Below are 142,421 nucleotides of genomic sequence, written 5' to 3' on the forward strand. Positions count from 1 at the left end.
GTTATGACTACAGGTATTTTGTGAAATAATGTGACGGATAAAAAACAGACAATTCATTTCTTAAACAGACAATTTATTGGTTCTTAGATGATTGTGTTGTTAGAATAAAAAACTGTTAAAGTTCTTAGTAAAATTTAACGTGACGGATTAATTAGAAGTCAGTTAAGAACTTTCACCTAAAGTATTTCATTAGACTCCAGTAAAAAATATTACTACTAACATTAATAATACCGGATATTTGGGATGACATTATTATTATGTGCTTCAGACTAAAAAAATTACGTCAAAACTGATAAAAGATGCAGAAACTACCATCATTACTTCTCTAAGATGTAGAAACTACACACACGTTTTTATCAATGACTCTGTTTAACAAAGATAAGGATTATTGTTGGCTATGATCTTATATAAAAGGTAACGGATAACATTTTTAATTACAAAGTCATTTTTTTCATTTTCACCTTATACTTAATTTTCTTTATTTTTTTATTAGATTATATATATATATTACTTTGTTTTCTTTTTATCTTTTTCCAAATATTATAAGATCATTTTTATACGGTTAATAACATAACCATACATCACAACATATATAGCTGATTTAAGGAAAGCTTTCATGCCAATTAAGCTTAATTTCTGCTTGCCTTTAATGAACTTAAGTTTTGTTTACATCAAATCATTTTTATGTATTTTGTTTTTTAGATTTGCCTTGTTTGTTCTTTGATGCTAGATATCAATGGAGTCTTGAAAGTGATCAAGTTTCTGCCAACCACGAAATATCCATAGAGGTTGACTACAACCTACCGAGAGATCAAATAATGATGATACCTTTCTGTTCTGGTTTTGAATGTTTTTAGTTACTTTAATAAGAAATTTTAGGAGAAAATAGTAAGCTAATAAGCTATAATAAGAATGGTGTCCCTATTATGATTCGTAATTCAAAAGGCAGTGACTAAGTCAGTGTTGGATACTAATAGAAGTCGCTTTTGTATGCAAATATATTGGAACTCATTCTAATCTTTCCCTTATGACTCTTTCCTTATGATGAGCAGAATTATAGTTGAATTTTCGAGTTTAAGAATGAGTAGGACTTCTGGAACAATCTTCTCTACGTTTTCTCTGTCATTAAAATAAAATACTGTTATTAATTAATTCATAATATATTTAAGATAAAGCACCGGTAAGGGTACTTGTAAATGAAGTAAAAGGAAAAAAAAATTGAAATGCATAAAAATTATGTTTAATTTTTAAACGTATTTTTATATGATTTTTAATATAAAAAACTTTTTTTAATTTCTTAATTAGTATCCGTAAAATACTGATTAACAAGATCTTAAATAGAAAGCTAATCAGAGAGATGCACAAAATTGGTTAATTGACTCTTTTTAGGTATCAAGACTTGATTGATGATCACTATATGCTAGAAAGGCTTTAATTTGTGGGAGAGAAATAAAACTTAGTTCAATAATTTCTACATCTTAAACGGGATTAATCTCTATTTATAAGCGGAAGATATTGTTGATGCACGCCTAAAACTTAGGTTATATTTTGACAAAAGTTCATTAGGCTACCGAAACAAATGGTAATTACATCATTAACATATTATTTTTTCTTACAGGTTATCTTAACTAAGTGTCTTTAGATACTAGAATGTCGAAGTATTCTTTATCTAGTACTACACGTATATTTAATTAATAGGGATTAGATTTTAGTGAGAGCATCTTCGTACATAATACTTAATGAGACATGTATCATATAAAATATATATTATTATTTTTATTTACAATAAGGGCAACAAGAATTGAATTAGCATCCTTTGCAAAACTCAAACACCCACCATTTCACACATAATACTTAATCAGATGCGCTTGATTATGAAGTATTGACGTGATTGATTATGAAGTATTCAATATATTTATTAAATATTTTCAGATATTTGTTAATATATATATATATATATATATATATATTAAATTACTTTATGCTTTAATACAGTAAATACTCACCTCTTTATATTTTCAGATATTTATTAATATGTTATTAGATTAGTAAAAGAAAACTCTTCATCGCTAAGAGAACGGTGTATTAATCCGAATGAATTGAAATCAACGCGTTTCATCACGGAGGTATATTGAAGGCGAGCGATGGTGTATTATTACTTTGAGGCCTTTGCAGTTACTACTACTAAGTGATCAAGATCTCATGTTGCTAAAAAGTGGAGGCATACCCGTTTCTCATAATATCTATTATTGTTGCATTAACTTATGTTCATTAATTGTCCAATATATATCACATAAAAATGGTCCCAATCTAAAAGTATCTTTTTTAATTAAATAAGCAACATATATTTGATGTAACATGAGATGATGCGGTGCAAGCCTATCCAATTATTTATTGAGTAATTTTATTCTAGAGTTATTTATTAATCTTTTTAATAATACTTTTAAAGAATTAACTAAATAAATAAATACATTTAATTTATTTAATATTTTTTCCTTTCAAAAAAAATATTAATATTTTCATCTAATGAGTAAGAGACTTTATAAAACAAAGGATAGTATAAAAATTAGAGTTTTTATCAATTTTTGTAACTATTAGGGTTTTTATTCCTTAGTAGGTTAATAAGGCATTCTACATGTTTCGGTGCTTTGGACGTACCGGTTTGGACTTATAATTAAAACTCATTGTTTATTCTCAAATATGTATTTTCTAAGAATCAAACTTGGATCCATCTTAATACACTTAGGGTGTATTGACAGTCACCAGTAGTTATCCTTATTTACATGGTTGTCCTAGCTATTGAAATTAACATAATGTCACTTTTATTTAGCTAGGTCATGTGCTTTTTCTCTTAATAATATGATAATTACCTTGATGAATTTAAATAACAATGAATTTCAGGATGAAATCAAACCGTTCATTCTAAAATATCTAGAGTACTAGTATAACAATTATTTTAATAAATTTAAAGCAAAATAAACTTCAATATGAAATTAAACCGTTGATTCTAAATTATTTACAATATTAATATGACAATTACTTCCATGAATTAATATAGCGTTGTAAATAATTTGAAATGAACGGTCTGACTTCATTATGAAATTCATTCTCCTTGAAATCTATTGAAGTAATTATCATATTTGGAGGAGAAAAAAACATATATATGATAAACTAAATTGATATATCAATATGATGTCATATAATTAATAGATAATCTTGTTTTTTAAGTATGTAATTATGAGTTTAATCTCTAACTCATGTATATAAAAAAATATTTATTAGAAGATATCAATTTGTTAAATAAATTTCAATATATTGAAGAATTAATTCTTAACTTTTGATCGAAAAATATCTTGGTTAAAAAAAAAAAACAAATTGGCATCCGCAAGAACCATGATGGTTCATACAAGTGTTCATCCCAAAAAAGGAGACGCTTCTGTATGTAGGGGAAACCGTATGGTTCATTAAAGAACTTCCCTAATTAACAATTGAAGGTGAAGAGTATTTTGGTAATTATTGGAAGGTGAGGGGCAATTTATGGGAGTGGGACAGTAGGGTTGGGGTTAGGGCTTCTTGAATGATTTGGTGCGTGAAGAGACAAAATAAGGCCCCGTGATGAAAATAGGGGATAAAATTGAAAACTTAAATGTGGGTGTCTGGTATGTAAGTACGGGTGAAAATGAGTCAAGTCAAACTAAGTTTTATTAAGTTGGTTTCATCCTGTTATTTATAATATCATAAAAATAATATAAATAATAGTTATTATTATTATTATTATTATTACTTAAACAAACAACTTGTCAAGTTTAACAATTTTTTTTTTATAGTTTGACTTTGACATTTTTATCTACTTTTTTTTAAAAAAAAACTTGAGCTTGAATTTTATAATAAAAAGTTAAGCCGAGTCGAACCTTAAATAGATTCAGTCAAAGACCATTTGACAAGTGGCTCGACTCATTTTCATCTCTATGCGTAAGAAAAAAGTTTCATGAATCCAAAACTTACATTGGGTATACAATAGACAATGGGAACACTCTCATAAATTTTCATTGATCAATGCCAGCTCTAGCATTGCTAGCATTGTAATATGGTCCAATCTAGTTTTAATTATCCTATTAAATGGTGAGTGCCCATGCATGACAATGTCAAAATAATATAAGTTCAACATGATCAATATCTAAAAAAAGAAAAAGAAAATTAAAAAAAAAAGTAGTACTCCAATTATATAGCCTTCAAGAAGAATAAAAGTTAAAACCTAACATAAAGATTAATTTATGTAAGACTCATTAATATAAAATTTAATAATACAGTTTAAGCAATAAATTGTAAAATTATTTTATGTTTGGTGCATCAAACATTTGTAATGGTACAATTTTATTCGAAATAATATTTTTTGTACAATAGTGTAACTTTATAAGCTTAAATAAGATTACAAAAAGTTTAATTGTATCTTTTTATACATTTACTTAATTAATGTGTGATTTTAGTGTTTTCATAATTTTTTAGCAATTAAATTTTCTATTTTTTATTGGAAGAAGTTAAGATTTTTCGTTAATGATCATCAGCATCAAATTATTAACAGAAATTAGTAATAAAGGCAACAATTTACATACAAAACGTGATATTAATAAGTACCCATTTCATTTTAGTACTGTGTGACTGGTATCCCATTGTGCATTAATAGAAAAATCCACGTCAAAATAAGTTAAAAATCGTAATAACTATAATTTTTTGCTTATAAATATCAGCTCTGGCGTAATGAGATCCTAAATATATGTGCACTTAATAGACACATTGGTGAAATTAATCTGTTTAATTGTCTTGTTTTGTATTCAATATATATCATGTTGAGACTTAAATAAATTAAAATTACTAATACATATAGCTATTTGAGAAATGTTAATATCAACCTTAGTTGGACTGTTGGAGTGCATTAATATTTAACATAAAAAAATTGGATTATAAAATTATTAGTTGTTTTATTTTTTAAAATTTAATTCAAGGATATTATGGTATTTTATCATTTAATTTTAAAAAAATAAAATATTTTTCTCCTATTTATTTTCTATGATTCTTTCCTATATATATGAACTTTTTTTTCTTTGAATTAAAGTTTGAAAAGCAAAAGATTCAATGGTTTTTAGTCTAATTTTTTTTTTTTTTTGTGTTGAATGCTAGTGTACACTGACTAGAATGAATATTAACATTACCCTGTTTATTAAAGTGCTAACTTAGATAAGTATCAGGTTATAAGGTATAGTATGTAACCAAAAAAAAAAAACTTTTAGTAGTATTAGTGGTTGAACAATAGATGGATATATGACCTTTCAAAAAAAGGGATAGATGGATAGATGAATTGATTTTTTCTCAAGTTGAAAATGTGAGATTTAATAAAATAGCTTATTTGTCTATAAATATAATCAAGTCAATATTTTATAAACAAATGCTATTATAAATAAAAATAGAAATATATTTTTGCAAATAATTAAAAGTTGAAACCATGTAAACCTTTTCAATTCAAAATAAATATTTACCCATTTTTTACTATGAAATCCTCAAACCATTCTAGTTATATAATAATAACGAAAAAATAATTTATTTTGGCTTAAGATTTAGAAAATGTTAAAAAGTTGATTTAAACTTATAAAAGTGACTTATAATTTTTAAATTTGTTTTTAGTACTGTTTTAATACATTTTATATCATATTTATGATTTAAAATTTTATATAATATGAATTTATTAATAAGTATTTTATTTAAACATTCCCTTGAAAACAGCTTGTACTTTATAAAGCTATTGGGTTATGAAATTGCTCGGGGATTCAAGTAATTGAGCTGGACACATTCCTGTGAATGTTTCTGTGGCGAATCTCTCCGAATAGAGAGTTACTATTCACACTACCAGAATACTATTCCCACCTCATGCTTTTTGAAAAAAAAAATATAAAGAGACATCGCTGCCCTCCCTTCATTTTCCCTACATCCCTCCCTCGTTTCTCCTCCAGTTTCAATCTCCTTCCTATTTGGAGCTATATTGTGCCTTTGTTATGGATTTTTGAGCCCTTATTCTATTTTTGTCTTTCTTTTTTGCTAACTTAAAGTTTAGAAGCTCGACAATCACCAGGATTAAGACATGCCTTAAGGCTCACTAGGCGCTTACAAAGATACTTATAAATTATTTATCAACAAAAAATTTACACTAACAACGAGATTCAAATTCATATTCTTATATTAATTTGATCCAGTGAACCAATCTTTATTGGCTATTTTTCTCACAGTTGTACACATCTACATGTTTTTGTTGTTTATAACAATAATGGTATCATATTTTCATTGTAAATATCACAAAAAAAACATTTAAAAAAATAAAAATTAAAAGAGTATTTTAAAAAATTATTAATAAATAAATAAGAGGTATATTTATTAATAAGAGGTATAAATATCATTTTTTTAACAAGTATAAATATCATTTGTAACTATGGATAGGTTCAACTTAATTAGGGCTGTCCAGTTTTTTTCTTAAAAAAAAAACTTAGGGGTGTCCTATGGACCTAGTTTAATTGAGTGATCTGTCTATTTTGTCCTAATGTATGATGTATGTTCGAATTATGTCAATCCGATTTAATTTTGCCTTAGTCCAATCCAGCTTAAAATTTAGTTAGTCAGGAGTGGATTGACTCAATTTTTATGTATTTTTTCTTTTATTTATTTCAGTTGTTTTTGTTAATTATTTGTAGTTAGTATTTTTTGAGAATGATTTGTAGTTAATCTTTGAGTTGGGAAAATGAACACAATATGAGATAATATATTGAATTTGGATTCAAATATTTTAAAAAGTAAGATATTTTTGTTTTAAATCCATAAAATTTAAAGATAAAAAAAATAAAATAAAAAATGAATTCAGAACAAATTATTAGTGCTCAATTCATAAAAAAAAATGATCCAACACAACTCAATTAAAAAAATTGATGTTGGATCAGTTGGAATAAGTTAAATTGACCAAAATTAACAGCTCTTACTCAACTGTTTATATACTGAAGCTCTTTCCGGCTTTCCTCCAGTTGCATATGCTGAAGAAGATATAATAAGAATTTGAAAAATATTTCTTTCAAAGTCATTTTCTTTAATCTTCCCTTTATATAGAAAAAGCTTTCCGGAACGCACGTAAAATTAAAGTGGATATAAAAACGATAATATAAAATAATCAAAATTTTAAGAACATTTTTAACAAAACTTCGATCTCTTATAAATTAATATTTAAGTATACATGATATGTGATTGCTCTAGAAAAAGGAGACACTTACAAAACCGCAAGTCTTGTATTTGTTTTAGTTTGATATTCTCCACTCGTGTCGAGTTCAATATTTATTATTTACAGACGATATAAAGCGGAAAGAAGACTTGAAATATAATTATTTGACTAATAAGAAACCCACGTACACTTTATATTTTAACAAAGAATAAATGCCTAGCTATCACTAATTCTACATCAATAGCAACTAATTGGTGGTTGTTATTTCATGTCAATATAAAAGGTGAGGTTGGGATGGTATTAAGAGTTTTTTATGAAGAAATTAATTATGAAGAACACGTAACAATCAAATAATAGCCAAGTCTAATTCTTCTACTCATGAACCAGTAACTAAATGAAACCCACTTGCAAGATTTCACCAAATTAAAACTTACAAAAAGTTTTGTAGAGTCTTAAAATGATCGTATGGAACAACATTTGCCTATGGTTACCAACATATAAATCAACTAATGATGCTGTAATATATAGACAGCTAGCACGTAAACAACGTTTTGGAATAGCAAGTTGTGAGGTATATGTAGCTCCAAACTCACAGTGGGATGTTTTTTCTCTTTATGCACTGATGATACATGTTCCCGTCAAAAATTTGATTTTTTTCTGCTGAAAAATTTAGATGGATTGACTCTTGGAATTCATTGGTGTTAGATTTAAGATTCAAAAAATACTTATAAAAATATTTATCAATCAATTTAAGATTTTCTCTTAAATAACGAAATTTAAACTCATATTATTTTAAGATATAAATTTAATCCTTACGAATAGAATCAAATTTTGTTTGTATTTAAAATATTTCTCATTGACAACAAAATTAGTTAAGAATAATTATTCATACTCGTGATATAGCTTAGTAAAGAGAATTAGGTTTAAAGATTGAGGAAAAATGGATTTGACCAAATGGGGAAAACATAAATATATTACATAAATTAGTTATGTAAGCTATTAATATCTTTAATTTTAATTAATTGTTATTTATTTAATTCTGTTTTGAATTTTTGAACCGCTAAAATATCATTTATGATTATTGAGTTTGCAGACAATTTGGTGACGCAGCTATTTCATATATAGACAGCACTCTAATACCAACTCTTAAAATTTATCTTCAGTTGTTTTTAGGTCGAGTTAGCCTGTAAACATCAACATCAAGTTTTAAAACAATTTTAAAAGGGTATTATGATTAGGGGGAAATAGTAAGAGTTTTCTTTTTTTTTTTTTGCCAGGTTTTTCATGTGGGATATTAATTTACTGCTAGGATACTTTTAATCAAATAAAACATTGTGACACTAAAGCTGCAACCAGCTGAGTACTGGGTAGACTTATTAAGCTATCTAGTCAACCATTCACTCCAATACAAAACATAAAAGCTTGGGATTAAGATTATCTTCATTGATATAACATTTAACAAAAAATTAAATTATTAATCTAAACACTGAACTTATACCAATCATATGATTTGTTAGTATTACAATATTATTTTTTTGTCAGCATAATTATTTATTAATATAACACACCATACTTTTAGTGTAGTGTAGTTGTATATAATGTCAATATTTACAAATTAATTCTGATAATTAAATTAAAAAAACTATATCAATCGAGACATTCAATGTCTAATTATTTTTTTAGTGTTTTTAGTTCCGAAGTCGTTTTGGTAAATAATACATAATCAGATTATTAAATATAGTCATTAAAGTTTATACTTGATAAATGAAGAAATCTATAAATGGTCTTGCTTAATTTGAGGAGAATTACTACACTCATAAAAAATATCTCTAGCCTCGTACCAAAAGGATAATATATGCTCCATGAAGCGTTGGTAACAAGAAAATTCTTGAGTAGAAAACAAAAGAATTTTATTGGTGATAGAAGACCTTAAATGCAAAAAAAAAAAGAAAAAAAAAAAAGCCATATCACCCTGTGAAAAATGTCAAACCGAAATGAATGATGCAATCACGTACGATACTCAGAACATAATTGTGACTGTTTTTAAATTGGCTGCAGACAGTTCTAGCCCGAAGAAAAGTCTATCAATTGGAATTATTAGTGAATATACATATCATGTATATTAACTTATGAAGAACTAACAATTTGTACCCAAAAAATAAAATAGAGAGATTGTAATTTTATAGGGTATAGATATATGGTTTCTAGATCTCAGTTTGAAATTTCTTCTTCATAAAGAGAAAACAAAAATACTTACAAAATTTTGGTGGCTCTGACTTTTGCCAATAATTAAGTTGAGTGGTTCTGTGTGATACGCCATGCACCTGTGCGTTTTATCGTTTATTGTTTAATTAATCATTCATGCGACTATACCGGTTGGTGGCCTAACAAAGAGAAGAGAGAGGAGATGACGCAAAGTGATGCAAAATTGCAAATCATCACTAACTAATTTTGTTTTGGTAACAATCATCACTAACTAATAAAATTAATATTAAAACTTATTAGGTTTGAAAGGGGAACTACTAATTCATGACGTTTTCAAATGCTAACATGTGTTATATGTAAGTAGACTTTAATAATAGCAAAGCGAGGTTTCATTATTAGGAAAAAAAAATTAGAAACAATTATTTCGTTTTAAGATATTTGAAGAATCTTTTAACAAAGAATAATTATATATTAAATTAATATTGATTTTACTAAAAATTCTTCAAAAAATAGAAGTTAAAAAAGTTATTAAATGAATGTGTATATCATATATTTTTATATTGTCGAATGCCTAAATCAACGGAAACGATACTATTTTAATTTAATTAAAGATTTTGAGTTCAACTCTCAAATGAATGCGTTACTACATTTTTATTGTGATCTCTTCAAAATATATTATGTATTTTTATTGTGTTTTTTAATACAATTTTATTATTTATTAACTTTTTAGTCATAACTCTTAAGATAATGGTTCGTAAAACTGAATTAATATAAAGCGATAATTTGTTATTTTCATGGATCGATCAAACTTTTCATTTACATAAATTAGTCTTTTGAAAGGTGAAATTATTTATAGGTCAACAATCTTAGTCTATTTTTAAAGTTTACATAGGAATTAATGAAAATATTTTTTATTGTTTTTACTATTTCGCACACAAATTTTTAATTATAAGAAAAAATAAAATGAAGTTGTATCATTTTAATAATTAAAATAAAAATAAATTTTTTTTTCTCCGGTCAAATTTCGTAAGACTAACTTGTGCGGACATGTACTTTGAGAACTAAAGTTACCACTTCAAAAAGAGTAAATTATATATTAACTTTAAATTTATTTAAAATAAACTAACCCAAACATTATATTGAGTAAACTGGCTATGACTATGACTACGTTATCTAAAGCAGATAGTAGATTATTCCTGTACCCAAAAGTTGCACACAAACAAGTCATAAGAAAAGGTGGTAACTACCTGTAATTGGGTTGCAATGATGAAAATAAAAGTAACATATCATATAAAATATGGACTATTCAGCACTAATTTTTATCAAAGTTATAAACCAGAGGGGGGAATTTCAATTTCATGCATTTCCCATAATTCCTAGAATAAGTTCATGCAGTTGCAGGTAATCAACCTGTATGTACCATATAAATATAAATATAAATATAATTAACATATTTTCTGTCTTACACTAAATTAATATTCCTTAACCTTCTTCAGTAATTCCATAGGAAATCAGTGTCCACGGGCCCTGCAGAAGCTGAAGAATGTTCTTGATTCCCAAACATTCTGTGCATCATGTCATTGTTGTAGATCATAGATGAGATATCAGCATCAAAGTCTCTTCCCTCAGAAAACTCTGGTTTCTGAATTTGGTTTGCAATTGGTCCTTGTTTTTCCATCAGCATCCTCAACATGGACTGTTCTTGAGGCACATGATAATAATCTGGGAACTGTGAGTTCCCAATTTGGTGGGCAATCTGTGCTGATTGGTTTGAAGCTGAAGAAAGGGTTGCTTTGGCCAAAGTGGATGCATCATCAGGTCTTGAAGAGGGTGAGAAGTTCAAAATAGGAGTTTCCATGCTATCAACAATGTCATCATGTGTGTTGTTCTGATCCTCAGTTTGATTTGGATCAGAGAAGCATGTCAACTGAGACAACTCACCAGCAGTGGTGGTTCTTGTTTCACTGTTGTATGGAGAAGAATCTATCAAAGGAGGCAATAGAGAAGCACATGATGATGGTTCCTCTCCAGAGGAGTTGTTGAGCCTTCCACACTTTAGAACATGCATTTTCTTCCCACAAGGACTCTTCTCAAAGACTCTACAAATCACCCATTCACTCTATGAAGTGGGGAAAAAAAATGTCAAAACAAAACAACCTTAGTTAACAAATGTTCACCATAAGTGACAGCAAGAAACGTAATTATTACATGGTCTCAGACCACCATCACCTGATCATGGTGTCGGTCAATCTCCATATGATACATAGCTAAGTTTTTCTATTTATGAAAAACAATTTATAAACCTGGATTATGTATCATGTACAGATTGATCAAGATCGTAGTGATTTAAGACCATGTAATAATTTCTCATAAAAGAACTGAAATATACAAACTCAAGAATACCTTTCCAGGATTGGGTTGATTATGCTTCCCTTCCAACCTATATTCATGCATAACCCAGTTTGTCTTTTCACCTTTAGGAGCTCTTCCCTTGTAGAAAACCAAGGTTTTCTTCATCCCAATGAGTGCATTCTCCATTATGATCTCCCTGTCTTTGCCTGTGGCCTTCCAATAACCAGCATCAGTGGCCCTATTAGTCCTTAAACCAGTTGGGTATTTTCTGTCCCTCACACAGAAAAAATACCACTCAGTTTCACCCATTTTAGCCAACCCTTCAAAAACCAAACATATATGATTGTGAGAGATATCACCAATTCACCATCAAAACAAAGATAACATAAGGATTCATTCATCAAAATAAAAGTTAAAATGAGAGACTCACCAGGCAAATCCCATGGCTCACACTTGTTCAAATCAACCTCAGCAATGGCCACAGCACAGAAACAGTTGTCAACAACCTTCTTTGTAAGGTAGTGATTTATGAGTTCTTCATCCCTTGGATGAAATCTAAAACCCGCTGGCAATTCAAACTTCTGGTTTTCCTTCCTTGGTTTGGAAACGTTCTCCATTGATCCCATCCTACACCAAAATCCCCTGTTTCATCCAAGAAGCAAGTGAAACACAAAACATCACAATTCACAAACCCATTAATTTCAATCTATATGTACTAACAAAGAACACAAACCAAGTCTCAAACATAGGTGCATGAATTGAAGTGAAAAAATAATAAAGATCAAGGGGACAAACCCGTTAAAGAATGAAGCACTAATGTGTTTGTCGTGAGGAAAAACAAAAAAGGCTTTGAGTTTTGTTGGGGGGTTACAGAATTTTCGGCATGTGAATTATGTAACGGAAGAGGGGGAAAAGGTGTAGAGGGAATGAACTAGAAGGTTTGTTTTTTGAGGAATTCGATGAATATGATGTTAAGGAAAATTTTCTTGCGAAATAAAAAAACGAATTCCTTAAATACTGGTTTTTTTGGTACAGAGAACTGTGGTTCACAAGGTAACTTGGGGAGGTTTCATGCTTTTAGCTTTGTGCATGGTTGAGTATGTCAAAAGTTGAAAGGTGAAAATCATGAAATCAAAACAACAATAGTTTAATACAGTGGAAGAAAAAAAATGTAATTGATACAGAAGATTTCATTAAAAAGGATCACTCAGATTTTTTCGTCCGAGATTAATAATTGTCAAAGCTAATGATATTTTTACTCCAGTAACATAGTAAAAAAAAATATGTTGTCTGACAAAGGGACAAATTAAAATATGATTTGAAGTTCAGAGCTTGATTGAAAATCATTTCACTTTATACTGATTTTCGTGTCTTACCAATTTTGTAGAGTGTTGTTACCTTTCGTATGGTAACTAGGAACACCTCACCGGTCACCAAGTTAGCCTGCATGTAAATGTTGACGCTATTGTGCTCTTTAAATTAATTACCTCATTGTTTAACAGGGATAATTTAACTTTTAGAATGTCATGTGACCAAAAGTACAAAACTATCTAACAGGAAAAAACAGAAGTGCAAAATCCTCTGAAACTAAACATCATCGGAACTAAAATAAAAAATAGAGAGAGAAAGGGAAATAAAAAAGAAAGAATAATAGAGTTGATAGTTTCATATAAATGTCTGCAAAACTATAATTGCGACTTGAGAAGATGCTTGCTAGCCGCCTGGTAAATACCAGAAACCCTAAAAGTCGGCTGGGGTTTGAAATATGAGAAATAATAATATACTTTTTTAATAATTTTATTACTTTTAAATGAACAAAAGTATTAAATATAATTATTAATATATTTTAAATTATGGGGTTTCAATTTTCATTTTTTCTACATTATGTTATTTTCTTTTTGACTATAGGTTAAATATGATTTCAACCTCACTTATATGATGTTTAACCTTTTCATTCCTATTCAATGTGAAACTTTATCTCTCACTTGTATTCCAATAATCTTTCTCTCAAGTGTGAGTTTCTTCCACATAACTCAAATGATTAAATACCAAAGAGATTTTCACCAATGAGCCTCAAACACACACATCATAAGTGAACCTAACACCACACTTTAATCCAAAACCTTAATGATTTAGTTTATAGGTATTATCCTCGCTTATATGTGTTCAACCTTCTCATTCCTACCGATGTGGGACTTTACCTCACACATACTTAGCGAGTAAGTTGAACTCAGTAAAGTGTGTGTGTTGTTGTGACTATGTAACTCATTTGCAACATTCCATATCCTAGCCCCAAATTAGTGTGCCCTCCACCTCAACAGCTCAACTAACAACAACCCTTAACTCACTCGTTTAGCCGATCACGGGTCTATTGGTAATATTTGGGGAAGAATGAAATTCGAACCAATCAAATTTCATTGATTTGGATTGGTTCAAATTTCTCAATTTTTTTTGTACAACCTGAACCAAGCCAGTATGATCAACAAGAATCAAGTATCCTATACAAAAAATGCAAACTTCATTTTTGAGATGCGCACAATACCCCCAAAATAAAAATGGAAAAAATCTAGAAATAGAAAATTGACATTTAAATAGCCAAAGATGCATGAATTAATTTGGGTAGGCATTAACAAAGCTCTAAGGGAAAATTAATTGATGAACTAGTTTAGGTAGTCTCGTGCTATGGGTTGAAAAATCGATGGAATAGAAAGAAGAAAAGGAAAGTAAAATAATAAGGGGGAAATAAGAAATGGTAGAAAGGTGAAACAAAAGGACACACTAATTGAGAAAATAATGGATTGCAACGCGATGCAAATAGGAAATACATAACCCTAGATCCAGAAAACACACCTTTCGAAATGGAGAGACAAAGAAGATATGTCTAGTCTAATGAGAGAGAAATGGAGAACGAAACACACCTTTCGAAATGTGACAGAGTTTGTGCCACCGCAAGAGACTGCTAAAGTGACTCTGAGAAGCGATCGTTTGATGACAAGCAGTTAAGCATATGAGTTAGGGACTACTACGGGTAGAGTCATTGAGGTTGAGGGCACACAAATTTATAGTCAAGGCACACAGATTTGTAGTTGGAGCACACGGATTTGGATTTAGGATACAAGAAGTTGCAAGTGAGCGTTACAACAGAACACACACTTTATTGAGTTCACTTTACTTCATTAAATATAAATAATATTTATTTTTATTTATATTTATAATTTTTTATTCCTTTTCATAACTATTATTTAAATTTATTTTAATTAATTTCAATTTGATTTAAATTTTTGAATTTTGATGTAATATATCAATTCAAAAATATAATTTTAGATTAACCAGATTTTAATATTGTTGTATTAATGTTAATCAATCCTAATTAATTTTATTTTAGTTTTAAATTTTAAATGTTGACATATCATATATAATTTATTTTTAATTTTTTATCTCTTTAATTTATTCTCACTTAATAAAATAGAAAAATTATTATTAATAACAAAAATATATATTATTTTCTTTAATTTATCTTTATTTCTAATTTTTACTTTTTTTATATTTTTTTAATAATAAAACAATACTCCTAATATGTTTAAAAAAATGAACTCATTATACTTTAATTTTTCTTCTTCAAAAGTTGCTAATTAGAAGTTATCACGGATCCAAACTCATTGCACCCCCTTTTTTATAAATAAAAACATATTTTTCTATTCTTATGATTATTTGTTTCTAAAATAATAGTTATCACTATTAGAAAAATAAGAATGTTGATGCAGTGGTTTAAGATCCTATTGTATTCACATGCGTGAAATATAATTTATTTAGCATGAGAACATTTGTTTGATTCCCACCGTTTGTAAAATTTTCTTGGGTCACACCGACAAACATATATTGCGAGCAAAATTAATCTCTGACTTAGTAGGTTAAAGGACACCTATGATAACTAACCTATGATGAAAAAAAGAAAAATCTTATATAGAGACAAACACTTTTTGTCTCTAAAAGTATCTTTTATCATGAGTAATATGAAGATGGAATTAGAGACAAACACACAGTCATCTTTGATACATAGAGTAAAAAAAAAACATGTGTCTCAGCTTATAATAAGATTTGTCTCTAAAAACTATTAAAAAGCAACATTTGCCTTTGATAGTTGTTAATTCATTGACAAGTGTATCAATTTGTCACAAGTATTAAAGTTTAAAATGGAAGTCCGAGTGTCGAATCCACATGGGCTTTGTTAACGCGTTGATGAATACCCAATTTGTAAGCAAGAGATAAAGAATTGCAATGGATTAGAAGAAAGAAAGAATTTGAAATTAAAAAGGCAAGAACAATAAAATAAACAAGATTTAATGCAAAAGATAACTTTAAAATTTACATATGTTGGGGCCTAACATGCCTAATTACCTTTGATGCAATACTAACGTTTTCTCTATTAAATGTTTTTCCAATTTTCACCTACATCTACTAAGACACTCAGCCCTATCCCTTAGGATGAAAAACCTAATTTATCTATTCTCTCTCCCAAATCCATTTGTAAAGATTGAATAGTAAATCACATTAAGCATGAAGATGTATATAGAGACAAAATAAAGTCACTTTATCCCTAACAATGAATTGTTTAGATTCTCTTTCCCAATTTTTTAAAAATGATCATTTCTTAATGTATAACTCCTAAAAATGATGCATGGATGATCAGACCATACAATAAAGATAAAGAGCAGAAAAGAAACAATAGAAACATATATTGCATTCAATAAATAATAAGAATAGTTACATTACAAGGGTGTAGGCCTGGCAGGCTCCCAACAATGGGGGTTTAGCCTCTCATGGTCATGAGAAACTTTACACTTCAGCAACTTAATGTGGATGGAAGAAAGGGCTGGATAACTAGAAGAAAGAAAGGGAGGAATGACTAAAGAAGGAGAGTTTCCCTTAAAGGATAGGCTTAGGCTCTCTTAAACTCGGTGTGTCTTTTCCTTCTACTTCCTCCTTCTTATATAGGTTTCAAGTACCTTATTTTTCACGTTGATTTCGCGCTTAGTGCAGAGTTTTGTGTTAAGCGCGCCTTTGGGCTCCATTGTGAACTTTTTTTACACTAAGTCTAGAGTGCGCGTTAAACGATTTGTCTACTTCTTTTAACTTTTCTTTAAGGCTTTTCTTCTTTCATTTTTTATATCAATTTTCCTCCAAAGCACTTGAAATCTTCTTCTTTTAACTTCTGTTAATCAAAAAGTACAAAGATATTAATTTCTTTATTATTTTATTAAAAACAACGATAAAATGAAAAAAATTATAATCATTTTTAGTCAAGATTGATTATCAAATTTCACGATTATCAATAATAACCATGTCATTCGTCTCTACTAGATGTCCAATTTGGACTAAATGCTTAATTATAGGTTTTACTATTTATTTTTCATTCAGGTTGATGTGTGTGTTTCATATTTGTTTTATTATTTATTTACTTGTTTTATTTTCACGAGGATTTGGGTTGAACAAAAATTTTAATAGTATTAAATATATATATATATATACCTCGGCCTGTGTAAGAAAGATAATTTGCAATAAAAGGTATGAAAGATAATTGTCCATATACTAATTAAAACTAATATATAATATATTAATGTACTATTTAATTTGGTTACTTTTGAAATGTTTTATATATTCATAAATGATAGGAGTGCATTTAAATAATATTTTTACTTTGATGAATATATTTTCTTACAAAGTATAATATATAATAATATTATTAAAGTTGATTGTATATTATATTTAATAAATACAATAATTAGACTTATAGAGTGAAAAAGATATTTTTATATATTTATATAAATATTATAATAATACACTAAAGTATATACTATATTTTTTAATATAATTAAGTTTAAAATAATTCATGATAATCGAGAATAAAAATTAACTAATAATTAATTGAATTAATCATTTATTCTTTGAGTAATTATCAAATGAGTTTATGCAATAACTTTCAAAATAATACATACTCATATGTACTAAAGATTGTATTTATATAAAGTAACTTAAAAACATAAATTTAAAATACATAATATTTAAATAGTATTCTAAAAAAATTATAGGTTATGTAGATTATTAATTAATTGTATTTTAAAAGTTAAAATAACATATATGCATTTTATATTATAAAGAAAATATATCATTTATTTTTGATTTTTGAAGAGAAAAAATGGTTAGAAAAGACACAGTAATAACATTTTATTAGTACAATAAAAAAAAGTGAAGACTTAGAGACGGTGTAGTTTTCGTCTCTATTTTATTAGAATTTTAAAATTCAGGGCATTGATATGCATAGAGAGGGATTCTGTTTATCATTTATCAGCCAGAGATTAAGTTCGTGTCAAATCTCTGTCTCTGAACTTGTTTAGAACCTTTAGACCAATTCGACATGGTTCTGGAGACAAGAGTATAGAGACGGAATATTCTGTCTGTAATTGTAGTCTCGATGTCGCAATTTTTGTGTAATGGTGTATCTGTTTCGGTCTCTGATGAAAACGGAATATTCTCTGTCTGTATGTCAACCTTTTTCGTCGTGTATCTGAAATATTTTTCCTTAATTTTAAATTTTTATTTTGAATTTTTATAAATAATATATACTATTTTCTAGCAATTGTCTACGCTGTTGGTATAAAAAAGTATAAGTAACATATTCAACAACTTCAAATGTCGCGGACATTAAATATATGCATTGACAATGATATATATATATATATATATTGTCGTTGGGATAAATATATAATTTACTTCGCGATAGTCTTGTTGACAAAAAGAAAGTGTTATGGCAATTAAATCTAAATATCGTTGTGAAATATATCTTGGTAGTCAGAAAAAAGTCGTTGCGAAAAATATTTTTCCAGTAATTCAATCTAAACGCAAGGTTAATTATTTGATTCAAATAACTTCTATTAAAACTCTACTAAGCTGATTGTGTACAAGTGAAAGTGTGAAACAACATTGATCTCTATTTATATTATGGTCTATTTGTAATTTTAACTTTACAATAATTTCTTTATTTTAATCAAATTCTCATTTATTTTTCTGATTAAGCAAATAAAATCTTCCGAACGGTTTGTCATTTAATTGCTAACGAAAATAACTAACGTGTCATAGGAATTTTAGATTAACACGTTGTATTAGTATCTAAAATAATTCACTGTGACTCGTTGGATTAAAATGACATACAAAGACATCACAATAGTGGAAGGAATCACAAAGAGGTTGAGACTCCAACCGCTACCAATCTTTTTTTTTTTAGGAACACTACCAATCTTTTTTTTTTTAGGAACACTACCAATCTTTTTTTTTATAAAACTAAATTATTATTAAATACATAATTAATGAAAGAATAAATTATAATTTAGTTTTAGAAAGTTAAAGTATTAAAGTTTATGTTATAATTTTTTTATAGAAAAGATGTTATGATCATAACATCTTTTTTTGAAAACTTACTAATTTGGTCATATATAGTTGAACAAATTTTAGCTTAACCTTAGTTTTTACACTTAAAAATCATCTTGTTTACTTATATAAATATTTTTGGATCCCTTTTGGTTATGTCCTTACTCAAACTTTATTATTTTGTATTTTATTAATAAATATTAATTGTTACTTTGTTTATATATACTTTCTAAAAATGATAATATTATATACATATAAGATAAATATATATTGTATATATATTGTATGAGTATGAGATGATTAAATTTAAACTATATAATCAAATCTGAATAATTAATATTTAATATGTGATAACTTAAAAAGTCACGTAATTTTTTTACATTAAATATAAATCATTCATATATAATTATACAATTTAGATTTAATGATATCGTTTTCATATATTTAATCTGATAAGATATCTTCCCTCTCTCTCTATATATATATAAAATTATTAGTGGTATTTAATTAATTGATCAATACGAAACACCCGAGGTGCGACTTATAGCATTGCGCGCAGCCAACCATCTACTGTTTGTTAAAGAAAGGATTGGAAATCAAAATTCGGAAGGATGCGAAGAATCCTAACTTTTCTTTCTTTTGTTTTTCTTAATGTAATAATAAATCTATTTAAAGGTTCTAAGAAAACCAACTAAAACTCAAATTCGATGAACATGATTTAAGTGCAAAAGACAGTATAATTAATTTTAAAGGGGAGTGCTATTACTACACTTTTTTTTTTGCTGAATCTTCTACACGTTTTTAGGACATGTTTTGAAGATAATAGCATTGCTCGTTATTGCTTTTAAAAAATGGTTGTTTAGCTACTACTATAAACAAAACTAAACAACCATTTGTTAATACTTTTTCCTGAAGAAATTGACCAGATTATTTGTATTTCTTTAGTTCCAATGTATGCATCCCGTTGATATGACATTACTGTATTACACTATTACCTCCACTCATGCAAGTGAAAAGTGCAAGATATCACCTATCATTTTACAAATCATTATAATTTCATTGAAAGAAATGAAGTTTTGTGAATTTTTACTACTAAATGCATGACTTTTAGGTGAAAAATACTTTTTAGGCAAAAATAACAATTTTGTGAAAGGATCATGATTTTTACTTTTATTTATCGATAAATATTAATTATTAATACTTAATATTTTTAATTTTCATTAATAAAAAGAATCAAACATAATATATATATTTTGTCTCTTAATCATCTAATCACCTAAACCGTTTAAAGGAATGTTGGCGGCATCGTGGAAGAGAACCTCTCCAAAACACTCTGTCGTACCGTAGTTATGTTTGATCCTAGCAAACTTTTTGATAAGAAAATAAATTTGAAGGAAATATGATAGTTGAGTTGAATATACTAGCAAGAAGAATTCTACCACTCAATTGGAAACTTTCACTAGCATAGTCTCCATCTCCATATTCGTGCAGTTTTAACAAACTCGAGAGGCAACAACTAATGACAAAAAAAAAATTTAAACAATAGTTTGGAAGCATGATCAGAAAAAGAAGAGGCAGAAGCACCATTACGAACCTTGGAACCCTCAGACAGATTCACGCTTTAATGATCGTTAACGGTTTCACTTCCAACGTTGGTTTCCTCCGAAAACTCGTCCTCACCACCGCCATGTCAATGGTGGGCCCCGCTGCAACCACCGCCGTGACACAATATGCAGTCCAGATGTTCGCTCAAATTCCCCAACCAGACACCTTCATGTGGAACACCTACATCAGAGGCTCTTCTCAGAGCCATGATCCCGTGCACGCGGTTGCACTGTATGCCCAGATGACCCACCGTTCTGTGAAGCCTGATAATTTCACTTTCCCTCTTGTTCTCAAGGCTTGCACCAAGCTCTTCTGGGTCAACACCGGTTCCGTGGTTCATGGCCGGGTTTTTAGGCTTGGTTTCGGTTCAAATGTGGTTGTGAGGAACACCCTTTTAGTTTTTCATGCTAAATGTGGAGACTTGAAGGTTGCAAATGATATTTTTGATGATTCGGATAAGGGGGATGTGGTTGCTTGGTCTGCACTCATTGCTGGGTATGCCCAAAGAGGGGATTTGAGTGTTGCGCGGAAACTCTTTGATGAAATGCCAAAGAGAGATTTGGTGTCGTGGAATGTGATGATCACGGCTTACACAAAACATGGGGAGATGGAGTGTGCTAGGAGGCTTTTTGATGAGGCTCCTATGAAGGATGTTGTTAGTTGGAATGCAATGGTTGGTGGTTATGTGCTTCACAACTTGAACCAGGAGGCATTGGAGCTGTTTGATGAGATGTGTGAAGTTGGGGAGTGCCCTGATGAGGTGACAATGTTGAGCTTGTTGTCGGCTTGTGCTGATTTGGGAGATTGGGGAGAAGGTGCATGCCAAGATCATGGAGTTGAACAAGGGGAAGTTGAGCACACTTTTGGGGAATGCTCTTGTTGATATGTACGCAAGTGTGGAAATATTGGGAAAGGAGTTTGTGTGTTTTGGTTGATAAGAGATAAAGACATGGTCTCGTGGAACTCGGTCATTGGTGGGTTGGCCTTTCATGGCCATGCTGAGGAATCACTTGGTCTGTTTAGGGAAATGCAGAGGACTAAGGTTTGTCCAGATGAGATCACCTTTGTTGGTGTTTTGGCAGCTTGTAGTCATACTGGGAATGTTGATGAGGGTAATCGTTATTTTTATCTAATGAAAAATAAGTACAAGATTGAGCCAAATATTAGGCATTGTGGGTGTGTGGTGGACATGCTAGCGCGTGCTGGACTTTTGAAGGAAGCGTTTGATTTCATAGCCTCCATGAAGATTGAACCTAATGCTATTGTTTGGAGGAGTCTGCTTGGAGCTTGCAAAGTCCATGGAGATGTGGAGTTGGCAAAACGAGCAACTGAGCAGTTGCTTAGAATGAGAGTTGACCAAAGTGGGGACTATGTATTGCTGTCAAATGTATATGCATCACATGGTGAATGGGATGGGGCCGAGAATGTAAGGAAGTTAATGGACGACAATGGTGTGACCAAAACTCGTGGCTCTAGCTTTGTTGAGGCATACAGGTGATGATCATGAAGTATTATGTGGTAACATGGATGCTGATCAATTATTGAAATATCATCTATTCATTTTGGTATAGCACCGATTAATAGATGAGTTTAAAAAAGGTGTACATCCAACTCCACTAAGAGAACCACAATATGAAACTTCAAAATTACAGGATGAATGTAGTTTTTGGCATATTCATGCAAAGGTCAATTTGTTTCTAGGGATTGAACATGATTGGGTGGAGATACATTTGATCTTTGGTGCTGCTAAGATGTTTGGGCCTACAATGTTTCCAAGTCATCTGTGGTGTGGAATGGGTGAATCGATCAAGTTACAGAGTTGTATAAATCTCAAGATTTGAATTCAAAGCCTGAATTAGGATTGAGCCAAATCCAGTTAATGGAAGGACTTTGCTTGGAGCTTGCATAGTTTATGGAGATGTGGAGTTGGCAAAACGTGTGAATGAGGAGCTGCTTAGATTGAGAAGGGATGAGTGGTGAATACGTACTGTTGTCAACAATATGGGTGAAATGGGGTTGAGAAGGTAAGGTGGTTAATGAATTGCAGTGGTGTGTGACAAAGAATCCGGGCTCTAGCTTGGTTGAAGCAGATAATAAAGCTCTAATGTATTATTTGTTTTGAATCAAAACCTAAGTTGAAAAAAAGAAGTCAAATGCCGCTGCAAGGTGACTATAGTCTATATGTCATCACATTCTTGTAATATGTTGTCATTCTAAAATGGATTCTTTTTAGGCATGGGATAGGCATGCTTGAACTATTTATATATATGGCAAAATTCATTGTTTGAATAGTTTACTTGTTCAGTAGGATAAGATTTTGTTGTTGTTGAATATGTTTTTTTATGGATAAATGTTAGTTGTTAGTTTGTTTAGAATGTGAGTGAAATGGATTTGAACCCACGACATTTTCCTCTCTCCTTCTTTCTTCAACCACAGAAAGTCAACCTTATAACTTCTATTGTTGAATAGTTTACTTGCCATAATATATAGTTCTTGTTTTTCAATTGCTAGAGAACCCCAGTTGAATACAATGGTGCATATGTATGGGGGCGTGGGAATGGATTATTTTCCATGACATTGACTTTGTACAAGATTATTAATTATTAATATAACATATTTCTATTGTAAAATGGAGATTTAAAAGAATTAACAGTGAGACGTTAACACTTGACCATCTCAGTTTTTTTTTTTTTTCACTTGAGAGGATCTCTTCCCATGGCAACATGACTGATTTTTCACCTGGATAATCACGACATCTGCTCTATAGACAATGCCAATGGAAAAAAGAAAAGCAATGCTAACTAACATCATTTCAGATTATGGATGTAAACTGGAAAGATTCTGTGCTCAGCATAGAAGATGACATAAAGGCTGCTAAGAAAAGGATGGTAGCGAATTGTTTGTTTGAACTTTAAATGATGAAACAGTTATATCTTTTTCTTGGATAAAATTAAGATCTATGTATTTGCTATGGTTATAACTTATGTGGTAACTTAAAAAAAAAACACTTATATATGACCATGCTGATATTCCATTCACACAACTTGGAATGGTTAAGTGGAAAGCTCTCTTTCGAGTAGTTAGAACAACTTTACGTCAACCCAAACAGTAGCCTTAAAAAAAAACTGAGGTAATCGTATTTAATGAATTTAAAACGTAACATTTTTTTCACTTACCTTTTTTATATTTTTTATTATTCATATTTTTCTTTACTTTTTTATCATACCAATCATCTCACATTTTTTCTCTTCTTTTTATATTTTTTTATTGACTTAAATACGTTTTAAGTATATGCAAATATGACTATACTTTTTGCCCTTGTACAATTTTTGTTACTTGTAAATGCTGAAATTTTCTTAGTGTTATTTCTTAGTCCTTATCATTAATTATAGTTATTTTAATGTTGGCAAGACTAACAAAATGAAGAATATTAATTAAGATAATTAAGGTAATTAAAATGTTTTTAATTAAGATAGTTAGATTATATTTAGGTATATAATTCAATTAAGTAATATATTTATTATTTATACAAATAAGATAATGACATATAATTTACTTTTATAATTTATTTTAAATTTTTAATAAATTAATTGACAGTCTTTTACGCTAACATGTTCATATCCATTAAACTTAATATACAAATATCATATAAAAATATAAGTAACAATGTACCTTTGCACTGGTCACTCCAATAATATAGAGATCAGTAAGCTAACTACTAGACACTTAAAACAGATATCAACTAAGAAGCTGACAGAACACGGGAAAAACATGAATAGATATCTATCAATGCTTACACAACGTTACACTACTGATTTAAGAAATTTTAAGCAACAATAACCACAGCTTGAAACATTGGTACAAGTTACAAACTAAGGAAAATTCAAAGCGAATTTAATGTTAATACCTGAAAATTATTCTGCAAATTGTTTTTCTTAACACCCCTATTGTTCATCAGGAAAAAAAATCTTAACTAATTTAGAGTTCAACTGAAAAGTAAGTAAAATCTTTATATATATATATATATATATATATATATATATATATATATAATACACTTCAACAAGGGCTTATCAAAATTATGTCATATAGCCTCAACTAACATGCAAATCTCCTTAAGTATCTACTAGTGTGCATGATGAGGTGCAAAAGTGAATAAAAAATCTCACATTTGATAAAAATATGCATTTTGAGTAACATATTAGTGGTAAGGACTCTCACAGTTAATACCTTTAAAATTTTGGATTCGATGATCACTTGTGTGACTGATTTGTTACTCATTTATAGAAATCTCTCTCATACTAGTCCTCCATATTCCAACAGTGCATATAAGTGAAGCTCAACATATTGTGGGTACAGTTGATCAAATCCAACAATATTCATCAAATGTCTAGCATGGGAGAAGGAGGCCATTGTGTAGCCAGAGTTGACTTGCCGGTTAACTAGTTAGCATATATAGGAACATGATGGCATGAGAAGTAGGTCTTCATCATAATAATAATGCCAAAACAAGTTTAACGGCAAGTCATCCTTGGCTGCACTACAAGATCTCATTCCCGCATGCAAGACATTTTAGATGAAACTTTAATTGCCATAAACAAAAGCCCTCAAATCATTAGCCTCAAAAAATTTAGTGTCACCAATCAAAATGAGCCCACCACTGGCACTAGAAGGGAACTTTTATTTCCCGAATGGGAAAGACAACATTCTCAATCAAAATGAAGGGAAAAGGTGGAAAAGAAGAAGCCAATTGGCCTTCAAGGCCTTCCTTGGCAGGAAATGGACGAATGGAGTTTGTTTGAAGCAAACAGATGATTAGTTATTATATAGAGAAGTTGCATATAGCATTAATGGTGCTATAGCATTAGTGCATACCCATAACTATTCTTTGTCTAAGGGAAATATTTTTTAAAAGGAGGGTAATCAAAGAGGGTTCTTAGTGGTGGATGTGACTTTGCATGGGTGAAAAAGCCAATAAACACACACTTTATTAGATGCATCCCCATCACTACCAAAGTCTGAGTAGATATCTAGTTTCTCAGGTCACTTATTAAAGGTCATTTAAGGGAAGTAGCAGCTTTTGACCAAGTTGAATATGAGCAACTTCTCTCACTAGGACCGTACTGTTGAGTTGGGTGGAAGAATTTACTCCATTTGGCTACGAGAGAAACACAACATAAATGTTACATTGGTGAAACTTACTAGATAATGTACAGAATCCCTGCTCTTCTTTCTACAATTATTCTTGTAGTATGTTTTTCTACCTACCATGCACTGTCGATTTTATGTTTTCAAAGTTGTGATGTCCCATTCATTATCCAACGGTGATTGTGGGAAGAAAATCCTTCCTAGAACATCAAAATTGCCCCTAAACAGGAATTTAAGTATATATATCATGGAATGAATGATTTTTTTAACCTAGAAGAAATCTCTCAACCAAAAGTTAAAGATTAATCCCTCAAAGTATTAAAGTTCATTTAGGATTTGACCTCTTTTAATAAATATTTTTTATACGCACCAATCTAAAAACCCATGATCAATTGATCATATTTAATGTAAAAAAAAAATAGTTATTTCCCATTATTGACAGCACTCGTGCTTCTTTATGGTCTATTTATCGGTCATGATTTCTTGACGCTTGGTTAAATTATCCTCCAATGACTTGCGCGTTAAAAAGAACAAATCTTGCAATTGTTTAGTGTCCCAATTGCTAGAAGTGCACAATTACAACATGTAGCTAGCATAGTTGCTTCAGAGAGTTGACAGCAGGAATAACAAAACAACGAGGAAACTTTAAGTAGTATTATAATAATCAAAATCCGTTTATAACAATGAATTGTGTTCATATATATTAGTCTAATTTAAAAAACAGTATTAAAATGTTTAATACTCACATCATATACCAACAAGTCAAACATGAAAATCAGTTAAATTTTTCAATAAAAATTAATATTTATTAGCAAAACAAATGAATAATTCAGACCAATGTGTTGATAGCGAAGGGCAGAGCTTCTAAGGCACCAAGGGGGACCAAAGCTTTTTGAAAATTATATGCATGGTTTACTTGTTCAGGGGTGATGAGTGCTGAATTTTGACTGCTTTGGGGGAAGAGGCGGTGAATTTTGATGTTGTGGTATGAATGTAGGGTGTGGTTTGATCAGAATCAGATGAGTTTAGCAGATTTATCACAAACAAATGATGAGAGACCATTGGTTGGTGGCTGAAGAACTTCCATGGTAGACTTTGCAGTGGCAGGAGGTAAATAAAGCATAGTCATGTGTATTTCTGTAGACTTTTACAAGCTTCTTTAATTTTAATTTGAAAATTACACTAAAATACCTAGACAGCGCATCTAAATTTTTTCAATTGCAAAAAACTCCATATAAAGGAAACTAAGGGTGGAATGTATTTCATATTTAAAACTGCCCTTTATTCATTATTTATGTCTAACAATTTCGGTAAATAGATTCTTTAATAAATCAAACTTGTCCATGTGAACGATAATTAAATTATTTTTACGAATTTTTCTTTTACTTTTTTTTTCAAAAATTAGAAAAAAGTTAGGAAATTCAAAGGAAATTATAAAATAGAAAAAATGGGAATAGTTCTTTAAATCATATTTGATTTTTGGCTTTATTTAAGTTCCGCCAATGTTTAGATTTTCCGAAAATTTTGCAACCTACGATTAGAACAAACCATTAGAAGCGACAAATTTGTTACTCTTAAAAATGAATGTACTTTTGCTTTGTATATTGACAGTTTTTGATTGAAATTATTCCAAACAAATTTCATATACTTCTAAACATAAATATCCAAACAAAAATTATAATAAACTTATTTTATCAGACTTAAGACAATTATGTTTACAAACTTTAATCAAATCATATACTTAGTTCCATACTAAATACTTAAATCACCGGTTTGCAGCACATTGGATAATCCAAAACATCACATCCTTGAATCACAATCACATCTCTGCTAATCGAGAACGATAAAAGACACTCATAAGTTGAAATTCTACAATATGACTTCCTTTGAAACAACTGATTTGCCAATTCGTTTAACTATAGGTGCAAAATAGCAAGCCACTCGAAAAATGGGGGGGGGGGGGGGGGGGGGGGGGGGGGGGGGAACGTTTGAGAACAGAATAACAAAGTTAGTTGTACCACCATGCTTTTGTATTATGACAAACATCAGATATTCTCTATACTAATCATGCTCAAGACAAGGGAAAAAAAAAAACTTTTCAACGGGATCCATCATCCATCACCAGACCCAAATCTACTTCATTTGATTTAGAAAATTCCTGTTAGGCACATTTGCTTCTGCACATCGGTGCATCGTAAATGACCTAAGGGAGGGAGCTTACCTGTTTCATACCTGAAATGACCTGGCAAAATGAGTTACAAATAAGGGTGATTCAGCTGCAGCATTCAATTAAAGCTACAGACCAAAAGTACGCTAAAAGAAAATACATACCACACGTCACCGTATTTCAATTATCCACGTTAACTCAAAATATTGCTTGATTTCCAAAATCCCAGGGATCATCAAAATGGCATATGTTAGCATTTCATTCTTCCTTTTTTATTGAACTGCCTAAATACAATACAAAACTAACATCTAATAAAAGAAATCCATGTCCTCCAAGCCTCCTGTTCATTACAGCTAGAATTTCCAGACAAGTACTTAAGGTAATGCAGTGTAATCAATGGTGGATGGTGGAAGGCTGAAACTCCGCCATATAAACACACCATGGTGGGCCTATTTTCATATATTTCCTATGGCAGTTGACAAAAAATCCAGCACTGCTTTCGACCATGGCTGCTATTTAATAACACTCATGTAGGCATACCAATCCGGATCAGATAGTAAAGCATACTAGTCAACAACTAAAGAATAGATGTTTTCCTTTTTCTTTTAAGCATTTATGTGGAGCATTAATTCAGGTGCATGCATGAACTACAATGTATCACCACACAGACCACACACACAAAAAGAGAGACATCAACATGTCATAATTTTTGTGTAAAAGCCATGTTAGGCATATAAAGGTTTTATTGCAAAAAGCTGCCCAAAACTAGGACTGTCAAATGGGCCACTCCACCCTATTTAATCATGGCTGCAACAAGCATGTACTATATTATTCTATTTCTGAATCATGAAAGATTTTACATGCCTCCAAATGTATTACCTTAGCCAAGAACAAGAAGCACATAAACAGATTCCATACCTCTCATTCATCATATCTGAAGTACTGAAGTACATCCATAAATATGATTAATCAAAGTCGAATGATGAAGAATACCCATAACTTGCTAATGACAGGAAAATATTGACACCTGCAATACAGACAGACAGAGAGAAAAGCTCTACCAAATTTTGATGTATAAAGAGTGGATCAACTTTTACCAGGAATCAAAATAATTTTAATTAAAATAACTACGAAAGTTCACACTGCAAGTAACAGTGAACTATCATGAAAACAAAACCCAATCATGGTAACAAAATAGGTATACAACTGCCAAAGGATCGTAGCTACATGGTGCTTTAAATCTAAAGACAACTGAACAGGAATTGAAAAGCAGCCAAAAAGGCAAGCCAGCTTTATAGGTTCTTGGGGGAGCATTAGTTATCAAGCTTGTGAAATAAGGTAAAATGGACATGGCCAATATCAATAGTCTCCACATGTTTGGTCCCCTAGGTAGAGGTGTCAAGGTGGGCCATGAGTTTGTCAAAACCTGGTTGATCTGGTCTTCCAGTTTAGGCAGTGGGCTTCAGGCTTCATAGAACTCAGCTGTTTGGATGGGAAGGGAAAGGCAACAAAGGGAAAACAAGAGCATCAGAATTTCAAATGGTAGACTGGTCAGGTTAAGATATCAATCTGTTATATACTATAATGTGAATGGCCTACATTATAGGAAGTTGCCAGATAAAGTGAAAACTGTAATCTACCTGCAGGGACCCATCAAGTTTTAGTAAGCATGGTTTCTCCTCCGAGAAGAACCATTCTGAGAAGACCTGACAAAAGATACTAAATATCAGCATTCGTGAACTTTAGAACACTCTGAACATAATCCAGTAAGAGTAACTTCCTCATAACATGGATCAGTGAAGAATAAAAAATAATAATGACACTTGGGACATAAATAATACCCATAGGCACTAGTTCGTCCCAAAGAATAATTTCCATAAGCACCACCACTGCTACCAAGCTACAGATAAATAAAATCAACAAATTGAGAAATGAGAAATAATAGTTAAACTGGCGAAGCTAATCCATACTTGAAATTTTCACAAGGTGCACGGTTGTAAAAAGAACCTGTGAATTTCCATAGCTTCCATAACCATCACCAGATGCCAAATCACTTGAACCTCCATACCCACCGGAATATCCACCACGTCCATGTCGTTTACCATCCCTACTGTCATAGTTCAAACCATCTGATCCATCAACTGAAGCAGGAAGATATGGAAGCACTGGAAGAAATCCTGAGACAGCACGCTCCTTATCAAAAAGATTTGCTCTTAGCCGTGTAAGTGCTTGCACAAGAGCATCCTTAGCAACATCAAGGTCTCCAGAAATCTAAACAAGGGTCAAAATAAAAGCCAACATAGTTTAGAAATTATAGGAAACTGCAACTTCTGATAACACAGAAAACAAGATTACTCAATCAATCTTCAACGGTACCCTTACCTGCACCATTTCATCATCTTCAGACGCAATTTTAGGAAGATTATCCTTTGACAGGATGCGAATGTTTGCTTTTGTAAGCCTCCTCATTTCAGTTACAATTGTCCCTCCTTTACCAATAAGGCAACCAATTCGGGAGGTTGGCACCAGAAGACGGGTAGTGAAAGAGACAATCCCTGAATCTCTTTCCACTTTCTCACTGCACCGAGGTTGCAATCGCACAGCAGCTTCTATAGTTGGAGAGAAAGAATCCTCAAAAAACTGCATAAACACAATTTAAAAACCATCAGAACTGCAAAAAAAATCACATATCCATACCACACTTGATCATCAATATTTCACCTCTTTCGTCGAAATGATTATCAAACAGTCATCTCCCTCAGTTGCTGAACTATCAACTTTGATGGTTGCCCCAGAATCCTGCCTGATTTGATTTATTATGGCACCACCCTTTCCTATCACACCACCAATGTTCCCAGTAGGACAGACAAACCGAACTGAAAACTCTCTCATAGACGCTTCATCCCTTGGGGCAGGATACAAAGACCGTGACCAGTCACCAGTATCACCTTTATACCCCCCATAAGCACCCACAAAAGGAGCCACTCCCATAATCGGAGCCCCTGCACCAGGACCACCAGTTGCATACCCACCAGGAACTGCAGAAGCAAGCAGATGCTGAGACCGCGATGGATTATCACGAATCTGAGCAGCAATTTGAAACAGAGCTTTCTTCACAACCGCAGCCTCACCAGATATCTGCACTTCCACAACAAGCAAACTCAGCTTAAACCATTCAAGTGCATTCCTATCTTAGAGTTTCTACTACCATAGTTTAAAGCTTGCAGTGTGTATTTGCCGCTCACAGCATTCCTATGAAGCCCTATTTACTGTGCAAACTCCCTTGGACAGTTAGATATCCTAATGAATTCTGTTATCAGTGATCCAGCTTCATAACAGATTGCCTTTATAAGTTTTAAATTGCAATTGTGGACTAAATGACACGTTTAGTGTTAAGAAAAATTGTGGACAAAATGACATACTTACAATTGCAGTTCCAATGCAGTCACAGGAAGCCAAAAAACATGACACCAGCAGCTGAAACAGCGATTGGTTGCAGACAAGGTTTTACAAATTGGTCTATGACCACGATTTCAGCAAAAGAAAGATTTTTGGATCTCCGTGACCACAATTGAATCTGCATTTGTCCGCAAAGGATCCCAACAAAACGTGACTGCAATTTTAAAACCTTGTTGCAGACAATTTTTCTAAAACCATGTGCCTATCAGAACACACTACGAATATAGAATCTGAATTGAATTCAGTTATCTACTCATATTTTGAAATAAAATCTCTCTGATTCTTTCATTGTCTCTCTTCTCATCATCCTAAACCTTCAATATACAGTCTCAGTATAGAATTATAATATAATTTCTCAGTTTCTCGCTTAACGAATTCCAATTATAAGCAAAAACATTAAACTTTTTTTTCTTTATGATCCAAAATTAACCAAATAATTAATTAATTCATGAATTCACCTGAACAAGTTCATCGGTGCTTAACGCGCAAGGAGGCAAGCGATCATCCTTAAGGATCCGAATCTGCGCGCCGGTTTCGCTCCGTATATTCTGCACGATCTGGCCGCCTTTTCCAATGACGCATCCGATCTGATCGGACGGCACGAGAAGCTTCGCAGTCACATGATTCCTCTCCTCGTCCTCATCCTCACGTGCGTCCTCCGCAATCACGCGCTGGTGAACCCTAAAAAGCGCGTCCTGCGCGGGCGAGACGAGATCATCGGTCTCGTCGAAATGGTTGGTCTCCTCGGAGGAACTGTGGATGGTGACGACGCGCTCGTCGCAGCCGGGGAGCGCGTCACCGATGCGGATCTTGGCCTTGGTGTCGGCGCGGAGCTGCTTGACGATGTCGCCGCCGCGGCCAATGACGCTGCCGATCTTGCGGACGGGGCAGAGGTAGCGGAAGACGGTGTCGTCGGCGGTGATGAGGGAGGAGGAGGACTCGTCGGCGGCGGGGTTGCGGCGCTTGTTTTTGGAGCCGGCGTCGGAATCGGAGTGCGAGTGGGAGCGCTTGCCGTAGGAGCTGCGTTGACCGGTCATTGTAGAGAGTGGGGACTGTGTGTGCTGTGAATTTGTGATATCGCCTACGGTTACGTAACGTACAGTTTCAGAGAGAGAAAGGATTGTGCGTGTGTGTGCGCGCTAGGGTTGGAGAAATTGTTTCAGGGTTCGTTATGTATGATGGATTCTTCGCCGCCTTCCTGATTTATTTATTCGCTGCTTTTATTTTTTGGCATATTAAGGTTAAAAAAATTATAATATTTACTATTGAATATATTAAATTCACTTCACTTGATTTTATACATTTTTTTTACTAATTTAACATACAATATTAATAGTGTAGCTTAATTGGTGATACATGATGAAATTAGATATTGACTGAACAAGAAAATAAATACTTTCTACTCCAATATCGAAATTAAATATTAATTGAATATGAGATGATAGTTTTTTCATAAATAAAATATGAATATGATTAATTATTTAATTATAATAACATCGCAGACATTGCAAAAAATGGGGAGTGTTCACTGGTGCAAAAAGATATAAGGTACAGGCGAGTAAATGAAAGAGATCCAAAGGTTGTAATTTAGGATAAAACACATTGAAATGCCTCATGTTGGTTTATGAGGATACATGAACTAATCCAATACACACCCGAATAAGAGATCTATAGGTTATGCATGTATGAGATTATAGAGTTGATAATGACTTAAAAGAATTAATTGGTACATACCATACCAATAAAATGCACATACTTTTTGGTAGTTTATCACTTAAAAATTTCACAATTAGGCGTGTTTGACTTTGAGAAATTTTAAGATGAGTGACTTTTGAAGAAATTTCTCAGGAAGCGTATGACTGAGAACAAAACATGTTGAAAAGTCATGTATTGATTTGCGGGGACAATCATTGATCCTCAAAGTAACCATACGTTATAAGTGGTATCAGAGTTGGTTGTTGATATCTCGAAAAGGGCTAGGATTTTGACTTTTGACTAACGAATGATTCTGACAAATAAGAAAATTGTATGAAGTGTCACTTGTAAAGTATTGTAAAATGTGAGTTGTCGAAATGTTGACAATCATGGGTGTTACATTTATTACTTTGTAACAAGCATGGGATAAAATTTTTCACTCTTGTCGAAAGTAAGAAAATTATCTATGGAACAAACACCCTATAGGGTTGCGCTCACATATAAAAGAACGGTCTATTTGGTAGGATAATTTATGTTTGATTTCCTTTGAATGCAAATTTTTCTTAGACAAGCAACAATCGTGCATCGCAAGCATAATTAGTGTATGACCTAGTAGGTTGGTGAGTACTCGTAATTAACAAAAGGATAGAGTACACACATTAGTTAACAAAATGACAAAGTGTCCAATCACTCATGATCCTGTAAAATGAAAAAATTAATTGAAAATGTGATGGATATAATACTTTGTTTGTATGCGAGTGTGGGATTTAGGAGATGGGAAAAGGGGGAAATGCTTCATGTCGAAAAAATAGTGGTAGGATCCATGATGAGAGGAAAGGGTTGACAGATCACTGATGTCGTCTCGCCATTGAAGGATGAATGTTATGGCTGCTAGTGACATGAAACAGAGTCTCGTGTGGTACTTAGATAAAGGTGGTGATAGGGGTCGCCTACAAAAGTTGCACTTTGTTGGAGATTTTGCACTTCATCTGTGTTGACACCCCAAAATACTTTGTCTTCTTTATTTGTGACGACGATGAGATGACCAAGGTGGTGTCAATGACAACGAGATAATATTGTAGTGATCATGATGACGATGACAGTGATTACATCAATGGTGGTAACGATAATAGTGATAGTGATAGCGATGCATTAATAGAACCTGAAATAACATTAATATTTATTTTAAGGTCTATTTTTTTCTCTATTTATATAATATATATACATTTATTTTAAATCTTATAAATTATGTTTTAAAAATCTTAATCAAATAATAAAATTTTGTCATATAAACACTTTTATATTAATCATTTAGAAATAATTTTTAATACTATTTTTAAGATAATTATTATAAAAATCAATAAATTTTATCATATAATATAATTTTTGATTAAATATATGATAAGATGTTTGTGTAAAAGACTTTTAGGGTATTTGTGGATATAATATTTATTCAAAATGTTTCATACTATTTGTTGATTGTAATTATTTTTTTTTTTAGTAAAATATATTTTGTTTTTATATTTTTACTTAAACATGATTAACATTCCTCTATTTTACATAATGAATCTAATCTCAAACTATAACAAAAAAAAAACATGTGGATTAAGGAAAAGTTTGAAGACTAAACTTTTAGATATAAAAGTATAAAGATTTTTTTTAAAAAAAGGAAAAAGTATAAAAGAGTTTAACTAATTGAAAATACAGTGATTGCTTTTTTTTAAAATTTAAATAAGATACATGTAAATTTAAGACTTTAACCACGTCTGATATAAAAGAAGAGACATTAGACATAGATAATCACTACATAGGAAAAAAGAAAAAAATCTAACACTTTGTTTCTAAGCCAGAAGAAGTTAAATAAGCCATGGCAATCCTGACATTTTGTGATAGGAAAAAAATCTAAAACTTTTTCTTTCTAGAAAACCAGAGCAAAGCAAAGCAAAAACAGTCGCTGGCTGGAAACAACTTGGCCCTCCTAACGAAACGAAGAATCTCGCATCGGAATCTGGAAGCACGCGATGTCAACCTCGAACCAGCACCAGTTCCGATACACTCAAACCCCTTCCAAGGTGCTCCACCTTCGCAACCTTCCCTGGGAATGCTCCGAAGAGGAACTCAGAGAGCTCTGCAAACCCTTCGGTAAGATCATCAACACCAAGTGCAATGTCGGCGCCAATCGCAACCAGGCTTTTGTCGAATTCGTAAGTACTAACTCCCTCTCTCCTTTCCTATTCTTTTCAATTCTTCCCTTTTTAGGGTTTTTAGCTGTGTATTTGTTGATTCACGAGAAATTCAGCTCTATGTAACCATTTTTAGCTTTTACTCTTGAGCTTAGGGCATCACAATTAGGCATTTCATTTTTTTTCTTCATTTTTACACTTGAAAAAAGTGCGCCGATTATTTTCTATTTTTTAAAAAAATGCAACTTTGAATAACCCAGGGGTGGTGCTGGCGATTGCATCCATTTATACGTTCTGTCGGTGCATAAATCCAACCAATCTGCCCAATCATCATGGATTGGGTGAAAAATTTGGATGATTAATAAAAATAAATCATTGATCATATATTTTAAATTAATGAGTCAAGATATTAACGGTTCTTGTAAGGAGTGAATTTTTAAAAGGAGGGTTTTTGCTGACGTGTAAAAAAATTTTGGAGATCGAGGTCCCTTGCAGTTGCAGATATCAGTGGTGGGCATAGCAATTGTTATTAAGGTTTCCGGTTTAGGTACGGTGTTCTCGTAGCCTAAGAGAACCCATAACATATTCAGGTGGAGCCTAAAGTCTCATTACTGGAATTTTCACCATGTGCTGATACACTACCCTGGCTGTTCAATTTTGTTTTTGAGTTGAGACAACTTCTCAAAGAAACCTTCTTCTTATGTTTTACATTGAAGATTTAATATGTTGGGGATATTAAGCTTGCCATGCAATAAAAATGTTTACTTTGTAAACTTTTTGTTTTTGACACTGTTCATCTTCTAAGATTATTTCCCTTGAGTTTTGATTGGTGTGTTAAGTGACTGCCGAGCGTCCGAGGATGTGTTTTCTTATATTTGATGATACCTGGTTCTTTTTTTTTAACTCAATTATACATGCTTTGCCAGGCGGATCTAAATCAAGCCATTTCGATGGTTTCATATTATGCTTCATCTTCAGAACCAGCTATGGTTCGTGGTAAAACTGTTTACATTCAGTATTCTAATAGACATGAAATTGTCAACAACAAAAGCCCTGGAGATATTCCTGGAAATGTCTTGCTGGTAACTATTGAAGGTGTGGAAGCTGGGGATGTGAGCATTGATGTTATCCATTTGGTAAGTGTGAGTAAGTTTTATTTCATTGCTCTGGTTTGCTGTTGTGTGTATGTGTTTTTGCATGCTTCTTGTTTGGTTAGATGCGTGGTGTGCATGTTTTAAGGCTTGTGTGTGGATGAAATGTTTAACATGTGATTGGTCATGAATCATGATCCCAATAAAACAGGGGTTAATCCTAAAAGTAAACGTAATAAAAATTCCTAATCCAAGAATCATATAGTAACATAGGGATATGGTTATATGTATTAACTTACAGAAATGTCTCTTTTTGGGTTATGTATTTTTTTCTTTCTTTTTGTCAATTTAGGAAGTTTGAAATGTTTAAATAGGGTGCATGGAATATGTTGAAATGTGCTTTAATTTATGTAGGCAACAACATCTTCACTAAATCAATTTCTGTTTCAGTAAAATTTTAAATTTTTTATGGAAAATGGTAAACTATTTTATTCTGTTTTTATTATGTGGAAATACAATTTCTAATTGGATTCTGCTTTATATTTTGGTTTCATCTGATGTTCCTAGGAAGCATTGAAGTCTTATGCAAATCTTTCATTCTTATTACATCTTTTCCTTTCCCCTTTTGGGAGGAGCAAAGGTTTTCTTGTGAATTAGTGATAAGGAATCTGGGTTTTAATACTTTGTATTTATATACAGTTCCTTTTTTTTTCTTCTCTATTTAATAATATGATCTTTTATCTTCTGCCTCTTTTATTTAGAGTTAGACAGAATCCTGATTAAATAATGTGTCATCTTTTATTGAAATCGGTTGAACCACAGATGGTGATCTCTCATATTTAGATACTTTTGTTGGAGACAGTTTGGAATATTTGTCATGTACGTCATACACCTTTCTAAGGTCACGCATATAAGTACAGGTGTCATTCTGCACTTATTTCTTATCTGTTTGGAACTTATTTTTCCTTCTCGACATTGCTTTGTGATCTCAACATTTGTGATGGTTTTTTGGATTGTGTGCTGACATATTATCTTCTAACATTTACATTTAAGGAATGACTGAATGAGGATTAAGGTGAAAACAATATGATGTATGAACTAGTTATTTGTTCTTTATTCAGGTGTTTTCTGCTTTTGGCTTTGTTCACAAAATTGCTACATTCGAAAAGACTGCAGGTTTTCAGGTTAGTGAATTATTATCAATTGCACTGCCTCCATTGTGTTCCTGACTCACTGTAAGTTTTGACAATGTTTAATGCCATGGCAGGCTCTGATTCAGTTCACTGATGCTGAGACTGCTTCTTCAGCTCGGGATGCACTGGATGGAAGAAGTATACCAAGGCAAGTAGCCCTTTTTGTATTTTTTCCTTATTCTTCAACCCCATCTATAATTCTAGTTATAGCTTGTCAAGTCATAAATTTGCTGACTCACTTGTTCTTTGGCATGTAGATACCTGCTTCCAGCCCATGTTGGTTCTTGTAACTTGCGAATTTCATATTCCGCACATAAAGATCTGAATATCAAATTTCAGTCAAATCGCAGCAGGTAATGATGGTAGTAAAGACAACTATCATATATTATTCTTCAGATTTTATCATTGGTATTTCCTTAGAAACTCAAACAAATTGTGAAAGCTATTGTATTTTGTTTTTTGCGGTGTTCTCTAATTTGTTAATTGATTCTTTTATCATCTAGGGCTTACTGAAGCTTGGTAGTCAGGATACAGTTGACTTGCCATGACCACTTAGTAATTTTCTTGATCATTTCTAGCTGTTTGATGCATTTTCTGTTGATATTGTTGAAATCCTTGTTCCTATGTTATTGAAATGTATTAAACAAGCTTTTTCTCTTAATGGTTTTTGCTATAACATGTTGACAAACGATATTAATTATTTGTAGTTATTGTCAATGTAATCTGGTTTCCATCTTTATCTTCGGTGGCAACTCTGATGTTTACAATACGCCACTGCCTCATAAGTCATAATTGTGTTCACCACGTAGTGAATTATAGTTGTAGAGGCAGCTTCTAGTTTTGTTAATTTAGTTCTTCACTTGAAAACAAAATGGTTTTTACACCTGAGATTGACTGGCCATTAGATTTTACTCCTGAATTATCTTTTGTATTAATTTTTTTTCCTTTGTCTGGAAGCTCCAAATTTGAAGTATTGTTTACTAAATCAGGTTACAATCCAGATGTCAGGAATAATTATAAATCAAAGTCTGTATTCTGTAGTTGCCAAATCTTTTTGACCTCTATGATTGAATTTCTTGATTTTACTTGCTATATTTTTGTTAATGTGCACGGCTAAGTTCTATGGTTGTTAAACAATATTCTTGATTTCAGTAGAACATTTTTGCTAAAACAATTTGATATAGTGACAGTGAAACTCTAAGAATAAGCATGCATCATGATTTTGAACCAAGCAGTTCCTCTATCAGTCTATTTAATACTTCATAAATTTAGCAGGCTTGTCCATCACTATTGTGATTTAAAATCTTGCTAGTCAACCATTTTGGTTCAATGCCTCCAGAGTCTAGAATCTTGAGATCTCTATATCTGTTTAATGTACTGAATTTTTTTTAGTGCTTTGATTCATGCATAACATTTATATGGTTAAATTTCTATTTTATGAACTTTCTTTCTTTGATATTAGTCTTTTGTCAAACAGATAGAATTAGTTTTTTTCCCTGTGACTTTTCAGGGACTATACAAATCCCATGCTTCCTGTTAATTATACCGCTATTGAGGGGGCAGTACAGGTATTTTGTTTCATGCTTTAATACATTCTCCTTTTACTACTTTTTAGTATGTGCTAACAATCATATAATCTTCAGACTGCTGTAGGCCCTGATGGGAAGAGGAAAGAACCTGAGAGCAATGTGCTTTTGGCTTCCATTGAAAATATGCAGTATGCTGTTACTGTTGATGTCCTCCACACGGTGAGAATTTGCATTTTTCTGCTTAATATCCAAACCTGTAAGTGATTTATAATCTCACATCACCGGTCTATCTTTACAGGTGTTCTCTGCATTTGGTACTGTCCAGAAAATTGCTATATTTGAAAAGAATGGTCAAACTCAGGCACTAATTCAGTACCCTGGTATTAATCATATCCAACTGTTAGTTCTTGAACTAGTAGACTGTGTCCCCTTTTTATATATATTTCTTAAATGTATACTTCTTGATGGTTCCATATTAATTCTATTATACATTTCATTCTTTTATTGTTATTATTTCATTAACCAAATGCGTTCTTTCTGCCCTAATGTTGAACAGGGTTTATGTTTCTTGCTAATAGATGGACATTAATTTTGGTACTTTATGGTTTTGAGATATTTGTATTTTTATCCGAGGAATAATGTGTTCATGTTTCTTTTGAGGAAATTCCGTTAATGGCACAGGAGAAACTGGTCACTTTTTGAGCCTCTTTCCCTTGTTTTATTTGATATTTGTGAAGGATTTCTTGTATACCCTTTGGCTTTTTCATTTTTTTCTAATAATATTCGATGGTTTTGATAAATTTTTTTCACTCCAGACTTTATGAATTATAGTCTTGCAAATTAGGTTCCATATTATATTATTATGTGGCATATTCAACACGTTTAAATATAATTACAGGGAATGGAACCAGGTAGCAGATTTACTAGCCCCCCTCCTGTTCCTGGTTCTTGATGAAGCATTTTTTTTTGTTCTTGATCATGTGTAAACATTTTTTTGCAGATATCATAACGGCATCAGCTGCTAGAGAAGCTCTAGAGGGGCATTGCATATATGATGGTGGCTATTGTAAGCTTCATCTATCATACTCTCGTCATACTGATCTCAATGTAAAGGTATAAAAATATGTGTTTGAGTTAATGTTCTTGAGGAAAAAAATGAAAAATGGGGGAATATTAAAGATATCCTTAGAAGCAATGTGGACACTTGATCGGAAAGAGATTTGGTTCTTAAGTGTATGCTCTTGACACTTGATTGACCTACCTTTTACAGTAATTTGTTCATTATGGTTGAATAATGATGATCACAGTTCTGATTTTAGTATTGTTATAAAATGTTTTGGCTGTAGGCTTTCAGTGACAAAAGTAGAGATTATACAGTGCCGGATCCTAGTCTGCTTGCAGCACAAGGTCCACCAACAGCTTGGCAAAATCCTCAGGCTGCATCTATGTACCCTGGTAGTGCCCCTGCTTATCATACTCAAGTTCCCGGCGGACAAGTGCCATCATGGGATCCATCCCTGCAGGCAGTTAGACCGAGTTATGCATCGGCACCTGGTACTTTTCCTGTTCAAACTGGTGCAGCTCCTCCAATGCCGTCCTATGCGCCAGCATCAGCTATGCCTGTTGCTTCCTCACCTCATGCACAAAGCAGCCCCATGGCTCATAATGCAAATCCAATGGGAATTGCTCAGCTCGGGGTTCCACCCAATGTAAATTTACAGTCCAGTGGTGCTTCACTTTCAGCGCCTGGTTCCTCACCTCTCATGCAAACCAGTCAGGCTGCTCAAGGATTGCTTCAGCCAAATGCAAGACCTGGTGGTGCTTCACCTTCAGGTCAACATTATTATGGTTAGAAAGTCGGTTTTACTTTTTACATTACATGAATGAAAGGAAAATGGTTTTGGAGGAGGAAAGAGTGATAATATTATTACTAATTTGTTATTCGGTTGGAAATTTTATCATCATCATCATTATTGTTTTTTGAATGATGAAAATTTAATTTGCAAAGAAAGCTTGGAAATCGTTTATATTATTCCCCTACTATTTTTATGTTCCTTTCCTATTTGTTTTGGAATTCTATTTTTCATTAAATATTCACGTAGGTAAAATAGAGGTGTAGATTTGAAACATCTTTCTATGCTGAAGGTTACCATGAAAAATAACTAAAAAGAATTTATTATTTTATTTTTCAATGGATCGAGGAATTAGTTTGTTTGAATCACTAAAATTAATTTCATTATCACATCATCCCGATTGCAAAAACAAGGATAATTCTTATTTGTTGCAAGTGTATCTACTTATTCTCATTCAAATAAAAAGAAGGTTGTCATCTTAATAAAATATAGTGAAAAAAGTCAATTAAAATATCAATAACGATTGGCTCAAGAGAGGCTTATATTGTATCAAGTTGTGTACTCTAGCCGATGTTTGTGAAATGCTTTTTTCTAAAGCAAATTCAATGCTGACAATGCAGTTAATTTACGTTGGTTCTTAAAGTCAACCATTTTTTGGTTAGTATGATATTGATACAAAGCAATTTGATCAGAAGTGGTGTTAGAAATCGTGAGCGCTTATAAAGTGAGTATTGATTAATCTTTGTTAGAACTGTGAGTGTGTATAAGGTGAATATTTTCTTTTTAATATGATTTATTTTATATTCAAGAATAAATTAAAATTTAAATCATGAAGTAGTTGATTAAGAGATATAAGTTGATATCACTTTTGATAAATTAAGCAATTTAAGAATATCATTAAAGTAAATGAGTTATTAACTTATAGAATTATGAAAGATGCTTTATATAAGCAACTTACAAATCAGGTTGCTTAATTATTATGAAGGATACTTATATTAGCAAGTAAGTGTAACTAAGGCTGCTTAATTATTAAAAAAATAATTATCCAAGTCAAAGAGTAGAAGGATAAAATAAGACTTGCTAAAAATAAGTTAAGAATTCAAGTTGCATTTTATTATTGGAGTGAAAAGTAGTATTAAGTAACCCATTAAAAGAGTTAAGAACTAAAATTTTGTTCTTACGTTAGAGATGCTCTATTTTAAGTGAACTTTCTCTTAGAAACGTCAATTTATCAGATCTAACATAAATGATGCAGATTAATTTCTCACACATTCTCTCACACACAGACATAGACATGGGAAACAGAACATGTTTCGCATCCTTTAGTTAAGTTTGAAACTTGTTTTCTGATCGGTGAAGCTTAAATTGATAATGTCAAGAATTAAAGTTCATATGATCAGGTACAATTTCAAATATGTATATATAACGCTTCAGATAAAACATTTATTTTTCTTAAAATAATGCCAAGCTTATATTTTTACAATTATAATTACTCTATGTATTTTCATATTTTATTTTAAAAACGTTGTATAATTTTTTCATTGTCAATCCTATTAAAAATTACAAAGGTAGATAAAATTAATACTAATTCATTATCTCTTTTATCTCGTAACTTTTTACCTTCATTATAAAAAATCTTATGGGAACAGTATCTACTTTTTTTAGAGGCAAAAATAAAAATGATTGAATATATTCAACTAAAAAAATACTTTGTGGGGGATAATTTACCCATACCATTTAAAGTGGATCCTCCAGTACTGTCGGTCAACTACCGTTAAACCATGTTGCAACATTTTAAATTAGATGAAGACTAAATCTGAACTTTTTTTTAGAAAAGAAAACAAAATAAAGAAGAATATAATCTAACTTGTGGGCATAAACAAAGGCTCACGAGCTCTCTCCTCTGCTCTAGGCTTCCAGTTCCATGTTATGTGCCATGCTAGAGGAGGCCAAAATTAACGACAATCAGATTCCAGTTGCTGCAGCCAGCAAGGTACAGTCATTTTGTACCGGAAAGTCTCTAGCTGTCAATGATTTGAAATATGACCTAAAATTGCCTGAAACTCAACATACACTAACACTACTGTTAACAAATGTCAACTTTTAAAGACCCCAATAGGATTTTATGTAAGTCAGGTACTTAATTATGAAGCAACCAGAAACTTAGTTTTGATTAAACACTATATATACACGTGTATTTGCTATTAGATCTTATTGTATGGCTTTTTTTTTTTTAAGTAAATGTTAATTTGTTAGAATATTAGTTTTATACTTTTGTTAGATAAAGAAGATTGAATATGTGATTTTTTATTTTTATTTTTTTAATTATTTAATCAATCTTATATTTTTATTTTAATAAATGACTTTATCATAAAAATATAATTTTTCGATACAAATATTTATTAATTTTATTGATAATTAATATTTGTTAAAAAAAATTAATTAATTTCTTTTAGTGAGGTTACCTCACTTAATTAATCATATTTTTTATCTGCAAAACTTTGAACCTTAAATTTTATTAAATAAGTTTAGTTTAATTTCACTCTAATCAATGATAATCTGGATATCATAGTAATAATGCGGTTGCACTGCACATGAATGAATAAAAACAAAGTGAAAAAAAGTGGCCAGAAAAGAATGCAACTTTAGATTGCAGTAGCTTTTGACTTGCCACACAGAACACAACACAAATCCATGTGCGTGCCTAAGGAAGAAGCTACGTGAGGGTCGTTGTTGTCCAGAACCAGAACCCCATGTTTTTATTATGGGTCATGTTCAATTATGATGGTGCACTGTCGTTGTCTTAAAATAATAACGGGTTCTTAAATGCGGAGAGGGACTAATCCAAAGGGCTAAACTCTCTCGTGGTAACACATTAACACCATGTCCACAACAAACCAAAGCCCGTTGGTTTCTGCAGATTCTTCCACTAACTTGTGTTGACATGGTTAGCTGGGTGCTTACGCTTCTTTGCACCCTCAGGTGACGACACTTCTGAAATTATAACGTTAGATCCGAGATTTTACTACTACATGCATCGGTGGGAAATAACATTAATTTTCAAAGGAATTTTAGCTGATTAATTATGTGTCATGTGTTGGCTGAAAAACTTTGATTTGAAAACTCTATTTTGCTGTAAGTGCATGGGCTGAGTTAGGCTGGATTTAATAAGATCTAAGTCTGATTTTCTTTCTAAATTTAATTAAGACAAAGTTTGACTTATTTATTTAATATAATTAAGTCTCTCTTTTTTTTTTATTTAAAAAAAAGTCTAACATCAACTTTTTCTTAAAATTTGATTTGACTGAAAAGCTTATTTAAAAGTTTACTTTATAACAAAAAAAGTTTTTTAATTTATATAAATCATAGAATTACCTATCTTTAAAGTCTAAATTGTAAAAAAAAATCTTTAAAGGCTAAATGAGTTAATGAGTCAAAACTTCATTTGTTAAGTGCTTTTAAATATTTAAATTAACCAAAAATATTACAATTTCAAAGCATTACGTACATTAAATAATTAAATACAATAATGATATTACTATTGGCCTACATAATAATATCGGAAGTTTTCCTTAAGTCTAGGACATATTGCTAGACTTACCGCATTTGAAATATTGTTCTTTTACAATATTTTTATTTTTAAAAGATATTCCAATGACTTATGGGACGAGAGTCTTTGTAAACTATATATTTAGTCTTGCATGATTCTTAAGTAATGTAAGACATTTTAGTATACCAGAAGGTATTTTTTCTTGATTATCGACAACTCAAAAGACGCTTAATTATAATGAAACTTAACCATGCATTTACTTCAATTTGACCTGGTCACGAATTCTTAATTAAGAAAAACTATTACTTTAATCAGTTATTCTGACTCCAACAACTAATTAAACTATTACTCCAACTATTACATGTGTTTTGAAAGAGATTGTGTTCATGTCTTGCCAAAATTAAGTACCGAAAAATTAATGGCTAATGATGAAGATGAATACTATACAAAAGATAAATCAAACTATTACTTGAATGAAATGTGACTTGTATAGAGTGCATACTTAGAGTTCGGACGATAAGATATGAATGCATTTTTTATATTTCACTAAGCCATTTCGCCGCATGTTATCTCTTACGCATACTTTCAATTCTCAGTAATTCTGCAGCAACATATCCTTCTTTTACCTGTTTTATTTGTCTCTGCCAGTGCCTGGTTTAAGACTAAATAAAGAAATGGCTGCATTAAATTGTAGTAACAATTTGGCCTTGTCCATTCAAGTAAATTAATAGCATGCATATTTAAAAACTACCTTGTTGATCAGGATGGAAGAATTACATTTTGAAATATGAAAGTTCTAACTATTAATTTTTTTAAATCACATTTGAAATATGAAATCGAACATGTTATAAGTAGTAATTTTATGAGAAATATAAAATTAGTCTAATGATAAAGGAAGAAAGAAAGTAAAGGTCCTTATTTCGAATCCCTCCTTATCTAATAATAAATTAATAATTAATATTTATCCATAAAAAATATTAATTTTATAGTTATGTAATTTATTCAAATAAATTTTGGAATAATTAAGAGGTTGAAAATTTCTAAATAATGGGTTGTATTCTGTGTGTGTATATATATGTGGTAAAGACTAGTAACGATATTGATGAATAAAAAAATAAAATAACGATATTTTCATTTTTGTAATTCCCTTATATCAAACCGATGTCTGGGTGACCTACGTGCTATATATGCCCTTTAGTAAACAAGTACTGACTCAAATAACAACGTTCAGATCGATCCATCTAATTACGTACATAGGAATAAATTTATTTTACTTTTGGTACATGCATATGACTCATGAAATGTGAATAGATTATAGTGACCATAAAAATAATGAAAAGCACAAACACAAATTTTGCAGGAATCTACTATTGCATACTTTTTGCTGTATAGTTGAATCTTCCTATTGGTGGGACAAAATTGGAAAGACATAACAATAATAAGAATAAAAAAGTCACGTAAAATATACGTATAAAGTTGTGTGTGTTTGCATCAATGTGAACGCTTATTAATTAGGATCTAATAGAATTACTAAACTATATATACACAGTGATTATAGTCTTCTTCATCCTATCAAAGGTGGTTTAACTTATTTAATTGAGTAATAACGTATGAGTTATTATAAATTTTTTTAATACTCTTCCATTCTCATAAATAAATAAAAAGTCTTACATACTCTAAATACCGATTACCACTACTAGAAAAAATATATTTAACATCGACACTTTAATATTGATTTTTGATAAAATCATTATTAAGGAAAGGGTGGTGGCATAATTGGAATAGACATGACGATATTAACATTGATTTTTGGAAAACTGATGTTAACATTGCCTTGTTAACTTCGGTTTTCCAAAAATCGATGTTAATATTGTCCAGTTAACATCGACTTTTTAAAAAATTGATGTTAACATTTATATTTTAACGTAAGTTTTTATGAAAATTGATGTTGTTTTTTGTATATATATAATTGCTTCTCGCGTCCACACTCTTGGTTTAAAGGTTTGAGGTGCTCTATCTCCTCCCTCTTCTTGCCCACACTCTTCTCGCAGTCGCTCGTTTGAACGTTATGTTAGGATGAGGTATGTTCCATTTCTCTTACCTTTGGCAACTTAAATGAACGTTGTGTTAGGAGTTTATGAATTCCATTTGAATGCTATGTTAGAGTTCCAATTGAATGCCATGTTAGGGTTCTTATTCTAGTTGTTGCACTCTTCCTTCTCGCACTATTAAGTTTTAGTGCCTTGGTGTTGGTTGATGGTTTTTTGTCACTTCAGAGGCTATGTTAGTTGTGCTAGTGGCATGATAATTGACTACATATAAGTTATACACACTCACACGAGCAAATGATATATATGCTAATACTGAATGAATGATATTATGTAGATTGACTGAATGAATGATATTCTATATATAGTGACTGATATATATGCTAATACTGAATGAATGTTATGTTAGGGTTCCTATATTCTGTATATAGTGAATGATATGCTGAATGAATGATATTTAATATATACTAAATGAATGAATGATACTTCTTGATGTTGTGATGGGGAGTAGGGGACATAGTTAGATTGGTTGGTTACTTGTCTGCTGCCTACAATAGTGTTAGCCAACAATGTTTAGACTGGAGTTGCTTGCACGATTAGCCTTTATTTGGGGATTTGAGGCCCATTGTGTTGTATCAGACATAGTAAGCAGTAACAATAGCAAAGGTAACTTAACTCTTGTCTCCTTTGCCATTGTAAAAAGATTTTGAATTTAGCAAACATGAGGAACATGTATCCTCTGTTCATATTGGAAATTTTGCAAGCTTTGTTTACATAAATACATAAATACAATTGACAGAAAATGTAACAGAAGCGATGAATGAAAATCAAAAGAATTAAAATGAAATGATTAAGACAATGATGAAAATTAACAGAAAATCAGAGAAAATATTTAACACAGTTCATATTAAGGATTAGGTTAAGAATTTCTAGATTATTCTCAAATAAACATGACGTGATATAACACATCAGTATTGCTTATATTAGTTTATTTGAAATGTAGCCTTATGGTGAAGTGAGTAAGTCATTTGTTGTAAGATGGAAGGATCAACTAGAGCATACTTGACATTTGGTAGATAGTAATGACAATATGCACTGTATTACATACAACAAAGATTTAGTGAACCCAATTATATTGACTGGATGAACAAAACTCAGAGATTTATGTGGACTCACGGAAAATCATCAAGTGACCATGACCCATTTTGGACAAAGTGTTTTCTTCCTGACCATCTTCAAAAACAACTCTTAAATGACACTCCTTGTATTACCAAATTCCTAACTCAGTCACTTTTAAAGTTCTACTAAATGAGTAACTCAACACTGTATATAACCAGTACAAAAACACTTCTATCTGTCAAATTTTAAAATCATATACATATGTTAATTTCAGGATGTGCCGAGTATTGTGTACTCATTTATGAAAGCGGCAGGATTCACTCATTTGAATTTGGAAGGGATTGCATAATGCATGATTGTTTATAATCATTGAAGGAAGTCTTCAAAAATTGACTACGGATGAAGGACTTTTGCACAATTGCAAAATTTGCAAGCTGGAACTCAAATTATTATATTTGAGTTTCCAAGTGCAACATCTAACTTTATTTTATTTTGGATTTGTTTGTAATTTAAGTATATTATATTACACTAATATCAGTAAATTTTTGTTTATAACTCTTGGTGATATATTTTGTGGAAAATGATACTTGGAACATTCTGAAAATATTTGTGGAAAATTTTTGTTTATAACTCTTGGTGGTATATTTCATTTATAACTTTGGTTTATTTTTAGAGTTTTTATAATTTTGAATGATAAGTTATGTTATGTATAATTATAATTGATAATTAAAAAATAAATAAGATATTAAAAAAATTTAAAAAATAACATCAATTTTTTTAAAAATTAATATTATGAGTAGAAAATAATATCAATTTTTAGAAAAATTAATATTATTTTTTGATAAAATAGTATCAATTTTTAAAAAATTGATATGAATATTGATATTTTTAATATCGATAATTTTAATATAAGTTAATAATTGATATTAAAATTCGTTCATAATTAATATTAAAAACTTATTTTTTTAGTAATGGCTAAAAGTTAGCGTTATTAGCACAAAGTGTTCCTTTCACATCTAGCTATACGGATGCTTCACTTAATGACTTGTTGAACCGACACTGAGATACACCCGATTATATTCCAGTGGTATATGGTAACAAATCAAACTCGATCACTTAATGTTGAATTTTTACAAACAATCAAACATGATAAAGAACATATATGACACGTATAGGGAACTTATTGGATCGTTACTATATACTGCAGAGGGGACAAAAGGTGATCTAAATTGCAATGATATACTATGTAATGCGAGCAAACTTCTATGCATGCAATTATGGAACTTAAATTATTCTAACTTCTTAATGGTCTTGATGTGAAAGATAAAAGTGAAATCCAGAAACAACATACGGGTATAGCAGAATGTATGTAGTTCTAATTAGTATTGGGCCTGCTAGCTAATTGTTATTGGGGTTTTTATTAATAATTATCAAATGTCAAATCATTCTTACTTTAACTTTTATTTGTAAAGATTTATAAAAAAACTAAATGTTGGGTTTTTCATCTCTCGTATGAAGTTTAGAAAATAACAAATAAAATAAAAAATGAAGTGACATTTTTTAAGATTAAAAAATGATTTTAGTCTTTGTAACTATATAAACTTTAGTTTTAGTCTTTATTTTTTTAAAAAAATTAAAAATTTATATTTTTTTAAATGATCTCTATCGTAACATCACATGACTCACAATATAATAATAATTTTCACATTATAATAATAATTATTTTGAGATAACATGACATGGATCAATTTATATAATGTAATTGGAAGAATCAGTTTTAAAAATTTTAAATTTATAAGAATCAAAACTGATAAAACTTTCATAAAAATTAAATAAAAAATTTTCTATTTGAGGGAACCGACAAATATATTAAAACTTTTAAAGAAAAAATAGATTATAAATTAATAATATAAAATAATTTTATACTATCATTTAATTATAAATTATTAAGATAAGTTTATTGATTTTTATAATAAATATCTTAAAAATCATACCAAACATTGAATTATGATTGTTTGACAATTAAAACTTTTTACATGACATTGCATGATTATTAGTTTTTTTTTTCTTAATTATAGTAAAAAAAATAATTTTTTGAATCCAAACTAGCGCCCTTTGGTTTTTTGTTTTTTAAAATGACAAAAAAAGAGATATCTCTCTCCCAAATATTTACCAAAATTTAAAGGACTATCACTAAGTATATGCAAATTTTCGAGAGACGACCATATGTTCCCAAATTGCACGTAGAAACGTCAAAAAGATCCTATAAAGTTGAGGCTGTGTGGTAGGGCTAGTTGGCTTTGTCCTCCCATGTGAAAAAATAGCAAGACTGTATGAGCTAGACCCCACTTGAATGCATACACCTCTGCCGACGAAATGAACGAATCACAACGTTCAAACTAAAAAATTTCCTTTGGTTAATTTATTTAGCATGTTATACATATATACTTATATATCTAAAATAGTATGAAGTTAATTAACCATTGCATTGGGTAACCAGAGGCATTTGAGACACACCACATTTCTATACATGAAATAAACACGAACTAACTACTTATACTCAACACCTTTTATTTCTTGGCTTAATGTTTATGTGGTCTGTAATGAGCATATAATAATTAAGTAGGTACTTGTGTCTGCAGATATGAATAAATTTCACATGTTTGTATTTAATATCTAAGCAACTTTGCATGCATGCCAGCCAAACACATACATGTCTTTGCAGATTCTAGATAAGTAACCTCTTATATTACGCCATTGCACAGGAGTTCAAGGTACAATACGGATTTTGTTATCTTTGAAATAGATTACGATCGATGATATAAATATCTATATTGATTTATTATTGTACCCTATGAATTACTGAACCAGTGGTACTATATGTAAGTTATTTACTGAATCTCAATTGCTTGATGGTAAATGGAAAAGAAAAATCATTGAAGCTAAATGAATGAAAGGCTGAAATTGAAGGATTGAAGTTAGCTAGAGTTAATCCATACATTGGTAACTAAGGAAAATGAAATACCAAACTACTGTTGGTGACTTTGTCATGTTGCAATTTAAAGTAGACAAACGCCCTTGCTCGCATCCAATGTGTAAATGCCACTCATAAGAACGTTATCTTTGTTGTTATCCAATAAAGAGTCCTACTCAAATCGTTACCATGACTTTTTGATTGACACTTTGGGGATGACATTTATTACCATGCATCTAATCATTCAAATAATTTAACACAAAAGAGGAGTAAATTAATTCAGAGAATTTTTAGTATGCAGTCTCGTACTAGTAGTAATTAACGAATGAATTCTGTTATATAAGGTATTGAGTCATCAGTCAACGATAAAGATCAAATTTATATCTTAAAAAGAAGAGTGAATTTGAATTTCACTGCTGATATAAGAATTTTATTTATAAGTGATGTGAGAGTATTTTTATAGGTGCTTAGTACATCTTGAGATATGTTTTGATTTAGTAAATTTTTTAGATTCAATTTATGTAATTTTTTTTATAATCTTTTAAGGATAAAAGATTTAAATTTAGTTCCTAAATATAAAAAAATGTAACAAATTATAGTCATATAAATAATTTAATAACAAATTGATTCTTAAACTTTATAACTTAATATCAAATTGATTATAAAAAAATATAATTTATTATTAAATTGATCTTTCAGCATTATAACTTAATGACAAAATGGTTTATCAAATTTAATAACAGAATTATTTTATCGCACATTTTACACCTTCAAAGACAATTTATATTTTTCATCTTTCAGGGTTAATTTATTACCCATCACACTTTGAAAGATAAATTTGACTATTTATCTTTTTTATATAAAAAATTATTAAGTCATGTTTGCATACATTTTTTAATTAATAAACACTTATAGAATAATAAAATAAGAAGGTAAACTCAATTAAATTTCTCTTTTAAAATAAATTCAACTTATGTACTTCAACTTTTATAGTTCTCTTTTTTAACTCATTCTAAAATTGGATTTTTATTTATTTTATCTGCTTTTCTCCCATAAATATTCTTTGATAAATTTATCTAGACAGAGCCTTAATTAGATGGTACATATTCATTATTCAGTTTTTACCTCAGGTATCATATTTTAATTTATGCGTTTGTTCTTAGAAGACATAATTTTTTCTTCTAAAGGAGGGTGCCATTTTCCAGAAGAAAGATTTTGAAGACATTCTTTCATGTCTAAAAAGATTCAGGTAAAAGAAAAAGGGGCTTTGTTGGAAGTAAGGTAATTTTCTCCCCCCCAACAGATGGTGACTTATTTGGACTAATTTTACTGCAGTACAAATTTTGACTTTTTCTTGCATGAAATTTTGCTAGTTAGTATGTGGACAATTACAAGAATATCTCACCGAAAGAAAAAGAAAAAAAAATCTAAAACTTAATGCCTCATAGTGGAGTCCAAGTCCATTTGAACTGTAATAGTATGAAACTGGTTTCACATTCACATTCCCGTTAAAAAAGCATATATAGTTTTCCACAAACCAGATTCCCTAGATCCCTTGCTCTCTCTCACAGTTTTCAGCATTTGCATGGTCCCAACAGCTCAAATATTGTGTCTATCTGTCTGTCAGGTTGATGTTGAGTCACCTCTATTTATTCCTTCCCAATTTCCTCCTCCATTTCCACAAACAACTTCTTTCAAGGTTCACCTTCTTGGAACTCTTTCACTCTCTTTTCATGTCTTCTTTCACTTTATATATTATAGACTACTAATATTAATTAACTGCTCTAGTTCTTCAGCTAGCTAGCCAGTAAGAATTTATTGCATAGTCCAAAAATTGCTGACTTGTTCATACTCCAATGTTAATTGCATTTATGTAGGAAAATGGCTCTTCTTGGATTTCTTCTGGGACTTTTCTTAATGGTCACTCATGTCAAGGGGTATGGTTTTGGAGGTTGGACCAATGCACATGCCACCTTCTATGGAGGTGGTGATGCTTCTGGGACAATGGGTATGTATATATCATATATGCTTGCAAAAATGTAACCACATTGTTTTTATTTTACCATAAGTGTGTAATTTAGCTTCTTTACATGCTTAGTAACATTATGTACATATCTCAAATTGCAGGTGGGGCTTGTGGTTATGGAAATCTGTATAGCCAAGGTTATGGAACTGATACAACAGCACTGAGCACTGCTCTGTTCAACAATGGCTTGAGCTGTGGTGCATGCTATCAAATTAAATGTGTGAATGATCCACAGTGGTGCCTTCCTGGCTCCATCATAGTCACTGCCACAAATTTCTGTCCACCTGGTGGTTGGTGTGACCCTCCCAATCACCACTTTGATCTGTCTCAACCTGTTTTCCAGCACATTGCTCAATACAGGGCTGGAATTGTGCCTGTAGTTTACAGAAGGTAACTAACTTCATTCCCATGGCTATGTTTGGATAAAAGTTGGGAACATGTTTTTTGGGAATTTCAATACACATTTCCAAGAGTAAAAGTACTTTTGAGCTTCTATCCAAACATGCACATAGTCATCAAGGTTTTAAAAAATGTTCTACTACCATGATTTTGACCTTATCATCAAGGTTTTCTTACTCACTTTGACCGTAATTACGGCTGCGGCTATGACCAGTAATTTAAAAGGGTAAAATATGTTTGTTTTTTTTTTTTACTTTTGGTGAATCTTGATTCTAGTTCCTAAACATTAACTTTGATCAAATTAGCCCTGAACTTTACAAAAACATTGCTTTTGTCCCTCTTTATAGTAAAAAACTGTCCGAGTTAAATCAATACTTTTGTAAAATTCAAAGATTAAATTAATCAAAGTTAAAGTACGAGAATTTATATTATTTTTTATTATAAAAAATAAAGGAACTGATAACATATTTTGCTCGATTTAAAACCATGATTTCCATTTTACTACTCTTTAGGCCATGAAGCTAAACATTTTTTTTCCATGGATTGTGAAGGGTGAGGTGCAGGAGAAAAGGTGGAATCAGGTTCACCATCAATGGCCACTCTTACTTCAATTTAGTCCTTGTAACCAATGTTGGAGGTGCTGGTGATGTGCATTCTGTGTCCATCAAAGGTTCAAGAACTAGATGGCAAGCCATGTCAAGGAACTGGGGGCAAAACTGGCAAAGCAATTCCTACTTGAATGGTCAGAGTCTTTCCTTTGTAGTCACCACCAGCAATGGACACAGTGTGGTGTCATACAATGTTGCCCCAGCTGGTTGGTCCTTTGGGCAGACCTACACTGGAAGGCAGTTCAACTACTAACCAACCTTTAATTGAGTATCTTTTTCAATAATGTTTAGTAATATTATATTACCTCAAGATTATAAATTAAAGAACCAAGCAATATATAGTTGAGTATTGTAGATGGATTAGTGTTGTGGGCTAGATAGAAGATGATTTAGCCCCCTTTTAATTATATTTGATTTGATTTATATGTAGCAAGCATTTGCAGATGATGCTGGCTTATTTTATATGCTATGCCTCTGCAAATGGAATATTTGCTCTGTTGAGAAAGATAAATGGTAAAAATGATTGTTGAATGCAAGCTCTTGTACTTTTAGTTATTGTCTTATTCATGAATGAAATGAGTGAGAAAGGTGATGCTAGTAATAAAAAAGTTGACCCTGACTTTACTTGCATTCCTAAAAGTGATGTGGACAAAATGAGTGATTCAAGTAGTTGCTCTGAATCTGATCTCTCGTGAACCTAGTGTAATTCTTTAGGTTAAGTTTAATTGAGCAAGTAAAGAACAAAAATATATTGTTCAATGTTCATCATTACTCCTTTCTCTTGCATGTATAAAGCCATTCTTGCAGCTTTTGTACTTTTCTTTCTTTTCATTTGTCTTTATTGCTTTTTGGCAATCTGGTCACATTCTTGGAAATTATTATAGACAATGTTCCGAAGTTAAAAGAAATTTAAATCGAAAGTGGTAAGAGTTATTCATTCGTCTAAAAGTCTATAACAATGAGTCCATCCATTTAATGACAACATTAATGCAGTTATCCTAAAAAACAAAATTCAAAAACAATATCCCAATTATCTAATAGTATTTTGCAAATGTAATTCAGTTTATAATAAAATGAAAGATAAGGGACCTCCAAACGCGGCAATTCCAAGCAAGATTTGGATTTTAGCCTTGTTTAACTGTTTTGATCTCTGGCAAATAACCTACAATAAGAAAACATAAATTTTGCAGGTAAACTATAAACGTGGTTACGTGCGGCAACACGTAACAACACAGACATTTTAGAAAACAATTAGGTCTCATCATTAACCTAATCACACATTAAATTTTAGGGTATTATTACCAATTTTTTAATTTCCCTTTTAACGAGATATCAAAATAACACAGTATTCTTACACATGTTTATGTCATAAGATAATTCTAAATAATTCTGTAAAAAAATCTAAATAAACTATAAATAAGTTCTTCTAAATACACCTTTAATCCCTTCATACTATAAATATATCTAACTTCAACAAGATTAGCTCTTTTGTAAAATATCAAGGCAATCAATTGTGGTAATAAAGATTTGCAAAAACATCATGTGAACTTTCCTTTACAATTTCTCATCCATTTTGTTCTAGCTTCTAATGTCTTCATAACATTTCCTTCATCTTTGCCACGTTCTTTATTTTGTTTTGCGGTGTCCAACTTATATTGATTTGTACAATTTACAATTCTAATCTTTGAACTCTAGTTAATAAGGCCACATTCCTCATATTTTAAGAGTAGATAAGAAAGCAATATACACTCTTATAGGTTTATTACTTGTGGAAGAAGAATATATCATGGAACAGTCTAATAAGAAACAAAGAATATGGCCTTCCAAAAAAAGACAAACAAACAAAGAATATAACCCTTTTTTAAAAAACAAATGAATTTTATTAAGAATATAAAAGGTACTCTAATTTATAAGAGGCACTCTAATATATATATATATATATATATATATATATATATATATATATATATATAAGAGGTACTCTAATTTATAGATATAAAGATAAATAGAGTTCAATCTATAAGATTAAACAGGTTGAGAAATACAAGCAGATGGATTGACATACCATTTTGTTACGCTTTTACGGGAACCAATACCTCATCATTAATCACCACAATTCCATTCTCAATTTGCCTTAGGTTGAAAAAGTAAACTAATTGGATGCTATTATACAAACTGTTCAACAAAGAAATTTATATAAAAGGACAATCAACTTTTGGTATTACGGGGGAAAAAATAAGATGAGAAATATTTTGGAAGCTTCTCATTAAGTTGAAATTCTTCAAACATAAAGCACACATAAACCTTCAACAACTCCAAAAAAAGACTTAATAAAATTAAGTTGAATTCATCAAGGGCAAGATTTTTATTTCCATCGCAACTTTTGACAATTTCATTTCATCTGAAGAAAACTGGGCCAAAAGTCCTTCAATTTGGTCTAATATGACAGACGTGAAAAATTAACCCCATCTAGTGATCAAGAGTTAGACATTCCGGAATACAAATTACCTGAAAATATTTTATAACTTCATCCTTTGTTCCAACCATTTCTGATTTTCAGAGCAACTAAGTTATTGATCTTACTCTTAGATTTTACTCAAGTATGAAAATATCGGGTGTTTTCATCTTTCTCTTTTAGCCACACATATAAATTGACTTCTGAAAAGTCAAATTCTCCTTATTTTTAAGCAAATGAAACGAACGGGAAATATAAATAAACTGTGTCGATGGATTTGGTTCTTTTGTTAAGAGTCAAAAAACTACACTTAGAGGTTTATGTGCATCATTCGCGCCAAGATTTATGATAAGATACTCCCGTCTTCCACATCCCAAATTGAAATAAAATTCAGCTGAATTGACAAGTCTCAATTGCTTCAATTGTAGACATGCACGTTGTATTCTGTCTCCATTTTACGAATTCCTTTGAATTAATATTGAAAAATTAAAACCAAAAGTCAATAATACGACAAAAAAATCAGTTGAAAATATCATATTTTTAAAGAAAATAGTTGTAATTTTTTTTTTCAGGGCAAAATGCTGGATCAATTTATTCACGAGGAAAATTGTAAGTCTTTCTTTTCTTGTTTTAGCTGTAAGCCAATTTTATGTATTCAAATATCGCTTATCCAATGGTGGGGTGGGGGCACTGAGGTAGTTGAAGCGTCACATTCTGGGAAGTTTTCAGATGTTAATACTTATTTGTGAATGAGTAATGTTATTTTAACCAAATATTTTTATAATAAAAAAGAGAAATAAAAATAAATAATGATATGAAATAAATAATATAATATTTTTTTGAAGTTTAATAAATAATATAATATAATAAAAGAGATCGATGAGAAAAAAGTATAAAAATATTACAATTTTTTAAGTAAAAATCACGTTAATAATAAATTGCTGAACTTTTAGCAGGGTGCAAAAATAAGTCACTGCCTCACTGGCAAATCAGTGCTATGATGGATGAAGAAGGAAGGGAAAGGGTCATAATTCTAAGGAAAAATGATCATGTTATTTATGACATTGTACATAAATGATTTAGTTATTTTCTATTGATTTCTATTCTTTTGCAAGTAGTTATTAATTTTTTTTATTAATATCGTTCATTTCTTGGACTTATTTTAAATTATTGAAAGTGAAAAATATTTTAAAAAATATATATTACAAACCTTGTTTCAGCTCATTTAAATAATTGAGTTGAATCTCAAATTTAAATTTATTTACTTAATTAATCAAATGATTTTGACGACAACAATATATGTGTATAATTAACAATATTAATAAAATTGTTAATTATAAATACTTATGTAATGTATGAGATACTTATTAGTGTTACCTAAAAATTAGGCAATAGCTTTGTTTTCCTCCCAACCACTCATCGTGCTGTTTAATTATTGTCATTCTTTTGTTTTTTTAGAGGAAATTATTGTTATTCTTGTTCCATTTAATCTACGGCCTTTTCCCATAGGATGTTTATCAAGGTACTTTTGATAGACAGATTAGAATAAGTCAAATAGAAAATACAAATTTTATTTTATATTTAGTATATTTTTTTTAAAAAATATAGCACAGCTGGACAAAAGGACTAAAAAAGCAATACATTTTTATTTTAGGTTAAATTATAGTTTTGGTTTCCTTATAATTTTAAATTTGTAATTGTAGTCTCTCTATTAAATCAAAATATTTAATTTTGCTACTTTTCAAAATAAATAATTTTGCTTGTTCCTTCAATTGTAACATATTGATGATGACATAAAACTTATATTGGACAGTTGATATGATATTTATGTGGAAAAAAAATTAAATAAAGTAAAAAATAGAAAAATATTTTAATAAGAATTTAAATCATAATCTTTTATATATAAACAAAGAAACTAAAACACTTATTTTATTTAATTATTTACATTAACATTATTTCATATATATCATTAGTTAAGAGTTATTAATTTTTTAAAAAAATATCAAAATTTTAAATTAAAATGTATTTAATTTATAAATTTATAAATTTTATTTATATCATTTTATATGTTTTTTATTTTGAATAGTTTACATATTTTATTTTTTATTTTTTAACAATTTATAATTAAATTTTATAAATTAATATGTAAATTATTTACATATTTTTTTTAGTAAATTGATTATAATATATAGATTATTTATGCAAAATTATTCATAAACAAGACAATAAAACACTTGTTTTATTTAGTTAAATCTATTAACATTATTTTCTATGTATCATTAGTAAAAAAATTATTAATTTTTTAAAATTATCAAAATTTATAAATTTTAAAAAATATTTAATTAATATAAAAAAATATGTAAACTATTCAAAATAAAAACATATAAAATGATATAAAATAAAATTAAAAAAATTATATATTAAATAGTTTTTAATTTATAAATTTTGATAATTTTTAAAAAATTAATAATTCTTGACTAGATAAATAGAAAATAATATTAATATATTTAATTAAAAAACAAGTGTGTTACTGATCTATTGTCTTGCTTATAAATAAAGGGTCATGAGTTTATTTCCTACTAAAACAACATATTTTTATTTTTTTACTTCATTTAATCTTTTTTCACATAAACATATGTTAACAACTTACATAAGTTTCACGCATCAATATATCATATCAAAATAAATATTGAACTTTGGATGATCAACTAATATAAATATTTAACTTTGAATGGTCAACTAATACAAGGATCAAAATTACTTATTTTTAAAAATATGGGGATTAATATCTCGATTTAAAAATAAAAGAACAAAAATTATAAATTTAAAATTATAAAAAAACCAAAATTATAATTTTATGTTTATTTTATTAAAAGAATAGAGTTAAGAATAGTACAATACAACATAAACTACTCGTATTTCATTTTGTTTTATTGGCATGATGAATGCTATAGTATGAATTTATTTGTCAAACATCTATATAGCTGTCTCCATTTGACCATGGCAGGATGGATATATAATATATCCCCATTCACTAGTACTTCGAAGTGCATGATTTATTTCTTTTTTCTTAGTCAAAAGCTTTATTTATTTCTTCATTATTCTTACTAGTTTGGACGCAGCTTGATGAGTCCACTTTCTGTGCCTACTAAAAGTAAAAGAACCCGCCAATCACTCATCTAATTAAAATGGAATGGGTTATGTCATTGAACCTTTGGTGCCAGTCCCAATCTGGCATTGTAAAATATGAGGCCAATGATATATTTTTTTACACGATATCAAAGAAAATTTAAGTTTGTTTATTTCGATCTTTTTATTTTTATATTATAAAATACAATTTTATATTTACTTTATTTTAAAAATTAGTATAAAAATAGTGAAAATTTTAACAAAATAATATAATTTAGAATTAAAAATGAAAAATCAAGTTCTTAATTTATTCTAATGCAAGCAAATTAACATTACCATCTTTGTTTTCTTCCTCTTTCTCACTTAGAAATGTCAATAGCAGTGGCACTATGCAAGATTTCATCCTCAAATGGGAAGCTCTAAAACATGACCACATTTGAGTAAAAACATGAATTTCATTTTTCTCTATCTCTTCCAAGTCATGTTTTGTAATAAGTGAATCTTTATGTTATTGTTGACATCAACAAATTTCAGTTTTTCAGTAATCTTAATCATTAATTTCATTTTAATATTCGATATAGGATTATCTAATTTAGTGAATAAAAGTATTAATATAATATGGCATTATTGAATAAAATATTAAATAAAAAAAACTAAAATTTAATAAAGAAAAATGTATGCATAAACTAATAATCTGTTTTTTGTGAAATTAATAAATTAATAACACTAGGATAATATGTATAGGTATGTAGGCTGTGTTCTAATCATTTGAGCTAGGAAAGTTTTATCCAAGTTAGACACGTTTAGGCCAGCATCAGTAGCAGCCCATAATGTGACATTGGTCACTTTGTTTATTATTGAGTTTGTAGACCCGTATCCCTTTTTTTTTCCCGAATTTTTGTCTCACAGTCTTTGGGTCATTATCAACATTTTCACCGGATTCGAATCCTACAATCCTCAAGTTGAATGCTGCACTCTCCATTATTCAGTAAAGTACAACAATATCTTTAATGAAATTTTCATCTCTCGTTTCTCAATGCTAACACCTCCCTTTTTCCTTCTCTCAACTTGTGATGGCATCTCCCATGACAGCATCCTTTCTTCGGTGACATACTCACAACAATGACACCCATTCCTCTTAGGGCGACTCCTCTTTCCCCCCACCCCCTCATTCTTGCATTCCCTCATCCTCCTTCCTCCTTCTTCTGTGAAGGTAAGTGTCTCCTTCTTCCTTCTTTCCTCTTTTCTTCCTTCTCCTTCTCTCTTTATCAAATTTAATTAACTATAAAACAACTTATGGAATGACCTTTTTGTAAGCAAAAATGCTTCCAAAATGACATTTTCATAAACAAAAAATGCTTATGGAATGATTGTTCCAGAAGCATTTTTACTTACAGAAAGGTCATTATGGAAGCAACTTTTTAAAATCTAGAGCAATCTTTCAAGAAGTGTATTTTGTATGTTTTGAAAAGGAGATTTCAAAAATCATTATTGTGCAAAAATTATGGAAGAATCATTCTAGAAGCAAAAATTACAATAGGAAATAGCCTTTACTGAAGTGTATTTTGTATCTTTCCGAATGATCATTCCAAAAGCACTATTTTTGCTTACGAAAAAGGTGTTTTGTAAGATTTTTCCTTCTAGAAGAGTCATTGCGTAAGAATATTTATACCCTTACGGAACACCTATTCCAAAAATAAATCCAAAACTCAAAATAGTCAAAATAAGAATACCAATCCTGGGAAGAAGAGTTGAGCTGAGTTGAAGAGAAGAAGAACAAGAAAGGGAAGGGTTTGGACTTGTGTTGACTGTGGGAGAAAGAAGAGGAAGAAGGGAATCAGAGGATCAGAAGAAGATTGAAGGGGTAGGTTGGGATTTTTAAAAAATTGGGAGGTGCAGGATGCAATAAGGAAGGTGCAGAATTCAATTGCCCATTTTCACTCCCATTTTTACATTGCAGCTTATGAACTTGTGGCCCAACATAGGTTACTGCATTTCTTGTTTTTTGCCCTTGCTATTTTCACTCCCTGTTTACTCTCCAGAGCCCCATTTTCTTCAAAGCTGAGCCTCGAGCTTCCTTTTTCTTTAAGTGATACAACCAAATGCCTCCCTTAACATTGTCTATATATGCCAGGTATATACCTGCCACCAACCCGATCCAAAGTAATAAGATTACAAACATCAATATCCTTATTAAACTGCATCAATTTTGATAGTTTTAAATTATTTTATTATTCATCATTGTCATTGTGATATACTTTTATTTATAGTTTATAGATAATGTGGATATAATTTTAAATATTGCTTGTTTTTATTATTGATAATGATATGATACCGATAAAATTTTACTTATATTTTGTAATTATGATATCGTAATAATTTGTAATAAATTATTGAACTGCAAAAATTATAATAGTTGAGAACCCAAAGATGGGTCCAGCGTTAAAGATGGTCTCATTGCATGTATACCCCACAAAAGTCGTAAAGCTCTGACTTCTTGACCCCACCAGTCACCACCTGTTGCATTCATCTTCATTATTTTTACCAATCAACTATTGTGGCTCATATAGCAGACTGCAACTTAGAAGCAAACCCATTTCATCCAATTTTTATTGATAAAATGGAATCATCATCATCAAAGACTACTGCTGAAGTAGATGTCACCCTTCATTTTTTTGGCTTTGAGCTTCAACACTTATCTCCACAATGGACATATGTTATGCTTTGCTTAATTTGATTTTCTTTAATTCATTAGTTAATTAAATTTGTATATGCATGGTGAAACTAGCCATTTAAGGAGTTGCATGGAGGGGTATCAGCACTGATTGCAGAATCTTTGACAAGCATGGGAGCCCACATAGCTAGTGGATACCAAAGAGTGGCTGGGATTCAACTCAGCATCAACCATTTGAAAAGTGTTGCGCTTGGTGACTTTCTCTATGCTGAAGCTATCCCTTTAAACGTTGGCAGATCCATTCAGGTTTTCAATTTCTTTCTTTCATCCTTTCTTCAATTTATTCTACACTCATTGCTTACACAACATGCAGATCCAATCAAACTGGAACAAAACCAAACTCATCACATTAAAACGAAGAAACCTATATTATTAACATGCATGTCTTGGTCCTAACTTTTCCAGTTTTAAATCTTTTAGTATAGATGATATTTTGTTATTAGAATAATCTTTTTATTTGGCGAGGTGTAAATTGGGAGATAAATTCAGTGGGGGATCTTGCCCAAAGATTTTGAGGGGCCAAATAATTAAATAAATATACTTACAATTATTTACTTTACAGTTTCATTTATAGAATTTTTTATTATTATTTCATAATATATTTTATTCTCCTTTTATAATTTTCATATATAATTATCTTGCTCATGTTTTTTATACGGTTCTATTTCTTCATGCTGTTTTTAATTTCCTACTGTACAAATATATACATACATATATATATATATATATATATATATATATATATATATATATATATAAATGCTTGTCAGACATGAAGAAAAGATGCTTTAATTTGATTAATTATTGATGTAATAATATATAATTATGAATGCTTATATAAAGTTTGATAGGTATATATATTTATTGAATGAAGTTTGCCTTTTAAACTTGGCTCCGTCCTTGAAATCACCAATGTAGGTACTTAATTTTAATCTTTTATAAATTTAGTGTTCTCCTTTTCCTCTGCTGGTTAAATTTTTCACATGTTGTGAATCCAAAAGAGTGAAGGTAAGTGAGTCGTGGTGATAAAAGTGGTCCCATAACAAGGAAAAAAGAATGACGCGTGTGCATGCAAATTAAATATCACTTCAAACGTAATATGGATAATGTTAAAAAAAGACGAGAAATATAAAATTTTGGGTTAAATATCATTTTAAGGTTTCTAGAAATATGATAATGTTAATTTGGTTTTAGTTCTCAAAACATATGATTCATTCTAAATTACATGTGAGGAATATGAAATGATACAGGGTAAAAAAACTACTTAAAAAGTACTTTAAAAAAAACTTTTTTAATAAACATATGAGATTTGCTTCTTAAAATAAATAAATAAAATATTTTTTTAAGCAGACAAAATTTAAATAAACACACGATGAAGAAAACAGAAAATTATTTATTTGATTAAAATAAATATTTTAAATAAAAAAGTTTAAACAAACTAGTCTATAAGCCATCAAATAAGTATTTTTTATGTATAAAACCAAAGGCCTCCCAAACTACATATCACATTAATTTCATCCATTTTTTTTTATAAATGGAAAACCAGTCCCCATCATTAAAAACTGCTGAAGTAGATGTCCCCCTTCATTTAATTGGCTTTGAGATTCAAGACTTGTCTCCACAAAGGGTATCTGGCCATCTCAGTGTTACCCAAAAATGCTGCAGGTTAATTTCCACCCTTTTAATTTCCTACAACACACAAAAATGCACTTTCTATTTGTTTAATTTACATTTGTGATATTTTTCTCACAAATAAATGGGAATAATTAATTGGTTGGTTTTATATATTAATTTTGCACATGGTGAAGCCATACAAGGTGTTGCATGGAGGTGAGAGGTGAGTCCATTACTTAAAGATACAATAAACTGTTGTTATGCATGGCATAATAATACTACATTTTTGCTGTAAAACTAGCTAGGTATGGGAGGTGAAAATTTGGAAGCTTGATCCTTCAAACTCAGCAAAGAAATCTCTGATATCATCATCAAGGCTTACTCTACGGAACAACATGCCTCAAATTGTACACCATGCATGATCAATTAAACGACGGACGGACAACTTCTTGTAATTATAAATGGATCCAATATTTTTTTACATAAATTAATGGGTACAATACTCATAATGTTTATATTACATCTTACCGATTATCATTTTCTTTTAGAGTTAATTACATATTTATAAAACTATTACTCTTAGTATTATTCATAAAATAAAATAAAAATTGAACATAAGTAATAATATAAATATTTTTTTGGGTACAAAGTAATATAATATTTAATCTTATTATTTAATGTCAAAACTAATATTTAATTATCAAAATTATATAATAAATAATATTATGTCAATAATTAATATTAAAAATATCATTTTAAATTAATTTCTCATTAAATACAATTTGATCCATTAAATTTAATTAAATTCCGCCAACAATTATTGTAAAATTAAATTTTTGATCAACGACTAAAATTTCTTCAAGTCTTATTTCTTTATACATAGATAAATATATATAATTGAATCACAAAATAACTTTTTGTGTTGGTTTGGCATACCTGCACTATGAATTAAACATAATAATGTAAAATTTATTAAAATATCATTTGAACTATATTTTTTTTTACTAAAAAGACACACAAAACAAGGTTTTGATAGTTTTAAACTATTTTATATTTATTATAAAATTATTATCATAAAATAATTTCTATTTATAATTTATAAGTAATGTGGATATAATTTTAAATATATTTTTTTCTTATTTACAAATAATAATATAATACTAATGAATTCTTAGCTATATTTTATAGTTATCATATTATAAATCAAAAAAGAATTTATAATAAATTATTGATCTATAAAATAAATTATAATATTTATCACAATTATTTGTTACTGTTGCTGAAGTGCATTATTACTTGTTATCATGAGATTCTGCCAAGGTTTATGCTGCAAGTTTATGCATGCGAAGACGGGTCAAAGTGAAAGTGGTAGGATATCAGAATGTTGATTTGATGGGAATTGACAAGTAGGTAGTAGTGAAAAAAGTGCTAAAGAAAGCGGAAGATAAGAATAGTTTTGACTTTTTAATTTTCTTATACATTAGGATAAATTTACCCTATAATTTAAGTGGTTATGAGTTTGTATATTTTTGTTCTGTGCTTTTTTATTTTACAGATATTTTTGTTCTGTACTTCTTCACTTTTTGTGTGTGTGTGTGTGTGTTATATCACAGTATCTTTTAAATGAAACATGAAAAATCAATTCCTTGTGTGTTTTTTTTAAGGAATCAAATGGACTATGTTCTGGTAGTCATAAACTGACTTATTTACCTTATCTTCCACAGTGTCAATGAACTACCTCTCTCTCACCTACCTACCCACCCACCCTCCCACTCATGCTTGCATAATCTTCAATTGTATAAAACCACCCTCTCAATCCATCATTTATTTGTCTCCATTATTGGCTCAGTGCATCAAAGTTAGAAGCAAACCCACCCTTTTCATCCAATCCAATTTTGTTGATAAATGGAAAGCCATCCCCCATCATCAAAGGCTTCTGAAGTAGATGCTCCCCTTCAATCAATTGGCTTTGAGATTCAAGACTTGTCTCCACAAAGGGTATCTGGCCATCTAACTATTACCCAAAAATGCTGCCAGGTTTGTTCCCCTTTTCCTCCAAACCACTACAACACACATTTTTCATTTGTTTATTTTTATCATGTTATTGGTACGAGATTTCCACTAATTTTTGTCGGAAAACTGGGTCTCTCCTCGCACTATCTACTATCTGCTTTGGTTTGTTTCTCTTTAATTAATTTAAATTGGAATTGGTTGGTTTTATTTTGTACATGGTGAAGCCATTCAAGGTGTTACATGGAGGGGTATCAGCATTGGTGGCAGAGTCTCTGGCAAGCATAGGAGCACACATGGCTAGTGGATACCAAAGAGTGGCTGGGATTCAACTCAGCATCAACCATTTGAAGAGTGCTGTGCTTGGTGACTTGGTCTATGCTGAAGGCACCCCTTTAAATGTTGGCAAAACCATTCAGGTATTTCAATTCTTTCTTTCACCTTTTCTTCAATTAGTCCACACTCATTGGTCCCTGACCAAATCCAATCAAGCTGGAAGAAAAACCAAAGTAATCACATTAAAAAAATTATATCACACAATAACCAAGGTAGGTAGGTACTTTTGTGTAATTTACTGTTGGCCTTGTTGTATAGTTAAATTAAAATTTTGTTCACGTGTTCACCGAAAAGGGTAATGTTGAGTGGTGATAATGTGTCCCATATCAAGATAAGGAAAAATGAATGATGCGCGTGTGCAATTGCAAATTAAATGTCACTTCAAACATAGGTCTTGGGTAGAACAATTGAAGTATGGTTTGGTTTGAAAAAGACGATATCAGATATGAAAATTTAGATCAATAGAAAATTGTCTATATATAAGTTTGTGGTAGAATGATTCAAGGACAAACACAATTTGGAGTAAGATTGGTGGAATTATTATTTGAGATAAGATCAGTTAATTAATCAAACAATCATATACAAAATTTATCCTTACTTTAAAGGTTATAAATGGTGGTGCCATCTTAAAAACAGTGGTGATTGATTAGGATCCAAAGATTCTCCACTTCATAACGCGCAATTTAAGCTACAGAATACAGGGCATGGCTTACATCCTATTATCGATTAATTCTGGCATGTACCTTGAAATGTGTTCACTAACCCAGTAATCCTGGGAGAAAATATTCTGTAAATTAAACATTTTTTTGGTTGTAAATATTGAATCGTTACTTGGTTAAATTTTTAGGCACTCACTAATTTTCACATGTCATAGGCAAAGTATATTACTTATGAATTTGAGTCCTTTAAAGTAAGGATAAAGTATGTAATCTTAGTCACTGATGAAAAAAAAAATCAACAATTAACATTTTGATTTTGATACATCTATGATTTGTTTTGCAAAATTAACATAAATCATTAATTTTTTCATTGATGATTGAGACTAGTTACTTTATAAAACGAGTTTTTCACTTTGAAGGAGTTAGATCCATTACAATGTTACATAAACATACAATAAATTGTTATGACACAGTGTTTTTCATGAAATCAGGTATGGGAAGTGAGATTATGGAAGCTTGATCCTTCAAACAAACAAAAGAAAACTCTGATATCATCATCAAGGGTTACTCTACTGTGCAACATGCCTGTCCCAGATAATGCAAAAGACGCTGGAGACAAACTCAGGAAGCATGCAAGGCTATGAATGAAGTCGTTTAATTTACATATGCATTAGAAAAGGATTGTTGGGTGGTATAAAAAGCAACACTAATGCTTCAAAATGTACACAATGGTCATAATTTGTTGCTTAAATGGAAAGACAACTTCTTGTAATTATAAATGGATCGAGATAAGATATATACATTGAAGAAGAAAAAGCCAACACCAGCCAAATTCCAATACATTACATATGGCATCTATATTTTGTTTTTCTTGTACATAACCTATACTTTGCTTAACTAGATCCATTAAGCTTTGAATGAGCACAACAGTGAAAAGTATCGTCATCTCTGAATTAAATTTATATATTTTGGCTTTTTAGCAGAGTGCTTGGAGCCAAGGAAAATATTAACATTTTTTTAATGAGTTATTATCAGTTTAAATTATTTTATGCTATTAAACAATTAGAAATCATTGTTGGATGACTATTAAAATAATTATTATAATTTTTTCCATATCAAACATGGTAGTTTGTAATTGAATAACAATACAAAGATATTTTATACTGCTAATGCATATACTATTTTTTTTTCTTTTTTAATATACGGTTTGTAACATTTTTTTTATTATCGATTAAAATTTCTGTTTAACTCATTAAACTAAAATAAGATTCTAGACAATAATTTCATTTTTGGTTAGCGGTAAATAAGGAAGGTGATCCATTTTAATTTTAGTGTATGCTACATAAATTTCAACAAATTGTAAATAGTGTGTTAGATAAAGTGTGTTTATGTGAGGTACGTATTCAAGGTAAGGAACAGGATAGACTTCCTGTTCCGAACCAACAGAACTATAAAAAAAAACATACAGAACTGATCTCTGCACATAAATATTGAATCTAACATCAGTCTTAAAACTAAAGTTGCTTTCTTTGAATCTTATGAACAATGAAAACTTCGGTCTCTACTCAAGCTACAATGCCAATTTATTAGGCCAAGGCATGATTCCACCAAGATAGAAATTTGCGTTTGAACAAACATCAACACTGCCAAATCTAAAAGTTGTATAACAAAAAGATAACCAAGGGTTAAAGTTATACAGAAAAAGTAGTGTGGTAATTGAAACTTAAGAATAAAATAAAGAAAATATCTTTCACTAAAAGCATCTGAAATATTCTAACCAAAAGATAAAGACAATTTGGTCAGAAGAAATTATGGTCAAAAGAAAAAATTATGTCCACAGCAGCATCCTCAATTCCCCCATTGATGAATTCTCTCTCACATACTATAGCTTATAAATTATTGCCAAGCCTTTTGTAACTATTTTTTCAAGTTTGAATAGTGCAAGCCTCTTGAATTTCCTGCTCTGTGAGAAGCCTAGTGGTATGAACATATTCAGAAACAGAGGGAATGTCTATGGACTCCAAGCTAATGGATTTCACAGAAAATTGGCCTCCAATAGCCTTAATAGTTTTCTCTATAAATTCTGATCTCGGCACATACTCCTTCATTCGACAAACAAAATCCATGTGACTTCTTGTCTGCACCATAGCAGTCAAATGTTAATATGTATTAGTAAACAAATGAAGCAAAAATAAACTTGAAACACACAAGTTTCATGATGGATTTGACTCATTTAAAGTGAGAGTGTACTTTAGATGATAAAGTGCAATAATAACTATTAATTAGGAATTGTAATTAACTTAAAATTATTTATATATATATATATATATATTTATTTGATTTTATCACAAGTTTCAACTAGTCAATGCTTCTAAGTGTACTTAATTGTTTTCTAAAGTGCACCTTTTCACTTTAGATGAGCCAAATCTGTTTGATGATATTTGGAGACAACAACCCGCATCCAAATTAAACACAAACATACTAGAAAAGCAGAAAAGAAGTAAGGTTTGCCATTCATTGCAGTGGACTCCTATTTTGAGCTAAATGTCTGTGAAGATATCATGTAGACTAAATAATTTGACTTTTTTTCACCTATAATGAATCAGTCATAGCAGAAATTATTCTCCTCATGTATGTAAAGTAAACGTAAAATACATAAAATATGTAAAGGAATAGAACTATTTCAGTTAGAGGGGTCCTGTGTGTTCGAGCTAACTCATTCAGTTAAAGTCAGGCAATTTTATTAGCAAATACTACCACGATAAATAAGCAGTAGATGCAGTTCACAATGAAGAAACATTTATTTCCACATTCAAATTCATTCAACTCTTTCTCTCTGCAGTTGCTACCTTTTCTAGAAGTGATTTACTCAAATTTTTAATATGCTAGGAAGGTGGAGGTTACAAACAAGCTACAAATTTGTGCTATTATTTGATTAGACAAACTAGACAATGTTATATCATCAGATAGAAAATTACAACATCGTCCCATATTTTCTTTCATTGATTCTAAATTTTTAAAACGTATCAACCTTTTGGTTTAGTCTAGAACAAGTTTAAACCTCGAGTTTTTCAAAAAGTCACCTGAATCAGAAGACTATATGCAGCATATCAACCCAACGAAAGAAGATAGGGAGCACAGGGAATATGAACAGTTCCAATGCAGAGAGAGAGAGAGAGAGGAGATGAAAAAACATAAGCTTACTAATCGGTACTCAGGAGCCTTTGCAGGTAACTTGAGATAAGACATGTTCTTGACCTCATAATCCCATAAAAAAGATGTGTGGTGTATCCACCGGTGCTTGGTTATAGATTGAGCATTACCACCAAATTTGCGATCATCAAAAACATAATCTTTGAACACAGAAAATAAGAATCCAATTAGAAATTCATTACAAGTTTCATGAAATAAATGTTGAAATTTAAAGAGACTTCAAATAAACCAATGGAATCAGTCTATCTGTTTCTCTAAACAAAATCTAAAGCTACGTGTGCTCCAAATGGGATGCCTAAATACATGTTTTCCTTGAGAAAATTGAAAGGGCCAAAAGAAAATATACAGAAGTACACAGAAATGCAGGAATTTCATTTTTGGCATGCTTTTCTTCAACAATATATTTTTTTGTATGCTTTCCGTAACACATTAAAGTTTGATGGAGAAGACAAGAAGAGTTGTCACCGTTGAATTAAAGCACAACTTAAACTCATGCAACATCATGTATAAAGAAACAAAATAAATTTTAAGCCTTTCATACTTCTTCATTAATAATTTACTGTTCAGAAACAGCATTAGATAATGCAAATCACTCGGGCAACTCCACACTGTCAATTTTCTCTGTACATTCAACATATAAAATTTGATAGGATAATGGTCCCATAAACAGTAAAAAGCATATTGATTCAGGACTCGATCAATGTACCATTCTCACGGAGATGAAAACCAGCAAGCCCTTCAAAAACTTCACTGTATAATGAACCACTCCATGACATGATACTGCGGGGAAAGGGTTGCACATTTGAAACAGCATCTTTATTGCATATCAACGTAACAAATATAGTGTTTTGGTCTACAACAACAGTTCCTCCCCCAGTAAACCTTCTGATGATGGATATACGATCTTGCAACACAGGCTTGGCTTCAACGAGTTCTGAAAGTTTCCTATGTAAATATTCACATTGAAATTACATTTTTTTTCCTTTGGTTATTGTTATTGAGGTAGAGAGAGAGAGGATTGAAGGAGGCATTACAAAAATAAAGCAAATCAATAATCGACCTCTAGAATTTAACGTTCATTTGCTAGATACTAGTGTTATTAAAACAATCTGAAGTATTTTTCATATCTGGGAATGCAACATTCCCACAAGATCAATGAAAACCATTCTCATGGAGGTGAGAACTTAAATTCCCATAATGCGTGAATGATTTTAACAAGTAACACACAACATTATCCCCTCTCTCTTTTTTCCAAACCTTCTCATGCTCTACTCATTGTCATCACCCTCCTGAGGCTGCATCTCAACACTACCTACCTCCACCTCCACACTGTGAACACCAATGTTGTCACCAACCTACAATCACTGCACTGCACTCCCATCATTCTCATACCTCCACTGCATCACCACCACACTTACAACCTAAAATGCTGCCTGCATCACCATCACCACTGCCCGTGGTGTCTTGAAAATTGAACAAACATGATTTTGGGAAAATGGTCAAGATTAGTGGAAATTTTTAGTTTGAACCAAACTAATCAACATTAACTGCTCCTAAAAATTTCGAAAAGTATTGCTGAATGTGTTTTGTTTTAGGTAAGCCAAACACTAGGACATTCCCTAAAAAATTCAAATTAAGTAACTCCACAAACTAGCCATTAGTGATTTGATACCCTATTTAGACATTAGTATGGTACAAAAAAGAATTAGACTATAGCCAATAGGGCAGAAATCAACAATTATACTCAACTAGGGCTATTTTCAATGAATAAACTTCTCAATTTTCACAGGTGCATCAGATTATTAGACTCCATGTAGACTAATAGATATTCATGTGAAACAAATTTTTTTTGGGGGGGGGGGGGGGATGTTGTATACAAATACCAGTAAATCAGATATGATTCTGAAGAAGAGGAACCTCTAAAGGTATAAAAGAGTACCCAGACAAACCCATTACAATGGCAGGGGGACTGGTTCCATCGTTAATAAGGCACCAATTATCTGAACTGGTTCGAAGCAGCCGTTCCTCTAAATGCAATTGCTGCAAAATAGGCATCCCTCTCAACTTCACCAGCTTCATCAATGGAAGTCCTGCTTCTTTTACCTTACCCAACACAGCCATTATCATGTGCTTTGATTCTGTAATTGAATGAAATTGAAGACATTCATAAATGACAAAGAGGTCAGCTATAATTAAAAGTTAAAAAGATAAAATGAGCATCTTCTCAGACTTATTTCTCGTTCATCTTAAACCAACAACAACAACAACAATAACAATAATAACTTACAGCATAAATGCTAACTTTTCAAGTTTCAATTGAAGAATAAAAAAGAATTTAGAACAGAAAATGAGGACATTTAGAAACAAAAAGACAAAGTGAAAGATAATTAGAAAAGAATGAGAATGAGGCATGCCAAAACAAAAGAATACCAAAGCTGATTGAAGAAAGCACGCACACTCAATTTCGATTAGCTTATCAAAATCCATTCCAAAGCTGTTTGAATGAATCCAGAACGTTGAAGTAACACAGCAAGACAACCAGTTAAAGACACATTTAATCAAACAGGTTGTGTGAGTAACTAAAACATCCAAAAATCTCAGAGCAAAACTATTGAGTGGCGACAATGTTAAATTGAGAATCAATGGAAACGTGAGTGAGAAGGTGTTTTATAATGGCGGTTGAAATTGTTATTAAATAGTAAATACATACACATGAAACTACAATTATAAAAAGCTCAACTGCTAATTCCCAATTAATGTAATTATTATAATTTTATTTTTACAGTGTATCTGTCTCACTCACCTTACAGAGCTAAATTCACCACAAAAAAAAAAAAAAAAAACTTGAGCTAAATGCTGTGTTTTTTTGGTAATCATGTTATTGATATACTAAATGATCAAACACAAAACAGCTAGGAATTAATAATCAAACACTAAACAGAACAGCTGCAGTAAACAGCAAGCATTCTAAAAATCAAACAAAATTAGGAATGTAAGGAACCTAAGGGAGTCAGGGGTTCGCGACGGTGCCTCTTTGATGCTTGAGCCGGTGAGGGTTTTTTGAGTTCACACTTCACACAGAAAATAGGAGAGGACGAGGGTTCAGAGTTTTTGGGTTTTTTTTTTTTTTCCAATTTAAAACGACGTCGTTTTGGTGTATTGAAAAAAATAAATAAATAAAAAGAACTGGGGATATGCCATGCAATGCAACAAATAACGTGGAGGAGCGCAAAAACCATGTAAACCAATAGACAACATAAAATTTGCAATCAAACCTGCAACTGTGTGTGTTGATTTGTGATTTTATTCGTTAATTTGATAATTGAATGAACACAAAGTGCTGCTGCCAATGGTGTGTGTGTTTTCAAGGTACCTGCCATCCCTTGAAGAGCTTGGTAAGCTTTTGAAACTCTGTGCTGATGTCAAATGGCTTCCCTTTGGCAAAGCCATGCATGCCCAGTTTCTGATCCGCAACCAAACATCAAACCACTCTCACATCAGTCACCTCAACTCCCTCGTCCATCTGTATGTCAAATGTGGCCAACTAGGTCTTGCTCGAAACCTGTTTGATGCAATGCCCCTTAGAAATGTGGTTTCTTGGAATGTTTTGATGGCAGGGTATCTGCATGGTGGGAACCACTTGGAAGTCCTTGTGCTCTTCAAAAACATGGTTTCATTGCAAAATGCATGCCCCAATGAGTATGTGTTCACCACTGCTCTTTCTGCTTGTTCTCATGGTGGGAGAGTCAAGGAAGGGATGCAGTGTCATGGACTTTTGTTCAAGTTTGGGTTGGTGTGTCATCAGTATGTGAAGAGTGCGCTTGTTCACATGTACTCAAGGTGCTCTCATGTGGAGTTAGCCTTGCAGGTTTTGGATACAGTGCCTGGTGAGCATGTCAATGATATCTTTTCTTATAACTCAGTCTTGAATGCACTTGTGGAATCTGGGCGTGGGGAAGAGGCTGTGGAAGTTTTGAGGAGGATGGTGGATGAATGTGTGGCATGGGATCATGTTACATATGTCGGTGTCATGGGGCTTTGTGCTCAGATTAGAGATTTGCAATTGGGTTTGCGAGTCCATGCCCGGTTGTTGAGAGGTGGTTTGATGTTTGATGAGTTTGTTGGTAGCATGCTGATAGACATGTATGGGAAATGTGGTGAAGTTTTGAATGCAAGGAATGTTTTTGACGGCTTGCAAAACAGGAATGTGGTTGTGTGGACAGCCCTCATGACTGCGTACTTGCAAAATGGATACTTTGAGGAGAGTTTGAATCTGTTTACATGTATGGATCGAGAAGGTACCTTGCCCAATGAGTACACTTTTGCAGTTTTGCTTAATGCATGTGCAGGTATAGCAGCACTTAGACATGGTGATCTATTACATGCTAGGGTTGAGAAGTTAGGCTTTAAGAATCATGTCATTGTAAGGAATGCTCTGATAAATATGTATTCCAAGAGCGGCAGCATTGATTCTTCATATAATGTGTTCACAGATATGATATATCGAGATATTATCACTTGGAATGCTATGATATGTGGGTATTCCCATCATGGGCTTGGTAAACAGGCTTTACAAGTGTTCCAAGACATGGTCTCTGCTGAAGAATGTCCAAATTATGTAACCTTTATCGGGGTTCTTTCTGCTTATTCTCACTTGGGTCTTGTAAAAGAAGGGTTTTACTATTTGAATCATCTAATGAGAAATTTTAAGATTGAGCCAGGATTGGAGCACTACACCTGTATGGTTGCACTTTTGAGCAGGGCTGGTTTGCTTGATGAAGCTGAGAACTTCATGAAGACAACTCAGGTGAAGTGGGATGTTGTTGCCTGGCGAACTTTGCTTAATGCATGCCATGTTCATCGAAATTATGGTTTGGGAAGACGAATTGCAGAATCTGTCTTACAGATGGATCCTCATGATGTAGGGACATATACATTGTTGTCAAATATGTATGCCAAGGCAAGAAGGTGGGATGGAGTTGTGACAATTCGGAAACTGATGAGGGAAAGAAACATTAAGAAGGAACCTGGAGCAAGTTGGCTGGATATAAGAAATGATATCCATGTTTTTCTTTCAGAAGGAAGCAATCATCCAGAATCTATTCAAATTTATAAGAAGGTCCAACAATTGTTGGCATTGATTAAACCACTGGGATATGTGCCAAATATTGCCTCTGTGCTGCATGATGTGGAAGATGAGCAAAAAGAAGGTTATCTTAGTTATCACAGTGAGAAGCTGGCCTTAGCATATGGCCTTATGAAAATACCTTCGCCAGCACCCATTCGTATAATAAAAAACCTTCGGATGTGTGATGATTGCCACACTGCAGTAAAACTAATATCAAAAGTCACTAACAGGCTGATAATTGTCAGAGATGCTAACCGTTTTCATCATTTTCAAGATGGATCCTGTACTTGTCTAGACCATTGGTAGCATTTCCATAAATTTTACAGTCATAGTTGTTTGAAGTGAATATTGTAGGTTCTACACCACATTAGCATACACAGCAGTTTAAAGATATCAAGTATGGTCTGACACAATGTTAATTAAACACGGATAACTCTTGAAATCGATTCCATTTCATTTGCCGTAAAATAAGTCACTGATCATATAGAAAACTTGTATCTTTCAATATTGAACTTAGAGGTATGTGATCTGAAAGGATTGACAGGTAAGAACTCAGATTTCTCTGCAGTTTTTCAAATATGTTTGTTCTTTGCTTTTTGTATATATAGCTTAAAACTTAATTAATTTTTACATGAATTCCATTGGTGGCTCCGCATAGTTAGCTTTGGTCTTATGGAATGGTTAACAACTAAAATGGATTTTTGTCCATGACTCAGGAACAACTATACCAACTGCTGTTCTGGGATATCTTTAAACAACACATAACTGATATTTCAAGCTGACTGGATTAGGATGAGATCACAGAAAAGTTTTACCTCTTCAAATGATATGGAATTCCCTTAGAGATGTTGGTGAGCTTCAGCTATCTTATGGTGGTCTTATTTTCTGTCTTATAAGGCTAGACACCAATTGAGATTTCTTTATTATAACTAACCCTCTTCTAGATTCTTGTTTCTATTAAATTTCTGATATTTTATTTCATTTAGATTTAAGGGTTTAGGAAGGAAAAGTCATTGTAGTAATTTCCTTGGTTTGCCCACTTATTTTTGCACATTAAAAAGCCATAATGTTTTCCTTGGTTAGAATGCAAGTAAAGTCATTGTATACAAGTAATTTCCTCTTTCACTGGCTGATTAATTATGAATTCAGAATATTTCTGCAGTTTCTTGTTTAATGATTATCCAATCTTAAAGACCTGCACAAGTAATTACTTGAGTATTGTGCTTTTATCAATATCTTGGTTTTGGCATTTTTAACTGGTACAGCTAGAGTTGAGTGTGTGTGGGTGTTCACCTTCCAGCCAACTGAACAGGTTGAACATGAATTTGAGTGAAGTAGTTTCATAGCTAACATTCATAATTTTGTTACAGGGCTAGAACAATTTTAACTGTTTGGTGATGCTGGTTGATTGAATGACACGAAGAGTTTCACTGAATCAATTCTAATCAAACCAGACTAATCATTTTTGGGGGTCTACAGTTGGGTTTGTAGAATGTATGGCAATCTCCAAATTGTAAGAGCTTGCAGAGAGGCCTTTGATGTTGAAACAAGATAATCCCTTAAAGCAAAAGGAGGCCAAGAAATTTCCAAGGGTCTCTTCATGTGGGCCATGAGTTTCTTGAAATAAATTCCACTTATGTTATTGATAGCATGAAAATTAACTGCTTTCTAGGTGAACAAATATTCATATTGCATTGATGCAAAGATTTACAGATTTAGAATGATTTCCAGGAGTGGAATTTAGAATGATTTACAGGAACCAAAGTTGGAAACTTACACGAAATATTATAGTAGTGCAGCTATGAATATTGTAACCCAGTCCCACCTAGCTTCCTGAGGGAACTTTTGTAAAACATATTTATGCAACATTTCAATACAAGAGATGATATAGTTTTGTTGACTGCAAGTCAATTACTTAGCTCAAGTAGTTGAGGTGGGTGAATTTGTAACTTATTCAAGTTATCCTCAAGTTGCACATGTTCTTTTTGAATCTGCTCCTTTTTTGTGCTCTTATATTTTTATGTTGACAATGAATCAATGATAGTCTAGGATTGTAATGAGAAAAATTGGTAAGCACTTCTCACTTAAAGAATCAGTTTCAAAGGGCAACATAAGTTTCTAAATCCAAAAGTAGTACTATAATGGGTACTACACATCCAATGCAAAATCTATGTAGAATTTGTATATTATTACCTTTCTTGCATCCTTTCAGCAATAATTTATCTTTACCTGGAGTCATTAGGAGCTCATTATGGTCTTAATTGCAAAGGGACTACAAAATAGATATCTTCATTCTTTTATTCAGCACTTTATGAGTTTTGACTTTTAGAAGAAATTTGTTCATCTCATAGTACTGTCTTTTCAATGTTTCTTCCGAACTTTCTTCATCTTTATATATATTTTTCTTTGCTATGTTCTATTAATGGATTTTAAGCTCATAGAAAGCATTCCAATCAGAGTTTTTTATGGCTGTCGACAATTACAACTTTCCAATGTACTTATTCTTCAGTATGTTAGATTCTAATGTTGATCATAAAATTATGAAGAAGCAAGAGCTCAGAGAACATATTAAACTAACTCATTATTATGTAGATAATAAAAGAGACAAATCAGCAGAAGCGATTTTCCATAATTTTTACAAATTCAATGAAATCAATTCTTCCATCCTGATTTGTATCAAAGATCCTGATCATCTTGTTGCAGTTCTCAAGTTCTGCTGCTTCCTTCAATCCCAAAATGCAAAGAACTCTCTGCAACTCCTTAGCATCAATAAAGCCATCTTTGTTCTCATCAAAAACATCAAAAGCCTGCTTCACCTCCTCCAAACTTGGCTCCTGCTCCTCAAACAGTTTAGAAAGCTCCTTGGAACCATACTTCTCCTGAAGTTCCTCACTTTCTGAGCTGCAAAAAAATCCAAGTTTTGCCATCACCATTGTGACCTCATCCGTCTCAAGATAATTCTCACTATCTAAGCTTCTCTTTGACTCATTCTCTTGGTGGCTAAACTCCTCAGGCTTTGATACCTGCTCCTCTCCCCTCACCCTTGAGTCATTAGAAAAAAGTTGGCACAGAAGAAAAACCCAGAAACTTACGAAAAAACTCTGGAGTTTGTAGAAACATGTATAGTACAAGGAAAGGTCCACCAAACCTAACAAGGGAGAAGTTGAGTTGCCATCATTCTGTGATGCCTTCCCCTCAGAAATAAGGAAGTCAATTTCTCTAAGAATAACCATGGCTGCAGATATGTGCAAATATTAAGGGGGTGAAATAAAATTTGTTAAGTTGTTATTGTTATTTAGCCTATGAAGATGAGAAATGTTGTTGTTTGAGGGGATTTGGAGGGTCTTTTATACAATTTTTGAATTTGGAAAATTGAAGCAGCCAGGAGGGTCAGCTTAGAAAGATGAAGGAAGTTGCTTGACAAGTTCATTTGGAGATAGTTGGAAATGGAAAGAAAGTGCTAGAATATAACTATGGTCATTTCTTGACAACATCATAGGAAATTTCTCTGTTTCCTTATTCCAACTTATATGGATATTTTCTAAAGGTTGATGTGGTCGTTTGAGAGAGAGGTGTGTGTGTCAGGTTGCTGGCCTGCTTTTTCTTTGTCTTTTTATGATTTCGTTTTGTGTCTACTATAAATGTATTTCCCGCAAGACTTTCTGGCAGGTTTTTTGGTCAAAGGAAAAATATGCAAACAGACAAAAATTTAGAGTAGTTTCCAAGAAGTGAGTGAGCACTAGTTTGCCTAACATTATGGTATGTATCATATTTCCACTTATTGGATGTTAATAATATATTACATATTTTTTTACCATTTGTAAAATAATATTATAATACATATGATTTTTTAATAAATTTTATTATCAAGCATTATCAGTATGAAAATTTTTAAATTATCAATCTAATTGATGACTTTTAAATAATCGATATAAAAGTAAACAAATGTATTGTATGCAATAATTTGTTGTTCGATAACGGTGTAAAAACTATAATATGTGAATAAATTAATGTGATGTTTTCCTAACTTTACCTGTATATTTTAATAACATTTTGTTTATAGCTATTGTTTTTTAATGATATTGTAGCTTTTGAACGGTGCAGTGTGAATCTACCATTTCGGCTATATCTTGAGTCCTTGTAGACGCCAACTGACATACGTCACTATATTTAAAGGATTTTATTGATTCTCCTTAAGTGATTTTTATGTGTCTTTACATTTATTAATTGTTAGGTCAATGAAAATTGGTGTTCAATGTTTCATGCTATCTTCTCATCTATTTATTATTCCATAACTCTTCCAATTTTATATCATGTTCTTTCTCTTATTGCCACCAAGTTTTAGACAAGAGACTAAAAAAAAAAAAAGTCAGACCATTTCTTTTTTATTAGTGTGTCAAATTTGGTAAATTGGAGAGAAAGAGATGTTTATTTTAAAAGAAAGAAAAGTTGTGAAACCAGTTTTTAGAATATGTGCCTCCGCGCGTAGTTTCTCCAATATTAAACACCATTTTCGTGTTGGAAGTTTTCTAAGGAACTAATCGATGGAAGGCACTTTCTAAGTTTCTATGAAATTAAATGAGTGCGTTTACTTTTACCAAAAGGTTAGAATATTGGGAGAAGCTGAAAGGAAATTGGAAGACCAAAGACCATGCATGTAACCTTTTTACACTTTTCCTTCCGCAATGGGAACGAGAAATCCAATGTCCAATAACACTTGAGTTTATCTTGAATCATAGGTAACTTGTCTCTTAATTTGTCAGTGTGAAACAATAGTAGCTGCTAATTAAAATTCCATCGTTTATTTGACGTTGGTATTGGAAGATTCTCATATTAGTGCAATGAATTTATGTTAGCAATTTACCAGATTATGAAACCTGAAGAAGAAGATAGCGCCAAGAGGAATGAAAAGCACACAAAGTTTTATTCCCAATTTTTTCATTTCTTATAGGAGGAACCTTGTCCTCGAAACAAGGAATTGTGTGTGCGCCTTACCTCTGCTCATATCAATTTCCAAGAAACTGAAATGTGTAGATACTTTTCTGTTGCCTTTATCTTTTCCAACCCAAGTTTTCTTAGCTTGTGCAAAACACATGCCAAGAAGATAACTTGGTACAATAGTGACAAAGGGACATCTTTTGACTTTTGTTATCATAGTACATGCATGGAGGTTAGGAGCACCCAAATTAATTATGCAAATTCTTCATGTGTTAGTTGAACCAACCTTATTGACTTCGAGTGCGTATGTGAAAGGTTAGAGACTATATTATTAATTACAACAAATGAGAAATAGTAATTTTTCCTATAATATCCAAGAGTAGCTGAACTAGTATTTGGATATAAAATAAATTTTTTTAACATGAGATTTCATTACAGATAATTTATTAGAATTAGTATAATTTTATTTTAAGCTATCTTTAGAATATTTTGAGATGCAGTAACACTTCATCTCAAATCAATATAAAGCCAACTTATTAAACTTATTTTAAAAAATATTGTTGATTTTAGTTAAAATTTTGTGAATTTTGCTTTTGACACATTTTTTTATCCATAGGAATTCAACATAAGGAGAAAATTATAACACTCAGAGGTCTTCGGCTTGCTCAATCAATAGAACTAGAGTTTCTTATTCTTTTGACACCTTCTTCAAACTAAAGTATTAATTAACACTTGAATTACTTTATTTTACAAATTATATATGCATTTAAAAAATAATAAAAAATTCTTAAGTAATTGAGTATGCCAATTAGTGTTTGATTTCATACTTTTAATAGTTTATTTTATGAATTTCAGTTCTAAAAGAGGATTTTTTTTTTCGTTGTTGTTTTGTGAAAATTCTGAAAGAATATAAATCCATCGATATTTGATCAATCGTTCACTTATTCTCAAATACAATAATGTTAGTATGCTAATGAAAAGGGCCAGAAAAAAAAGGTGAAAACTAAGAGGTAAGGAAAAAGCTACTTCGATATTATTTTGAATTGAAATTTGCGAACAATTAAAAGTGTAACAAGTTCTTAGAGTTAATAGATTAATAGAAATATTTTTTTAAAAAAGAACTAATAGATAAATAGAGTGGTTAATTAAGAGGGAAAATGATAAGATGAGAGGCTCAATTTTGAGGAAACAATGCTTTATTTTAAATTTTGTATATATTAGTTAATAGTTTTCTGATATTGTTTTCTTTTGTGATCACCATGGTAACTTCTTGGTAGGATATGCGCAAACTAAGTTGTGGGCCATTATTCATGCGATGCGGGTTGCAAAGCTTAGACGATAGTGAAATTTTCTGCACCTCCATATTTTGGGCCAATCTTAGAGACATCCAAGTTCCAACAGCACAGTAACCAATTAGGTAGGTCTTGTTTTGTTAGACAAAAATAGGTACAGTAAGTGGTGATGTATTTATTGGTTGGTTCACATAGTCAATTTTAGTACTTTTTTTTTCATTAGCAAAATAGTTTAAACTAATAAAAGATTGTCTCTCATCTTTGAGTCTTATATAGAGAATGGAAAGTCACTATCATATCATTATCATCACTCTGTAAATCATTGTTGGTTCTCCATTCTAATTTTTAGAAGCTTAAATAATTTGAATCTTTTTATCATGAGATTATGGTTATATTTAGTACATAAGTTTTTTAGTAATTTTTCAATAGTTTTTATCATTTTTTAAAAAATTAACTTCTAACTTTTAATTTTTATATTTTCTTTCACTTTTATTTTTGATATATTTATTCATTTTTTTATCTTTCTTAAATAAAATATTATTTTATCATTTTTTGTCATTTTATAATTTTTAACTATTTCAACAATTAATTTTACTAAACACTTATAATTTAATAAGTTAATTTTTTAACTTTCAGCTACCAACTAACTTTTCAACTTTCCAACTAATCTTGTCAAGCATAACCTATCTGTTTTATAAAAACTTCAAATTCATATCTTTTCTTTGAAAATACTATAAGCTACTATTTTTTTGTCCCCACTATAAAATATTCTCCATCCTTCCCAACACAATTTCTTAAACAACAATGGTTGAGATTCTTCTATGCTTAAATTACGAGATACAATCAATAGAAGCAGAACTATTTTGTTTTGAGGAAACTCTATTTTCTCTTTTCCAGCTATCAAACAATTGAGCCCTAATAGCTACATAAATTGAAAGAAATTGAAAACCAAACAAACTGGAATTTCAACTATACCATTTTTTTTTCGTTGGAAGAAGATGCTATTATAACGAGTTAAAGATATTTATTTTTGGAGTTAATGAGCTTTCAAATATTTATTATAATGCTAATAAATATTTGAGCATTTATTATCAATTTTAATACTAATGAAAATATATGCTTCACTCAAACAATAATGAAGACTCAGAAAGTTGGAATTAGTATAAGTAGTTATTACGGATTTTCAGACTATAAAAATTGTTATAAACTCATAAAAGATAGTTACGCCTATCCCTTTGCCAAATTCCATTATGTAACAAAAAAAGAGAGTCCATAATCACATGATAATTTGACCGTAACCAAATTTGTCATCATCCTTCAACCAAGGTAACCATTTGTCTATCTCATATTCGACATTGAACTAAATTTAATGGAACATTTAAATGTTTTTTTTTTATATCAGAAGTGTTATTTTAAAGTAAGAAAATAAGTCATCATAAATTATTAATTCCCCAAAACAGATATTTAACAAGACAAGCATATCATCACATCGATCATTAACTGAAAGTATTAGTCGAAGCTATAAAATGGGTCTCTGTTTGATATTTTCAATTACCCTGTTAAAATTCAAAGACTGAATAATACATCGTCCCAAAAAAATTTGGTTGACTAAATCATCTCACCAAATTCTAAACAACAAACTAATTTGAAAATAGCAGCTTTTTTTTTTACATAAAAATAACAGCAATTATTATGTCAAATTTTATTTGGCAAGTGAAGAGAAGAAAATAACACCGACGCTATTGTTTGTCCCCCCACCCCCACTAATGAATCACTTCCTTGGGGGCTTGGCAGAGGTAGCTATCTTCTTATAAGATTCTTATTTTAGTGTATAAATATATAATAACACAAGGATGTTATAAATAAATCACATGAGAAGAGGAAGGAGAAATTTGACTTTATCTTATTAGATATATATGCTCACGGTACCCCAGATTGCACGTGAAGATAATTAACAACACTTTGGTTTACTTAAAATTTAGCTAATCATGCATCGATAGAGACAATCTAACTAGCAAGTCAACTATTGATGTATATGTCTTTTAGTCATTCAGATAATTCATGGAAGAAAGGGTTCCATGTGTTCCTTTTCATTTTATTATTATTATACTCAATATAAGTTGGCAAAAACTGATAATTGATCCATGCAGGAAGATGCGGATAACACCTTCCTTACATTTACCCATCACTCAAATTTTATATGTTTGTTCCGACTGTATACTAGAAATTTGTGAATAAAGATTGACACAAATGATTAAAAATTTGATACGAATTCGTATTGTTTATATCATCATCATGTTTTTTTGTTTGATGGGTATTGAACTCAATTTGTGAATAAAAAATATAATTAAAATGAAAATTTTCATTAAAAATAATCAATCAGATTATTTGAAAGAAATTAGTCGTTAACAATGATAAATATTCCGCACAAGATTACTTAAAAAAATGTCATTATTACCTTGCCTAGTAGTAATAGAAATGTCTCTTTATTCTAGGCTTTTTGTAATAAAAAAAAGGTAGTGAAAACACAAATTAAAGTTCAATTTTGTGAATTGAAGCCAAATCAACCAGCGGCATATCATGAATTATTTGTATTCCATTCTCCCATATATGCATATGTCGATACTAGTGAAATATTGGATGTGCAAAGTAACCAAACACTTTATTTATTAGCACAATTCACAATTTGCATTCTGAAAACACATGAAAAACTATAGAAGGATACAAATTAACAGCAACACAGTTACCATAATCCTATTTCTATGAATCCCGTGTCAAACTAAAAGCGATCACACACTCCAGTTACAAAACCGTTCAGAAAGACACAAACAAGTGGTGAAAGTCTAATCGTGAGCTTCCATTTAAGGACTTGGAGGATGAGTTGGAGTTGGAGACGAAGGAGGGCTCAAAACATACCCATTCTTGGGATTGGTATTTGGCTGTGGATCAGAATAATCGGCCATGTCATACTTTACAACCGTGAGAATGGGAAAATCCTGCAGGAAAAACACAGTTTCCTAGTTAATATTTTTCCCCATAAGCCCAAAACAAAACTATATTTTAATTTCTCTCTTTTTATATATATATATATAGACTACAGGTATAGTCCACAAGAAACAATGTCACTCAAACCAAGTAGAACAGACTATTTTTTTTTTTTCAATTTTAGTGGGGAGAAGGTATAACTTGATAACTTGATAAGACTCATAAGGCCAATTACCACGCGATAAAGTTTTATGGCATATTCTGAGTTTAAAACTAAAATTACTAATTAAACTAGAACAATCTTGTGCATGTGTCAGTTAATCAACTTATTATTACTTGCTAATTTATTTTTGTATTGATAATTTCGTATAATGGGTAAAAAGAAAGAAAAAGTAGAAAAAAAAAGAAAGTAAAAAACAAAGCGCTGATAAAAGAATATAGTTTGTACCTGCTGAGTCTCTATCAGTGCCACCCTACCGAATCCTTAAAATTGACAAAAGGTAAGAACATGAACATCACAACAAGGAGGAATCAAACAAAAGACAAAACCAAACGAAAAAAGAAAAACTTAAAAGATGGTAAGTTCATGCATGTGGCAACACCAGTAGAGAGTTAGTTAGAGAAACCATAAATACCATAATCAAAAGAGAGAAAGAGGAGGGAGGTAAGAAGAAGCAGCACGAGAAAACGTGATGAGTGACCCATTTATTTTTTTGGAAGCTTTTATGGAAGGAATTGGTAATGGTGGGTGTATGTATGCAGAAATGGTGTGAGTTATGGAGAAGGAAGGAAGAGAGAGTTTAAGGGTATTGAAAAAGAGCGAAAAGAAAAGGTGAGTGTGGAATGGGTATATATAAATCAGCGTCATATTCTGAAGGCAGCAATAATTTTCGTAACCGACTATGAGTTAAGCTTAGACTCAGATCCAACGATACTTCAGAGTTACGCAAGTGTGCTTCTTTGGTTAGTTAGTTACTCTTACCGTGTGCACTGTGCTTTTCCTATCAACCCTCATAACACAAATTTAATAGACCTAAAGAAATTGAGTTTGGATAAATTAAAAAGATGTCAACCCAACAGTAATAAGTTCAAAACTTTCAAATATCAAGTTACTTGAGAATTGAAAACTATGGTCAAGAAGCAAGATAATAAGACTACAAATTTGGAAAAGAAAAAATAAGAAAATATTTATCATAAAAACTTATTGATAACTAACCAAGGTACAATAATTGTGTCCGTTTGAAATTCCTGCTTTTAACAATTACACCATTCACGTGGCTTGTTATAATCATTCATATCCTCACAAAGACAGATCTAACTTTAGCATGCATGATAATGATCTAAAGTGCATAATAAATCAAATTGGTCAAAAACAAAAACCGGTAAAAATAACACAAAATAGTGCATAATAAATCAATGAAAAATGTTTAATATCACTTTGTTTTGATTTGCTTTCTAAAAAGAAAATATTGATTTAAGATATTTATTATTTGTAGATGTGAACTAATTCTTACTAATAAACATAATATATTATCAAAACTTAAATTTAAAATTGATATATTTTATTTGTACTTTTGCATTATAAAGTTTTTTTTTATTTTTACTATTATAAAATTATTATATTATGTTTCTTTAGTAAATTTAGTAGTACGGTTCAACTATTATTTTAGATCACTAACCCTTAAATAAGTATCTTAAGTGATTCAATGACATTAATTTTTAGTATTCGATTAATACATGTATTTAATGAACAACTCAAGTAAAAGAGACATGCCACGGTGTCAAATGTTCACCACACTATGGTCCATGGCATTTGAACCCTACTGGCTACACCCGTGCTTGGATCTCGCACCACATACTATGATTCGAATTAGACCACTTTGGAGAATTTTTAAAAGTTAGTTCCCTTTGTCAGTCTTTTTAAATAAATAAATATACTCTTATTAGTATTTTAGTTGGGTTTCGAATCCTTAAAGCAATTAAAACTAATAGAGATTTGCATAAATTAACTCATAAGAATGGGCTACTTTTGGTAGGTAATAAATTAAAGAGGCTCTTCCACTAACGAAAGTTACTATAAAATATGGGGACATGGGATATGGCCTTCACATTTTGGATGAAGTGGGATTCACTTTCTATACACTACCTTATTTTTCTCGTACCTATTCTTCATTCTTTTCATTTCTTTAGTATTTATCTTTAAATAATTAAAAGTACACAGTCTAATAATGTTATCATTTTATATACATATATTTCACTCAGTTTTAATAAAATTTTGAGTTTTGAATTTTTAACATAAAAAATGGTCAACTATTAAAACATTGGGCCGATCTTTTGAAAAGGACAAGTTGTGCTGTTTTTTTTTTTACAGCAAGTATCACTAGTTGTTAAAAAATATATATTAAATAATCAATTTGACGTTAAAAGCTATTCGAAGAGTTATATTATACCAATATTAAGTATATAAAGGTTATTAGAAAAAATAAAATTGAGATTTGGCATAAACAATGAGCATGTGATGCAAAGGAGAAATCTCTTACAAGTTACAAGCAAGAAAAAGAAATACTAGACAAGAAATATCACTAATATAAATATTCGATATTTTTATAATACTTTTTTATTTGGTAAAATTTTATATAAAATTCTTTTATTTTTTATTTGTGAAACTGATGTAAAAATTTATACAGCCATAAAAAATATTTAAAAAATAATGAAACTATAAATTATGCATTTCCCTTTAAAGAAATAAAGACAAGAAGGAGAAAAAGAGAAAGATTTGTTTGGTCCCAAAAGTTGGAAACTGCCGGCCAAATAATTTATCTTCATTAATTACCACTGTCTAGTGGTTCATGTTCAATCAAATTTGATAGTGGACCAAATTCTGTGTTGTTTGGCAGATATCACTCAGTCATTAACCATACTTCAGCCCAATCTTTGCACAATTACATGTCACATATAGCCCCACCCGAGTCACAATCAGTGACCCTCAATTTAGGAAAAAAAAATGAAAAGAAAATCCAAGGCAAATAGATAAATATTAATTCATAGAAATGTTATATGTATCGATATTTTTAATACAGATGAAAAGTGTAGACAAAGTAATAATACATCAAAAAATAAAAAAGTCTAAACAGAGTGAATGGTTGCCTTCCGAAGAAATAATTATTTTTAAATGACTTTACGAAAAAATTAAAAAGACGCAAGTTACCATAACATATATATATATTTTTTAAATGCAACGGTAGCCACTGGTCAGGAGCCCATGAACTTTTCTATTAAACTATGTGTTTTTCATAGTTTTCATTTTTTTTAAATGAAAAGCTCATGTCATAATGCGAGAAGGGTGATAATAGTCTAAACATCATTACAGAAATAAGTCTCTAATTTAATTAGTACTTAAAATTATAAGAAATATCATTTTAATTTTTAACACTGTAAAACCTTGCCTTTATTTTCTAATTTTATAAAAATTTATTCTCTCTAATTCTTTTTAACAATACAGCATTTCCTTTAGTTTTTAATGTTAGTAAAAGAATATAATAGAAATTTGAATAAACAAAATTTATAAAGTTTGAAATTAAAATTATATATTATAATTATAATATAATAATGGATTACGGATTTAAATTATACTATACAAGTGTGTGTGTTTAAAAATATTTATTTATTATAAATTTTAATTATATAAAAATACATATTTTGTTTGTGCTACTAGTTTATAATTAATACTAGTTTAAAAATAAATAACAATGTAAAATACAATATTATAACATAGCAGTAATTTTTTTCAGCCTATGCATTAGAAAAACCAAAAGAACGCACTCACATACATGACATTTTTCCTCATGGTGTGATCGTCAACAATTAATTATCTTTTCAACTATGGTTTCAAAGAATGCATTGAATCGGTATTTATTCATGAAAATAAAAAGTCATCATCTTTCCAATATCTTCCTTTAGTAGTTCTTTAGTCACACAGATACCATTAAATCAACAACCATGCTATTATGTAATATAAACTTTTTCCAATTGCCAAACTCCCAAAACCCTGCTATGGTTGACATATATATAGATGGAATCTTTAAGCTTGAAATTCACATTTCAGCAGATTGCAAGTTAACAATCTCACCAAACTGCTACGAGTTTCAAGCCATGATATAACTAGCAATCATGAACTTTTCTTGACAATAACCTAATAAATAGATGGAAAGTCACCAATACTGTCAAAATCATTAGGTGCAGAAGTTTCCGCATAAGCATTACAGGGTCTTGGTATATTGGTAGCAAATACTACTCAGAATGCTTAGATAAGGTTATTCATAAACACTTACAAAAGAAGAAAAAATAAAATAAATTTCTTTCATAAGCTACAAGTAATTTATGCTTAAGTTAAAATCAACTTTTCAGATAAATTTATTTTGTTTTTTCTCTTATTTTCTTCTTCTGTAAGTACTTATACAGAAAGTTAAGAAGGCATTATCCATGGAAAATTTAGGCCTAGTTTGGATTAACTTTTAGCTTATGAGTGCTGTTCAATTGAGATAAGTAATCGGTTCCTAACTTACAGAAAACCCTTGTAAGTTTGTAGCTGATCGTGAAGAAATTAGATAGAAAAGCTTCTGAAGTTAGAGGTGAATATGTTTAATTTTAACTTGCTAGAAGTTTGATTTATTTCACCTTCTTGCTTCATTTATTTTACCTCTTTGATTCAGTTTTTTCTCCTAATTATTTGTTGAAGAAATTGTTCAAATTGACTCTATATTTTATATTCCTAGTGGCAAAGTATTAAGAGTGGTCATCTAGTTATGTTGATTATTGGATGTTCTGCTCATGGTGAAGGATGAGTTCTGTACCTTTAAGGTGAGCTTGAAGGGGGTGGGTTAAAGCATCTAAATTTGTAAATAAATAAAAAATGTCAAGTGAGGAGTAATTTAAATTAAATAGAATAGGGGTGGATTAATAAATTTCGAACAATCATTTTATTCCATTTTGTTTTGTTTGGATGGCAAAATCAACCGTCCCTAATAAATGTCAAACAACTTTGTTTGTTTGTTTCCAAGAAGTTGCAATAAGGAATTAGTACTTTAGAGTTTAGAGAGAGAGAAAGATGAGTGTCCCACCCTCTTGAGTACAAATTATTCAATTCCTTTGGACCTCAAAAATAAAGGCATTGTGGTTTGTTGTGGGGTTAGGATTCAAGCCCCTTCATGGAGGATGCCTTTGGGGATATATTGTCTTTCATTTAAAGGAGGTTGGACCCATAAAACTTTAGTCATAGTACTCTTTCAAAGGGATTTTTCTCTAACGACCAGATGAAGACCGACAGCCATGCAAATATTCTCTTTTCCCTTTTTCTGTTAGTAACATTTTACTACATGAAGTGAATTTCTATATGTAACACTTAAATTCTCAACAATAACGAATCTCTCATTCATTGATAGTAATATGTAGATTATAAAACAAGCAAGGCTAACTGGATGAGTCAATGAAAAGCATTAAGGTTACATTCTGAAAGAAAGAAACCAGAACAAAGAAGTTCAATTTGAACTTCCATTCTTATTCTTATTTATATACATACGAGGTCTAGGAAAACAAACTCACTATGTCTCACTATGAACTTATATATATTTATGTACATGAACTAAGAAAACCATCTGAATGAAAGGGAAGTGGGTAAAATTGCCTAGATGACACCTAAGACAAGGGAGATACTCAGCAAACACAAGAATGCTCCTTCACCTTAGAAGGAAATGCATGAAGAACCATCCAGCTCTTTCTTCAGTTGACTGACAACAGAACTAACTCTTCTTACAAACAAAGCTAGTGAACCAATGTGACTTTACAACTTGTGTTTCCCTCAGGACCGGTTGAACACTGCCAAATCAGTTTGCTGCACCTAAAACACAATTACAAATTTATAAGCTACATGATTATGAGGTCTCATGAAAGTTAAGTGACCTAGACAATGCTGCTGGATTGGCCAGCAAGACCCGCGAGGATTGCATTGAATGGTTTTTGTCATCATGCTTTGAAGGGAAGGCTTTAAAGAGTGTTCCCCCAGGAACTGAGTCAGCCTTGTCATTTTTAATCCCCAGTGTCGCCCATATAGAGCTTTTTGCCGCTTCTCCCGAGTCATCAATCCTCAAAGTTTTTGGAACCCACAGGCTCTTTTCTTTGTTGTTTTCTTTACTGTGTCCATCCTCACCACCTGACTCATTTGGTTTGAATGTGTAGTCTTCTCTTGAATGTTTACCCAAGGTTGGGGAGTTGGGGCCAGAGTTAGGTGTTGCACCATTTGGTGATGACGGTTGCGCTAGCCATGGGATGTTCCACGTGCCTGGCATAGCACAACCCCAATAAGCTGTTGCAGGATAGAATGGCATGGTAAATCCGGGTGGACAAAAAGCAGGCGGTGGTACGGGAGAACTCCACTGCACTGGATTCCAAGGGATGGGCCAAGGGGTCCCAGGAAAGTAGGGAACCTGTGACGGAAAGCTCTGACAATTCTGCATAACCTGTTCTTTGGGTCTATTGGTGCTTGCACCTTCTACAGATGTTGTGGAGGTAACCGAAGATTTATTAGATTGATCATCCCCTTTTTCTCCACTGGCATGGGAAACAGGAATTCTTAGTTCCTCAGGTTTATGAAATCCATTTCTTGTGTAATTGTGCATGGTTTTATCAGCAAGGTTCAAAACAGATGCCATTGACTCACACAAGGGTGTATCAGTTCCAAATGTAAGGACCGTACCATTGCACTTCAAGGAAGGATGATATGCTCCATTTGGCAAGTCCGTTCTAGGATTCTGAAGGGCTGCTTCAGAAACAGTAATCTGGCGATAGTGAGAAGCCACGCTCTTGTTCTTCCTGCGACCAGCACCTACAGGAACGTTCCTCATGGTCCCCCCAGCAGTCCAGTATCTCTGGCAATTCTTGCAGAAGTGGCGGGGTTGGTTGACATTGTAATTATTATAATAGCAGAACTTGGTGTCCATGCTATTACAGCGAGGACAAGGTAGTATTTTGTCTGGTTTTTTGAGGTTCTTGTCCTGTGAATTACTTGTCTCGCCCTGTTCTTCTTCAGTCTTTGTAGTTTTCAATGTAGTAGCCTCCCTCTCGGTGGACTGGATGATGGATTCTTCACAGGTTCCAGAGGCAGTATCTGGATTGGCGACCTCTTCTGATGATTGGGCGGGGGCTCCATCTTCCTTCTTGTCATCAGTTGGTTTTTCTCCCAATGTGTCCTGGATTCAAGAAAACCTACGTTAAGTATGTTTCTATTCACTAATTTTTAGTATACAGTATAAAAACTACATATTATGAAAATCACAAACATGAATTGACTGTTTTACATTTGTGCCTTCTACAAGTAAAGCATCTTCCACATTAAACAAAATAAGCATTAAGAATTAAAACAATCTTATTCTACAGATTCTTATATTGAAAAAAAATAATTTTGAAAACTTAGATAAATACACAAATGATTACTCAACATGAAAAGATACTTCATTAGAGGAAAACAACTTAGAACAGCACTACACAAAGAACACACCAGAGAAGCTACTACAGAGTCATGGCACTGGCAATAAATTCTAAATATCACAACATTTAACCGAAGCTTCATTCTTGCAATGGTTGTATAGAATCCACTGGGCAAAATCAACTGCCAAAATCCCTTTTCGACACATTCATCCACAAAGCAAACATGTTAATTTCAATTTTCCTAAAAATGATTGATGTTGGAGATATTATCATAACTCCGCCTATGTTTCATAGCTAGTCCAAAGCCCAGGTTAAGGAGGAGGGTTGTGTTAGGCCCTCGGCCGCCAACTTAAAACCCACCGCTATATCAAACATGGATATTTCACGATAGATTTCCAAATGGCGTTGTGTGATTCATGTAGCCAACCTCAACTAGTGGGATAAGGCTTTGTTGTTGTTGGAAATATTATCACCTAGCCAACCTCACACTTGCTGGCCCAAATCAAGAGAAAGGAGTATAATTGAAATGCTCAAAGGGGAAAATTGTGCAAAAAAATAAATGAATAGTATTGAAACCACGCGGATGCAATTCGTTGTTCTCCTTTTACAAGACAGAGTAGAACATCAATTGCAAATAAGGAAAAGTTAACTGTGGATATAAAAAAGTGAAATAAACAAGGAAATCAAAGGAAAAAACATAGGGAAGTCACTCATGATGGAACCATGGCAGGAAATTTACTAATGATAACACCATGGATATTTTTAATTCTTCTCTTTCTGGATTTGGCAAAACCAATTCAAAAATCAGGAATGAAATAGAAAAAAACGTTGATTTTCAAAAACCAGTACAAACGAATAATTTATTGTCGCAAAGATGCAGAGAAGGAAAGATTAAGTTTGTAAAGCATGAAGTTAACAAGGTTATCAAATCTGGAAACTGAAAGCACAGACACGAGACTAAGGCTAAATCCACATTGCAATCTCAGAACCTGGCAGTGTCAGACTAACCAAACAACGGAAGAACAAATCCAAATGCCTATCTCACAGAAAAACAAATAATTGTTTCTTCTTCTCCTTCATTTTTCAAAACTTCTCTCATTTTTTTGTTTCAAACACAAAACAAACCGATCCAAAAAATAAATCAAGCTTCAACAAGTGAAAAACAACACTTGAACCACTGAATGGGGATTGTAAATTAGAAACAAACCATCCACTAACTCCCCAGAAGATTGAAACCAGCCCCCAAAAAAATACCCAATTAAACACTGAACTCCTTGTAAAAAAATGAACAACACGAAAAAACCTCACAAACTACAACACCAGCCAAAAAACCAAGTCAACGGAATCTTCAATGCCCGAGCCAAACCAAAACCAACCCATTAATTCTTTTCACATTTCAAATAAACGGTCACACTCAAAATAAAAAATTTTCAAACCCCAAAATCATACCTTATCAAAATCTTTCTCTTGTGCATCTGTGTTGGTATGAGACTCCCTTGAAGAGTTGGTGGAAGAAGCGTCAACACTGTCATCAACAACAACATCACCGGAAGACGAAGCCGGAGCTCCGTTGGATCCCGGCAGAATCTCTGGCACCGGGATCGTCTTCCCGAAGAGCTTGATCGCCGGGTCTTTTGCCTCCGACATTTCCGTTATCTTTTTCTTTTATTCCTTTTTTCGCTAATAAAAAAAGACCCAAATAAAAATAAACCTCTTTCTTTACTTTTGTTTTTGTCTCAAGGGGAAAAAAAAATAAAAGGTGGTGTTGGAGAGAGAGAGAAAGTGTAGAGAGAGAGAAAGGGGTGTGACACGTTGTGTGAGAGTGTGGTTGATTGTGCGTTTTGTTGTTGATCCGGTGAAGCAGGTAGGAGTGCCACATCAGAAGCTACCTACAATTTGAGCCACAAGCTTCTTTGTGGTCTTAAAAAGATCTTTCTCTTTCTTCCTTTTTGGTTCTCTTTTTCTGTTTTGTTTCTTTGTTTGCCTAACCAAATGTACACACACGTTTGGGTATCTATCTATCTATGTGCCAAATGGTAGTTTCAACCAGCACATTGGATCGTAATAGTTGTTACTTTTTAGTAGCTTTTCAGCATGCATCGCGTCAATGACTCAAAGTTGTCGAGAGCTTGCACTTATCTTCCAAGACAAGTAGGCAACTAGCACTTGTTTTGCATGGATACCGTTTCACTTTTTTTTATAGATTTGAGAACGAAACATGTTTATTTTTTTATTCAAAACCTATTGTAATTTATTATATTTTAAGTTGATCGATTAATGTGTTTTTGAATCAAGTGAATTTGTTTCAAGAACAAAATAATCAATAATTTCTATATGATCATTGATTATTACCAAAATCGTGTTGTATTGAAAATCAATTATTTCAGGTTTGTAATTGATTATTGTTGAAAACACATCTTTCTCATATAAGGTTTAAGAGCAACAAATATAATCAATTATTACATTTAGTAATTGATTTTTTTTGTTTAGAAAAACATATCTCAAAGCAAACAAACTAAATTTTCTTTTGCTAACTTTTCTTATTAGTTTAAGACTTGGTGAATAAAAAATTTCCATTTTTTACGAACTTAATTTTAGCCTTATAAAATCTCCACATGTTATTTTTTTTAAAAAAATAATATCATGCATCATACCAAAGTAACTCAAGACTTAAAAAATCAAAACAATAAAACTTTAAAAAACCAACAAGGTCCGACATAATTGATAAATAATTGAATTCCTTAACCATGATAATAAGAGTTTCATTCCTTGATTATGCAAATGAAAAACATTTTGTTAGGAGAGACAAAATCAACTTTGATGATCTTGACACTTTGAGAATTAGTTTTATGACTTTTGGCTATAAAGATATCTTACTTTCAGGTATGCTTGAATCTGAATAGGGAAGGGTGATGATGTTTGAGGATTTTAATCCTACACTCTCATATGTGTATCCTACATCCCTCCTTTTTTTTTTTTTTGAAAATATCAGGTTACCCTTTTCCCAACTTTAGCACTTCCTCTTTGTGTGAACTACTCCCGCGATGACACCTCCTTTAGCCGCGACAACAACAACTTCACCTTCTTCATGACAACCTTCCGACCTCCTCCTCACGAGTCATGATGTCACAAAACGTCCTCCCCCTCTTCCTTCTTTTGCATGTCGTGATTGAAGGTGAGAATACAATCTAAAACATGGTGTTTTGTCTTTCAAAATGTTTTTTTTTTAATTTTTATTTTCAACCATTATTCTGGAGACACAATTCCAAAAGCTATATAATAGCCTTACGAAATTACCATTCCAGAATATAAATTAAGTTCTAGAATAGGTTATCTAGAAATACAAAAAATGTTTTTTATTTTCAACCATTATTTTTTATGTTATGGAATAAACATTCTAAAAGTTATTTTTTTATTATTATGTAATGTCTATTTCAGAAGGTGAAAACTATTTTTTTATTGTTATGGAATACCTATTTCAAAAACTATTTTTTACTATTATAAAATAATTATTCTAAAAAGCTATTCTTTAACTATTATGGAATACTTATTCTGAAAGATAGATGAACAAGAGTCGCAACCAACGTTGTGAAAAGGGTGTCGGGGGAAGGAGGTGGTGCAAGACAAGGAGGAGTTGTCACGAGAAGAACAAGAGTTGTCACAAGAGGGAGATGAGTTGTCGTGAGAGCTATTGTCGCGGGTGGTAGGTACATCACGAGTTGAATGGTTTCTCAAGGAGGAAGGTGTTACGATTAGGCGGGTTGAATGGTTTCTCAAGGAGAGAAGTGTTGCGGTTAGGAAAGAAGGTTCTAATTCATTGAGGATAATTTAGTATTTTCAAACTAAAATGAGAGATACATGATACACATATGAAAGTGCAGAACTCAATCTTGATTTTATCTTTCTCAAACCAAGCACATCTTATAATTGGATTACCTCAAAAGGAAAGCCCATAGCCCCCACAAAATCATGGACGTATAATGCAATCTTTTCCTAAGCCCATATAGGTAGCCCATGATACCTCTTGCACGCACGCACACAACTGTTGAACACAAAAGCGTGTCCTTTGCATAAATCCGAACAAGCTAAGCTAGTAGCTAGTACTAATTACCCTTCCCCCATTATTCATTATCATCGTTGACCATTCGAGATTTGACCCTCCAAGTGCTTGCAAGAAAGAAAGAAGTGGCATCACCAAAACAAACCCATCTCGTAGAATTGCGATCATAACAACAAAGACAATGAAGCAGTGATGCTTCTTCTTCTTCTCATGCTCTCTGTAACCCCCCAAACCCTCATAATCTCAATTCTCACACTCCCATTTCTCCCTTCTCTTATTTATTATTATTACATACATAATCACAATTTGTCAATTTCCCTGAAGAAAAAAAAAACCCTAAAAAATCTGCTCGTTTGGATCCCATCTAGGGGCGCACCCCGGATCTCCGATTCTCTGGATCACTCCCAAGTTCTCATCTTTTTTGTTTTTGGCGAAGTGGGTCGTTGTTGAATACGTGGTTTCTGATCCAGGTTTGATTGAATTTGGGGGTTTCTGGGTTTGTGATTGAAATGGTCTATTTCCATAGCTCAGTCTCCCTCTGCAACTCCTCCGTTGACCAATCCATGGCAAATTCCCTCGATCCGAAATCGAGGCACAGGAAAACCCCCAATTTCCTCCCGTCTCCACCGTGCCAGCGATCCCGGTCGGCTGTGGTTGACGTCGTGATTTTTGCAGCGGTTATCGCGGCTTTTGGGTTCTTGTTGTTCCCCTATGCTCAAATTGTGGCCAGTGAGAGTGTCAAAATTGGTGTTGTGATTGTGAATTTGGTCGAAGAGGAGGCTTCTGTTGCCCCTTGGATTTACATGTTTATTGGTGTCAGTGTTACCTTTGCAGCATTGACTACTTGGGTTCTCGTGGCTTGCACAACAAGGAAGTGTGGGAACCCCAATTGCAAGGGTCTAAGGAAGGCTGCAGAGTTTGACATTCAGTTGGAGACTGAGGATTGTGTGAAGAATTCACCTTCATTGACAAAGGGTGGTGGGGTTAAGAAGGGACTGTTCAAGGTTCCTTGTGATCATCACCGCGAACTTGAGGCTGAGCTTAAGAAGATGGCACCCCCCAATGGAAGGGCCATTCTTGTCCTCAGGGGAAGGTGTGGTTGTTCTGTTGGTAGGCTGGAGGTTCCGAGACCAAAGAAGAATAGAAAGATCAAGAAGTAGAATACAGAAAAGAAGAAACAAAAAGTCTTATAGGAAGGAGAGAATATTGGATACAGAATGTAGTCTTAAATGGGCAGAGAGGTTGCTTATAGTTATATGGTCATATTCTATTTAAAATTAGGTTGTCTTTGGAATAAGTCTCTCCAATTTGGCAATAAGTTGTAAGAAACTATGAATCATACACAGTTTGGGTATTTATACCTGGTAATATAAGAATCCTTTAATTTGAATTGATTTACTTCACTGTTCTTTTAAATTTGGTGTTCCTGATTTTTCGTTAATTGTGGTTACAGTTTTTCTAGTTTTTGTGATAAGTGGGTGCCCATGATTAAAGTTACCAATCTTTTGGTAGAGTACAGGTGATGATGGAGTAAGTTGTTGTTCTGGTCTTATGAATGCACAATTGAATTGAACCTTGTTGAGATCCAAGTTTATTATTGTTGTTTTAAAGCATAATTGTTTCACTGAAATTTAATATTATCTATTGTGCTTGATTCTTCGGTTCATTGGTGTGCACTTTCTCCATTAATTGTGTGAATTGTTTAATTAAATTGTTTGCTGCCCTAGGCTGGATCTACTAGAAGAGGTTGCCTGTGATTTGAACCATGGAGTGGATTGCTCACTTACCAGAAATCTTTTATACAGTTGTATGTAAACTCTGGTTTTCTATTTGAATTCTTTTTTTCTTTTTTTTTTCTTTGGAAAAGTCAATTCACATATTAAGTTTGTTGTATCTAATACTTTGTGCTTGTTAAGTGGACTTGTTGCATCTAGCGGTCCTATTCTTAACTTGATAATATAAAGCTTGTTATTTCATTTCAGAAAGGTTGTTACTTATATACAGCAAAACAATTTTGTACACTAAAATGTGACCTTCAGCCTTTTTCTTTTTTCCCCGTCACGTTTCTCCTTTTGATGAAATATACTTTATAAGTACTAAGATCAAGTTTGGCCAAATCTTTAGGACCAAAACACACATTTTAGCCTATAGTGTATATCTCTAATATGTTGGCATAGCCTTTCTAGTTATTGCTGTGGTACTTGCTTAGATTGAATTGGCTTCAAATGTTTCTACTTCTTGGTGGTTATTTCATTTAAAGTATTCACAGCAAGGTTAGCGGCAAAGCAAATGTCATGTTTGCTGACCAAATCCATTTGATTTGTGGATGCAGATATGTTAAAATTTCGCATACATTGACTTCTTTCATTTGCAACAACTCTAAATTCATGTTATTGCACAAGTGATTCTCTTCTGCGGTTGATGGATAACTGGAGGGATAATATGTAGTGCTCAGATGGCATAAAAAACTGATTCTACATCATGTGTGCTTTTTTCTTGATGCTAAATTACAAGTCACTGAGCTAAAAATTAGTTAATATGTTGTTCTTTGATTTATACTGTGATTGAGGAAGACTGGAAGAGAGTTGCAAAAGAGAGATATAGGGGCTGAAGAGGGAGGGGGAGAAAGAGAAGTGGAGTAAATAAATTAGATAGAAAGCTTGTTTAAAAGAAAGAAGTCAATTAAAGAAAATCAAATAGTCAAACTGGAGAAACTGTAAAACACGATAAAAAATGTCCACAAACCAAAAAATATAACATCAAAAAATGAAATTATCATAGAAATTTTATAACATAAAACAATGTTTATATTTTGAAATTGAAAAAAAAAACTGGTTCAAAGAGAAAAGATAAATTAAACCAAAATAAAAAAACATGAAATTGTAAATCAAATAAGCTGATATAAATAAATATTCTATTAGATAATGAATCATTTGTAGGTGAAACCAAATACAAATACTTTCTTAATTGATTCATTTTCCTATTTAAAAAATTGTAATTAATATTGATTTAATTGATTTTTGAATGTCAAATGACAGAGGGAGGGAGAAAATTATAATTCAAGTGTTGTTTAGGAAAAAGAAAATTAAGGTTACATGACCTCTATGCTGAGCCTTATTTATATAAGGGGTTCTACCTCATAAAGGAATTTATTTGACCATGAATCTAACTAATGAAAGAAAAAAACTATGAATCTGAATAAATGAAAAAGAAGCCAGCCTAAGTTTTTTAAAACAACTACTGAAAAAAAAAACTATAATATTGCACAAAAATGTTCTTTGCCACAAATATTCATAAGAAAATGATAATCAGTGTCGATAGCTTTATTAGGAAATTGAAAGTGATTTTTTTATTAAAAATGTAGTGATAATATACTTTGTGATCTCTTATACAACTTTATTGATATTTTTTTTATTTAGATTTCTTAGTCACTATCTTTAGAATCTGTAAAAAAAACATTATCTTTAGAATATTAACTAGCATGTAAAGAAAAAAATTACTTTTAATTTCTTAGTAATAAATTTTTTTTAGTATATGTAAATTTATTTTCTAGTACACATTAATTAGCATTTTCCTTCATCAAAATAAAGAACCAATTTCTTCTTCAAAACAAAAATAAAATAAAATTGTTGCACCAATTGGACAACCTCGGAAACAACTCCCATGTTTCACATGTGAACGGTGCCAACAATGGATCTTCCTTCCTACTTCCTAACTACCAAACCTACCTTTTGGGCGGAAACTCCAATGCAGACTCGTTTCAATTCCAAATCCTACTTTCTCGCATTCTTCTTCACTATGAAGAATAGTAGCCTTCATTCTCTTCACCAGAATTCTTGTTGCCAATGGAAATTGCACTTTCCCTTCACAAATCCCAAACCCCTCTTCTGGGTTCTTCCTCTCGTGGGAACCTTTCCTTTTCGGGGCGTTGTTTTGCCTCAAAGGTGAAAAATTGGAGCCTCCCCTTTTCCCGGATTTGTTGTTCCTCCATGGAACAAAGGCTGAAACCTAAACCAAAGAAAGTTGAGTATAGGGAAAGAAAAGTGGCAGTTTTGGATGATACCCAGATCAGGAAAACTTCCTCTTCTGGGCTCTGTATTCAGATAGAGAAATTAGTTTTGTGTAATAGGTATAGGGAAGCAATGGAGTTGTTTGAAATATTGGAACTTGAACATGATGGTTTTGATGTGGGTGGTAGCACTTATGATGCTCTGGTGAGTGCTTGTGTTGGTTTGAGATCAATTAGAGGTGTCAAGAGGGTGTTCAATTACATGGTTAATAGTGGGTTTGAGCCTGATTTGTATGTGATGAACAGGGTCTTGTTTGTGCATGTGAAATGTGGCCTCATGCTCGATGCACGCAAGCTGTTTGATGAGATGCCGGAGAAAGATATGGCTTCATGGATGACCATGATCGGTGGATTCGTGGACTCTGGGAATTTCTCTGAAGCTTTTGGGTTGTTTCTGTGTATGTGGGAGGAGTTTAATGATGGAAGATCTCGCACGTTTACCACCATGATTCGGGCGTCGGCTGGATTGGGTCTTGTTCAGGTGGGAAGGCAAATTCATTCATGTGCTTTGAAAAGAGGGGTCGGCGATGATACTTTTGTGTCTTGTGCGCTGATTGACATGTACAGCAAGTGTGGTAGCATTGAAGATGCTCATTGTGTTTTTGATCAAATGCCAGAGAAGACCACTGTGGGATGGAACTCCATTATTGCTAGCTATGCACTTCATGGTTATAGTGAGGAAGCTCTTAGTTTCTACTATGAAATGCGTGATAGTGGTGCTAAAATAGATCATTTTACTATTTCGATTGTGATAAGAATTTGCGCAAGATTGGCATCATTAGAATATGCAAAACAAGCTCATGCTGCTTTAGTTCGTCGCGGTTATGACACAGATATAGTGGCAAACACCGCGCTTGTTGACTTCTATAGCAAATGGGGCAGGATGGAAGATGCCTGGCATGTTTTCAACAGGATGCGCCGCAAGAATGTCATATCTTGGAATGCACTGATTGCCGGATATGGTAATCACGGTCAAGGAGAAGAGGCTGTAGAAATGTTTGAGCAGATGCTTCGAGAAGGGATGATTCCTAACCATGTCACTTTTCTTGCTGTCTTATCTGCTTGCAGCTATTCAGGATTATCAGAACGAGGTTGGGAGATTTTTTACTCTATGAGTAGAGATCACAAGGTTAAGCCCAGAGCAATGCATTATGCATGTATGGTTGAACTATTAGGTCGGGAAGGCTTATTAGATGAGGCTTATGAACTAATTAGAAGTGCTCCTTTCAAACCAACAACAAACATGTGGGCAACATTGCTGACGGCATGCAGAATGCACGAGAATTTAGAACTGGGAAAGTTAGCAGCCGAAAATCTTTACGGGATGGAGCCTGAAAAGCTGTGTAATTATATAGTGCTTCTGAATCTATACAACAGTTCTGGCAAATTGAAGGAAGCTGCTGGTGTTTTACAGACCTTAAAGAGGAAGGGTTTAAGAATGCTTCCAGCTTGTACCTGGATTGAAGTCAAGAAACAGTCATATGCCTTCCTTTGTGGAGATAAATCTCATTCCCAAACAAAGGAAATATATGAAAAAGTGAACAACATGATGGTTGAGATATCTAGGCATGGTTATGTTGAGGAGAATAAAGCTTTGCTTCCTGATGTGGATGAAGAGGAACAGCGCATTCTCAAATACCATAGTGAAAAATTGGCTATAGCTTTTGGACTTATCAACACTCCACATTGGACACCTTTGCAAATTACTCAGGGCCATCGTGTGTGTGGTGATTGCCATAGTGCAATTAAGTTTATAGCAATGGTTACAGGACGGGAAATTGTGGTAAGAGATGCTAGCAGATTTCACCATTTTAGAGATGGTAGTTGCTCTTGTGGCGATTATTGGTGATGATAAAATTGTGTCATTCAAGTCACAGTCCTTTATACTGAGTAGCCTGTTGTTAGCTCACCTTAGCCTCACATTTGATTAGGATACAACTATAATACATGTAATTTATTCAGTGATCCGTTAATAAAAGTCCTATTTTCTTCTAACACTTTGCACTTTTTTCTCATGCTTATTTTGTGGCGATTACTGGTTTGGTTTGCTGAGGACTGAAGGTGTAATTTCGTTGTCTTATTGTTCTTTTTTTAATTGGATAACTCCTTCAAACTCATAATTTTTAACCTTCATAACTCATAATTTTTTTAATTCTTACAAATAAATAAAAAATAAGAATAAAAATAAACTAAGGTTTAGAAAGATTCTAAATCCTAATATTTAACCTCCTTGACTCTTAAAATGTTATATTTTATACTCATTTACACAATTATTAATCAACTGAATAATTAATAATTTAAAATAAATACAATATTTGGTCACTGAATTCTTTTAAATTTCACTTTTTGTTACATTGTGATTATCGTCCTAATTTTTTTATAGATCAAGAACATATAATAAATAGATGAAAAAATATTAAATTTACAAAATTAATGTTATTCTCATTAATTTATTTGTTTTTGTAGTTCATATCATTAGTATTGTGAAAAATATAAGTGAAAAGAAATTAATGTTACATTAAAAAACTAAAATAATAATTATTTTGAGATGATTTTTTTTTCTTATACAGTAAGAAAAAAATATTTGTTTAATAAATAATGTTATATCTTCTTACAATTTTATAAAGAAAATATTAAATAAAATAATACATTTAAATTTTTTAAAAATACAAAACATATTGAATTCAATACTTATAATTGAAAGGAAGTACAACCATTAGTAACTGAAAATTGAAAAAAATATTCCTATCTACTACATAGATTGATGTAAAATTTTTTGGTATCTATTTTTTTTTTCTAGACCTCACACATGTATTTTGTTCAGTTGACAATCACGTTTGAATGGGTATTGTCTTATACTCACAAATCACACTAGTTGATGCTCTGTTTATTTTTGGTAGGTACTGTACAATTGGTAAGAGAGATTTGAGCAAAAATAAAATGAAAATTTGAATATTATTAATAAACTCTCCTCCTTTATGCGTTTCTCTCTCTCTCTCTCTCCTCTGCTCGCTGCTTGCTCGAAGAGCTTTGGAGGGCAAAGTTTCACCATGGATGCATCTCGGATCGACATCTTTGAGATTTACCGAAGATACTGTGGTAATCTCCCTCACTTACCCTTTTCAATCACAGGCAGCAAACACCAATTCGATTCTTGATTATGCAGCAAGTTCTGTTTTTTGTTTCATTTGTCGAAGATTTTGTTCTTTTGGGTCGCGGAATTTGAATTTTTTCATTTCTGGGTCTTGTTGTTTGGCTTAGTTTGAGCACCATGGTATTGGTTTAGTTTTTCTCTCTCTAAGGAAAAAGAAAAGAACTAGAAGAAGAATTCTTTAATTTTAATTTTAAATTTGTTTTTTTTTTGTTAATTATGTTGTGGTGATATATGTATGCGATTCTGTTCTTTATTATTTATTATTATTTTTTATTTATTTATTTGAGTTTGGTTGTGCAGACATAAAATCAGGACATGCATATATTGGTGGGGAAGAAGGGTACAGGCAAGATAGTGACATTCAGAAGGCTAAGGTCTCAAGGGAGGCACTCACACAGCTCTCAAAATTGGTTGAGTCTCGAGTTACTACAGGGTCTGTGTTTCTTTGACATTTTCCTGTGATAATTTTGAAGCCAAGTAGTGACATTTTCCTGTGATAATTTTGAAGCCAAGTAGTTTTTTTTAACTAATCATAGTAATCAATGACAAACAATGGTGTGGAGTGGTTGATTCCAAAAAGGCTATATCGGGATAGCAGATAGTGGAATGACCACTATTTTGAACCCTAAAACCTAAACATAGATTTATACTGCACATATATATGCTGAAAAATAAAAAAAAAAACCTGTAATTAAAGACATTCATAGTTAATGATCAAAAGTTAGAGTTTGAGAACTAAACAAACATGTCAATCGGCTGAGTACAACGGGAATTGGCTGGGTTTGTCAGAAGTCTGCCATGACCAGGAGTTGATGTGAGCTGCTAGAATCTGTAGGAAAAGGTTAGGGCTTCAGTGGAGGGGGCTGGAAATGATCTTGACAGCATCAGCAAAATAGGTTTAATGTAAAAATCTTTGTAGTTTAAATTTGGCTGGGTAACATAATGGAAATGTATTGGACTGGAAATCCTGGAATGACGGTTTGTTCCCCTCCTTGGCCTCAGGGAGTGGCGAGCAGAAAAATTACGCCAATCCATTGAGATATGGTATGCTACAAGTGAATATTTTCGAAGGCTAATTTTCCTTGAAGGAAATCATGAATACTAAAGGGAAATTGCTTCTCAATAATCGAGAGAAATATGACAATGAAAATATGTTTAGTAATTTACCTTTGGCAGTTTTGCTTCTATAAAGAATTATTAAAATTGGGATGATGTGCAAACAAACTGAAATTGTGAATGAGCAATCACAATGTTTAGATTCACACGGCTTAAGAGAATTGCTCTGAAGTTCAAGCTAACTAATATAATAGATTTTGAAAGTAATCATTCAGTTGTCTAGGTGTCAAATGATAACGTCAGATAAAATGTATGAATGGATATTTTTTCTCTCTTTCTGTGATGATCATCAGTATTCTATTACTAAGTCTATGGGATTTTCTACAATTTTTTGTTTACGGCATATTTGGAAAAATGTCGGCTTCAGGCTTCAGCTTAATCCTGACAGTTTTTGGGTCATGATTGGATCTTGTGTGCTTTACATTTGCAATCTGCATTGAAGTTATGCTTCTAAAGGAACAAATTTGTTTTTCCACTCCAGCTAATTGTCATTGTCAAGTGTATTGAAGTTACTGCTGTATCATGTGTAGGTTAATTTTAATTTAAATGTTCATGAAATTATTTTATTAGGCCATGTGTGCATTTTTTTTCTAACAATTGTTGACATGCCAAATTTTCCAGGGTAACAATTTTTGATGAACTTTCAATGCTCATGTCACGGTTGAATTTAAGGGTGAGCTTTGATATCTTTGACACTATTCTGTTATGAAATTTCAGATATTTTTATCCAAGAAAATGTTTTCTGTCTACTAGTTCACAAGTAGGTTTTACCGTTTCCTTTTCTCAATTATAAAAGAATTGTTTTACTGTTATGATTTGCAGCAGTTGGATGCACAAAAGTAAGACACCAAATAATGAAATAAACATATTAAGATCACTTGCCTCTGTCCTGAGACTTATGGAAATAAAAGTGAAATTTCTAGAGATTGTGCATTATCTATACTATAAGGAGAGAAAAGGAAAAAGCTATAGCATGTTGCAAAGAATTCTTGCACTCACTTTCAGTTTTTTTATACCTCTTATACATTTTTAATTTAAATATGTGCTTTCCTTTGTTTACCTGTCTAGGCGGACTTTCCAGAATTCTCGCGGTTCTATGATTTTGTTTTCTTCATGTGTCGCGAAAATGGTCAAAAGAATATTAGTAAGTGTCCAACTGTCCAAGATTAGTAATTAGTAATTTGTACATAATCTTCTATTTATTCCTTAAAGTGATAAGCAGTATGTAACACTCACTGTTTATTTCCTTTAATTGTTAAACTTTGATAATTTACAGCTGTAAGCAGGGCAGTAACTGCATGGAAATTAGTTCTTGCTGGGAGGTTTTCACTGCTTCATCCATGGTGTGACTTTGTTGAGGTACAGTAATGCTTAAGAACTGAGAAACTGTTTTGGGGTTTTCCTTAGTCACCAGGGCTGTGCTTGAGAGGGAAGCCTTGCAATTATAACCATATACAAATTTCTTATGGGGAATACAGTACAGTCTATTAGTGGAAGGGTTAGAATTTCATAGATCAAGTATAGTGTTCTTTGGGTAGGAAAAAACCTAGTATGCACAAATGCTACATGGGACATGAGCATAAGGATGCAGCACATTCTAAAAGTTGTAGTATGCAACACTTTCACAGAAGTGTTATCTGGAGCCAGAAAGTTGGTTGTGGGAGCCACCCCCAAAACCACACCACCTTGATTTGGCAAGTTGAGGTGATGCAGCTGCTTCACTTAAGTGATTGTGGATATTTAAAAATTAACAGAAGTTGTTCATAATATATCAAATCATCACTAAAATAGTATTTAATGAGAATTAAATCATAACAACATTAAAAACTTAAAGTATTCCATTTAACAATACTGGAACACAAGTTAATAACAAGAGTCAAGTAATAATATAAAGGAAAAAAATAAAGTACAGCAAGAAAGGGAAAAGTATGGTTGCCTATCTGGACACGACCATGGAAGAAGGAATATAAAACAGAACATAGACCTCTCTTTGATGTGAACAGAGTAGAGACCACAGAATGGTGTGCCAAAGTTTCAGAGTGTGGGCCTGTGGGGTTGTCCAGAAGCTCCACTGGCATGCCATGAGTTGGCCGGAAATGCAGCTGATAGCTTTGGGTCAGATGGTTTGTGTTGAAGAGAGAAGAGACTAGTGTTGTTTAGCCTTCAAAAGGAGTGGGTGGGAACATAGGGTTGTGTTCTGATGAAATTAAAGGGGAGCAAAATCCCAAGATTTCCCCTCCCCCCACCCCACCACCTACAGCACCAAACAACTTCATTGAGGGACCGGGGCCAAAAAAGGGGGATTTTTATGTCTAATGCAATAGATCGTGTTGGCTGCGATTGATTCATGGTGCTCCACGTGGGACAGTGAGCTGCAATGCAATGGGGTTCCACTTAGCGGCCCTTAGCCACAACATTCTGCAATGCCATTGCGGCACTATAGTGTGCAATTAACTACTCTGCCAGAAGCTTATGGCTTCCTGGGTTGCCATCTAATCACTAAAATGGGGAGGTAAAGGGAGTTTAGAATTTACCAAAAATGGAAATTGGAGAACACAAGCAAACACAGGGAAAGGCAACAGAGAGGAAAGATACAAATACACATGAGGCTATGAAATAGCATAGAATAAGAGAATGACCAATTTTATGTTATAAGATAGGGTTGTAAATCTGGGAAATTGGGCTTTGGCTCATGTGCCATCACCGTGCTTTGGGGTTAGGGCTGCTCAATACTATCAGCCTATTTAAATCTCAATGTAAGCTCAGTCCATTTAACCTGTGAGTTAAATGGGTTAGATCAAGTTGACCCGTGAACCAATCCATTTGTAGTATTGTGTTATTTTACTTTTCTTTTGTTGGAAGCTGATCTATTACTTTTTATTCAGAAGAATCAACGGTACAACATCTCTGAGGATACCTGGCAACAGGTTCTAGCTTTCAGCTGGTGTACCCGTGATAGTCTGGAAGCATATGATCCTGAAGGTACATACTGTTTTCATGGTATGCTTTCTACAATTAACTGTAGAGATGCAGATATTGGTACTTATATGCCTTTCTCCATTTCATTTAATTAAGTCTTATTTGATGCATTAATGTTGCACGGTTATTTTATGTATCTGCACGCAATTAAGGTATTCTCGTTTTAAATAGTGAAATCAGTAAAAAAAGTTTTTGATATCCTTTAATTAATGGAAGAGGGATTGTTTTGGGTGGTGGGGCATTTTGACTAACTGATGCAATGCTCTTTTTTTTTTTCTTGCAGGTGCTTGGCCTGTTTTAATAGATGATTTTGTTGAGCATATGTACAGGTTTGATTTCTTTATGACCAAACAAAGCATATTAAATTTTTAGGCAATTTTGCAATAAGCCAATTTTAGGCATTGTTCTGTGATTAATTTTGTATATATTGGATTACATTTTATCAACTTCTCTGACCTTCATTGTCTTGCAGGATGCAAGGATCGTATTATGATAATTCCAACTTCCATTGTAACTGTGGTGATCCAGAATCTCAGTCATGTGTTTTTGATGACCCCCTCCCTGGTTAGTTTATTGAAGTTGCAATCATTCCCTGAAATAAGGAATTAGAGTCTTAGGGATTTTTAATTTCCTTCTCACTTTTTGCTTTATAAACTGTTATATAAAATAGTTCCACACTACTTATTAGCAATCAATTCTCATCCAAAATCTATTAACTTTTGAAAATTGTTTCCAAAACTAGTGCTTAAAAAACAAAAAATAGAAACTGGGAGATTTTCTCTTATCTTTTTTTGTTTGCTTCAAGTGTTCTGTTCAAGTATGTAAAGGACCAACTTTTACAAAATAGAAATGTGCTCAGGAGACAAACACTTTCAAATGTGCTCAAGATACAAATTTTAGAAAATGGAAAATTATTTTTGAAAAGAGTAAACAAACGACGCTTAATCACTGTTGTAAAAATCTCTTGCTGATTATGGTTTTCCTACAGGACTGAGAAGTTTTTCTGGTCTAAAGAGGAAGTTACCCGAGGACTTGAGCAAAAGTGATGATATGGATTCCAATGACATGATTCTTTCAAATTGTAAAAGAAGTAGAGCTCATGATGCGGTGGATTTGGAGGACAATCCACCAGGGAATACAGCAGATGACTGTATGGAAACCAGTAGACAAAATAGTCCGTTGTGTTCATCGATGTCCCCATGTGCAGTTGAAGGTTGTCTGTCTAAGGGATTTGCAGGACTACTCTCAACTCGTTCCTTTGTGCAGTTTGGTAGGGAGAGAAGGGCTTCCTTTTGATGAAGCACCCCCACCTATAGTTAAAGAAGTATATAGAAGTTTCTTTTGCTAGTTGATATCTGTTGATGTATTCATTTTGAATGTTGTTGGCATTGTAATTTGTAACATCATCATGGTGAGTGTTAAATAACTTAACTATCCATTGCCTTTGATAAAATCAATAAAAAAGAGTTGTGTTTTGCTTTTATGTTGACATTTCATCCCATTGTTTCAATATGTATACTTGAATTTGAGAACTAGGTACATATGTTGAACAGCTATATAAAATTTTAGAACTTGAATGAAATTTAAAAAATTCTTTGTGCTGTGTTTCACGTCATGATTAGTAAAAAAGGCAAGACGTCCATTCTATTTTTATTAGTTGGCTGTTTATTTATTTTTATTCGTAACGTGTTGTTATATAACACAGTTAATTACTTGGCCTCCATAAAATTTTCAATTATGTTCTCAAGTGGGTTTTATTTATTGCTATGAAAAATTATGTTTTACCATGACCAAAAAATTTAAGCTTGCATCACATTCTATTTTTTAAGATTAAATCAAACATAAAAATAATGACATCATGAGTCATGTTCCTTTTCAAATTTCTGCAGAAAAAAATCACAATTTAAACTTAACCGTTTCAAATTGTCACAATTTAAACTTGTAAAACCATCAATAACCGCCTAACTGTTTCAAATTGTTAGAAATCCATACACTATATATAAAACCCTCAATGCAAATCCACCATTCCAATTCCTTACACACATGAATATGGATCTAAATGAACAACAAATCGACATCAAAGTGTACAGCAACAATGCAACTCCAGCACCCGAACATGAAACACTGAACCCCTCTTCCAACCCTCCTCAACCCAAGAAATGTCGTGCCCTAATGGCAAAGGGTATCCAAAAAATCTATCAAAAACCTCCCTCCTCACCTTCAAGATGGTCCTCCCCTCCATCTACAAGAATGGTCAATGTGCACCCACGTTCACACACCCTCCTGATCCACTTCCTCCTCTTTGTCTGTGCCCTCTCCTGCTTCTTCTTCCACTTCACTGACAGTTTCCATGGCACCGTTTACTATGGCTTCGTCACCCCGCTATGGCCTTCCCGGAGGATGATAGGTTCAAGGTCGGGTTCATCGACTTTGTCCACGCCGTCATGTCGGTGACGGTGTTCGTGGCCATTTCTATTTCGGATTATAGGGTCACCAATTGCCTTCCCCCCTGGGAGGGAGAAGGATATGGAGCAAGTGAGGGAGAGTTTCCTTTTGATGGTAGGGATTGTTTGCACCGGTTTGTTTCTCATCTTCCCTACTTTCAGACATGGGATTGGTTGGATGTCTGCTAGTTAATTATGTAAAACATGTAACATGTACGTGTGTTGTGTTTCTTTTTGCTGTTTCTTTGCATTGTTTTTTTTTTTTACGTTTATGTGAAAATAATGACCAAGGATCAACAACGCTGTTGGTTTGGTCAGGTTTGGATTATTAGTTGGATAAATGTGCTTAATTAACTGTCCGATTCTATGTTCATTGTATAATGACGTCATTGATTCAAATGAATTTAATTTTTAGTTTTAGAATATTCATTTTCATACCATTGCTTTTCTAGAACTAGATATTATTTGTTAGAAAATCGTTCAGATTGAATATCAATGTATCATCTGATGATCCATCTTAGTACCATCTGATGATCCATCTTAGTACCATCATTGCAACTTTTGTGACAATTTGTAGTTTTTCTTCGGTTCACTTTTGTTTTTACTTTCGAGATTCTACAATTTTAAGGGGTCAACCCAATTTCGAAGAAATTTTCGTTTGTATATGGTTATTTATAGGATAATTTTTTTATTATATAACTCATAAAAACAGTCATTGTACATATTGGATTTCTTTATCCAATAACATATGATATTATAATTATAATTATTTGGATTTGGGCAGTATCAACCTATATATGTATTGGACCCAACAAAGATCTAGATCCAAAATATTTTTATGGGTCTGACTTAGATCACATCCATCAAAGTTAGGTGCTCCAAAATCTTACTAACCTTTTTAGAGCACATTATTATTACCTAACACTTTTGAATTTTTTGGAGAGTTAATGTGTTAGGACCAAATTATGTCACATGTGACTTACCTGTATATGAATTTTATAAACAAACAAAGGAGGTCTCAAACTATTGAAGCATCAACTAATTTGAGTATCAATATATCTTTGCAAGCATCTCATTCACCCATAAGCTATGAAACACAGACACCCCAGTTTCTTGCCGTGTCCGGTGTCCGACACGCGTCCATGTCAGTGTCTGACATCGACACGACACCCGTACTACGTTCTATATTTTGGACATTATAGGTGTCCATGTGTCTTTGTCCGTATCGTATCCGGTGTCCGTGTCGGTGTCGATGCTTCATAGCCCATAAGATCCATCACACCATAAGATCGGAGGAATACAAACCACAAGAAAAGGGTGTCTAATTACATCCTAAATCTTTGCTCATACATTATACAAATATTAAACTAATATATATATATATATATATATATATATATATATTTTATCAATTGCTTATTTATTTTTGGAAGAATTAAAAGTGTGTTTGAATTAACATTAAAAACACATTAAATGAAAAAATTACGCATTTCATCGCAAAAATTTCAAGCAATTATATTATAACTTTTATCTGAAAGTCTGTTGATATTCAATTCAACAGCTTGCCAAACACACACTTAGTTGATGATACAAAGTATATATATCATTAGGGTATACTAATGGAAGATAGATGTGCTTGAAATGAATGGAGATCCAATATATGCACCAAAATAAATATATTTTCTAATATATAAAACAATTTTATTTATAATACACCAACACAATCAATTCGTAGTATCTTTGCTCCACTAGGCGAAATGCAAAATTGAATTTCTCTAGTGTCACAGCAAAGAGTCCACTATTCCCCTGTAGTTTATCTACAGTCCTACTTCAGGGTCTTCTTTGTTGATGCCATTATCATTGTTCCCTTGAAATTTGATATATTTATACCACCTAGCCATTAGTACATAAATTACAAGGTCTGCTGCAGTGAGTGCTGCTAAGAGGAAGTAAAACATATCCAAATGTCCTTTGTTCAAGTTTCCTGGGATCCATCCTGGCATCTCATCAGTGGCAGAAATCTTCATCACAATTGCAACAAGCAAGCTACTAACGTAGTTTCCTAGTGATATTGAAGTCATGCAAAGTGCACTACCAAAGCTCTTTAATCCATCAGGTGTTTGTGCATTGAAGAACTCTAATTGACCCACATACATGAAAACCTCTGATGCTCCCACAAGCACATATTGTGGCACTTGCCAAAATATGGAAAGCGAACTAGACCCTTCACATTCATTGCAATCTTCTATTGCATTCTTTAGCCTAAAGTGTTCTACCAATCCTGCTGAGACCATGGCCATAATTGCTAGGACTAGGCCAATTCCCATCCTTTGAAGCTCAGTGAGTCCTTTTGATTTCATTGTTCTAGCCACGAGAGGGTCGAGAACTCGCCTATAAATGAAGATGACAACAGCTACACTTAGAATGTCAAAGGTGGACATGCTTGCTGGAGGAATGTGGAACCTTGAAATTCTGGTGTCCATGGCATCACCTTGCTCCACAAAAAGTGACGCCATTTGAGCAAAAACAACTGAGTACAATATGGTGCATAGCCAAATTGGGAGTAGTCTTAGTATGCATTTCACTTCTTCTACTTGTGTCACAGTGGATAGATACCATGGACTGCATTTACTCTCTTCCATTTGTTTGAAATTCTTTGATGTGATAAATGCTGCTTTGTCTAAGAACCTACAAAATCAATGAAAATCCCATCAGTTAGTCGCTAACATATACCAATTCTTTAAAAAACGAATTGGACTGTACTAGCACTCTATACTCTTATATTTTAGAAGGAACATCTTAATAAATGGTAATTTAAATTTGTTAAAATACTTTTAAGGGTATAACTTGTTAAAACAGAAAAATTAAAAATTATACAGCCGTACAGCTATTGTTCTACTTCTTTCATCAAAATTAATATTTTATTTTAATAAGCACCGTCCCTTTTCTTTTTGTATAAGATAAACAATTTTTGTTGAAATAGAAGAGGATCACTGTTCCAGATAAAACTCTCCCACTATTTAACGCGTTGCATATTCTGTGTTCAAACTTTAAAGAATTAGTTAAACGGGAACAATTCTATGCCATTGATCCACTCATTTTGGTGAATGATGATCACTATGCACTTTAGTTATTACTATGAAATATTAATTTTGATAAGAGAATTTCACAAAATTGCTATATTGAGATGAAATATCAGTTTTAATTAGTAAACCCAATTTATCTGAGAGAGGGGGAGAAAGAGAATTATAAGCATACCTGAATCCTTCGGTGTGGAGCATTTTTCTCCCTTCATTGGTTGAGAATTCATCAACCTCGTAAAGTTTATCATCTTGTAGCACCTTGGCCTTCCATTTTCTTGTAGCAGCCACAAAAACTTGGCAAAATCTAGGAAGAGGGTTTCCATTAGGCTTAAAGTATCTATACCTTCGTGTGCCACAAAGAAACAAAATCAATGCCAGAGCAGCAGAGCCAGCTGAAGCCCAGAACCCCAAAGTCCATAGTCCATCATCCTCAAAATAATTCAATATGGTGTTGGAGAAGAGTGACCCAATGTTCAAAGCCAAATAAAAATAGCTGAAAAATACAATTTTTGAATGTTGTTCCCTGGGATCTCCTTCATCAAATTGATCAGCCCCAAATGTAGCAATGTTAGGTTGGTATCCTCCATTTCCTAGAGCTATTAGGTATATGGAAACATAGAATAAAATCGTTTGGTATGATGAGTGTGATCCACATGGTAACTCTTTATTTCCACAACCACTAGGCTTCAGTAGAAATATGTAAGATGATAGTGATAATGACACCAAACCCTGTTACGTAGAACATAATAACTCATGAACAAAAATGATATTGGAAATATATTAACAATGAATATTAGTCTCTTTATTCTTTTTAAGAGAAATGAATATTATTCTCAAATTAAAATGCTTTAGATTGAAAATTTGTTTTTACATTATGAATTTATTTTATCAAGAAAATAATGGAAAGTAAATTAAATTGGCTTACATTATGTTTACTAGTTTTGAGGGTAGTAGATTTATCGAGTGTTATATATTATCCTTAATTTTATTATTTATCATTTTTAAAAATAAAAATCTATTTAACTTTCATTTTAAATTTCTAAAAATAATATTAATAACTATTTTTCAATTAAACATTACCATAAAATCAAGGTAATAAATAAGAGAAATAAAGAACATACAAAAAACTTATAAACATTTTTTAATTGTAATTTTAAAATTAATTACTTTTCTTTTTAAAATATAAACAACCGATTAAAAAATATAAAAAAATAATAAATATGGCATGGTAAGGACTAAGGAATTATTTGTGTTATGAATTATTTACTAAGGTTGGATAAAATCCTAACTATTTAATATTTACAAAGTAAAAATAAATACAAAATGGTTCTATAATTGTTATATGTAAACTTCTTATAGAGTTTATTATCAATAAAGATATGTTTTGTACCAACAACATGAAAATGGAATGAACATTCCCACAATCAAGAGAAGGATGAAACACAGGACCAAATTATTTCCTTAGGTAGGACCTAATGGTGGCCCCATATATATACTTATAAATTTGAAAGCGTATGACACATATCATTTTCCATATCGACAGCGCCGAGTAGCATCACACTGTAACCACAAACACTGCCACAAGATGTCTTACTCCACTCTCCAATGTTGACATTATCATTAGAGGTATTTGCAAGCCATGAAGTTATATTAATTTGTCTTTCAGTATTCTAAATTCAATTAGATATTTCTTAAAAAAATGAGCTTAGCCATAAACACGAAAAAATCCGACAGCATATGATGCTAATTAACATTGAATCGTATTAGTCCAAAAAGTTAGATCATTAATTAGATGCTAGCTTCTGTATACAATATGGATAACTTACAATAACAAATATGACCTGGAAGATGGCACAGGTCATATACCTTCCCCAGTAAGAGTCACTAAGAAAGGCTCCAAGAAGAGAGAAGAGGTAAACCGTCCCTGTCCACTTGCTCACACTGTTGGCTGCTTCAGCATTATCTTGACCCATCACTCTCGTCAAAAACAGTACCAAATTCACTCCAACTCCAAAGAATGCCAAAGTAGCAAGCCCTTGATTCACTATTAGAGTACGCAATTAACCAAGTAAACTAATAAATATATCACTCATCAATCACATTTTCTTAAAATATCAGATACATAAAATTAAATATAAATTATGCTATATATATATATATATATATATATATATATATATATATATATACATATATTAGATTAGAAGAAAATTAAGACTTTTATAATGTGAACAACTTTTTTATTACTTTAATATATGTTTAAAAATGGCATAGATATCATTAGATAAGGATAATTTTTTTTTAAAAAAAACTTTCTAATTTATTTATGAATTTTTATTATAACTTTTATAATTTTAATTTAATTTAAAATAAAATAGGCACACGGAGATAAGGAGAGTTTTAAAAAAAAATCTACGCTGTGATTAATTGTGGATGATATTCAAAGAAGAGAAGAAAAAAAAATGTAAATAATGAAGTAATAGAGAGAGTAAGGAAAATGAGAATTTCACTTCTACTTGTGTACTCTAATTTATAAATAGAGAATATATATAATTTATTGGTTGTATAGTTGAAGAGTTGAGTGATATATACCTAAAATCAAAATTGCAGCAACCCAGTCACCCGTTTTCTTTCGAACTGCAGGATGACCATGGCTATCAATAGCTCCATCGGATGTGCAAACCTGGTGCTCCTTATTAATCTTTTCTTCCATTGTGTCCTGAAATATTTAGTCATAAGAAAATCAAATATTATAATAGTACGTTATTACAGTTTTATCGCAATTCTTGCTAAATTACAACCTAGAGTTTATTTTATCATACTATCAACTAATATATAAAAAATCATCTTAAGTATAATTATTAAAAAACAGTAAATTTATCATATATATAGCAACCTTTGATAATCAATACATTATAAACAAATTAAATCAGCAAAAAGAAAAAATATGCTGGAAAAAGTGAGCATATTGTTTTATTTTTCAAGGAAGTGTATTATTGTTGGAACATGTTCTTTTCATCTTAAGCACCGGACATTTTCCTCCATCTCTTGCATGTGCATTGAGACATGTTCAATAAAGTAGGAAAGTAATAAAAACTTTGATCATAAATTAACTTAACGATGAAGTCATATATAAGCAATCCATGATCACGATATTGCAAGCAAAAATATCTTGAAAAGATCAGTTGGACATGAGAGGCAGCAAGATTATTAAAAGATCGACCAGATTCATTGTTGAGGGAGAATACATTGAATAAATAGGTTATATATTATCTCTTTACACGTGGAGGAGTTGGAATATTTAGGGAATGCAAGATCACGATTCACTGATAAGTATTGGTTAGTTTGATATTTTAAGAGATAATATTATTCAATAAATATATACAACAACTTATATAAAATAAGAGAGATAATTAAGAAAAAAAATATGATGGATGATATATATATATATATATATAATATGGAGAAAAATAGAAAGAAAAAATATTATTGCATGAATTATTATATAATTATATTGTATGAATATGATATTTCATATTTTAATATTTAGCTACTTGTCACCTTTTTTTTTTCAATTGGCAATAAATTTCACGTGCATCATATAAGTGTCATAATTGTATATATTACGCATAAAGGCAAAACCCAGCACAAGACTTTGCTGCCCTCCAGATTTTAGGAGCCTTTTGAAGTTTCAATATAACTAACTATATAACACATGTGGCACGTACTCACAGAGTGGTATACATGCCATCATATTAATCAGGATATATATTTAAAGGGATAAAATTTAGATGTTCTTTAGATATTTTTATATTATTTCTAATTAAAATTGGAATTTACTTTACTAATATGCACAATATAATTCAGCACTTAACGTTGTCATTTAATTTTCAAGGAAAATCTACCTCTATTTGTGATTAAAAAACATTAACTCTAAAAATACTTAAAATAGTTACATCTAATTAAATTTTTTTCTTTTAGAAATTGGGGAGCTTTCACAGTTCCCATTCATGTGTGCATTTAATCAAAGCAAAAGAGAAATAAAATAAAATAAAGGATCGGAGGAGATAAATAAGTACTCACTGGTGAGGATAATTAAACTCAACTAGAAGATAAACCGATGAGGATGATCTCCTCCCTAGCTATAAAACCTTATCTACCAGGATAAAAGAAAACACGAAAAAAATAAAATGGAAAATAACACTAACTAACCTTTCTAAGAAAATACAAACAACCCATTAATTACTGGGACTAATCTTGCAAGAAGAAGAACTGAACGATTGGAAGCGTCGATGAAGAGATTTTGAATAAATGAATTTGATTGATAACAAGAGGTATCTGCATGTAGGTATGGGCATGTATATATAGAAGTTGGGTGGAGATTTAATGGCTAGGATTTACACGTAGAAAGTGACAGATAAATTAAAGAGGGTGTCTCTTGCCGTTTCACAGGAAAATTTTGAAGAAACGTGATAAAGTTTGATACATATCACTTACTAACAACATATCACAATCATTATGAATTTGATAGAGTATCACGTTTTGGGTGTACTCTAATTAGGAAAGCTGTCACTGATAATTACATATTTGAAACATGCGTGCCCAACATTCAAAATGTACTTATATAATTATTTACCTTTACAATTAACTTTTTTTTAATTATTATTATTTTTATCTAGAGCACATATATTTTATATTTTTTAGAGACAATTTTATTTTAATCAGATAGAATTATTATAATATTTTTAAATATTTAACTTAATTATATATTCAGAATTTGAAATATTTAATTAAGTTGGAATAACTCATATCGGATGTATGTGCTAATAAAGTTATATTTATTAATTATAACAAACTAGCTGAGAGATAAAGTTTATCATGATAATAAATATATTTTAAAAAGTATTATTACTATAAAAGTAAGAATCAGGTCTAAGACATTTAAGATTGAATTTTAATGATAACAAAACAAACATGTATAAATAAAAACAAATATTTTTAAGTAGATTGTATCGTCTCATTGTTTCGTCTAAGTAGAAGACAACTTGATGTGTCTAATAAGCTTCATCCATCACTTAACTTTAAACTTCGTCTCTTGCATGATTGTTCATTGTACAAGAATGTTATCAAGAGCCAAGACTACTTCAAGGCATTCAAACAGATAAGTAACTTGGTGTATCCAAAAAACCTGAAGCTCATAGTCTTATCCAAAAGAAACAAAAGATAGAGTTTATCAATTTTTTTGCATCTCGAAGAATGTAGCTGACACACACAAAAAAAGTAGACGATAAATTATACATTAAAAACAAAAGTTGGGATATGTGTGCACAAATACGGAAGCCTTTATCTATAGCATTAATTAACAAAGTACAGAAAGAGAATATAAAAACACTAATTATCTTAATATCCTTATCAAAATGAAAAAAAATAAAAATTAATACACATTAACATTCGTTTCGAAGAAGGGGAAGAAGCTCATAACAAGTCTTAGAGTTGCCCATAAAAGCCTAAAAAATCAACATATTACAAAGATCGAACAGAATGAAAAACTTGCATTTATTACCGTCATTTATTTTCAATTAATTATTGAATATTATAGTATCATTTATCTCAAATTAACTAATGATAATCTAGAGTTATCTATTACTTCAAATTTCTATAGTTAAAGTTAAATATGAAAAGACTTATTAAAAAAATAATATTTGGTTGTGGAGCCTGAGAGCTAATTTCTTCAACCAAGTACAATATGATTGAAAGAATTAATACAGGCAACACAATTTAATGAACCTTTTATATATACTCTATTTATATACTTTACTTTAGCCCTTTAGCCATATACAGTAGATGTAGAATCTCCAACAAAAATCTCCACACATAATATATATATATATATATATATATATATATATATATATATATATATATATATATATATATATATATCAAGAGTTAAGGTTACAAGTACAAGAGGAACCCAGCTGAAGTTTGTATTATATCATTTTGTATTTAGGGTTATTTATAAATAATATCATTTTAAAAGAACTTCGGTTCATTTATGTTTTAATATAATAGCCATAATTACTGAAAGGAAATATGGTGCAAGTTACGTATCAGTGTAAGGACCTGGCTTATGTGTTCATAATTAAAAAAATTAGCTTAGCAAACGAAACAAACAAAATTATTGTTTGGAGAAACTTATAAATTAAGAAAAATTCATTTTGGAATGCTTCCTATGTGCAACTTGTGCAAACTATGCAATTGTTTGGGTGCAGTTGCGCCTTTAGCGTGGAATATTGTCGATGGAGCACACCATGCTATGAGCTAGATATTCCATTTAAGACACTATGAGCTGGATCGCAGTTAAATAAAGTTGCGTAGGACAATGTTGAAACGTGTATCTAATTGTATATATACTATATAGGAATGTTCCAAGTGCCATACAAATATTTTCATCATACCTAAAAATATACCATTTACTTATTAAATAGCTATTTAGAAGATATACAACAACTAGAATTATTCAAAAGTCTTACAAATTCATGTTGTGTTTGAAATCAGTAAAAATAAAAACTGTTTGCACCCAAAATCTAGAATCGACTTATTTCAAACCAATTTGATGATTTGAATAAAAATTAAAACATATATAAAATTTATGATAAAATATAAACTTTGATTTAAAAATTAAATTTATTGTATGCATATTTAAAGATAAATCAAATTAATTTTATATTAATAACATAATTTATTACTCTTAATTATGGCAAGTTATATAAATTAAGTAATGAAGGTAACTAAGATCAATTAATGAAATTAATATCTCAGAAAGACAAAATTAACGAGTTCAAAAATATTTCTACTAATAACATAATTTTGTCAACTTGGCTTTTTTTTTTTTCTCTCTCTCTAACTTTCAGCATTTCTATTCTATCTTTTCTTTCCACCCCCAATCTCTTTGTTTTAAGTTTTTCTTCTTTAATTTCCAATTTGAGAACTTAAGTCAAAGCTTTGAGCTTGACACAGTGCAGACGAAGTCAGAGTCATCCTGAAAATTGGGTTGAAACTAAGCAAAATGTTAGGTTGACTGTGTCCAAATTGGCTTTTAGTATATATGAACTGTGAAAGACACGCGTGCCATATTCAATTGGCATACGTCTTATATTACTTTATTGTGCAATTAGTTGTCAAAAGCGAAAAGCGTTGCTTTTTATAAGTGGCGCAGCTTGCTTATATTGTAGAAATGAATATGCTAATATCAGCGATAACTTATGCTGCTTATCATTTTGCAGACATACAAATCTGCCTTTTCAAAGCTTTCAAGCAGGGCGGCTTAAGTAATAGGATTTAATTTAGAACCAAATTGCCACATGTGGGTTTTACACTGTTCAATAAAATGGAATGAAAAGAAATGAAAGTGTGAAGAATAAAAAGAGATGAAAAAAGTAAGAAGAGAGTTAGGTTATTTGTTTGATGTGAAAAAGATTAAAAAATAGATAAAGTATTTAAATTAAAGTGATTTAGTATATAAGAAAAAAACAAAAAATAATCATTTATTCAATTCCCATTTTACTCCAACTAAAAAGAATTCACTTTTTTTTCTATGAAAACTCTCTCTCTCTCTCTTTTTTTTCAAAATGAACAAGCTTATATACGATTATGCCTCCTAATTGATCATGTCTTCATGCCTAAGGCATAATCGATTATTTGCAGTAAAAAAAGTTACCATAAGCATATAATTGATTATGCCCAAGTTAAGGCATAATCCATTATGCGCCTTTACAGTTTTATTATATTAATATTTTAGTTATAATGTTCTTTTCAAAAAACCGAAAAATATAATTGAAACAATAGTGAATAAAATCATACCGCCTCTTGTAGATTAACACGTGAGTTTTTTTTAGCTTAATTAATAATTTAGAGTTTATAAAATAGAGGATAAAAGATGTTAAGTAGCCAGGAGTTAATAAAATGAAATCAAATAAGACAGACCTTAAATTAGGCTTTACAATTAATTAAAAGAATATATGAAACTGAAGACAAGTTGGAATCTGATGCATAGATTTTGGTTGTTATTGGGCATTAGGTCGGTCCCACGTTTGAAGCAGATTTTGTTTGTTGCATCACTAAGACATGCAGACCAATTTGGGCAATGTGATTGAATTGCTTTCCTGGTTATGTTGTTATGTGTCGTCGAAATTGCCTCCGATTTAGACTAGTAGTTGTGGCCATCATCAGACCATTGTATTATTTTGTGTAGTTGGATATACATCCCCTTCTTCCACTCGCATTTCTTTCTTCTAATGCCATCATGATTTAATTAGCTCATACGCTACTGTACTACTTTGGACGCATGCACCTTGCAATTGAATTACTCCACTTTCTTTTCTTTTATGTCTTTTTCACATTTTCTTTCTGGAAAAGAAAAGAAAAGATAGAAGTAAGTAAAAAGTAATAAATGATGTGATGCAAAAAAAATCTTATTAATATCTTTTATTTTTCGATCTCCATCTTTTCCTAGGTTTCATTATTCTGCATGCCTCTGATTTTTCGCCAAATTTTAATTAGGTCTTTGAGTTTTTATTTATTTTTTGATTAGGTCCTTAATTAACGGGGCACACTTGGAAAAAAAAAAATCAAGCATCTATTTAAAAACGACAAATAATTTATGGACCTAACTAAAAAGTTGTGAATTTGCATGTCAGTATTTTCATCCTTCTATGTTCTAATTAAATGAGATATAAAATCTAAGAATATGAGTTTAGAATTTGCAGAAGTAAGAATATAGGCTTGAAGAGGTTGACAAATTTTTAATTAGGTTCATAACACTATATTTATCATTTTTAAATAGGTTCTTGAACTATTTTTTTTTTCAATTGAATTCCTATCTAAACTTTTATTTATTGTTTAATTAGGTCCCTATTGGATCTTTGTTGGATCACAAGTTCAAGAATCCAATAAAAAAATTTAAAAACTAATAACTAAAAATTTGGTAAAAGTTAAAAAACCTGCTGAATAATTAAACTTTTTTTTATCATATCGTATTGTTCATTATATTTAGACTTTTCTCTTATTTTTCTTCTCTATAAATATCTATAAACAGAGGTGTACAAGAACTTGGGTAAAAAAGATATGAAAAATGTGAAAAAGAAAAACCAGTTATTCACTCAAGCTAGATAGGTATATGTCACTCGACTTTGGTGCCAGTCATAACTTTGCATTTTGATATGACACGTTATTTCAGCCACAATATTTTACATGATATAGAGTTTTGACTAAGGACTTACAAAAAAATATCAACACTAAGTTTACAAGTAAATTTTAACTAGAACCGGAGAATAATATCTTAATATGACCATCAGTACGTTTTACTATCTGTTTAAAATGGTATCATCAAAATTAAACGGCCTAGATTATTAGTTTTGAATACCTTCTAAAATCAATTCTTACTCCTAAAATTATAGTGAAAATTTTAAAAGTTGAAGTACGTACCTATTTATTGTTTTGATCTTTAATGTGATTTTAGTAGAATTAAAAGCTAATTCAAACACACTATATTTGTTTGAGATGGTAACAATATTGCGATTGGGTGGAGGTGATTAGGGGCGTGAAAAAAAAAAATAAACCGAACCATTTTAAATTTAAACCAAATAGAATTTAAAAAACATGATCATTTTGAGAAAAAAAAATGAACCAAATCACTTTTTGAAATTGGTTTTGGTTTGAATTGAACCATTTTTATAAAATGGTTTGATTTGATTTTGTAAAAACTGAATCATATGTGTGCATAAGATGATTAACCAAATGGAACTGAATCAAAACTTAAAAAGAACTGAACCCATTTGATAAAAAAAACAAACCAAACCATTTTACAGATATGGTTTAGTTTGAACGAAATTGATTTTATAAAATAAAATAATTTAGTTTGGTTCAATTTTCTAAAAATCTTTTTTACATAGCCCTAGAGGTGATAATTTATTGTGGCGCGTAATCACCCAAACAAGGTTTTAGGTGAAGGCAACATGTGGCCACAGGCTAGCTAGTGTGATTTTTTTTTTTTTTTATAAATTATGACACTTGTGCATTTTTTAAAATGTATATTTTTTTTAGGCAATCTCGCTCCGAGACTTAATTTTCATATGTGGAGATCTTTTTCGAAAGATTCAAACCTTAATTTCGCTCCATTGTGAAGGATTAGCCCTTCCACTACATGTAATCTTGTTGGTATAGTTGTCAGTTTACTTTTAGAGTGTATACGTAGAAGGAAAAGAAATATAAAAGAAGAGAAAAAACTTAATAGATAAAATAAATTAAATACATGAGAATGAAGAAAGAAAAAGAAAAAAATGAGATAGAAGTGGGATAGAAGAGAAACTGGATATATGTTTAGTATTTTTCCATTTTTTTTATATTAAAACCCTATAATAATTATATATTAGTAATTTATTATGTACATTATAAAAAGTATCTATGTATAATTAACATTTATAATACAAATATTTTTAAATATATAAATAATCATACTATAATTAATTTAGAGCAATATATGCTTTTACTTCTCAAAATATTTGAAATTTAGTTTTAATCCTTATAAAAATTAAATAGTTTTTAATTCTTATATTTACTTAAAAGTGATGTGATTTTAATTCTTCATCAAATCTAAAAATGTGTATTTTTTTAACATATAAGAACTAAAAACATATTAACTTGGCTCAAAACAAAGGGTCAATTAAGTTAATACAAGTTGAAAAAAAATCAATTTAGCATTGAAATAGTGTCAAGTTACCTGATGTAATTAGGATGGCATAATAACCGACACTTAATAACGCTTTTTTAGTATCATCCCTAATCACAAGCAAGGCAACAGAAACAACTTCCCATATATAGAAGAATCGGACTTTCAATGCTTAGGACTTACAAATAGTAAGTGAAAAAATGGGGTTCCATTTCACAGGAAAAGTTGGGATAAATATGCAAGGAAGGAAATTTGGAAGAAGCGTGATAAGGTTGGACACTTGTAATTAATAAAATCACATGCCATAGTCATTGATAATGCAATAACATGGCCACAGTTGGCAAAACATCATGTTTTACGTGTATCTGTAATTAGGAAAGCTGTCAATGAAAATGACATATTTGAAATGAGCATGCACAAGCATAAAGTTTATATATTATATTTTTTGGGGGTGTCGGTTAAAAAAATGCATATATATTAGTTTAGTTTATGAATAATGAAATAACATTAATGCAGTCTAATAATTTGATTGATTGAGTGTGTGAGTTATTATAATTTTTTTATATTTATCTTTAATTCTTATAAAAATAAATAATGAAAAGAATAGCGATACTTTTAATTTCATTGAGATATTCTATAAATATAGACAAAGCAAAATTTAACAAAAAAAATTGTATTTAACAAACAGAGTAGTTAAAACATATATAGTCAACCTTTTATAATCATATATATATAAATTGGTATACTACCTATTAAGTTAGTATTTAATTAAATTTTTTAACTAAATACTTCTTTTCAGTTCATATAATACGACCTTAATCTTGAAAGCGGTATAAATAAATATTAATTAGCTGACTCCTAAGAACTTCAGTTAGCAAAAAGCTAGCGGCTCTAATATTTATATTTATTAAAAAAAAGAATTCTTTCAATGAAACAATTTTCATATCAAAAAAGAAAAATTTGCACAATAATATTTTAATCAAACCTTATTTAATTTTGATTCTAAAATATCTACATAAAAAGAAAAACCCCGTCACAAATGAAATGACTCGAGATTCAATTTTGTCAACTTATTTTTCTTCTTCTCTAACCTTTAGTATCTCTCTATCTTGCCCCCTTTTTCTTTTTGTTTGTTTGTTTTTTCGTCAAAGCTTTCAACTTCGCTTCTCGGAGACAGGGGACACGAAGTCAGTGTCATAATCCTTAACTTTAAAAAAGAGAGTTCATTTGGTCAAATGCACCAAGTCCTTTTCATTATTTCCATATTTGTTTGGTTGGTTTTTAGTCCAAATTGGCTCCAGTATGATCGTGAACGTGAAAGGCACTTACCACAATATTTATTTGGCTTACGTTACATAACATTTTTTCTTTCTTATTTACAACATATTTTTTCACATATATTTTCCTGATGGGAAATACTAACATAAAGAATAATACGCAGCAATAATAATATCTTCAACGTGCAAGAATCAGCGGAGGGTACTAACAAATATAAAGTAGAAAAGTAAAAACCAGAAGCACACGTAAGACATAAATTAACAACCACCGTGATCTCACCCTGTTCTCAAAGGAAATCATAAACTGTTACCAAGTCAGTTACGAGACACGAACAGATAAATTAGATTCTATCCATTTAACACATCTGATGCATATAAAACCGTCAATAACTGTCCAACCGTTTCAAATTTTCAGATCAATTCATGCACTATGTATAAAACCTTCCATCCAAATCCACCATTTCAATTCCTTACACACATGAATATGAATCTAAACAAACAACAAATCGGCATCAAAACATGTCTGCCTAGTTAATTGTGTAACATGTAACATATGTACGTGTGTTGTGTTGTTTTTTTATTGTTTCCTTACATTTTTTTTATGTTTGTGAAAATAATGGTCAAGGATCAACAATTCTATTGGTTTTGTTAGGTTTGGATTATTGGTTGGATAAATGTGCTTAATTAACTGTCCGATTCTATGTTCATTCTATAATGACATTATTGATTCAAATGAATTTAATTTTTAGTTTTAGAATATTCATTTTTGTACCATTGCTTTTCTAAAACTGGATATTATTTGTTAGAAAACCGATCAGATTGAATATCAATGTATGATCCATGTTAGTACATCATTGCGACTCTTGTGACAATTTATAGTTTTTGTTTAGTTCACTTTTGTTTCTATTTTTGAGATTCTATAATTTTAAGAGGTCAAGTCTCACTTCAAAGGAATTTTCGTTTGTATAAGGTTATTTATAGGATAACCTTTTTATTATATAACTAATAAAAATACTCTCTGATATATTTACTTTAGCGCGTTTGAATCTCTTTTTTCATATATTCATTCAACTATTAGAGAATGAATTCCACAGGAGAAGATGTATATTGTAAGGTTGGGAGACAAATAACCAGGCAAGAACAAGATTTTAACATGAAAAATTTCCTATAATAAGGATAAAAATTACAAGTCATCTTTCGACCAAAGAAGTATTTTTACTATGATCAAAGTTGTTGCTGTGAGCAATTTATCTCACATTTCAGATTATTGATCAACGATTCCATCGTTGAAAATTAAGAATTATGTCTATTGAATCTATTATCTAAATTTAAATTTAATTATAATCCCATAATAAACAAATCTCAAGTCATGTTTGGACGTTTGACTCTTTGGTGAGTATGTTAGTTAAACACTTAGCTTTTCATCTTTCTTTTTGTTGTTGTTATCACAATATCTTTTAATTCTAATTTGATCCATTTATCCTTTAAACAAGTGAGACAAATAAATTTATACACATTGGGCCTCTAATTCTCCCCCATAGGAATGAAGTTCAAATTAAAATGGAACACTTGCTTTCAAAATAATCATGTTCATACACAATCAAATATTAAATATATGCACATCTCTTGTGACAAAGATTTGAACTTTAATTTATTATGTTTTGAAAGGCTAATTTCTTATACTAAATCCAAACTCTATATCTACACAACTTAACCTTTTATTGCTAGTGAAAAGGGACCCTCGAGATTATTTTTGGTCATTGCTGGCAAACTATAAAAAAATAGAAAATAATAAGCAAATATCTTTTTCACTTATCATTTTGCGGATTGTCTGACTCATCAATGTAAAACTTTCAACCAAATTTTCTGGGTTTCACCTTCCCTTGGATAAGCACAAAGATTATACGTCAGTAAGTTCAATAAGGATTTTTTTTTTGATTTCTTATGTTTATTAATTTCTTTAAGTGTCCCTTAAGATTGTGCAATATAATGTGCACAAATTTTATATATAGAAATAAATAAACAAAGCCGATGCTGTTCCTCCTTATAGTTTGGCGGATGATTAAAAGAAATGCTTCAGATTGTGCAATACTGCAATATGTTCCCTAACTAAATAAATTAATAGGCAGAAGCAGCTGATTACTTTTTCCAGTGACTTAGTGGTCTGACTCAGCATTTTGATAACTTGCAAAAAGATAATTGCGTGGTTTCCACTATCTTGGACATAAATAGATTGACTACGCCAGTAAGTTTAATTAAGAAAAGAAATGTTTTTTTGACAAGAGAAAAGAAATGTTAATTACAGTTATATAGGCAAAGCCAGATTTGGTTAGGCAAGAAGAGTCCTTGAAGGTGTGAAGTCCTCTTTAATATTATGCTGGCAGTGGATCCAGCTGTTTAACATACGACAGTTTTGTGTGTGTGTGTGTGTTATGCGCTGTTTATACTTTTTATTGTTAAAGATTTTATTGGAAAGTTCAGAAGCATTATCATAATGGAAGAGAATTAGAGAATGATAAACAGATGTATGAAATAAATGTTTAAAATGATACAAGTTATTTAATAAAATCACTGAGGTCCAGAGTGTTACGCTTGGTAATATTCAGAATTTCCACTACTCGATAATAATCTTGAAGTGTATGCACCAAAACAAATATATTTTTAATATCAAATATAATTGTACTTGAAATACATCATCGAATACAATCTCTAGTTCTTCTGCTTCAACAAGAGAATAAAGCATAATAGATTTTCTCCTCCATTATTGCAACAAGACTAAATTTAATTTATCAGGTAATATATAGATATATATATCTACACCATAACCTCATGATTTTCCTTTTTGATATCTTCTTGATTGTTTCCTTCAAAATTGATATACTTATACCACTTAGCCAATGCAACATAAACCACAAGATCAACTGTTGTTAGTGCTGCTAAGAGGAAGTAAAACCTATCCAAATGTCCCAAGTTTAGGTTCCCTGGTATCCACCCAGGTATGTCACCTTTTGTGGAGATTTTCATCACAATTGCAACAAGCAAACTACTCACATAGTTTCCTAGTGATATTGATGTCATGCAGAGTGCACTGCCAAAGCTTTTCAATCCATCAGGTGTTTGTGCATTGAAGAACTCCAATTGAGGCACATACATGAAAACCTCTGATGCTCCTGTGAGCACATATTGTGGCACTTGCCAGAAAATGGAAAGTGAACTTGACCCATCACAATTGCTACAATCTTTTATTGCAAACTTCAACCTGAATTTCTCTACCAACCCTGCTGAGACCATGGCCATGATTGCAAGGACTAGACCAATTCCCATCCTTTGAAGCTCTGTGAGTTTGGATTTCATTACTTTGGCCACAAAAGGGTCGAGGGCGTGCCTATAGATGAAGATGAAGAATGCCACGCCCAAAATGTCGAAGCTGGACATGCTTGCTGGAGGGATTTTGAAACTTGAAATTCCAGTGGCCATAGCATCGCCTTGCACCACAAAGAGTGACGCCATTTGAGCAAAAACAACTGAGTACATTATGGTGCATAGCCAAATTGGGAGTAGTCTTAGTATGCACTTCACTTCTTCTACTTGTGTCACGGTGGATAGACACCATGGGTTGCGTTTATTCTCTTCTAGCTGCTCCAAATCTTTTGATGTGATAAATGCTGCTTTATCCAAGTACCTAACAAATCAATCAGTATAAATTCCATCAATGACTTGCTACATACTTGTTAACCTCTCATTATTTTTTTTTTAAAAGAAGTATGCTAAGAATTTAATTATAATTTAGATTTGTTGAAATGCTTCCAAAGACATGTTTTTAGGATAGATCTTAAGGAATAGTGATATATAGACACTTCATATGCAATTTCAAACACTTCATTAGCGTATTAACATACTCTTAACCTACTAGGTTGGCCTATATATATTACTATACTAATGTTTTGTCTAATGTATTAACTTCTAAGAAATGTAGGAATAATTAGCAAATCCAATGTGTGAGAGAGAACGATATACATTATACACACCTAAATCCTTTGGTGTGGAGCATTTTTCTCCTTCCACTGGGCGAGCATTTTTTATCCTCGTAAAGGTTTTCTTCACTTGGTACCTTGACCTTCCATTTTTTTGCGGCAGCAACAAAAACTTGGCCAACCCTAGGAAGAGGATTTCCTACAGGTTTAAAGTATCTATACCTTCGTGTGCCACAAAGGAACAAAATCAATGCAATAGCAGCAGAGCCAGCTGATGCCCAAAATCCCAAAGTCCATTGTCCCTTATCCTCAAAATAATCCAATATGGTGTTTGAGAAGAGCGAGCCAAGATTCAAAGCCAAATAAAAGTAGCTAAAAAATGCTACTTTCGAAAGCCGTTCCTTAGGGTCCCCTTCATCAAATTGATCAGCTCCAAATGTAGCTATGTTAGGTTGGTATCCTCCATTTCCCAAAGCTACTAGGTATATGGAAAGATAGAAAAAAGCCGTTTGGTATGATGAATGTGATCCACATTGTAATTCTTTATCACCACAACCACTCGGCTTCAATAGGGATATGTGAGATGACAATGATAATGAAATCAAACCCTGTCATATGAAAATCATTAGGAATTCTCTTGAACACACAGATATCGTGACATCAAACTCTTGCTCAAGTTTGTCATTAGACCTAATTACATTGTCTCGTGATAATCATTAATTAATTGAAAAATTAGTTAATAATTGTAATTACGATTAAATCATGTATATAAAAAATAAATTAATTATGTATTTGTTTAAATTTTAATAATTATTTTTTTAAACAATAACTGTAACTTTTATTTCACTGTCTAAAATAGGTTCCTCTTTTTAAAAGTTAGATGTCACCGGTTTTCCGCTCCTTCAAAAGCATTTATAATTTACCAAAACAAGTCAAAAGTATGACTGCTCGCGTTATTAAAACTTTGACGACCTAGTTGGCAAAAGGTTTCTAGTTTTTCAAACTTGCATCCAAACCGGAATTTACTAATTTAATATAGCAGTTATTTTGTATAAATCGAAATAAACTTGCTTAACAAATTGATATTAACTTTTGTATTATTGCTTAGTTAAAAAGTTACTATGATTTAAGATGAAAGTTACTAGTAATTATAGCAAGTTTGGTTGAGTTGTGAGAAGTCCCAAATCGCAATTTGGTCAAAACTAAAAGTTTATCTATTTTGACTTTTGCTTAAACTATGATGAATTCAAACATAAAAACCATGCACACTATATTAAGCCTTAATGAACTAGGTTAGGGCAACATTAATTGACAAATGATGTTCTTTGAGGAAGAACACATTTTTGCTGAAGGGTAGATTAGAATTTATAAGCTTGTTTACGTATGTGTATTTGCTTTTCGTTTTGTTTGAATTATTGAGGGGAGAAAAATGTGCAATGAAAATAACTTACAATAACAAATATGACCTGGAAGATGGCACAGGTCATATACCTTCCCCAGTAAGAGTCACTAAGGAAAGCTCCAAGAAGAGAGAAGAGGTAAACCGTTCCTGTCCACTTGCTCACATTGTTGGCTGCTTCAGCATTGTCTTGACCCATCACTCTCGTCAAAAACAATACCAGATTCACTCCAACTCCAAAGAATGCCAAAGTAGCAAGCCCTTGATTCACTGTTAGAGTACGTAGCCAAGTAAACAAATAAATAAATATGCCTAAATCACAAAGTTTTTATAAAAGAATTGGTACATACGTACTAATTATGAAATAATTTAAATAAAATACAAGTTACATGACCACACATAGTTTTATAATTATTATGTTGTCAAGGATCTTAAGATTTGATTAACTTCTTTCTTGCGAATTGTCACCGTATTATTAATATAAAATATTCACTAATTTTATTTATAATTATTTTTTACTAGAAAACTTCTGACCATTTTTTGTGGGATTTTGGTTCTCTTCCAATTAGATTTTTTTCATGCAAGCCGATCAAATCCAAGAAAAAAACGACACATGTTGGTGACATTGGTTTAATGTTTTATTTGGCATGATTATATTATATTATTCTTCTAAAAGTTTGAAAGTTTAAAATTTATAACTCTAAATATTATACATGAGATATGAATTGAGTGATACCTAAAATCAAAATTCCAGTAGTCCAAGTCCCAGTTCTTTTTCGAACTGCAGGATGACCATGGCTATCAATAGCTCCATCTGACGTGCAAACCTCGTTGCCTCTGTTCACCTTTCCCTTGATTTTGTCCTGAATATAATCATAAAATAATTAGATATTAGTTTGATCAGAATCCTAGCTTGAAACATACTTATATATCGTTTAATATGATTGAGGGAAGACGACCAGCTGTCTAATATGACTTGTATTATTTATTACATAAGTTCAAGATGTTTTTAAAAGAATATTTTAATAAAAAATTAGACTGTAAAAAATTAAGCTTATTATGCTAGCTAATAATTATATTGCTATATAAATTTTTATTTATTTTTTAAATGTAGGCCTACATGAAAATTTAAACCGGTTTAACTTATTTATATGTAAAGTTATTAATCTATTTACAAATTCTATTCATAAAATAAGTTTTTAAATAAAATTAATTTTAAGACAAATTACATAAGCTTTTAGAAAATTCATGTTAAATAGATAAAATAAATTCAAGCATATATTAGATTTTGGAAATAAATCGTGCTTAATTTAACTTTCACTATTTGGCAAATTCATATTTAAAATATAAATCAAGAAAAAAAAAACCATATGAAATAAGGTATTTTTATTTTAAGGTACCTAATTAATATTATTACCGAAGGACTGGAAAAGTTTCTGCTGTTTTGACGTGTATTAGTGATCATTCACTGTTTGAGTTCGTGGTTTTCCCAGATACGATGTGCTATTTTGGTAATGAAAAAAGAAGGAAAAAAAAAAAAAGAGAAGGCATAGAAAGATTCATGCATGCTCAGATTGAGTGAATTTTGTTTCCACTTTGATGCATAATTAATTGAATGTACAGACAGTACTGTGAAAACAACAAGTACATAAAACATTTCACAGAATAGTCAACAGAAATATATAACAACAATAAGCCCTATTCCAAAAGTTGAGAAGTGCATAGAAATCTTAATAAAATATAAATGAAATCATAATATAATAAATTAAGCAATCCATGCTTGCGATTAAATTTGCAAGAAAATATGTCTTGAAAAAGGTTACAAAAAAAGAGAGAATGGTAAATTTGAAGAACAATCGTTCAGAAAAAAAAGAAGAATAAACATGAATCCATGAAAGCATATATTATCTCTTTAATTTCAATCATTAAGGAAATTAGAGTGTAGGAAGGCAAGCAAGATCATGATGCATGCACTGATTATTAGTATTTGTTATTTTGTTTGATATTTCATTATCATATAATATGTATTCAGCAAACCACATGCATAATGCATGCCCTCGAGTTTTTTTATTATCCATTTGAAGTTTCAATCGAGTTACATTTAATTTGTAACCCTGGTGCAATGGTACACGTGTTATATCAAGATAGGCAAACTTTCTAAAGTTGGGAAGTTTTTACATGTTTTACAATATTCATGCATGCATTAGATCGAGTGAGGATTTCAACTAGTTGGATCAAAAAGCATTGACCAAAACCAATGAGGATCACCTCTTATCTACCAAAATGAAAATTTTGAAAAAATTGTACATTAACCGAAACTGACCTTTTTAATAAAATACAAACAACCCATTACTGTGGCTAGTCTTGCACGTTGGGAATGTGAACAGTTGGGGTGGAAGAGATATTTTTGAATAAATGAGTATTAGCAAGGGAGGATTGCAAAAAGATGGATGAGAAATTGAAGAATATAGATCATAGTATATATAGCGCAGTTGGTAGGAGACGTTTAATATACGCTTGGTATCTATACGACAAACAAATTAAAGAGTAGGTTAGGGAAGGAAATGAGAAAAACGGTGACACAGTTTTAGGTGAATTCTAATTAAGCAAGCTGTCAGTCGTAATTGCATAGTTGAAACAAGCGTGCCCAACTTAATTCAAATTATAAATTGTAAAATATGAAAATATTACTTCATTTATGTTTGGTTTGTATTTTTTTTTTCTCTTTTAAAAAAAAGATCGGTTTTAGTTAAAAACAAAAGGAGGCTAAATAAAACTCTCATCTTTTCACTCCCAATTACATCAGCGCGAACGTACTTGGCTTAGCACGAGTATGCTCAAGAAACAACGATTTGAAAACCTTGCATAGGCATGCTTCACTAAGCATGACCATGCTCTCAACAAGCCTAGAGTGGTCAATATGGTTGTAGTTTGATGCTTTATCTCTATATTAAGGTCGACGAAGTAATAATGATGATTGATGATATAATTATTCTATGATGATATACTTTGTGATGATCGCGCACATCCATAAGCATCGTTATAGAGATGTTAGCTCGTACTTTGTTTTAGACAAGTAATTACAGGATCCATCTAGTGTAAATATTTGTTAGAGAAAAAGTGCTGAAAAATTACAACACATTCTTTTAATCATACTTTTCTATTGAAATTTATTTAAAATTATAAAAACTTGAGTCTTACGTATCATTTCATTTAATGAATCTCATTCATAATTATAACATTTTTAATTGAGAATATGTTAAAAGAAATGTGTTAAAAATTTCATTATTAACATTTCAAACCTTTTAAGAAAGTCTATAAAAAGGTTTAAATGATGCCTAAATTTTCTGAACTTAAGAAACCTACTTGGCGAAACACATTCCATTTTTTTCACGTGAAATGAAAATTTTAATTTATCTGTCAAGCATCTATAGTTGATTAGTTGTCCTCATTTGATCCTGAATATATCTCCATCCACTAGTATTTCAAGTGAAAGCTTTATTTTCCCCCCTTTGGTCAAAACTCAAAAAGCTTTGTCTCTTCTATACTCTGCCTTTATTATTTAGACCATTAACAGCCGGCCATTATTCACTCTTCTAATTATGATGGGTTATGTTAGTCAACCTTAATTTGGTGCCAGTCACAGCGCTGCGTTGGGATATGACATTAGTTACTTAATGAAGAAATTTTTTACGTGATATATATATAGTATTGAAGAGATTTAATTTTGTTTATTTTGAAAAGAAACATTTTTATTTCCAAACTATATATAAATACTTGGGTAATGTATGAGATATTAATATGTTTCCTTTTTAAGGATATATTATTAATGTTTCCTCAAAACTAGGAAATACTCTAGTTTTATTTTCCCTGCAATCATACTCACCACACTGTTGAATGATTACTACTATTAATTATATTTAAAATTATAAGATTGATTTAATGATAAAAAATAAAAAATGTAGACTTAATTTTTCCCTAATAAAAAAATTAATAATTAATTATTATTATTTGTCGATAGAAATAACTATTAATTATACTTGTTGCATGTGATCTACGGAATTTTCATAGGATGATTATTAATTAAGTTTCATTTTTTGTTGGCACATTGGAATAATTGATTTATAGTTATCAAACTCTCGAGTTAACTCGTTGATTTTTGTAAATTTATGAGTTTATTTATCTTTTTGAGTAAACTCTTTTTTTAGTAGACTCTACTGGATGAATTCTATAAACTCTAAGTAAATCTCAAGTTTACTATCGAGTCAACAAGTTAAAAAAAAATAGACCAAAATGTAAATTATTTTATATTGTTTGTGTCTATTTAGTGTTTAACATATCTTTATTTTGTGTGTTATTCTCAAATACAAAAATTATCACATTTAATAACATCAAACTCTTATTCTCTAATAACATCAAATCTTCTGTGGGAAATGATCTATTACTACTATAATATTTGCAAGTTATTATCTAGTAGTGATGTATTACTAAACTTGATTATTTAAGTATTGTGAAATTTATAATTTACTATTTTGCTTTATTATAATATTGAAATGTTTAATTGATATTTTATTTATAGATATTTTATTATTATTTTTATATGGAGTAAACTCTTACGAATCTAAGAGTATATAAAATTCTTACAAGTAGACTTTCAAGTTTAATTGATATTTTTTATCGGCCAAAGAAAACATGTATATTAAAACGGCACCACTGATGCCAAAAGCAAGTGCAAGAATACAATATAGACCGGCTGATAGTATAGCAGATCCGAAACTAACAAGTGCCAAACTACAAAACATACTTTAACAACCAAGGCACTGAAGAAAGAGAGAAAAACCCCAAGCTATACCATAAAGCCATCCGAAACATACATGAAAGGAGCTTTAATAAACAGATTAATTAGAATAAGTCGAAATAGAACATACACATTTCATTTTACATTCAGTATATTTATAAAGATAAAATGACACATTTTATTTTATTTAATTAAAGAATTAAGAAGAATACAATACAACAGAACGAACTATTTCATGGCAGTATGTGTGCGTCTATAGGGGTGCCTTGATGGCAATATGTGTGTGGCTGATTATCATGGCAGAATATATTAGTGGGGGAAGTTTCTGACTTATCAAAATTGGTGTCGCTGAAAGCGTGGACATTTACTTCTTTGTAGAAAGTTAGTTTCTCTGCAAAGGGATTGGTGGACGAAACATTAAATAGCTGGTCTATATGTTTTTATGTATACTTATACTTAAATCCTTAGCATTTGGATTTTTTCTGGCTGTCCTTCGCTAGGATCCATTTATTTTAGATGTATCCCTTGCTACCTCCGATATATATATATATATACAGCTCCATTCACTAGTACTTAAACTTCAAGTGCAAGATTTGTTTCTTTTTTATTGATCAAAAAGCTTTATTTCTTTTTATATTCTGCCCTAATATAGTTTGGACACAGGTCGATGAATCCATTTTCTGAGCCCACTAAAATTAAAATAGCCGGCAATTAACTCATCTAATTAAGATGGATTATGTCACTAAAACTTGGGTGCCAGTCACAACCTTGTATTGGGACATCGCATTTCAACCGTCGACATCAGCAATGTTGGAGGAGTTCTTCCAAGCAATCAGGAATTGGCTATGGTTATCGATGCATTTGTTGAGTTCGTTCTTGAGGGCTAGGAAAGCATTGTCCACTAGACAAAATTAAAGGTGACGAAACCATAACCCTTCAACTTTCTGATTGCCCTGTAGAATTACGAATGATTGAATTGTCAATTTTGTAGTAAGTAGTGCTCTTGTCATTTGCCTTCTCAATGTCGACTACGGCGTCATGGATGTTGATGGTCACATAAATTGTGTTAAGTATCGTTTTTTCCATGTTAATATTGCTGTAAAAAATTATGGAAAATTTGTTGTAAATTTGTATCAAACAATTAATAGGGTGTAGGTTCGTTGCAAACTAAATTTGGTACAATTTTCTTCATTTCAAGTAATTTTGAATCTTTGATTTGCTACAATTATATTAATTAATGCGGATAGAAATGACAATAAATTAAATAAATTTTAAATAGTTTGACATTCAATTTGATAATTTATCAAACTTAATTTATGAATCAAATAAGTAGAATTTAAGTTATAATTTTAACTTATGAAATAAATGAGCTAACTTAGAATTATATATAGTTTGACATTGATTTATGAACCCATTTGATATATAATATTATATATACAATTCATATATATCATTTTTTAATTAATCTTATTTTTATATCAAATAAATAAAAATATATAATAGAATTATAATTTTAAATTGAATAGAATTGACAAACTGAATTGAGTTGTATGCAGACTTAAATTAAGTTGAATTTAAGCTAAACAAAAAATATTCATGTCAAATTTGAGTGGGGGCAATTCTTATTGAGTGAGCCGAACTTGATTTAATTCAATTTGACTTAAGTTATTTTCGACCCTTATTATGTAGCATCATTTCAATTAAAAAATATGTTATATATGGTTAGATCAAAATGCCGGAAAGCATCAAGAAACTTCAACAAGGATTTACATTTGAAAATCATTTCACATTCTTTTTTATTTCCTTTTGTAGTGATATTTGTTCTTTTTCATACTAGGTACTAAATTAGAAAGTACTTGCAAGAAAAATATATTTTTAAACCTAGAACTAAACAGACATGTTATCATTATTATATGTCTAATAGGATGATTAAACATAAATTATTAATGTGTTAAAATTAAGGTTGAATTGTTTTGATATTATTTGAATTGACAGAAAATTAAAGACAGAAAAGATGAGAAAATTCAATATTATTGTAAAAGAAAATTCAGAAGATTAGCATGTTGGGAACTTATATTATCAGAGATACTCTTTGATGTAATGTTAATGATTTTTCTCTATTTATAATTATTTTAATTTACACCTTACATCTATTAGTATACTCTAACTTTGGTCCCTCGCATGAAAGAGCCTACTTTGTATGTTTTCTCTCTCAAATTCCTTTGCAGATAAAACACTAAATTACATTAAGAATAAAGATGCAGAACAGGCAAAACAAATATCAGCATATCCCTAGTGATGACTTTATTTAGATATTATTTCCCAGTTCTATTAGAAAATAATATTTCCCAATATTACCCCTAAAATTTATCATACAAATGGGTGATCAAGCTACAAGCAATAATATTAAGCACATGAAAAGATAATGTAAATGTAATATTTATAAATAGATAAAAAGAAAAATTACATTAAAAATAGTTGACTGTCAAGTCCCCAATAAATGGGGTTTAGCCTCTCATTATCATGGAGGCATTACAATTGCAAGAGGAAAATATCTAGTAAAAGGGGAAAGATAAGAAAGGAAATGGAGGAAAGAAATGACTCTCAAGATTTGTTTATTTGTTTTTTTTTCTTCTCTCTTCTTTTATAGGTGAGCTTCTTGATTAGTCTATTTTTTCTTAATTAGTCTTTTTTTAATTAGTCTTGTTTTTCTTGATTGATTGTGTTTTCCTAAATTGTTTCAACCTTCTTGAATTATCCTATTTTTTGGGTTTTATTTTACTCACGAAGCATCATAAATTCGTTATTTTTAATATTTTCTACATAAAAACTTAAATGATATTAATTCAATAATTATTTGCTCAAAAAGGAAGAATTAAGAGAAAAAAATTATAAATTCTTAGATAATTTAACCCAAGAATATATGAGATATATGGAGAAAACTTTGTTAGAAGAGATAAATTTACTTTGGTGATCTCTGCTTTTTGGAAAATTATTTTATGACTTTCAGCTACGAGAATATTTTATTTTTTTAAAAAAAAAAAAACTATTGAAGATTGAATGACTCCGATCTTGAATGCATGTTTTAAGTCTAATTTACTGAAAATTTGATCCGTCCAATATTCATCTAACGGTTCTAAATTACTGACTGCATGAATGTATGAAGAGTGACTATAGCAATCCGGATCCTCAACAAAATTAGTTTCTTTTGTGGGGTGAGAAAGGAAATTTAGAAATTACAATATGCTGACAAAATGTTAATTTGTTTTGCAACAGATGGTAACAGTGTTTGGCATGTCAGAGATTGGAGCGTGGGCATTGACTGATCCTGCAGTGCAAAGTAGTGATGTTGTGCTAAGGATGCTGGCTAGGAACTCAATGTCAGACAAACTAGCTGAGGACATTGATAACTCAGTGAGGCAGATAATAGAGGCAGCATAAGAAATTGCAAAGAATCACATAAGGAATAACCGTGATGCAGTTGATAAATTAGTGGATGTGCTACTTGAGAAGGAGACCCTTAGTGGAGATAAATTAAGAGCTATCTTGTCTGAATTCACTGACATTTCTTCAATTAAGGTAGATAGAATCCCTATTCGGGAATTGATCGAAGCATAATAAGTATAGTTCAAGGGATGAGAAAGACTATATATATATATAACTTTGTAACGGAGTATGATGACGTTGTACATCAGTACTGGTATAGAGCTTAGTTTAGTGACAGTATTTTTAGATAATTACCTTTCATCTTGTTTCAGAAGTTGTATGATATTATTATTCTTGTATTTACTATAACTGGTTTTATCCATGCATAAAACTTAAACGTACTGCATTTTTCTATAGCAAAATTTGCGAAGAGCACGAGGGAGACCGAATAGGTTAACAAGTTTATACAGTTGATATATTAAATATTAGTACTTCAATACATAAATTTTTTAAATCATGATTACCAGAACATATGCAGTTGATAACGACACAACCTCAGTTCACAAAAATAATGAGATCACAATGTTACATGCACTGCCATGGTTCCAAATTAAATTAAGATCCCAACTAGTAATTATAACGCAATATCAAACAAACCCCACTGCAATAGATTAATTAAGTAATATTAATTAGGAATATATAATTTTTATTACCTTTTATTTAGGTTCTACGAAATTCTTTTTTTTTCCTTATATATAAAGAAAGTGTATGAACTACTCAAAATTAAGGCAGATTTTGATTGAATTAAAGTTTGAAAAATTTCTCCATTTCTCAACCTCTCAATGTTCGTTTTGAACCGATGAGTTATTGAATATTTCCTTTCTTCCATTCCATCATGTACGGTGCATCATTAGAATCACTCCTTTTTTCTGTTCTATCTTATCTCTCACAGTTAAGTGGTTTGAAACATTAAATAAAGAATTAAAGAGAGTAGAACAACATAATTAAATAATATCATCTAATCACTACCACCTAACAATCTAACATGTAGCTAAGACAATAAAAGTCATCATACAAAAAGTCTCAAATTGAAGAGACAACAATCCAACTCCATAAAAACTTGATATAGCACTAATTACATTTGCCGTGGGGATCGTATAAGATCTAAGTTGAAAAAAAACTAAGTAAAAAAAAATTGTCAAACAAAAAAAAGTTAAACATATATAATTTTTTTATTTAATTATCAATCAGCTTGTTATAGTGAATAAACTTAAAAGAAAATATTTAATAGACACCTATTGGATTATCCAACATCTAAAGAGAATAAAAAAGTATATAAATATTATAAAATTTATTATGAAAAATAAGAGATATTGATAAGATATTTAAAATAAAAAATAATTTGTGTAGGATGATTACTGTAGATCGAATTGTGCGGCCTTGAGTATTTTGTCAGTCGAACTTAGGTTTACCACCGTGCAGACAAATCCTATTTTACACCACTTTTTATCCATCTATGACTCACTTCTCCATCTGTTTTTACCTCTCTCAATCGTTGTAAGATATAAATACTGCATTGCCCAATAGAATGGACCACTGAAAAAAAATTTGTTTATTTTAGGAAAATTACACTCAATAGAATGGACCACTGCATTACCCATGGTGTACTATATCCATGATAGAGGTGTATGTACCAGATATTCCCATTACTATACCTGCTATTATTATTGCTACTATGGCTACAACCTCATACCCATATTTCTTATATGTGCCTGAAATCTGCAAGTAGCATAAGCATGGAAGCAGGATAGAAGCCGTGATACTTAGAAATGCTCCAACCAAGACATTAGATCTCCAAAGAAAGGAACAGTTAGGGCAACAATGGCAGTGCTCATCACCAAGACAGTGCTGCCTAAGATGCTGGTCACTCTATTCCTGTACGTACTTGGGAGCAAGTCTTTCAAAGCATCGGTAATAGGTGTCACCATCAAAGCAAACTTGGATATGGGATTGACCAGGGTAGTATATATTGCTAATTTTGAGCTTACTTTGTCTAGTGGCAGGTTTAATGTGACCTGTGATTCAACGTGTGAGCCATACATTAGGTAACCAATTATAGCCATAGATGCATAACCAACCGTGGTTAACAAAAAACATGCAAACAGGACCTGCAATGTTAAGAAAAATAAAATTCATTATATTAGAGACAAAAAAGTAAGAAAATCAAAGATACATCCACTCTTTACTTATAGGATTAAATTTACCACTTTAATTCAAATCAAACATTTACTTGATTAGTGTATGCATTTTTTCATTCTAGCTAGAGGTGTTAGATTGCAAAGATTAAAAGCACAACACTTCCAAAATATGTAAAATTGTTTAAAGCACTTACATAAGAGAACTGGTGTTTGTTTGTCATGGAATTATACAAAGTAGGGAAGACTGGATGTGCACAATAACAAAAGGCATATAAGCTAACAGCTGTGGGGATACCATTCCAATTAACAAGAGTTCCCTTTTGATGAAAACCAACTCCATCAAATGTTGCAGTCCATGATATTGATAGGATAATGAAAGCAGAAGCAAAAACTCCACTTGCAGATACATAAGAGAGCATACTCAAATTATCCAACCAAACTGTGGGCAAGATGATAAAGGTAACCAATATCACAAGCAGTTGCTTCCCACCAATTGCTAAGCCAGCTATCTGAATCTCCCCAATAGGGAATAAGTTACTCAAGTTATCGCCTTCTAGAATCAAGAACCCTGCTGAAACTAAGTAGAGCTCCATGTACATGGACACTGATATTATTAGCCTTCCTGTCTTTCCAAATGCAAGTTCACCTATATCAGGGTAGGTTTTTATATTTGAATTCTTGTCCATGCATCTTTTCATCAACGTGCCTGTGTAAAATGCTGCAGTGGCAATAGCAAACAAAAGACCCAAGCTTAACCACCCTCCGGATGCAAGAGCATATGGAACTGAGAGAATCCCAACACCTGGAAACCAAAGCCAAAGTCACACATGCCGAAAACATAATTAGCATTTTATAAGTTTTTGTTTTAACAGGAAACAGGATCTTGATCATGAGGTTGGTGTAACAAAGAAAAACAGAATTATGTCTTTAAAATAAGCTAAATAATCCATAAATTTTTCTTTGAATTAACTTAATGAAGTGAATGTGTTTGTAGAAAATGAAACCTGATATTGCATTGAGTCCATTAAGGCAGGTGCGAAAGAGGGATACAGTAGTATTTTTGGTAGAATGATGAGAGGCTATATTGGCTTTCTCCTCATGGTGATTCCACTGCGGTAGTAAAGGAACATCCAAGGATGATTTGCAGGAAAGTTCTTCTGACATTTGAGCAAAATCGGATATATAGGTTTATGGAAAAAGTTTTAATTTTTTGCAATGGGCAGAAGTTTGCAAATCTCAAATACTTGCAGGTTGATTAATTAATCATGATACCTAACTTCGTCACTTTAGTACAAACATTTGAAATATGACTCAATTCAACAATTAATTTCGATGTTACGTATCTTGTCCCTTACCGAACACAAAGTTATATGTCACCTTCAAAGAGGACCAGCCTTAGGGGCGATGATCTACAATCTAGGGTTAGGAGGAGCAACAAATAAAAAACACAAAAAAGGTCTAAGCAGCTGTCAAGAGACAAAAAAATGCCTTCAATTAATCGTCTCCTTTGCCCTGCTTAATCATTTCCTTTGTTAAAAGTATTTGCACTTTAGATGGACGTAATATTAGGAAATGCAATTTGATGAGAAAAACAAGGATGAAGAATTTGTCAAAAAACGAAAAACTAGGATGAAGAAATTCATTGCAAAACCTTTAGTTCTGATTTTAATTTGAATATTTTTTTAAAAAAATATTAATAATTAATAACAACAATATAAATTATTTATCATAAATCTAAAATATAATTTATATGTTAAATAAAATATATTTATTTGTTACAAATTTTAGTTATAAAATAATTATATATTTAAAGTATTTATTATAAATTATAAATTTTAACTGTATAAAATGTAGTTTGA

General features: G+C 31.3%; 16 protein-coding genes and 3 pseudogenes across 26 annotated transcripts; 10 read left to right on the forward strand and 9 right to left on the reverse strand.

The window, feature by feature from the left end:
- Positions 1-10,744: 10,744 nt before the first annotated feature.
- On the reverse strand, positions 10,745-14,874 carry LOC114367209 (NAC domain-containing protein 100-like). Of its 4 annotated transcripts, none has more exons than XM_028324351.1 (5): positions 14,728-14,874; positions 13,208-13,252; positions 12,240-12,451; positions 11,861-12,129; positions 10,745-11,576 (listed from the first exon to the last, which is right to left on the reverse strand). In XM_028324351.1, the coding sequence occupies exons 3-5, from the start codon at positions 12,433-12,435 to the stop codon at positions 10,950-10,952; spliced, it is 1,092 nt and encodes a 363-aa protein (XP_028180152.1). In that variant the 5' UTR covers positions 12,436-12,451; positions 13,208-13,252; positions 14,728-14,874; the 3' UTR covers positions 10,745-10,949. The 4 variants fall into 4 exon arrangements, with proteins under 4 accessions (XP_028180152.1, XP_028180151.1, XP_028180150.1 ...); XM_028324350.1 differs by having other exon boundaries at positions 13,186-13,252; XM_028324349.1 differs by lacking the exon at positions 13,208-13,252.
- Positions 14,875-20,530: 5,656 nt separating this feature from the next.
- LOC114367254 lies at positions 20,531-23,127 on the forward strand (annotated as a pseudogene).
- A 4,643-nt stretch (positions 23,128-27,770) lies between these two features.
- Positions 27,771-32,804, reverse strand: LOC114425086 (KH domain-containing protein At4g18375-like). 4 transcript variants are annotated; one of them, XR_003669192.1, is made up of 8 exons: positions 32,072-32,804; positions 30,876-31,292; positions 30,537-30,794; positions 30,162-30,425; positions 29,996-30,054; positions 29,795-29,860; positions 29,073-29,181; positions 27,771-28,229 (listed from the first exon to the last, which is right to left on the reverse strand). XR_003669192.1 is itself a non-coding variant. In XM_028391843.1 (7 exons), the coding sequence occupies exons 1-6, from the start codon at positions 32,648-32,650 to the stop codon at positions 29,815-29,817; spliced, it is 1,623 nt and encodes a 540-aa protein (XP_028247644.1). In that variant the 5' UTR covers positions 32,651-32,804; the 3' UTR covers positions 27,771-29,181; positions 29,795-29,814. The 4 variants fall into 4 exon arrangements, 2 of the variants coding, with proteins under 2 accessions (XP_028247644.1, XP_028247643.1); XM_028391843.1 differs by having other exon boundaries at positions 27,771-29,181; XR_003669193.1 differs by lacking the exons at positions 27,771-28,229; positions 29,073-29,181 and adding an exon at positions 29,246-29,636 and having other exon boundaries at positions 29,754-29,860.
- Positions 32,805-35,116: 2,312 nt separating this feature from the next.
- LOC114425088 (polypyrimidine tract-binding protein homolog 1-like) lies at positions 35,117-41,336 on the forward strand. Of its 2 annotated transcripts, none has more exons than XM_028391844.1 (10): positions 35,117-35,512; positions 36,418-36,627; positions 37,704-37,766; positions 37,850-37,923; positions 38,033-38,128; positions 39,286-39,343; positions 39,419-39,523; positions 39,603-39,684; positions 40,305-40,417; positions 40,651-41,336. In XM_028391844.1, the coding sequence occupies exons 1-10, from the start codon at positions 35,330-35,332 to the stop codon at positions 41,155-41,157; spliced, it is 1,491 nt and encodes a 496-aa protein (XP_028247645.1). In that variant the 5' UTR covers positions 35,117-35,329; the 3' UTR covers positions 41,158-41,336. The 2 variants fall into 2 exon arrangements, with proteins under 2 accessions (XP_028247645.1, XP_028247646.1); XM_028391845.1 differs by having other exon boundaries at positions 40,305-40,370; positions 40,651-40,793.
- Positions 41,337-52,348: 11,012 nt separating this feature from the next.
- Positions 52,349-54,500, forward strand: LOC114425810 (expansin-A1-like). Its single transcript, XM_028392776.1, has 4 exons — positions 52,349-52,547; positions 52,726-52,856; positions 52,976-53,264; positions 53,825-54,500. The coding sequence occupies exons 1-4, from the start codon at positions 52,480-52,482 to the stop codon at positions 54,132-54,134; spliced, it is 798 nt and encodes a 265-aa protein (XP_028248577.1). The 5' UTR covers positions 52,349-52,479; the 3' UTR covers positions 54,135-54,500.
- A 5,971-nt stretch (positions 54,501-60,471) lies between these two features.
- On the forward strand, positions 60,472-64,344 carry LOC114367353 (1,4-dihydroxy-2-naphthoyl-CoA thioesterase 1-like). Of its 2 annotated transcripts, none has more exons than XM_028324519.1 (5): positions 60,472-60,678; positions 62,254-62,445; positions 63,746-63,864; positions 64,008-64,036; positions 64,115-64,344. In XM_028324519.1, the coding sequence occupies exons 2-5, from the start codon at positions 62,311-62,313 to the stop codon at positions 64,129-64,131; spliced, it is 300 nt and encodes a 99-aa protein (XP_028180320.1). In that variant the 5' UTR covers positions 60,472-60,678; positions 62,254-62,310; the 3' UTR covers positions 64,132-64,344. The 2 variants fall into 2 exon arrangements, with proteins under 2 accessions (XP_028180320.1, XP_028180319.1); XM_028324518.1 differs by having other exon boundaries at positions 64,119-64,344.
- A 1,205-nt stretch (positions 64,345-65,549) lies between these two features.
- LOC114366900 (1,4-dihydroxy-2-naphthoyl-CoA thioesterase 1-like) lies at positions 65,550-67,739 on the forward strand. Its single transcript, XM_028323926.1, has 3 exons — positions 65,550-65,850; positions 66,051-66,242; positions 67,310-67,739. The coding sequence occupies exons 1-3, from the start codon at positions 65,719-65,721 to the stop codon at positions 67,460-67,462; spliced, it is 477 nt and encodes a 158-aa protein (XP_028179727.1). The 5' UTR covers positions 65,550-65,718; the 3' UTR covers positions 67,463-67,739.
- A 639-nt stretch (positions 67,740-68,378) lies between these two features.
- On the reverse strand, positions 68,379-73,182 carry LOC114425090 (lipoate-protein ligase LplJ-like). 2 transcript variants are annotated; one of them, XM_028391851.1, is made up of 5 exons: positions 73,033-73,182; positions 71,981-72,169; positions 70,738-70,965; positions 70,023-70,171; positions 68,379-68,956 (listed from the first exon to the last, which is right to left on the reverse strand). In XM_028391851.1, exons 2-5 carry the CDS (start codon positions 72,156-72,158, stop codon positions 68,744-68,746), a joined length of 768 nt encoding a protein of 255 aa, XP_028247652.1. In that variant the 5' UTR covers positions 72,159-72,169; positions 73,033-73,182; the 3' UTR covers positions 68,379-68,743. The 2 variants fall into 2 exon arrangements, with proteins under 2 accessions (XP_028247652.1, XP_028247651.1); XM_028391850.1 differs by having other exon boundaries at positions 70,738-70,976; positions 71,971-72,169; positions 73,033-73,181.
- A 65-nt stretch (positions 73,183-73,247) lies between these two features.
- On the forward strand, positions 73,248-77,149 carry LOC114425089 (pentatricopeptide repeat-containing protein At5g39680-like). Of its 2 annotated transcripts, XM_028391849.1 has the most exons (3): positions 73,248-75,703; positions 75,876-76,010; positions 76,530-77,149. In XM_028391849.1, exon 1 carries the CDS (start codon positions 73,381-73,383, stop codon positions 75,463-75,465), a length of 2,085 nt encoding a protein of 694 aa, XP_028247650.1. In that variant the 5' UTR covers positions 73,248-73,380; the 3' UTR covers positions 75,466-75,703; positions 75,876-76,010; positions 76,530-77,149. The 2 variants fall into 2 exon arrangements, with proteins under 2 accessions (XP_028247650.1, XP_028247647.1); XM_028391846.1 differs by having other exon boundaries at positions 73,248-76,010.
- Positions 77,150-77,715: 566 nt separating this feature from the next.
- On the reverse strand, positions 77,716-78,622 carry LOC114425091 (probable calcium-binding protein CML45). Its single transcript, XM_028391852.1, has one exon. The coding sequence runs from the start codon at positions 78,390-78,392 to the stop codon at positions 77,769-77,771; it is 624 nt and encodes a 207-aa protein (XP_028247653.1). The 5' UTR covers positions 78,393-78,622; the 3' UTR covers positions 77,716-77,768.
- A 5,408-nt stretch (positions 78,623-84,030) lies between these two features.
- On the reverse strand, positions 84,031-85,218 carry LOC114367344. The gene is made up of 3 exons (XM_028324508.1): positions 85,010-85,218; positions 84,823-84,857; positions 84,031-84,385 (listed from the first exon to the last, which is right to left on the reverse strand). The coding sequence occupies exons 1-3, from the start codon at positions 85,077-85,079 to the stop codon at positions 84,251-84,253; spliced, it is 240 nt and encodes a 79-aa protein (XP_028180309.1). The 5' UTR covers positions 85,080-85,218; the 3' UTR covers positions 84,031-84,250.
- A 4,630-nt stretch (positions 85,219-89,848) lies between these two features.
- Positions 89,849-93,815, reverse strand: LOC114425093 (cyclic dof factor 2-like). Its single transcript, XM_028391854.1, has 2 exons — positions 93,306-93,815; positions 89,849-91,618 (listed from the first exon to the last, which is right to left on the reverse strand). Exons 1-2 carry the CDS (start codon positions 93,501-93,503, stop codon positions 90,305-90,307), a joined length of 1,512 nt encoding a protein of 503 aa, XP_028247655.1. The 5' UTR covers positions 93,504-93,815; the 3' UTR covers positions 89,849-90,304.
- Positions 93,816-95,944: 2,129 nt separating this feature from the next.
- Positions 95,945-97,314, forward strand: LOC114425094 (uncharacterized protein At5g19025-like). The gene has a single exon (XM_028391855.1). The coding sequence runs from the start codon at positions 96,426-96,428 to the stop codon at positions 97,074-97,076; it is 651 nt and encodes a 216-aa protein (XP_028247656.1). The 5' UTR covers positions 95,945-96,425; the 3' UTR covers positions 97,077-97,314.
- Positions 97,315-99,538: 2,224 nt separating this feature from the next.
- LOC114425852 (pentatricopeptide repeat-containing protein At5g50390, chloroplastic-like) lies at positions 99,539-101,982 on the forward strand. The gene has a single exon (XM_028392813.1). The coding sequence runs from the start codon at positions 99,762-99,764 to the stop codon at positions 101,832-101,834; it is 2,073 nt and encodes a 690-aa protein (XP_028248614.1). The 5' UTR covers positions 99,539-99,761; the 3' UTR covers positions 101,835-101,982.
- Positions 101,983-102,922: 940 nt separating this feature from the next.
- Positions 102,923-108,723, forward strand: LOC114425095 (DCN1-like protein 2). Its single transcript, XM_028391856.1, has 9 exons — positions 102,923-103,084; positions 103,440-103,572; positions 104,877-104,928; positions 105,324-105,399; positions 105,532-105,614; positions 107,141-107,237; positions 107,518-107,563; positions 107,707-107,798; positions 108,223-108,723. Exons 1-9 carry the CDS (start codon positions 102,964-102,966, stop codon positions 108,528-108,530), a joined length of 1,008 nt encoding a protein of 335 aa, XP_028247657.1. The 5' UTR covers positions 102,923-102,963; the 3' UTR covers positions 108,531-108,723.
- Positions 108,724-109,198: 475 nt separating this feature from the next.
- On the forward strand, positions 109,199-110,032 carry LOC114425694 (annotated as a pseudogene).
- A 1,305-nt stretch (positions 110,033-111,337) lies between these two features.
- On the reverse strand, positions 111,338-117,109 carry LOC114425920 (protein NRT1/ PTR FAMILY 7.3-like). Its single transcript, XM_028392900.1, has 5 exons — positions 116,974-117,109; positions 115,354-115,480; positions 114,588-114,805; positions 112,937-113,490; positions 111,338-112,366 (listed from the first exon to the last, which is right to left on the reverse strand). The coding sequence occupies exons 1-5, from the start codon at positions 116,998-117,000 to the stop codon at positions 111,496-111,498; spliced, it is 1,797 nt and encodes a 598-aa protein (XP_028248701.1). The 5' UTR covers positions 117,001-117,109; the 3' UTR covers positions 111,338-111,495.
- Positions 117,110-127,405: 10,296 nt separating this feature from the next.
- Positions 127,406-132,562, reverse strand: LOC114367564 (protein NRT1/ PTR FAMILY 7.3-like). The gene is made up of 5 exons (XM_028324761.1): positions 132,464-132,562; positions 130,877-131,003; positions 130,193-130,410; positions 128,796-129,349; positions 127,406-128,449 (listed from the first exon to the last, which is right to left on the reverse strand). Exons 1-5 carry the CDS (start codon positions 132,488-132,490, stop codon positions 127,582-127,584), a joined length of 1,794 nt encoding a protein of 597 aa, XP_028180562.1. The 5' UTR covers positions 132,491-132,562; the 3' UTR covers positions 127,406-127,581.
- Positions 132,563-139,953: 7,391 nt separating this feature from the next.
- LOC114367595 lies at positions 139,954-141,808 on the reverse strand (annotated as a pseudogene).
- Positions 141,809-142,421: the final 613 nt, after the last annotated feature.

This window comes from Glycine soja, chromosome 9 (assembly GCF_004193775.1).
Source record: "Glycine soja cultivar W05 chromosome 9, ASM419377v2, whole genome shotgun sequence".
NCBI lineage: Eukaryota > Viridiplantae > Streptophyta > Magnoliopsida > Fabales > Fabaceae > Glycine > Glycine soja.

Coding starts and splice junctions, on each gene's coding strand:
- LOC114425094 (XM_028391855.1), top strand. CDS start 96,426: ATGGTCTATTTCCATAGCTCAGTCTCCCTCTGCAACTCCTCCGTTGAC.
- LOC114425852 (XM_028392813.1), top strand. CDS start 99,762: ATGGAAATTGCACTTTCCCTTCACAAATCCCAAACCCCTCTTCTGGGT.
- LOC114367209 (XM_028324349.1), bottom strand. CDS start 12,435: ATGGGATCAATGGAGAACGTTTCCAAACCAAGGAAGGAAAACCAGAAG. Junction 12,130..12,239: donor TGAGCCATGGGATTTGCCTG/GTGAGTCTCTCA, acceptor TGGTTTTTGAAG/GGTTGGCTAAAATGGGTGAA. Junction 11,577..11,860: donor ATCAACCCAATCCTGGAAAG/GTATTCTTGAGT, acceptor CCCACTTCATAG/AGTGAATGGGTGATTTGTAG.
- LOC114367344 (XM_028324508.1), bottom strand. CDS start 85,079: ATGGGTCACTCATCACGTTTTCTCGTGCTGCTTCTTCTTACCTCCCTC. Junction 84,858..85,009: donor CTTTCTCTCTTTTGATTATG/GTATTTATGGTT, acceptor GTCAATTTTAAG/GATTCGGTAGGGTGGCACTG. Junction 84,386..84,822: donor CACTGATAGAGACTCAGCAG/GTACAAACTATA, acceptor TTTTTCCTGCAG/GATTTTCCCATTCTCACGGT.
- LOC114425086 (XM_028391843.1), bottom strand. CDS start 32,650: ATGACCGGTCAACGCAGCTCCTACGGCAAGCGCTCCCACTCGCACTCC. Junction 30,426..30,536: donor AAGATGATGAAATGGTGCAG/GTAAGGGTACCG, acceptor ACCCTTGTTTAG/ATTTCTGGAGACCTTGATGT. Junction 30,055..30,161: donor GAAGCTATGGAAATTCACAG/GTTCTTTTTACA, acceptor ATTTATCTGTAG/CTTGGTAGCAGTGGTGGTGC.
- LOC114425091 (XM_028391852.1), bottom strand. CDS start 78,392: ATGGTTATTCTTAGAGAAATTGACTTCCTTATTTCTGAGGGGAAGGCA.
- LOC114425095 (XM_028391856.1), top strand. CDS start 102,964: ATGCGTTTCTCTCTCTCTCTCTCTCCTCTGCTCGCTGCTTGCTCGAAG. Junction 105,400..105,531: donor AAATGGTCAAAAGAATATTA/GTAAGTGTCCAA, acceptor GATAATTTACAG/CTGTAAGCAGGGCAGTAACT. Junction 107,799..108,222: donor TTTTGATGACCCCCTCCCTG/GTTAGTTTATTG, acceptor GTTTTCCTACAG/GACTGAGAAGTTTTTCTGGT.
- LOC114425089 (XM_028391846.1), top strand. CDS start 73,381: ATGGTGTGTGTGTTTTCAAGGTACCTGCCATCCCTTGAAGAGCTTGGT.
- LOC114367564 (XM_028324761.1), bottom strand. CDS start 132,490: ATGGGTTGTTTGTATTTTATTAAAAAG. Junction 131,004..132,463: donor GTTTGTATTTTATTAAAAAG/GTCAGTTTCGGT, acceptor GATTATATTCAG/GACAAAATCAAGGGAAAGGT. Junction 129,350..130,192: donor TCCAGGTCATATTTGTTATT/GTAAGTTATTTT, acceptor TTCATATGACAG/GGTTTGATTTCATTATCATT.
- LOC114425093 (XM_028391854.1), bottom strand. CDS start 93,503: ATGTCGGAGGCAAAAGACCCGGCGATCAAGCTCTTCGGGAAGACGATC. Junction 91,619..93,305: donor AAGAGAAAGATTTTGATAAG/GTATGATTTTGG, acceptor TCTTGAATCCAG/GACACATTGGGAGAAAAACC.
- LOC114425920 (XM_028392900.1), bottom strand. CDS start 117,000: ATGGGTTGTTTGTATTTTCTTAGAAAG. Junction 113,491..114,587: donor TCCAGGTCATATTTGTTATT/GTAAGTTATCCA, acceptor TCTACGTAACAG/GGTTTGGTGTCATTATCACT. Junction 112,367..112,936: donor CTCCACACCGAAGGATTCAG/GTATGCTTATAA, acceptor TTGATTTTGTAG/GTTCTTAGACAAAGCAGCAT.
- LOC114366900 (XM_028323926.1), top strand. CDS start 65,719: ATGGAAAGCCATCCCCCATCATCAAAGGCTTCTGAAGTAGATGCTCCC. Junction 65,851..66,050: donor TTACCCAAAAATGCTGCCAG/GTTTGTTCCCCT, acceptor TACATGGTGAAG/CCATTCAAGGTGTTACATGG. Junction 66,243..67,309: donor ATGTTGGCAAAACCATTCAG/GTATTTCAATTC, acceptor TCATGAAATCAG/GTATGGGAAGTGAGATTATG.
- LOC114367353 (XM_028324518.1), top strand. CDS start 62,311: ATGGGAGCCCACATAGCTAGTGGATACCAAAGAGTGGCTGGGATTCAA. Junction 62,446..63,745: donor ACGTTGGCAGATCCATTCAG/GTTTTCAATTTC, acceptor ATGGAAAACCAG/TCCCCATCATTAAAAACTGC. Junction 63,865..64,007: donor GTTACCCAAAAATGCTGCAG/GTTAATTTCCAC, acceptor CACATGGTGAAG/CCATACAAGGTGTTGCATGG.
- LOC114425810 (XM_028392776.1), top strand. CDS start 52,480: ATGTTGAGTCACCTCTATTTATTCCTTCCCAATTTCCTCCTCCATTTC. Junction 52,548..52,725: donor CACAAACAACTTCTTTCAAG/GTTCACCTTCTT, acceptor GCATTTATGTAG/GAAAATGGCTCTTCTTGGAT. Junction 52,857..52,975: donor TGATGCTTCTGGGACAATGG/GTATGTATATAT, acceptor CTCAAATTGCAG/GTGGGGCTTGTGGTTATGGA.
- LOC114425088 (XM_028391844.1), top strand. CDS start 35,330: ATGTCAACCTCGAACCAGCACCAGTTCCGATACACTCAAACCCCTTCC. Junction 35,513..36,417: donor ACCAGGCTTTTGTCGAATTC/GTAAGTACTAAC, acceptor ATGCTTTGCCAG/GCGGATCTAAATCAAGCCAT. Junction 38,129..39,285: donor TTTCAGTCAAATCGCAGCAG/GTAATGATGGTA, acceptor GTGACTTTTCAG/GGACTATACAAATCCCATGC.
- LOC114425090 (XM_028391850.1), bottom strand. CDS start 72,158: ATGATAATGGCTGTGTTGGGTAAGGTAAAAGAAGCAGGACTTCCATTG. Junction 70,172..70,737: donor TTTTCATCTCCGTGAGAATG/GTACATTGATCG, acceptor CTGTGTTCAAAG/ATTATGTTTTTGATGATCGC. Junction 68,957..70,022: donor AGGCTCCTGAGTACCGATTA/GTAAGCTTATGT, acceptor GCTATGGTGCAG/ACAAGAAGTCACATGGATTT.